Source organism: Seriola dumerili, unplaced genomic scaffold, assembly GCF_002260705.1.
Source record: "Seriola dumerili isolate Sdu_G_001 unplaced genomic scaffold, Sdu_1.0 BDQW01000219.1, whole genome shotgun sequence".
Taxonomy (NCBI): Eukaryota; Metazoa; Chordata; class Actinopteri; order Carangiformes; family Carangidae; genus Seriola; species Seriola dumerili.
The window spans coordinates 1,298,785-1,442,963 of record NW_019174474.1 but is presented as its reverse complement, the minus strand read 5'-3'; the positions used below and the strand labels follow the sequence as shown (position 1 = coordinate 1,442,963).

Here is a 144,179-nt window from a genome sequence, read left to right as displayed (position 1 = left end):
CTGTCAGAGGACAAGGGAGGATGCAATTTATTCTACTCTCCCTCTTGCCTCAGCTCAGAATGAAGGCGGCAAACACGGAGAGAGGAAGCGGGGTGTAGCCGGTTCAAAGGCATTGGGACTCATCCAAAAGTGAACTGGAGAGAGAGCCAGAGAGGAAGGAGGGAGAGTTGGACAAGAAAGAATGAAAAGGAAAGAACAGAAGAAGATCCTGATTGAGTTAAAGATTAATTCCGGCTTTTTATAACTTGAATTTTATTTGTCTGAGTTTGGCCATCATGGTAACAATAGCACCGTGCCTAGAAAGTTAATTGCTCAGATTTATGAATGTGTCAATATTGCTTTAAAGAAGTCCAATGGGGCATGCAACATGAGCAGTCAAAAGGTCATATATGTTTTAACAAACCCACAGTTAGCTAAACCTATCTGGAATTAGGGCTGCAACCAATGATAATTTTCTCAAACGGTAATGGTCAGAAAATTCAGAAAAATATTATTTTCTGTACCACAACTTGAGGTGTTGAGATGTTTTGTCCAAGCCGCAGTCCAAAACCCAAAGATACTGAGTTCACTATAAAAGAAAAGCAGCTAATCCTCTTGTTTGAAAAACTGGAAATAGAGGATGTTTGGTATTTTTGCTTCAAAAATTAATAATCAAAATAGTTGCTGATGATTATTTTGTCAATTGATTGATTGACAAATTGTTTCCCCTGAGAAAAGAAAGGTGAATGGTAAAATTATTATTCAAACTGTCAATTATTATAATCCATCAAAGTTTACTGACTGACTTTCTGGTGCAACTGTGACCTACTGTTCTTGTGCAATGAGGGGTTACCATTAACATTTTGGGCATGCTTACTTCTGGTGCTTCAAAAAAGCTGGCTTGTTTATGACTTATCTAATGGTCTCCTGTTTTGTGGCCAATTGGGCTGCCCTGAAGTGATCCCTGTTTTGAATACCATAACCAATCGGAATCATGGCCAAAACTATAAAAAATAATACCTAAAATGTAATAAAGTGGAGTTATCCTCTGAAGTGAAAAAGATGGAGGTGATCCATCTAAGTGGTGTCATTTTGCAGGAGTAGCTGAACCTCCGGTGTAGCACAGCTACACATCCTCTCCATCCTTCACCAAGGTCAGCAGAGAGGCTGGAGCTCTGCCATGCTGTGTCAATGCTCTCCCAGAGGCTAACTGGTGCACTCAGCCCTCTGCAGCAACCCTCTGTACCAGCCAATGCCAACAGATTAGGAGCTCAACACCTGGGGTGACAAAGAGGTGGTGGAGGGTAATGGTATCATTAGCAGATACCATAGAGACTTTCCCCAGCACCAATCTGTTCCCAAGGAACAATGTCAAACCCCATCTGCCAGTGGAGGAGAGCCAAGGAAAAGAAACATTTACCTAATGATACGCCTAACACACAGTCACTGGACATTTGTGGACCATTAGTTAAAAGGCAGAATGAGTGGCGCACAATCCAAGAGACACCTCACTTACCTTCAGGATTGAAAATCATGATTTAACTCGTACTGTGTGGAATCATAATTCACTCAGACCTCTCCTATAAGCCAGGCAGAAAAGGTATTAATTTAATAAACCTGTAAAGAAAAACCCTGTCTGGAAGCAGAGTAAATGGCAGTGATGGATTACTCCAAGCTCAGAAACTTAATTTTAGGGAAATCACTTTAAACCTTGAACGCCGAGGACCTGAAGTATTTATGAGGAAGTGAGGCTGCTTCAGTGGTGGAGCAAGCCAAGGATGAAAATCACCTCACACTCTCCCAGGGTCACGGCTGGTTCGAATCGAATGGGCAATATCCCAAGGGTTGGTCATGCACACATATGTGTCTGCACACAAACCATCACTCACACACACTCACACACACTCTCTCACACACATACACACACACACACACACACACACACACACACACACACACACACACACACACACACACACACACACACACACACTGTGTTAAGAACATTGTTTGTGGAGGAAATGCAGGGTGGCGTGTGCTGTGGACAGGTTCATAAAGACATCAACAGGCCAGCGGCTGCAGTGGTAACACACTGAGGGAAGATCGAAGTGCGCCCGACAGCAGCGCAGAGCCAGGGGATTAGATCATGAGACAGATCAATAGTGGCCTGAGATGGAAGTGATGGCATGCTGTACATGACACTGGCTGCATGCAGTGCCCCCCCCCCATTGCAGCAGAATGGCCAGACAGGACAGAGTGGACAAAGACATCAGGCAGAGTGACTGGCACAGAGGAAAGGTGTCTGCTCGCTTTGCTGGGGCTCATTCACACACACAGGACAGAGCTTTGGCTCCAGCCCCAGCCGAGTAACTCTCACTGAGGTGAGGAGCCTATCACAAAGAGCACCTCTTTTGTCAGACTGTCACCTGTAAGTGAGACAGGATAAAATACAATGTACACTCATTAAGCACAAGTTAAATGGAAAATAAATCAGAGAGGTGGTGCTCTGTTTGTGTGTGTGTTTGTGAGTTAAGAAATGGAGTGAGAGAGAGTGTGGGGAAGGGCTGAAAGGGGGAAAATTCATTCAGAAGTAATGAGTCTGAAAGACTATCAACTTGTCTGAGGTATTGATTGTAACACACATACACAATCACTCACTCACACACAAACACACACATACACATACACATACACACACACAGACACGCACACTTGAACAACTGCAAACACTAACCTCTCCTTCAGAATGTTTGCAAAGGAGAGCCTAAAATAATGTCGCTCTGAACGACTTGCAATGCTGTGCCAGTCCTTTAAATAATTGATTGGAATTCTTGATTGATGTCTTGATTGCACATTTAGTACAGAGCAACGTTGCTCTGCACATTAGGCCACAGATCTGTGGTATTTGCCTCACAATTACATTTGCTTCCAAAGCCATTAATCATGCTATGAGAGTTAAAAAAAGCAGTCAATTCTCTACACGGTCAAGGCACAGGTCACTGTGCCTCACAGCCATTTATTTATCCAAGCACAGACGCAAAGTGTGTTTTTGCTGAAAAAAAAAAAAAATCTTTTTTTAATACAGTATGCTGTAGCATTAGTGCATTGTTTCCAAAAAGTTTTGGATTGTGAACCCTTAAGCAGTGTCTACTCGTGCCTTCATCACAGGTTATGGTCTGCACCAAAGCGCAATTAGATCGAGTAGTCGGATTTAATTATCAGTTAGTGGACAGAAATTTAATAGGTTAGTTTCACAATTGATTAATTGCTGAAGTGATTTTCTTTCAAGCAAAAATGCCAAACATTTGCTGATTCCAGCTTCTCTAATGTGTTTTGAAGAATTCTTACAGCTTTGAATGGTTGATTATGGAGGACATACAGAACTGAACACACACAAATATTATAAAGAAAAAGTAAACACGAACATAAATAAATGTTTTCACTCGCATGCCTTTAAATCATCATGTGAACCCTTTATATTTATCTTGGCATCCCGCGGTGGCCTGACCTGCTCTAGTCTACTTGATTATTAGAGTTAAGAAAAAGAGGCTTAAATATCTTTTATTTTCATGGTAAAGAATATTTTGACATACTATGTTCTTTTTCTTGAATCTCTCTGACTGTCAGCAAGAAACATGTGAACACTGAGGAACATCTTTTGAATTGAACGTATCTTCTTCTCTGGTGTGAGGGGACATGTCAGATACTACTCCCACAGTATTTTAAAATGATACTACATGACTGAAGTTTACTGTCTCCTCTCAATTTCTCTCTCTCTCCGTACCGATAACTACATAGCCCTGTGGTTCCTCCAGTATAAACTTCAGCCAATTCACACCAATCTGCTGAACTCAGCAGGCCCAGGCGGGGGAAAATGAACCACAACTGTGTGCCTGCAGGCGACCGAACAGCAGAGGTGCGAGGACTTCATCCCATTCAGGCTGTTCAAGCTCTACGTCACACTTCCTCCTTAACTTACTTGAAGATGCATTTCTTACTGATATATGCTTTTTTAAAATTTTTTATTTTTTTACCTGAGAGCTTCTTTTTCCTGAGAAAGCACAGGTGGGGCATGTGCCTCAGATGTATGAGATTCAAAAGACAAAGGGCAACATAACAACTGGCTAAATCCTTTCCTGTGTAACGAATGCTGGGTCATCTGTTATCACGGCCAAAAAAAAAAAAGGAAAAGAAGTCCTGAGAGAGGAAAACCAGCTAAGCAATAAATATGCTGAATAAAGTGAAGTTATCATAGATAATCAATGGTACATTTCAGAGTTTGCATGTCTCATCACTATTAATCTCTTCTGGTCTCATACCCGTACAATTAGGAAACACTTCTGGAGTAAATGAAGAAATAAAATGAAAAGGGCCAATCGATTACAGGGGCCAGTAAATTTAGTTTTGGACATATACTTGCATTCCATCTGGTTAATAAGTAAACAGTTTTTTAGTCCTTTTGATGAAATTCCACGCAGCTTTATTCAAACGTGATCAGCTATCATCTCTTCACTCCTAGCATCACCTATGTGGTACAAGATAGCAGAGGGGATTCAGAGCTGGTCTTTGTCGGAGAAATGGGCCACAGATACTGAGCAAATGGAGATGGATGGGGCTCCATGTGCAGAGCAGCAGACAAGCTGTCCCTGATAAATGGGTTTTCACCAGGACACTTGATCTCTCTCGCTCTCAGCCTAAAAAGCAATCTCGCACTTTGCATGTCTGTGAATATTAACAAACCCTCAAACCCTGCACTCAAATGTCATCTATTGTGTCGCACATGGTGCCAGGCAAGAGAGCCAATTTGATGGAGAGGACTGTTCCTCTGTGTGTTTGAAATAGAGTCAGAGGGGGGAGAAAGAGAAATCCTTCTCTCTTTTCAGACATCCATCAACACAGTACAGGTATAGTATGGCTCTTGTTCCAAAGCCCCATGAAATATTGCTGCTGCCAAGACTCATACTAGAGTCTGGCAAGGTCCTTCAGATTTATATTGTACTATTGTACAGTCTAGATTTTTTTTCTAAATATTCCATCTTCCTTCAACCTTGAGCATTATCAGCCTAGGTTTGATTATGTGATTGCTGACATAATGCTATATTAATGTACTGTAGTGAAGGACTGAGCGCTATGTTGAGTGATGTAATCAATCTAGGCTGGCCTGAGCATACAATATCATCTTATATCCGACATTTCGCCCAATATCAGCGAGCAACTGTGGCAACATGGCACAGAGTTAATCCCACACTACTGTCCAACATGGACAGATATGACATCCATCAAACGGAGCCATTTGCTTGTGATCTGTAGCCGGCAGCTTTGTGAACGAAAGCATGGAGGAGGGTCGTCTGCTCCATTCCTCCCTCCATCCTTCTCTTTATCCCCACTGCCTCCACTCTCCTCCAGTCAAAGCGGCAGGTTGACCCATATGAACCATCTGTCATTTCTGCTGTGCCTCACACCTCTCAGTCTTTCCCCTAGAGATCAACAGCATATGGTACTGCTGCTGTGGACAGCAAGCTGATCTGGGGATGACAGTGCAGGATGCGCAGCTCGGGGGCCACAGACCGGGGCCAGGCAGGGAGATGCTCGCCAGGAGCCTGGGTTCCACCCTGCCTTAAGGTCACGAAGGTCAGGAGTAGAAGAAAATGTCAATACAAGTGTCTGATAAAAAAAAAAAGAAAAAAAAAAGAGTTTTCCAATTATTTCAAATGGCTGATCCAAAAAGTCATCTGAGATGTGAATGTTGTGATCTTCTATAAAGAGAAGGTCTAGACCTGCTCTATTTGGAAAGTGCCTTGAGATAACTTATGTAGTGAATTGGCGCTATACAAATAAAATTTGAATTCACTTGACTTGACTACGACATATGGTAAATCATTCTGAAATTATTGTAGATGGATAGTGACACACATCCAAAAATAATTCTAATGTAGGCAAATTCAAATAACCTTAGATTAAAAAAAATTTCAACAGTCAATTTGTAAATGCTTTTCACGCACACAACCAGCTGTTGTAACCTATACTATTTACACACGCACGTCTATTGAACACCTGCTTATTCCCTATTAGGCATGGATTGCTGCAAGGCTTGTTAACTCGCTTGTAACAAAGCATGCACCTTGGTCATTTAAAAAAAAAAAAAGAAAAGAAAAAGATATTCTGTTGTTATCAAAAAAAGAAATAAAAAGTGTGGATGTGAAATTACACCACCCTCATCTTGGACTTTCTACCAAGTTCTGGAGAAGATGGCGCTGCCAAAATCTATTAATAATTCCATCCAACTCACCACTGCACAGAATCTGCAAGTACTGCGTGTGCCCCTTGTAGTCCGCAAGAACATCCACCTCCTACATACATCGCCCACGTCTCCTGTTAAAGAGCCACGAGAAGCTGCCGTGCAAGACTAAATGCGCTTCTCTGGTGTGTATTCTTCTGCTCTTTTTTTTCCTCCACAGCCATATGGAACAAAACAAAAACCAAGGTCTCATCATCAAAGATTTAGACTCAGTTCACAAGTAATGATCCCTTTCTTTTCCCATCTCTGACCACTCGTATAAAGCCATTCCAGTGACCTTTACGCTTTACCTTACACCACTTGTCCACAACAAGAAATCAAGATAACTTTCCAAACTGAACAACAGTAATTTCTATGATCAAACTGAAATTAGACTACACCTGTTCATTGACCAACTACCACAGGATATAATCACATCCAGACATCCAAAGAACATGACTAAGATATAAAGGCATCTCAGGAATGTAAGTCATAGTAGTTCGTTTTAACAAACTGTCCTGCTAATCAACAAAATCAAAGCAACACCTGTAGCGAAGAAATGAAAGTGGGTTTATAATCCACTGCACAGTCACTTTCAAAGTGCTAAAATTAGCCCACAGTATGTAGAGGAGTTTCCATGAACATACATTCCAACAAACAAGAGAAAAAACTGGTTTACAGATCAGCCAGCTCACTGCTCTGCCATCAGGGCCTATGGTAGTGTTGATTAATTTAAAATCTTGCAGCACGCAACACATCTCACCTTTGTGTCATTCCTCTGATGTTACACACACACATGCACACACACACACACACACACACACACACACACACACACACACACACACACACACACACACACACACACACACACACACACACTAAGGAAGCCAGAACCTGTGACAACGAGCTAGCTCTGTTGATTTTCCCGGGAGCACTTCCAAACAACGAATGTGTGTATGTAACTACGATGACAGGTAAGTCTTGGAATTTCTCTGACCTGTTTCAATCTAAAAAAAGGTTCATTGAACATATTGTAACACTCACATGGATGACAGGCAGCACACTGTTTTCACTACTGTATGGCTTCCCACAAGAAGGTGTTTCTCTGATCAAAATGAATGACCCCTGCTTTTAAAAATAACAAATATTTACATTGCTGCCTTGATAAATCCAACATAGACACGTCTTGGCAATGTATGACTTTTCCACTGCACAATGCCAAATCCCAGGGGACCAGGGTGTCATATGGTGCCATATGAGAGTGCCCACTGTGATGATAATGTTACTGGGCTGCCAGATCCTGCCCTCTGCTGTGACATTGCTATGTGCGTGTTTTCTGTCCTTTGTGTGTGCAAGAGAGAGTGAGAAAGATATGAGGTAGGATGAGAGATTGGGTGTTTGGGACAGGACCCATCTGTCCCTGCCCTCCGTCCCACAGAGACATCGGCCCGGACCGGGCCAGACCAGCCAAGGTCCAGCCGGACGCGGTCAGCTGACACACCAGGGCTTGGATGGCAAAATGCCGGATGCTCTAATTAAGCTTATGCTGTTTGTCGACTTTCTCTGCAGGGAAGCCAGCATCGCAGCAAGCCAAAGGGTTGTGAGTCACGCTTCCTGAGTGGAGAGCCATGGACACTTGCTACAGGGGTGCTCTAGGAGGGGTGTGTCCTGTCCTGAGAGTACTGGGCCTGCAGCATGGCGATATGGTGATAAGAAAACAACACAAACCCAGGACAAGCAGGCCTCGTGGACAGAAACAGCACCGCCACAAGGCTTTGACATTTCAGGAAAGCTATGGTGCTAACAACACTCTTTGTTTTCTGCCAGAAATCGACATTATGAACAGAAGCCTGTCTAGTAGCGAGAAATTGCTGTGTCATTGAGCTGAAATGAACACATCAGTAGAGACATTGTCCATTTAAAATGGTGACACTAATAAATTCATCGCCAAATATCCTCGACTCCTGGACTCTAATATAAAATGAGGGGTGATTCAATATGCCAAGTGTAATTACCATGTGCAATAACGAGCAATAGAGAGAGTGACGGCAGAGCTTTTCTCTGCCGGGGTAGATTATAGATTGTAGTAATTGCAATTCTGCCTTAATTATGGATGTAGCACTTTCACACAACAAGCAGAGACAATGTTTCAGACACCATATCTCCAGTATCTTCTTAGCTGTGGCGGCCAACATCAATCAATATATAATTACATCTTGGGCTTTTTAGTATACAAATTAATTATAGAAAGATTTCATTGATAATCATACAACTAATTTGTTTTCAGCTCCCTCAAAATGTAGGATGTTTGATACCCTTCAAACGATGAAAATTAAAGTGTTCAGTTTCATGTAGCTTCAGAACCAAATCATGAGCATCTTTGAACACGGTGACTCTTTGTCTTCATGACCACACTGAAGTTGCTGTTTCAGAGTAGCCTAACTTGTCGTGAGTGCTTACTATAAGCAGAATCATCTGTAGAGATTGTTTGACTGGCTGTGGTCAAACTGTCGGGCGTGTTGGAGTTAATTTATGGGACGTACCCCTCTCTGTTGTCCTCTTCATCTGGGTTCGAGATGAGCTGGGATCCAGCGAGGGATATGTCCAGGGCGGCCAAAGGCAAGTCTCTGTAGGCGAAGCTGACCAGTTGGACAGGGGCCACGCACTGGTTGTCCTCCTCCACCTGCTGGGAGATCACCTCCAGCTCTGAGGCTCCAGCCTGGGGAGGAGCCCTGTGACACATACATACACACACACACACACACACACACACACACACACACACACACACACACACACACACACACACACACACACACACAACACACAACACACACACCACAAGCAGAGCAACATTAGATTCAATGAGTGGATGTGTAAACTGAGAGTGTCATGGGTGGTTTAGCATGTCTATCATGTGTTCAGTCTACAGAAAAGGTGGCAGAATTGCAGTGCAAGGTTGTAGGAAAGTGTGCTGCTTATTTGAATTAGCCAATGCACCTACTTGATAAACGCTCCAGGTACCAATGGTGATAACAACTACTGGGACTATGCCTAATTTTGATGAATGAAAACAAAAATGTGCTGTGAAATTTCCGGTTTACAGTTTATACTGACAACTTCAACAAGGACACAAGGACTGAAAATCAAACTTAAAACTTGCTTGAGATGAATAATCTAGTGTACAATTCGATGTTGTTGTTTTTTTTTGGTTAAAATTATGTTTGCCCATTTGCTAGCAGTGCGGATTTTAAAATCTCTATTACTGCAATCATACGTTCAAACACCTGATATTTCAGAATCAGCTGCAAAAGAGCAAGAAATGAAGAAATTCTGATCACAACATCTGTTGTTCCTCTCCTGGATCTGATTTTTCAAACACCTAGCACATGAATTCAATGTATCAGAGTGGCCATTAAAAGTTGTAAAGTTGTTAAAAAAAAAAAAAAAAAAGAACAGGAGTGTTGACTGAAGCTTTACCTATATTTCTATCTGATAGAAAACTAAATTGAATGGACAACAATGACTTCTTATAGAAAATTGGTATAAAAACCTTTGGCATACTTTAAAAAATGGTTGGGCCAAAACATACAAAACTACCAATACAGCCATGCACTGTAACAGTAGCTGTCAAATTTGATAAATGACAATTGTAGAACAAAAGAAAAAGGTTGTTTCAGTTGTGTTTTTTTCCTTTTTATTTATCTTCTACATTTTCTCTGTGAGATAAGGGATATTTGACAGAACCCAACAAAGTATCATTTTTCCTGCCAATGAGATCTTAAAATCTAAATACGTAGGGAGGGCTGTGATCCTTCGAGCTCAGCCAATAATGGACAAGGAGAAGTCAACCTGGGAACAGGAGCCTCACAAGGCTTGGCAGCCGTCCCAGTGCAGCCAGTGTGGAGACATCAATAACCCCAGTGCTTAACAGTGGAAGAAGGCATTGATTACAAGATACAGGGAACAAAAGCCACTGGGTTGGTAAATTCTACAACCTCTGTGTTGGAGGTGGAACAGAGTGGGAACAAACTGTTAGTGGAAGATCACTGAGCAGACCCACCTTCCTGTTAAATGTTAATGTAAGCAGTCCTGGGAAGGAAAATAGGTCTTTCTTTTTCCTGACTTACTTCTTGACTAATAGCTGTTTAATTGACTCCCTTGAAAGGTAATTTTGTTATTCTCACAGTAAACCCAGGATCGCTTATTTTACTGTATTGTCTTAACATGGAAAATAGGACTATGCAACACAAATACCTCTTATTCTCATGTCCTCACTATATAAAATGCTTTGCTCTTCCAACCTTTAAATATCTGATCCTTTGGTTATGTGAGTCGGCCTAGATGTGTTGTTTAGCTTGAGGGTCAAACGCCCATATATTAACATGCTCACCACAACACACGCCTGCGCCTACCAGTGTTATCTGTGGAGTTGGCACCTCTGACCAACCGCAACAAGGACGCTAATCAGTCATGACAGACACAAACTGTTTAGTGCATCAAAATCACATTTCCAGACAATCACAGCGCAGGCCAGGAGCCATTATGTGCAGAGCCCAGTGGAGTGGCTGGTTGCCATCCTGGGGAGGGAGCGGAGGCTTCCCATCTGAACACTCTGCACCCTTCAACGACGTGGGCAAGGACAGCCAGTAGCATGCTAAAGGCTGGGATCTTTTCAGAGGCATGCATTATTAGCAAACGCCATGAGGAAGCAAAAAGGTTAACATAGTGCATGCATGGCTGGGGGGAAAATCTCGCACCCACAGAGCTGAGGCTTACCATGAAGCTCCTAACAGACCCTATTTGTACAGCCACGTCTTAAGGCTGTAGTTACATGAACTTACGATATCATATTATAGTGCAAAACACTAAAATGAAACTGGTTAGAGCTCAGCTTTTCCAAAATGTCCATCTATTCACTCTAACTGGTAATGTTTATTAAACTTGGTCAAAGATATAATATGTTCTTTGGAATGTATTTATAGTAAGTGTGAATATAAAATATAAATGTGTGTTCTAGTGAGTACAGTAGTTTTAAAATCTAATTGGTGTTTTATGGAGGTCTATTTGCTCCTTGTGTATAATAACTGCAAGGAATTGGCTCCTCCAGAGTAACAGCAATCCATAGTTATCCCTGCAGCATTTTTTTTTTTACATCACATCACTATAAATCACCATGCAGTGATCAATGGAAACATAAAAATATAATAGCCTGCTGAGATCTCGCCTTTCCAGTTCTAAATCATTGCATAAACAATTTAGTTCTGTTTGTCACGACACAAAAGGCATTATAATTATCCACCTTAAATATAAAACTAAGAAAATATGGGACCGGTTTTAGATGGTTTCATTGTTAATATTCTCAGTGGTGTGGCTCCTCTCATTTGCCTCCAATCTTTTCAGTTATACACCAAATAACACCCACCACACAGAGACACTCCCCAGTAACACTTTTCTTGGAAATACATACGAGACGGTCTTTTTTCACTTAGACATTTTCAATAGGAACATCTTCTTGGCAAGACTCAGTGGTTCCATAGATCTTCAGTTTAAATGAATCTCACTTGTAATCTATTCCAGCCTCAGTTTTCCGCCGCCTTTTGGAAGAAAGGTACTCAAATACCGCTGAAGTCCAATACTGCTGAACTCAACAGAAAGTAAAACTAATTTATATCTTTTTACTCTGAATACTAAAACCAATGCACATAAAGGAGGTTCAAATGCTGAGTTAAGATACATCAGAAGGGAATTTGTTTACTTCCAGGGCTGTAGCTGGGGCTGTGTCAAGAGTGAGTCGATTTATAGTCTTAAAACATGTAAAGTTAAGACAAGACTAAGTCCAGTTTGAGGCTAAGACTAAAACAATCTTTTCCTAATGTCAGGGACATATCAAATGCCTCATGAATGGGATCAAGTTATATTACTTTGTATTTTACATCATACAAACGGATTCTGGTCTGAGACAAGTTTGAGATGACACCAGCACCCAGCTTTTCTCTGTATTGTATTGGCAGATAATCGTCTTTTGGTTCGAGGGGCAGTTACAGCTGAGTTGGCTTTACTTCAAATTTCATGTAAACCCTGTAGCAGACATGTCCTGTAGCACAGCACTCAACCTTCACCACCCAGGTGTAACTGTATAGCACGGCAGTTCTTATAAAAAGTAAGAGTCAACTTTCCATGGATAAATAATTGTTTATATGAAGTTAGGTCAAACTAAACATGGAGTATAGCTATTCTGTCAAGGTGATAAGGGGTGAGACTGATTCCTGTCACTTCAGATTTTAAATTACCCATTCGGAGCAATAAACTCTCTGCTTCTGTCACTTCAGTGTTTAAAGTTTAAAGTGTTGCCTCAGCATGAACTGGTAATTTGCAGAGGGCATCGGTATCATTGTCATTCTGAGTGCTCACTGCCACAGTATTTCTGGCCAGCTGTCGACATCCCATCCGTTCTGTCTTACCCAGTGAGTTTGTATACGGACACTTGGCTACTCCTCTGCGCACAGCAATTCACTGCTCTGATATCATCAGGAAAGTGGGACCAATGTGCCAAATCACTTATATGGGAACCAGCCAGATTTTCCAGCAGCAGCTACAGCAGCAGCAGCTACAGCAGCAGCGGAGAGAGAGACAGCAGCGGCAGCAGCCCTGCCACGAGCTCCTGACACAGTGGTACATTTGTAAGATCAGATCTTTTAGGCAACGCCTGCTCTTTTGAGGTCCAAGGGGAAATTACAGCATTTGACAATCCTGCCGCATCAATGAGGAGTGAAGCTGTTTTCTTGGTCTTCGGAGTCTTCTCATTACTATTAATAGAGAAACTAGTCCAACTTTTGAATCCATTGTAGAATATCCATATCACCTCAGTTAGTGAGTAGAGAAAATGATGTCTGAGACATTAGGATTTACTCTGCAGAGATCCCAACAGCGGCTGCTTGATCTACAAAAGAAGGTGCCAGTGCCTAATGCAGAACAATTCATCAAAAAAACAAACAAAAAAAAAACAGCTCCAACAATGAGTTGCTTTTTACTGTCAATACTTTGCTACTTCCCTACTGGGGCACTCACCCCAAAGTCCATTCATTGCCCCCTGAAGAAGTAAATCTTAAAAAGGAAAAGTAATTTCCTAAGCCATCAGGGCAATCTTACAAAGGTCAAAGGGCAAATTTTCCTTGACACTAGTAATAATGCATTCGTTGGGGGGTTTTTATTTTCATTTTTTTAATTCTAAAATCAGAACAATGAGATGAACACAGTTGATAGTTCTTTAAGCAGCGAATTGCTAATCAGCAGATTTTATTCTGATGATTCTCTGCAATCATTGTGCCGAGAAATTAAGAGCAGAGCGGCACTGCATCATGTGACACTGAGGTTAGTTACAGTAAATGTTAGCTGACCTGTTTCAAAGCCAGCAGGCTCCTCTGTGTGAGTGGTGTTTGCTCTTTGTGTGCTGAATGATGAAAAAAAAGAAAAGAAAAACACAAACAGCTCCATACATAGGAGAATAGGAAGAATATGACTGCCTCATCAGTAAGGCTGTGTAATTTATCTTTTTCAATTTCCTCTTTGCATACGCTGCTATTTAAACGTGAACAATGTGCAGACGCCAAAAGATTTTACCTTCTTGTTTATGTGAAATACGTAAGAAAAATCCCTCTGAATTTGTTGTATTTGACCATCTAATATTTTCCCCATCCTGCCTCCCACTGTTTGTAGAGGGAGGGGAGAGAGAGAGAGAGAGAGGGAGAGAGAGAGAGAGAGAGAGAGAGAGAGAGAGAGAGAGAGAGAGGATTTACAGCAGCATCAAGTCTGGGAGAGCAGGGGTGAAAATAACTCCAAAGACCTTTCTCTGCATGAGAGTTTCCCATCTGTCACTTCACAGAGAGTCACCGGCATTCAGCAGCATTAAATCATGCCTTTGTACTACTAACCAGTCAACACACTCTCTCTGGTTACATTTGTTTTGCACCAACGTTCCTGCTCAAATGGACTTGTAATCAACCATCAGCTGTACTAATCTGCTGCTCTGAGGCCTGGACAGAGATCTCTGGCGGTTGGAAGCAGCATCCTGTGCCTTTAACCAGAAGATGCAGCTGACTGAACCCATTTTGCATTCACCCCTCACTCCACTCCACTCCACTCCACTCCACTCCGCCTCCTCCTACTCCACTCCGTTGCCCTGCTCCCTCCCTTTTTCCCTTCTCTTAGCCCCAACCCTGGCTGGCTGTCATCAGAATGCAGGGCCTGTCTGGAGGACCACACACAAAGTAATTATTAATAAGAGAAGATGACAAGTGAACATCCCTCCTGAATGCTAAGAGATGCCAACGGAGAGTGGAGATGGCCAGCCGCTCTCTCTCTCTCTCTCTCTCACTCCCAGAGATGATGGACCTGGCGGAGCTCCACTTTCCCGTTGATCCCCGTTCAAAGTCATTCACAGGAGGACCATGAGAATATGCAGGTCCCATTCTGTTAATCATATCCTACCATGGTGAGATGCCCTTTGCACAAGACTGCGTGTTCATAAATAGAGATTTAAGATTTCACACTCTCACAGACATGGTTTCAAACAAGACTCAGGCAGGTGTTATACTTACTGGGGATTGCTCATGTTGAGGTCTTGTTGCTGCAAATAGACGTCCACAATAAATGACCCCAAGTGTGAAATGTGATTTCACCACTGCAGAGACCTGGCTCCTACCACACCTATAGAAAATACAAAAGAACAATGTCAGTACTGCATGAAAAAAACAAAGCAAATCATGGGGAAAAATCTGTCTGCTGAGGGATGCTATAAGATATTATTGATGGCTCCACAACAGCAACTAATAGACCTTGTGAGGATATTGTTTTGCCAACTGCTGTTTCCAAGGTCAAGAATAAACTTCTAATCTCAAAATTGTGAAATATGTGCGGTTGTGTAACACAGATGCATGCACAGTTATCAATGTAGCATCAGTGCTTATGCTTCTCCTGAAGGCACCCTGTCCTCACTTCAGCTCTGTTCAACTATTTTCCTGGGGAGCACTAAACTTTAATGGATTTTAAATCTCCTCCAATATACGCCCCGCTCTGTGAATCAGGGGCTGAGGAACATCACACCTCTTGCATAGCAAGTACAGCAGGATGCTCGCTCTTTGTGCCACAGGATAGAGAGCCATTGATGTCCAAGTCCGTTCAGTGAAAGCCCACTCCAGCTGCTTTGCAGGGAACAGACATGACACAACCAGACAGGAAAGTCACAAGCGCATATCCACTGCTTTAACATGAGACATCCACTTTTACCAAAAAATAAAAAAAAATAAAAAAAATTTGCAATGTAAGTCTAACACTGGAATCAGCTCAACAAGAAATAAGTTGGGGGGTGGTGGGGGGCAGGGTGTTGACACAGAGACACAGTTGAAAACCTTCAGACATGGAGAGGTGAGGAGTCAGCATTCACAGCCACAACAGAGTAATGTAGTGAAGCACAGCAGATTAAATGCTACTCAGGATTAATCACCCCAGGTCATTCAAGGGCCGGGAGTGATATTGTTTAACTGCAGCACCCAAATATATGGACTTTAGAATTATACTCAGGAAAAAACTAACAACTGATCCTGGCCATAAGAGATGCAGAAAGTCAAAGAGATCAATGCATTGCCAAAATACTAAACAAGGTGCTTCTCCTTACTGTAAGAAACCTCTGTAGATGTGACCAGAAAGGCAAGTGGTAGTCAAAGATGTGTGTATTTCTCTCTGGAGGCTATTCACTGCACAGCAAAGTATTTCTGGACGTGAGTAAATCACAGCATCAGAGAGATCGAATTTCACAATCAGCATCTTGACTTGCCACTTATTACTATAAGTACAGTCTACAGTAAGTGCCTCATCAGCGGAGGTGGTTGTCCACAAAGGCAGCAATTTTTTTTTTTACTATTTCATTTCACTAAACAAGCACTGTGGGCTTTTTTTCATCCCAGGCTCTCTCTGCATTTAACATAATCAAGATGCATTTGCAATCACTATCCACCAAGTCGTAGCTACATAAACAGTTATGGGGCTGTTAACATTTTCCCACTGTGCTCAGAGGCCATACAGTCTCAGTCTTGTTCTTGCTTAATCCAACACAAACACACTAACTACCCCTGGGCGCTTCAAACCAAGCACTGACTGGAAAATAAACACAAAGACACACTAACCTCTTGTGTTTTCTTGTTCTACATTGTGTAAAGTGTGGTCGTGACTCCTTTGCCCTCGCAGAGATGATAGTTATATCTCCCTCCTCGCCGATGATGATGATGATGATGGTGATGATGGTGATGATGATGATCAGTGTGAGGGAAGCTGGGATCTTGCTGTGTGTAGGCTGCGATTCCCCTTAAATTCGCGTTGGCCAAGCACCCGTATCGCCTCTCAGAAGACAGCGCACGACGAAAACGCCTACTCCGGACTGAAAGCACCATCCTTCAGCGGAGACGACGAGGCTGTCACTGAGTCAGGGAGATAACGACATCTTCGGAGGGATGCATAATGTGCTTGCAGGGGCTTCCCCCACAATCACACCAGGGACTCCATGTGCCCGATAATAAGAAGAGGTTCACGACCGGGAGCTGTCCAGGTGCTGAAAACAGGATTCCAGCGGCGACAGATGTGTGACGAGCGGCGCCGTCAACGCGGAGCAAACCTTGCTAGATTTACAAAACACACACACACACACAAACACACACACACATATACACATTAACACACAAAAACATGGATGTATGTACTCTATGTTCCTGTTAAGCCATAAGAGCCTGCAGACGTCCCTCTTTCTATGCCACCCTGGAAGCGTCGACGTAGAAAAACACTCTCGCTTCACTTCACCTCTTGAGCTTCAGAGTTCCTCGCGATAACAACCCACCCGCACGAAAAAAAAGAAAAAAAAAATCACAAATACTCTTACACGGACTTCAAGTCGTTCTGTGGCGCTCAATTGGGAGTTTATAGTGACTGAGTCCGTTTTATTTAATGTCATTTATAAGTCTGCAGCGTCACTGTAACAGTCCCAGTATAGATTTAATGACATATTTGAGCTGTAGCCTAAAAATGTGGCAGCGGAATTAGGCTCCGGAAACACCAAAAAAGGGTAAGTGGAGAAAAGACAACATGTCTGCATTTACAGTGGTATTAAAAAAAAAAAATACTGTACCACTTGATGATAATAAGACAGTCTTTATAAAGTGTTTATAGGTTGTATAATGGGTTTATTAATGATGGATTATTTAATATGCTTAATAGATCAGTTATAGCCAACCATCAATAAAAAGAACCTTTTGGGTTTCCAGGTTTTAAAAAACCTCTTCACCTGGAGCACATCTTTTCTATTGGGTTAGAAAAGTTATATAAATGCTCATGAGGTTCTCACTTTCTACTTAGCTGTCAAGTCTACAGTTATAAATGTTAATACATCCACAATTAAGGGTTATTACAATAATTTATCAGGCCTAAATCTGTAAATGTTAATAAGTTGTTCATTTTGGTCCAGGTCCTGGTTCTCCACTAAGATTTCCAGAAGGTAAGGTAATCTCTCTCTCTCTCTCTCTCTCTCTCTCTCTCTCGTCTCTCTCTACTCTCATCTCTCTCTCTCTCGTCTCTCATCTCTCTCTCTCTCTGCTCTCCTCTCTTCTTCTCTCTCTTCTCTCTCTCACTCCTCATCAATCCTCTCTCCTCTCTCTCTCTCTCTCTCCCTGAAGGGAAATAACCAGACAAGGATTTATTTTTCAGCTTGGCCAGACCAAAAGTTGTTCTTATATAACTGCATGTAATTAATCTGTGAAGCATTAGTGTACGATTTACTGCCATTAATATAGTCATTAGTTACAATGATTTATAAAGGGTGCCTTTTTAGAAAGTGGTGTCCTCATTATTAGTCAAATGAAATGTAACTATGGCAGGCCTATGAGGTGAGGCCATTTGTAACCTCCTCAGAACACGTGATCAGATAAGTCAGAAAGTGAGCAGAAATGTCATCAAAAGTACTTTACCATCTCCTCAGTGTTGCCTGAGTGTGGCCTGAGGAATGCCTAGCCCCTGAGCATCATCACCGCATAGCTCAGACTAACAACATTTCTCACTGCAAAAGCAAGCCAGCCGAAAACAGTTAAAAATAAAAATAGGAGGCCAGTTGATGACTCAGCTAACGGTTCTGAGCATGAAGCAGTAATTATTTGTCTAAAGGAAGTGGTGCGATGTGATGGGTTCTTAGACTACAAAAAGTTCCCACGATTCCATTCATGCCTTCTTTGCATACCTAGCATTCAGTTGTTTCTAACCAAACCCAGACACGCTGAGCACACATGCACAACAGGTGATTTCTTCACCCATCTGACCATCCTATCTCGTAATGCAATTGAACCTCCGTGAACAAAAACAAAATTGTAATCCTCTCAAGTCTTCAACTGATAGACTGACACAGGATTCAGCACTTTCACACCAACTTTTAAGAGACTTTTTAAACCTCTGATAGCCATTTATGAATTACTCACACACCAGCAAATGAGACTATTTATGACACACTCTAGCAAATTACCTTCACTCAGTAGGTGGTATCCTGACGTTTAACATGCCATTTACAATGTGGACAAACTGCAATCACAACATTTTTCTAGGCCACGGGTGGAACACACCCACATGACAGTTTCTGCAGAGGTCCAACAAAAAGCAGTCCTGAGTTATTTTGGAGCATCATTATGACTCACCTTCACTACTACAACCTGCACTAACTACCAAAAGCTGGGATTTCTTGAGCTGGTAAGTACAGATTTTTAAAAATTTATTTCAGTCAGGGTAATGATATATATATATATATATATATATTCCTCTCATAATTCAAACTTTTTTACAATACCTTCCAGATTTAAGAAACTGTTTATATATGTGTAGGTTTGTTTTCATTATTGGCATCTGAAACTTCTGGTTATGTCATTCTTTCCTTGGTGGTGAGAGATTACTTCCTTCTCTGTGACATAAACGTTTCTTGTGTTCTCAGGAAACATCAAGAAAAAGCATTATAAATGATGGCAGGTAAAAAAAATTAAAATAAAAAAAAAAAGATCAGAAGAAACAACAAATCGTTTTAAAAAATTTACTGTTTTGTTACAGATCTCTTTTCTGAAATGTTAATATGTTTGTGTAGATCACGGTGCCCCATGTGATGGGCAGGAGGCCACCTATTGCATGAATAGTGGGACATGCTACAAAATACCTTCTATGAATACACTCTCCTGTGTGTAAGTTCTATTTTAAAATCCTTTTCAACCATCTTAGATATAAGAACAAGGCTTTGGGAACCTTTAACTTTCATGTAGGCATTACCTGATTTCACAGCATGACAATATTGTCGTCAATTTTTCTCTGTGCTGACAGACTGTGTACATTTTTGTGCATCATATCTTAATTCAGGTGCAATGAAGATTACAAAGGCAGCAGATGTGAGCAGTTTCAGCTCCCGAGCAAGTTCAGCAACGCAGGGGAGGCAGGGTTAATTGCAGCCGTGGTCATTGTTGCCCTCCTCATCTTAGTGGTGCTGGCAGTTGTTATCTACTATGTACGCAGGTGAGTACATTATGGATGTAGGATTGCCAATTTTTTCAAGATATCTAAAAATAACACTAGGGTGTGGAAAGTATTTACTGTGCCATATTGGTGTTATTGTACTTCAGCCAGGATATATTGTTTTAAAGCTAATTACTCCATTACTTGTGTCCACACACAGGATGTTGAAAGCCAAGCAACAGAGCCAACAGAGCAACCAGCAGCTGTACTGGAGAGTAAAACCAAGAGTATAACCTCTCTTGTGGTGTACATTTTGTTTTCTCTTTTGGTTCTGTGTTGGATGGGATGATGAAATAATTATATGATGACTATGAAAGACCAAATAGATGGGAGGAAAACTGCTGCGCTGACTTTAACTAAAGTCAAGGCAGGTGAAGAGCTGACAGCTGATTAATCGTTTCATGAGATTTATGGATTCCATGCAGTTTGCTACAGAAAGGTGTAATTCATTAGCGCGCGCACACGCACACACACGCACGCATGCACGCACGCACGCACACGCGCACACACACACACACACACACACACATAGAAACAGGGTGTGAAACAAGTGTGAGTGGGAGAGAGTTGAATCACACCTTGCACAGTTGCCTTTTTAACACATCTAAGAAGTTGGCACTGTTGTTACTCATGTTAAAACACATTTCAATCTATGTGCTTTGCTCTGGATTTACAAAGCATAGTTGGACTATGTAAAAACTATTTTGTGAAATACTATTCAAAATACTGAATAGTAAAGAATTATAAAACAACCCCTTGTATAAATGAATGAATATGCTCAATATGCCATTAGTAAATATTTTGTAATTGTGTAAATATATGCAATGATCCCTACTGAATCATTTGACTGTGTGATTTCTTGTGGGAGACTACACACACATACACACACGTTTGCATTTGTATTCTTGAGAGGTTCCTGAATGACCAGTCATTCCTTAGCCTCTAAACTAAACCATCATCACTTCATTCCTAACCTCAGCCTGTAGCCTGTTCTTAATCTTATCCGAAATCTAATCTTGACCCTAAACCATAATTACCCCTTGAAGAAGTCAGGACTGTTCAGAATGACCTCACGTTTTAAACATGTCTTCACTCTGCGGTTCTAAAACACACTGGCCTCTCACAAAGCTGGACATGCAGGAACACACACTCTCTCTCACACACACACACACACACACACACACACACACACACACACACACACACACACACACACACACACAGCAAACTTAGAAATACACTGTGTGTGGGAGTCTGTATAATTAGCTTATCCCAAGCCATTCATCAGTCCCCTTAAATCTAAAAACAGGGGCACAGGAGATCCCAGGAGTTTTCTAATGAGAATGGTGGCATCAAGTCTGCTTCAGTTCAGCTAGCTTAGAAGAGGAATTAAAACTCGTTGGACTGCATTGCCAATAGTTTGCTAGTCTTTCTGTTTTGAGGGACTTCCAGTATTCTCACACAGTTGCAGCCAACTGTGGAGGAAAAACAAACTAAACTCTGGACAGCTGACAGCTTAGTTACTCCCGAACATTCTTGTCACCATCAAGGCAGTAAATTCTGGAAATGTTCTTGTTTTGTCAAATTCAAAGACGAACTCAAGATTGTACTTGTCGCTGAAGTCACTTTTAACAAAGGCATTGTATAAAAGTGATTATGAAAGCTGGCACAGCAGTGAGTACATTGTAAAAATGTCATCTTATATTTTTGTTTTGATTATTGACAGTGCAACAGCATTACATCAACACAAAGCAGGGTTTTTCCAAAAGCATGTCAAGATGCTATGAGGAAATATCTAGGCAGGGTGGGCCCTAAAAGGTCACTGCATGTGACGTACAAACTTTGAAGCTGTAGCATGCTGCTTTAAATAGCACCCAATTCTTTCCACTGTGTATGAAATGTATTTGTAAGTCTAAATATTTTAAAAAGGTACGGGAGTGTTCTGTTAGCGTTTAATGGAAGAGCTGCATTCCTTCTGTATAAAGCCAATAAACTGATATCACAGGTCAGTGGTCTCCTTTTTGTGTTAGAAATGCAGTAAACTGCTTCCACCTAGTGGCTGAATAGCATCCCTGCCAAGTGTTGTAACTGAAAGAAATCTGAATTGACTTGGCATTTCATAAAATGTATATAAAATAGATGTTAAAGATTTATTCCACTTCCTAAAACATCCTCTAGACATATTTAAAAACTGTATCAAAATCAAACAAGATCACACAGTTTATCTGAAATACTTCTCAGTAAAATGTAAACTCATGCATTTCTGTAAACAACTTACTCTTACAGGCGTCTGGCTTTGTCAAACTCATGTGCAATTTTCAGTGCTGTGCTATTGAGTCCCACAGACTGCATATTAGTGACGATTGTGACCACCACTCCTTGCGGGGGGAGGGGTCTCTGTCCTTGGCACTGGTCTATCTCCTCACTGGGTAACACCAGGAGGACACTACTAGCTCCCACAGCGCCACCTGTGTGCGACACGTAGTGTCTGCGCTTCCTGCACTGGCCGTACTTCTGGAGTTTCTCCACTACCAGCCAGCCTTGGGCATACACTCCATCTTTATCCCAGCTGCCTTCTGTCCTGTCAACTGGTGCCCAGAGGTCTAAGGCAGTTTGGGGTTTGAGGAAGCCAGGCTGCAAGCCCTCAGTGTCCTTAAGGTGGGCCACCTGGTAGCTGTAGAGCAGAGCATTACCGAACAACAGCAGGTCTCCCGCGGTGGAAAGGAAGCCGCCTCCTGCCCACTTGTAGGAGTTGTCTACATACGGGCAGTTGACAACACGTCCTCTCTTGTTGAGATGATAATATCTGTGGAGGAGCATCATCTTTAAATATAGACTATATAGACTCACCATTGGAATTTTAGCATGCAATGTGCAATGCTGAAAACAATCATGAACTATCAAAACATCCTCAAAGAAATGTCACATTTCATTTGTTTATATTAGTTATTCTATATTACCTGGAGCGGTGGTAAATAATAGGGTCATTCTCATCAGGCACAGTATTGAGCATTCCCAGTTCACGAAACATGTTCATCATGACATCCAGAAAGTGCTGGCCAGCAGCTTGCTCCACAACAGCACTAAGCAGGGTAAAGGCATGGGTGGAGTACAAAAAAGTGGTGCCTGCATGTAGCAAAACATAAATCTTACTCATCAATACATCAAAATTGAAAATGCATCATATTTGAATTGTTAAGCAAGCAAATGTGTAGTTTACCCGGTTTGAAAATGAGTGGGTCGTCCTTGAAGAGGTCCAAGGCCTGAGTGACACTTTCAAAGTTGTCCTTCAAGTAATACTCTTCATGCTCAAACTCTTTTTTCTTCTGAGCCTGAGTGGCTTCTTTGCCTTTAGTGTTCTGTTCTGTTGTGGGTTTATCTTTGTTTTCAGATGACCTCTTTTCATCCTCTTTCTCTTTAACTGGTGGCTTCAGAAGTCGCTTAGCTTTCTCCTTGTCTTCTTTCACTTTCTTTGGATCCTTCTCATAATGTCGTATCCCGCTTAGGTGGGAAAGAATCATACGAGGGGTTATCGTGACCTGAAAGAAAAGAATAATGAATGTGCATGTGAGCTGAACACAAAAATGAACAAGATATGATTGCTAAGATGGAAAATTATATATTAGAGTTTGCATTACTTCAAGTGACTTACATCCTGTCCATCAAACTGTTTCTGGGGAAAGTCTGGGACATATTTCTGAACCGGGACATCAAGATCTAATTTTCCTTCCTCATACAGTCTTGCAGCAGCTGCAGATGTGAGGGGTTTACTGATGCTGGCAATTCGCATCACTGTTTCTGGGCCGCATGGCACACGGTTCTCCAAATCAGCAAATCCGATCCCTGAATTACAAACGAAACATACAAATGTGATTTCATAGGAATATATTCCTATGAAAATAATAGAGTCCAAGTGTTGCATTTTAAGATTGAAAGAAGATTAAAATTGTTGTCATGAACCACTATCACATCACTTTATATTTCAGTAAAGGAAAGAGACCATGGAGGCATCCCTTCAGCTCTGGGAAAACATGAAGGGATTTTTTTAACTTCTTTTCAGTTTACAAACAAATGATAGGTCCACCAAATAAAATAATTTTATTAATAATAAATATACCATAAAAAATGTTATAGCCCTATTGCTCTCCCCCAAATTAATTTGACAAGGGAAATTGTTGCCCTAGTCTCTGCGTTCATAGAAAATGTTGAACATATTCAAACACTGGACCTTTAATTTGTCTTGTGGGTCAATATTGTACCAGCCAAACTGCTACAAAATAATGTTAGAGAAATTCGTCTCGTTATATCAGTAGTGCAATTTTTTAAATACTATGTACATAGCACCTTTAAAGTGGACTTTGCAGATACCAACCTTCACACCAGACCTGAGCACCATCCACAGAAACCCCTACCACCAGGCCAGGAGCCCCGACCTCAGCCTGGCAACAGACAGATAAAAGACTGAACTGACACAGGTGGCACTGAAGTTAGGCAGGGGACATAGGGAGAGAGCAAAGGGAGGCAGGTCAATCATATACCCAGCAGGTTCACAGACCTACCTTTGTGCCTACCTTTATCCGCTCCACAAGGTCTCTGCTAACTTTAACTGCAGCGCTGTATCGATCAGTCCTCTCTGCTTCTGCAACTTTATCAACACACGAACTGTTGACTGCGTCAGTGCGACATTTCAGTCCGACAGCTACAGCAATGCCTACACCAACACCACCACACATCCAAATCCAGGACTTTGACCGGTATTTGGAAAAGGCTGTGTTGGAGCGTCCGACGTATCGTCTTTGTTGCTGAATAAAAACATTTGGCTTTGCTGACTGTTGCTGCTGCACTCGCGCTCCGGCTCGTAGCGTCAAAAACAAAGGAGACTCCCGCGCTGACAGGAGGGGGCATGGGGCACATAAGCGGTTTGGCAAAAACAGTCGTGACATTGTTAGAAACGATGCTCCTTTTTGCTGGCGGTTACTGGCCCAGGTTGTTGAGCTGCAGACAGTTACCGACAACTTGCTCGCTTCCTGTCTGCGTCCTCGAACCAGACTAGATTAATCAAATCATGATTCAGACAATATCGAGCGATGAGCCGCTCAGCGTGGGGGTGCGGTTTAATAGAATAGCTGATATTTTGAATACCTCCCAAAAATTGCCAAATACTTAATCACATGTTTGTTTAAACACAAGTCAGAGTACAATAAATGTTCATAATGTGAATTCTCTGAACTGAAGACATCCTCACTGTGCAGGCACACAACAGCAGCAGAAATGCAAATAGCAGCACTAATAAGAATGTTTTAAATGTGCCCAGGATGCGATCCAACATGAGGTGGATACATTTTTTTTCAGTCCTACAGATACATTGTAAACCCTAACCATAATTTTACGGTAAAGTCCATAACTGTTTTATGTTAAGTCAACAAATTTCTTTTGGCTAATTTTACTTAAATGTATAAAGTCAATATACCCTAATTAGTTAAGACAATTAACAACACATACATCGTGCCCTTAGCTTATATTTTCGATAGTTGAATGAACTAAAAATGTTTGTAAAAATATGCACTGAATGTTTTTATGTTCATAAGAGCAGTAGTCACTTTCTTGCTCAATAAAATGAAAAAATTGTGTTCACTTTACATAACAAAAACACAAAACTACAAAGTTGCAGAGTTTGCTGCACATACTTTAGTAAAAACTCCTTTGTATAACTTAAAATCTGAGTAGAAACAAAACCTCATATGTTTTATCGCAGTATGTTATGAAGTAACTAACAAATACATGCATCTTCCCTGTTTCCTTAAGCTTCATCATGACAAGATGTCTTAATAGAAGGTTAAGGTTGGCAATATTTAGTTCACTGTAAGGGAAACAATGCAAAACAGCCCGAATGTAGACTTGCTTAGCTACATCTGGGTTTTAACAAACCTGTGTTTACTTAACAGAGAATTCTGGCAAATTCAGTAGCCTACCTTCCAAAGGGAACTTGATTGGCATTTCAGAAAGCAACTCTAACATGCAGATTTATATTTATCAATGTATCATAAATCACAGCGGGCTTCAATGGTCGGCATTGGGAAAATAAAAGGAAATTAAGAAAAGCCATTCTGGCCCACCACCAGAACTGATGATTAGTCGAGTCTGGCACTTGTGGTTTCTTTCAGGCTTGGTTGTGGGTTCTCGGACTCAGGCCGCCAGTTGGACAAACTTCAGCTGGATCGGCCCAGACTCGGCCAAGGCTTTGCCAGAGTAATATGAATAACAACAGCAAAAGAAACAAAGCAAACGCAGGAACTGCTCATAATTGTGGCAAATTTGAAAGTTGGATGAAAAGGAAATGGGTTGTGCCAGGAAGAAATAGAAATATGTGAAATTAATTTTAAGTAAAAATATTTCTCAATATGGTACTGTGAAGAAGAGCTGCCTAGAATGTCCTTGTTTGCCCTGCAATGGAAAGTAATTGATAATGATAATAACAAATTTATGTGATATGAAATGCTGCTTTTAAAGTTTTATCATATATTTGATTTTTAGGGTCTGATACAAAATTAAGTGATTAATTCATTTTCATACTGTCCCTAACCCCAACTCAAAGAATCAAAAATACTGTGAGGTGTGGGAGTCAGTCAATCAGTAGTGATAGCATGAGTGAAGAATGGTGTGTGAAGTGTTGGGCAAGGAGTAAGGAGTGTGGAGTGTCTGGAGCAATGCTTCCCTCTGCGTCTCGCTCATCAGGAAGGAAGTGTGGGGGGTTCAAATAGCCCTGGGAACACCGGGCCCAGGTGTGCCCAATGAACTATTACCCAGCCACACCCACTGGAAGCCACACCCACTGGAATCTAGAAGAGAAGTAGACACAAGCAAGCCTCCTGCCCAACAACCAAAAAGGGCGGGGGCGTCACAACACATACATTTCTTAAAACACACACAAACATTAATGTCACTTTTGGGGACATCCCATCCCCTACCTTTAAAGATGCCAACCCAATCCGTAATCATAATACATACACAGTTTTAGCCCAAACTCCAGGTCACACACTCATAATTTGTACAGCTACATTCAACATAATAGCTCTTTTTTTCTTTTTCGCGCTCTCTCTCTCACACACACACACCCTTATCTCTCCACTGGTGCAACAAAGGACTTTCACAGAGGTCATAACAACTAGTTAGCTGTCGTCTATATACACATACATACATACAGGGTTAGTGTACATATAGGGTTTATATATATATTTATATATAAAATGGTATGTATATGTAGTTTTGAGGTGCTGTACCTTTAAACGCTGCGTTTAACTCCACTGATGGCTACTGAGTAAAGTAAGATAACATGCAAAATATATAGGGCATGATAAAGTCATAGTTTTAAGGTCATAAACTATGGTTATTTAAATAACCCACTCAACAGTATACTTGTAAATTAGGTCCAGGCACACTAACACTTCTCAAAGGTTAATGCAACAATAATTTAACACAAATGAAATGCAATTAAATTAAGGATCTAACTACAGAAACGATCTTCTAGTAATGCTCTCCATTCTGGTGCTGTTACTTTCACTGAACTAAAAAATTTAAATTTTCCACTATTGCTACATGGTTTGATTGACTTTGAAACTGAATTGATATGGTCCAGTAGTGCTTAGTGAGCTGCAGTGAACCAAGGAAACACATGACAGTGTTTTTCCCCCGGCTGGAGGTCAAGTTGAGGGTCAAGTGAACATGAGCCAAACTGAACAGATCTCCATTTGTTCTAAAGAATTTAACACATTCAACACCTCTGTGGAAGATAAACTCTATTTAACAATTGTCTTTTCATTTGCATTGCATCAGATGTTTTTCATTCACCCCAAAGGTCTATTAAAACCCTAAGATGGACAAAAGGGCTATGTATGCATCACAAACAAAGTTAGAAAACTTTCAAAACGTGCTTTTATTTTATAGTCATAATTTGTACATTTCAGATATGATAAACACTTGAAACATCTACATTAAAATGATGCTAAAACAATGTGCAACCAGATGACTGAAATCATACTTTATAGACAAGATGAAAAAAATTTGAACAATGTTTTTAAAGAAAACTAAGACTATACTGTAATGCATTAGCATTTTTCTGTCATTGCTTAACAATACAGTAGCACCAGTATACATAAAGACAGGCAAAGCCGATGTATACTTACATCTGAGAGGAAATTTTCTGGGAGGAGGGCATGTATTTTTTTTTTTTTTAAACATAGTTTTCTTACATTTTGCAAAATGTGCGTAATGTTGAGGTTTAATTAAGTGCAAAATTTCTCCACTTTTTACTTTGGTATGTGTAGAATCAGGGTGGAATGGAACGTACCAGATCAGCTTCAATGCAGATGTAGAAAACAATTTTTGTAACCAATGGCACATCTCATCTTCACCAGATGACTTGTCAAAAAGAAAAAAAAAAAAAACCTATCTCAAGGATTGCAAAAGGTGGACATCATTACAAGATAAAAGCTAGATTGTGAAAACAATGGTGTTTCTCAGTTTAGGCTTCATCAAAGGGAATGGTTAAGCTTTACTTCCCTTTAGCTTTGCTCCTTGGTCGAGTTCCACTGAAGGCAGAACGGTGCAATAGGACTAGCATCTGGCTGTTTGTTCTCCACCATGGGCAAGGTACGCGAAGAGGGGTTTACGGTAAGCAAGGTGCAAGTACAAAAAGCCAAAACCACAGTGTGTGTGGGGGGGTTGCAGGATCAGACCGCGCTTTCACAAATTGTTCAGTTCCATTAGAGTCTGGTCCAGCATCTGGTGCATATCGAGGTTCTCTTCTTTAGCGTGTGACAGTTTCTCTGTTAGAACATCAAATGAAGAAGTTTTAATCTCACACAAGCGAGCATAAGTGAGTCAGTTGGTTAGCTTGCATTAATAATGAAGCTGGCTACATCATTCTGGTCAGTCATTAAATCTGAGTGCTTTTTAACCCAATCTACACAGCACTGACAGAAAACAAGAGAAACACACTGAGTAAACAAGCTCATATTATGATATGCAAGCAACCATGCAAACAGGTTACACTTTACAGTCCTTATTAAAACACATAATCACAACAACAGTTTGCAAAAATATATAATGACAAACTGCAAGATTTAAAAAAAAGAAAAGATATATTTGAGATAATCCCTGATTTTCACGATATTGCCACGAGAAATGCATTTCCACAAACAGCAACACAGATTTCAAGCAGTGCAGGTGTCGAGCTTTGGATCATACACTGGATCAGATTGTCATACACACATTAAAAAACAAAAACCATAGCAAACACATTAAACATTCACACAATTTAGTCCTCATTCAAGGCCACACGTAGTTCATTAGAGAGAAGGCGGTTTTTCTCAAGTTGCTGGTAGAGGCGATCTTTGCAGTCAGAAAGCAAGTTGAAAAACAGAGAGAGGGCAGGAAATCAGAGGAGAAATAGGAAAAGAGAAAGTGCATTGCCTGTTGACACCTACCTTCTTTCGAATAGATCACTGAAGACTTTTTTTTTAATCTTTGTAAAAACACTGAAAATATCTGAATAGCCTTTGATTAATATGATTGTAAGTGTTTTCATGATCTTGTTTTTTGACAGGGTGTTTTGGTTTTGTCTAAGGTTTTTTGTTTTTTTTTCTCCCTGCAGCATGTAACACATTGCAGGACTTTGTGTAGAGTGAAAACGCAGAAAGGTTAAAAAGGAACCATGGCAGCACAACTTAACCTTAAAATATTTAAAGTAAGATAGTGTTGCAACAAAATAGAGAGAATAATGAATTCTATGAATGCTGCGTCTGTCTGTTCAGTCATAATATCCTCGATCAAAAGCATCTTAGCATATGCTTCAATATTGCTGATCAGCATCAGAACAGGATACACTGCCCCTGAGAAATCATCCATTCTGCAGCCTAAGTTTCTTTGGACGTTTTTTTGAGTTTAAGGTTGTGGCTCAACAATTGTTCTATGGTCCCATTTAAATTATGAAGTCTCACAACACACAGCTCCAGAAACTGCTCACTTCTGCTTCTCTCACTGTGCCTGACTTTATGGAAATGGGTTTAATAAAAAGACTCAGAATGTGTGATTGTATATTTATTCAAATATATGACAGGATACTGTGTATCATACAAAGCCCATGTGTCATCATAATCACCGATATCAGTTTCAACCAGTTTTTCCAGCAAGCAGACGAGACGGCTCAACAACTCTCACATACTGTTCCGTACTCCACCATTACACCCATTCCTCTACTTTACCACAATCTTCCTGATAACAGTCCAACACTGCTTCCCTCCACTTCTCAAATCTTTCCAGTCAGCTCATCCTGCCACAGTACTAAATATTGAAAAAGTGCTTGCATGCATCAGTCTAAAATGCTAAGGGAAAAGACAACTCAGCTCAGCTTTCAGTCAGGTCCCTGTAGATGTTTTTAAATTTATGCGCTTAAAGCACTACTGTGATATTCCTAATATCTCAGCTTCACAGAACAGTATCTGAAGAAAATAAAAAGAACATCCATTGAAATAACTATACACCAAGGAAAGCAGGGTAAAGGCTCAACTAATGGTTTGTTGAGATGCAGACACAAAATCAAAAACATAAACTTCCTGGTTTTATTAGAGCCACTTGAAAATAAATAGAAATTAAAAAGGACAAAAGAAAAGGACAGAGTGAAGAGATACAGTTTACATAGAAGGAAGGATGTTTTATTTTTTACACAACGCAGAAAGATTCTAGGATTCTGTACAAGAGATGGGATGCGAGTGACGATGACATGAGGATGGAAACATAAGGAGGAAAGGAAAGCAAAGACAGAGAGGGAAGGGAAAATGGAGAGAAGGCTGGTGAGAGCAGACAGATGCCGCTCAGCCGGCAGGAGGCGTCTTTGATGAGGTGTAAACAATTTATCTGTGTGAGAGAGAAGAAGTACAGTGAACCAGGGGGGTCGGCGGAGGGACCTATGGATATTTGAGATGCGCACCACAATACACCAGAACCACAGGAGTTACGGCACTGCTATACTAAAACCACAACGACATAGCACAATGCTGACAAGCACAAACTGGAGGCTGGAGCAACTACCTCACCTCTGATCAAGACCTTTCTGTTAAAACACGAGGAGCAGCGCTGGACCAGACAGACATTGCACCTCCCACAGAATGACCAAACGTTTAGTAAAACTGGGGGCTTCAACCAAAACTATGACAGTTGTCGGACTAGTATGATGACAGAACAAGGGGTGAGGGTCTCACAAACACAGAAGAGGCCTTTCTTCTGGACAGAAGTAGACCATATTAGTAGAAGAGGAATCAGACCGAATCAGATTGATTGAAATGTTCCTTAAAACACTCCACAACATTTCAGTATACAACCTGCATGCATTGCCTAGGATGTCAAAATATTAGGTGAAATTACCATGAATATTTTGAACATTAGGGGTTTATAAAAAGGCATCAACTGACAGAACAATGAATACTTTTCACATAAAAAGTATACAACTCACAGTTAAAAATGTAAATTCTGTTTTTGTTCATGCATTACATTACTTCAGTCCAGTTTCCAGTATTCTCTAACATGAGTGATACTGATACAGATGGCATGCAGTATCATTATAACCACTTAGAGTGGGTTGTAATCATTGCACGCACAGACATACAGGACCACAATCATTGTTTTAAGACATTAAAGTTTAAGACTTTATAAATACACAGCTGCATAACCATTTTAAGTCTGAGGACGGATGCACGAGTTGGATGATGGGTGCAAAAAACTATTAGGGAGACGACGGAGGCGGGGCTGTCGGGGTACAGAGAAGGGGAAAGGAGGGTGACGACGGAACAAACAGGCACGGCAAGTTGAAAATTACATGGAAGTCATGTCGTTGAGGGCGTGGTCCAGCTCCTCGCTGATGGCCTTGTACTTCAGTTTCTGGGCATACAACTCATCTATTGGTGGGCCAGGGGCGTAGGGGGGAGGGAGGGCGCAGTGAAAGAGAGCAAAGGTGGAGGAGCAGATGGCAAGGAGGTGAAGGGTGAAACATCCAGACCATTGACAGGAGAGGGCGGAAGACAGGAAGAAGTGATAGAAAAGAATTGGAGAAGAAGAGGAAAACAGAGTTACACCAGAAAATGATAGAATGGAATTGCAAAAAAAAAACCAAAAAAAACAAAAGAGGGAAAATTCCTCAGCACCACGGACCATTTACTTCACTGCCATATGGCTCTCAGCCCTTAGCTTTCCCTGTGACTCCTTGAACACTAAGTAAGCATCTAGGCCTGATATCTGATAAACATCAAAGCCTTTCTTTCCTACCTTGAAACTCAAAAACTAAAGTCAACTCGACTTAATAAAGAAAGGATAAGAGTCAACACAACAAAAGTATGATGCTGTCTGAAAAATAGCCATGATGAAATTAAGAGGGAAGCAAAAAATAGAGATCAAGAACAAAGCAAAGAATGGGCTAATAAAGAGATTTTGTAAAAAAGCACTTAGCACTTACCACAAATACAGCGACAAATAAACGAAAAAAACATTTCAAAATAACCAAAGTAGCATTCTGGGGTGAGGAGCAACAAAAAAATCATACCTTCCAAGTCATCAATGGTCTTCTCAAGCTTGGCTACTGATCTCTCAGCGAACTCAGCACGAGTCTCAGCCTGTGGTCCAGAGACAGATTTATGAGTCAGTCCAGCACTCAAACTGTGATACAGCATCTGTGACTTCTATGAATGCACCTAGACTCAGCTTGCAATTCCATATAAGGCCATGTGAAACTTTACCTCCTTCAGCTTGTCGGTGAGGACCTTGATCTCCTCCTCGTACTTGTCCTCCTTCTGTGAGTACTGTGGGACAAAAACAATGAAGGGAGTCAAACATATGGGCATGGAGTCACAACTCCGAATGTCCTTGTATATTCAAAATGATACCATGCACATTTTCTAAGACATATATTGTGAAATGAATCTGATGTGAAGAGATCCGGCTCCCCGGGCTCCTCTGCTCCACTCTCACCAAGGCTACAGGGCCGCTGATGGGTTTGACAGCATGCACTTGGCCAGAAGGTCGCACTTACCTTCTCAGCCTGGGCCTCCAGTGACTTCAGGTTGTTGGTCACAGTTTTCAACTCTTCCTCAAGCTCAGAGCATTTGCTGGTGTTTTAGACAAGGGGATAAAGTTGCAAAAGAGAAGAAGGAGAAGGAGGTGGAGGGAAAGGAGGGACACGAGGATGGATAGAACCAGAGGTAGACACAAAACAGGTGGAGGGAAAGTAAGGAAGAGGGAGGGAGAGGACACAAAATAAGTAAGAACTACAGGGATTAAACGAGGAGGGAACCCCAAGTGCTTTAAAAGTGCCTTAACAGAGCAGGAGTGTGAGAATAGCAATGTGAGTCTTGTCAACACACAAAAAGTAATTAAAAAATTATTTGTTAAATGCTTTTTGAGCTAAATATCATGCTTTTCTTAAAACGTGAGGTGTTATTCTTGCACAGTCCCTGCCGTGTTAGAGGCATGAAAGAGTTTAATACCCAGAATAAAAGAGCATGAAAGAGGAAAGTAACAAGCACAGCAAGCAAAGCAGAGGCTTCATTCAGCAGCACGAATGAAAGTGAAAAGAGCCACTCAACAAAAGATATAAGTGTGTGTTAGTTTTTGTTTGTAGTACCTGTGTGACTGAGCAGCTTAGTGATTTCATGCCTTGCTCCAAAACCCTTAGCTCATCCTCCACTCTTCGAGCGCGTCTGTTAATGGGTGTGGCGTACGTGCCCGAGCCAAAACCATTCAAACCATGAGGAGCATGCAAATAATTAGCACATACAGTAAGAACACAGGGCACACTGTTCCAATTGGAACAGGTCCTATACTTTGTGTATTAGTGCTGAAAGCTTTGACTGTTTAAATGCTAGTGGACGTGCAAGTGGAAATGCAGGTTTAGCGCACATAAAGGTGAAACATCTTACCTTTCTGACAGCTCAGCGCGCTCCTCTGTACGCTCCAGGTCACTCTCAATGATGACCAGCTTACGGGCCACCTTTAGGTGCAACATAAAAAAGTGTTACAACACAACTCATATGTGATGAGTAACACATAGGATGTGGTTTAAAGATTTTTTCCTCAAAGTGAAAGTGCACCACTCTAATACGATTAAATTGTACTCGGTAACACTTTACTTTAACTCGCTCACACACAGCCATGTAGTTATAAGAAGGAGGGCATTTTTGTTTAAAAATGTACAATATTTTTCAATAATTATAACTTTTCATATGAATATATGTTATATTCTTACAGTGGAACTTTTACTGTATTGTCCTTCATTACCTGTTGATCTTATCTGTTATCGTTGTTAAGAAACGCATTAATAAATGCCTAAATCGGCTAACAAACTGTAGTGTAAACCAATAAATTAATGTTAATACACTGGGGCAAAATTCAAAAGTGTCGCCATAATTACCAAAAGGTGCTTCCTAATTGGTCATTTAAACGTTTGTCAATAATCGTCACAGTATTTCACAGTGGTACTGATTGCAGTAACTGGGCAACTGGATGTTTGGTGTTGCAGATTTGTTTCAGGGTGGCGCGCTGGCGTCTGAAAAACTCGCCTCCTCATATTTGCGGTCAGCCTCCTCAGCGATGTGTTTGGCCTCTTTCAGCTGGATCTCCTGCATCTCCATCTTCTCCTCATCCTTCATGGCCCTGTTCTCAATGACCTTCATGCCTCTGTGTGAGGGGACAAACAGTTAAAGAGATGTTAGGAATCAGGAGCCGAGACCCGACAGACAGCCAACAGTCTCCCTGAGGAAACACATGTCTGGTGCACTGTAGTGTTGTCTGGTAAATCTTTAATATACGTTTCTACGGGTGAATTGAAAGAGGGAGAAAATACAGAATTTGGGATGTGAGGAAATGACTGCACTATCTGACACCAACTAGCTCTGCAGCACAGAGGCGCTGCTTGTACCCCACACAAAGGGGATGGAAACACAGCTGCGCTGGATCTTCATGCCCTGCCACCTGGTCTCTACAGCAAGAGAGCGGGGGCGAAACGGCAGAGATCAGACGCCTGAGTCTTCGGCGCTCAAAAGAAACCCACCTCTCGCTCTCATCAGCAGCCTTCTCAGCCTCCTCCAGCTTGGTCAGGGCAGTAGCCAGACGCTCCTGTGCACGATCCAACTCCTCCTCAACCAGCTGGATACGTCTGTTAAGGGAAGCGACATCTCCCTCAGCCTAGGGAGAGAAGAACAGCACGTCAGAATTCGGAGGCCACCATCTTTAACAGACAACCTGGAAGTCACACATGTGCATACATACATGTCAGCCCAAAGAATGTAGATGGTGTATCTGTTTTGTTTTGTTTTTTTTTCCATGGTGAATGATTCTTAGTGGTGCACTCAGACTTCGTTTCATGCCTGATGGGTGAGCACAGTCACGTTTGCTCAAGTGTTTCTGTGTGTCTCCTGTTGGGAATGGCACTCCCAGGAGGCTACCCTGTGCTCCTCACTGATTACGTAATAATGATAACAATGTCCCAAGCTGACAGAAGGTTGAATACCCTGCCTCATTACTAGGCCCCTGAGAGAACATTAACAAGTCTCAAGTCAAAGGGCCTGAGACAATAATACTGTAAATGACTGCTCACACGGTTCACATACAACCACAGGGGAGCCTCTCTTGATAGTTCACAACTGTAACAGACATGTAATTGTGATTTTCTTTGCTATGCATTAATAGGGATGTGATATTAAAAATAGAGCAGGTCTTTTTCCGTCATTATTCAAACCTGTATCTACTTCTGCTTTCAGGTGACTGCTCAGCAGGTATGAGGCCTGCATTGTCCTGAAAATGCTCAGTGACGGTGAAAACAGGATATAACTACCAGAGAGTCTGACTGACTCAAAAGGCCTTTTCAGTCTGTTCTCCCCTTGCAGCTCGTGGTAAAGTGCACAGTGCTGGACGAAAGTGCATCTTAAGGTGTGAGGCTTGACCAATAATGTGTAGACTTGAAGCAGTGGTTTAAATTCCATTTAAAAACATCTTACGTAACTTAAGTTACAAACTAACAAATTGAGGCTGAGAAAAACTCTGACTGCTCTAAGTCCCTGCAGAAAGATTTCACCGCTCCAGACAACTACCGCTATGTTCTTTGTAGCTGTGAAACCCTATTGTCCTTATAAGGACAAGTCAAAGAGCATAAGCTTCACAGTGCACACTGGCACATTAAATGTTGCCACAGTTTACTTGTAACTTCCTGGTTGCTAAAAAAAAAAAAATAGTTTTCATGTGTTTAATCTTGTGGTGCAGTGCCTGCAGCACGCAATAAACGGAACTTACTAGAAAGCAGGTTGAATGGGACCGTTACAGCGAAACGCATCAAAAGGAGATGCGAGTGAAGTAAAGTAGGTAGATTAGGCAACACAGTGACACAATGTGTCAGGGTCGCTCAGTGGCTTGAAACCTGGGCATCAGCGGCCTAACGTTACCAATTAGAAGCGCTTAGCCAGGAGCAGCAGGCTATCAAACCCTCAGCACACGACTTTGTGGTGGCACTGCACTGAGCCAAGAAAAGCTCCGCTCGCAGCACGGCAGGGTATCAAGACAAATCCCGCTATCTCACTGCGTATCGATTCAAATTGAACGCATGGAATGAAGTGAACACAACACGGGCGGGCTACAGAGGGAAGGATGTGTAATTTTGCGTGTGATAATCAGCTTCTGTCTGCCTGTACGCGCGGTAAACATGCTTACTTGTTCCCTGGTTTTCCTCTCCGCAAGCAACTCCTTCTGTAATCTTTCGGCTCTGTCTTCAGCACAGTCTGCCTGCTCTTGCAATGATTTGATCCTTCGTTTTACTGCCTCCAGTGATGTAGCTCCGGCCATTGTTTACTGTGCAACTATATATAAATGTAAAAAAGAAACCTCACTATACTCTGTGCTTAAGCACAATTTCCGAGAAACTGAGAGGCAGCGAGGTGACGTCCTTGATTGTGCTGAAAGCTGCGTGAAGGCAGCCAGGTCAGTGCGCAAGCTTTCTGGAGACGCTCTCTGCAATGCCTCTTATTTGTCCAGGAAGTAGCACTGATATCAAAATAAGCCTAAAAACTAAGTATTGTGCATGGTTTGTGCAAAGTGTCACACCATGGAAATCTGCTGCAGTGCTCCCTTAAAATAATAAAATGTGAGATTTTTTAATGAGATTAACACACCCTGTCAATACATTGTGATAATCATGCTTTGGTGCGAACTAATGGAACTACAGCGCCCTCTGCGGGTCAACTCTCTGCATTACATAAGGTAATAAAATATTCAGAGACCACAGGCAGTTCAATGAGTCTTCACTGAGTACAATAATTACAGGCTACGCTCCGGACTTTGCAAATATCACAGGAAATCACTCCAAAAATATGAAAAAAACTAAGCAAGGCCATAAAAACAGCGAGTAGTATTTAAAGTCATTTGAGCTCTCCAGCCATATTTCAAAGTTCCTATAGGGATATTAAGAGAGAAACTACAGCGGGATCTAGGCCTATAGGAAATAAAATGTAGCATTAAGTGTGACAGGCTAAAACTCACTAGACTATAAAGTAGCCTACAGTCACTATGGCCTAACTCCCTGAGGGAATCCAATTAAAGGATTATTACAACAAGCCTCACTGCAAACTGAGTCCTCTGACTGGCTGTGGTGAGCAAACGTCTCTGTCTGCTGCAGTTGGACTTGAACCTATACTGAGTCATTAACAGGACTGTTTGTCATGAGAAAATGTTTATGAAGACCAAAAGTGCGTTTTGTCTCCAGCAGGTCGCAACCTTTCCATGCCTCAATTTAAATTCTTTACATAGTTTTTCTATCATGTGGATGGAATAAAAGCAACTATGAGCAACAAGAGGATCATTTATTAAATTTTTCTGTAGATGAGCTAAATTTATTTATTCTTTTTTTTCTTTTTTCTTTTTTAATGAGGACGCTGCCTGGGACATTCTGGTGGGAAACAGTGTTTTTCCCTTTGGTAAGCAAAGAGCGCAGGCCGCAGATGTGAGCCCTATCTTGCCCATATAAAGCAGTGGGCTATATTTATCCGGGCGCTTGCTCCCTGTGCTCTTGGGAGGACTGCACATCAGACTACTTCACTTTTCACTCTGAAAAAGACTCATTTGGCCAAAGACCTGTAAGACTGGACACATCTGGGGCAAACGACAGAAACGTATTATGCAACATAATTTTTGAGTTGGTCTATGGAGGGATTAAATTTGATTTTTTTTTGTTTGTTTGTTTAAAAAAAAAAGGTGTTTCAGTCAAACAGCCAATCTGACTTTCTATGGGCTGACTTGAAAGTGATTGTGCATGTGATCCTTGATAAAACATAAAGCGACAATTCAACAATAGTTGGACATATGATCGAAGAGCCAATTTGGAGTTTGATAGTCAATTTTCCAGGATGGGCAGTTGTGCAAAACCTATCCATCCAAAAAGGAAAATATTTTCAGAGTTAATAGTTGAGGCCAGTTTGAATTAGCAGAGAGGAGAATTTATTTCTCTGCGGTGTTGAACTGTCGTTTCCCACACACACAGTGATTAGAGATTGAAGATGTGAGGAAGCGTGGTGAAGGAATTGTGCCGTTGTGAATCCCGTCCCTACTTACATCGGTAGCTTTCTTCTCAGCCAGCTCAAGTTTCTCCTGGGCATCTTTAAGAGCCTCAGAGTACTTGTCCAACTCATCCTCAGTTCCCTTCAGCTTCTTCTGCAGTGCTACCAAATCGTCCTCAAGCTGAGGCGAGTTTCAGTGCGGGACAGTTTCAGAGGTGATCAGCAGGGGAGACGGGAGTTGCGTGAACGCGCACAGGGCGCAAGAGCGCGGACAGATGGACACGCAGGACAGGAGAGGACAGGACAGGACAGGACAGGGGAAAAAGGAAGAGAGAAGAGAAAAGTTAGGGAAGCTCATGCACGTCAGGATCAGATACCTTGGTGGCGACCTCCTCAGCGGTCAGCAGCTTTTCCTCAGCAGTTTGGAACTCCTCAAACACTTTATCTCTTTCGTCTTCAGTTACACGCAATTTCTTTTCCAACTCTCTTATATCGTCCTCTAACTATACATGCATATAAAAAACATTATAGAGTTAACAGAATATAAAATAAACATGCAATTTTTCCATTTATTATCAAAGGTTATTTCTCTTTTCAAAATGATCAACATCATCTCTAGACTATATTTACATCACCAATTGCCAAAACAGTTGAGAAGAGATTTTATAACATCCCAAAAAATCAAGAAGGTTGGGTTATTCTTAACTTAATCCTTATTTGGGATTATCCAAGAAAGTAATTAATCCGTATTTAGGACGCGATCCATTTAAAGGGCAGCAGCTTTATACTGCTGCTGGTGTTCCTGCTTTTTCTAAGGATCTTTGAGATTTTCCACAAAAGAAAAAAAAAAATCAGCCGACCTGTTTGCTTCTGTCCTCTGCTGCTTTCTTGTCTGACTCAGCCTGCTCAGCTCTGTCCAAGGCATTCTCCTTGTCGAGCTTGAGCATCTGCATCTTCTTCTTGATGGCATCCATGGCTGCTTATTGCTTGTTTGGCGGCACCAACAAAACGTCCAAATGAAAACCAAAGAGAGCGAGAGAGGAGCTCGGGCGTCTGTGCCTAACTGAACGCTAAGCTGGAGTGCAGGCTCTGCCTGACTGTGCCCTGTCAAATATGTACTTTCAAGGGGGGGTGACTGGATTCCTTTGGACATCCAATACTTTTTTGGAGGAGGCGTGTGTGGGTGCCCGGGCGTTTTTTTAGGATCTGCTCAGCGATTCGTTGCTCCCAAACATTTGACTTTTGATACGCCTGTATATGGAGTGTGATGGACATGAAGGCAGCTCCCAGGGAAAGGCTCCCAAATGGTAATGTAACAGAAGCCACTTAATGCACAGAGAAGATGCAGATGGAGACTCAGTTATGACTGACTGAGCACATGATCAAATCTCTGCATGGCACTTGTGTAGGCTACATGTTTGTTTTTACCACTGTGACAACTCATTTAAAAGCCACACGTGGTAGCCGTCTCTTTATTAAATGCCATTTGAGTTTGTTCACTTGCCAGTATTAAAGAAATCGGGGACATGATTTGTTTTCTTTTCATGCGGATTATACTTTCTGATTTCACAGTGACAGTGTTCTCCTTTTGCTCTGTGGCAGGCTGGGAGTGGGGCCACATGCAGCTGCAGTGGCAGTTTGACCAAGCATTTGTCAACCTGCAGCCCCTGGTCTCTCTGTGTCTGAGTGTGTTGTGTGTGTGTGTGTGTGTGTGTGTGTGTGTGTGTGTAAGTTCCTGTGGGATAAGTTGTAGTAGCTCTAGGCGAGTGGGCTGTGTGAGAAGAGATGCTTTCGGTAAGCCCGGCAAGCCCTAGAGGCATTGTTCACAGTCTGGGGGGCTCAAGACAGGGAAGTGTTTACCTGATAATGTATCGGATATCCTCCCTGTAAACTGTTGATGCGTCATTTGAATGTGGCACCACAGCATCCAGCCCCAGCCGGGCAGGATGGGCTTTATACCTCAATTACCGCAGCTGAGCCGCTGATTAACGTGGCATTTGAGACACGTTAACTGCTTTACAAACTATATTATTTGTAATTTCACTTTATGTGCAGCTCAGTTACTAGAAGCTTTAATAAATCTGAGGGAATAAGATCGTGTTACATTATATTTCACAGAATTTTTTATTTTAATTAATAAATGTTTTTTTATTACAATGAATGAATTATAAATTAATAATTTAATCCAACAATCCCCTTACAAATTCAACATTATTTAAATGCACTGAATTAATGAAAAGTTAAACCACACAACTCTGGTGACTGAGGATCATAGACTGTATATAAAGAGCTGAGGACACCCCAAGTGTCTTCAAGGCTCCACAAAGATTCTTGAGGATATTTTTAGCATCGCCTTCTCTTTCATGCACCTGCCTTGGTCTGTAATATGGATCCAAGAATCTGTGCCAAGAGTCCAAGGTCTAATGCTATTAGATGTGTCCCCTAAAATAATCCTCGTCTTGCTCAGGCTTTGGTCTGTTTTATAGATTATTGTTGCTATGCCTGGCAGATTTACTCATGCTTGCAGAGTCAAACAGGGTGCTCATTCTTCAGACTTTACTCAACAAGAAGTAAAATAGGACAGCAGCAGAGAATGATGGGAAATGGTCTTTACAACTTTCTCATCATATTACTTTCCTATAATTTAATTTTTTGTCCTGGTAATTCAGGCATCAGCCTTGTCTTAGACTTTGACTGGTAGGCACAGTAATAGAAAAATATTTTGATGATCTGGGCCGAGCCCATGTTCTAACAGACTGGTATTTGTATGATTGTGATTGGCACTGAAAAACACAGGGTCACAGATCCAGACTTATTTCTACTGGATCACATTTCTGGAAAAAGTAATTTTTTTCTTTTTGGCAATATGTAGCCTATATGAGTAAAATTGTTTAACCACAATAAATGTATGAAGCTGTCTGCTGCATACAGAGGTATCTCTGAGTCTTCCAAGACATTGCTTTATTGACTTCCTTCATTTGCTTTATTTAATTATTTAATGTTTATAGTGTGAATGTTCATCACATCATTGTGTTTATTTGACTTATAAATGGAGTTGTAAATGTTTTTAGATTTAACATTGTATGCATACAGTATTTTAATTTGAAGTTATAATTAATAATTCCAAGAAATCCTTTATAATATAATATCACTGACAGTAAACACTACTGGCTTCCTTGATATGCAATTTGATCTTAATTATCTTCAACAGCATTTTCACTTAAAGGACTCAGGGGAGGTTCGTGATGGCACACTAGATTTACTGTGGCATTCTGGGAATGAAAATAAGCTCCATTATGATGTTTTCCTTTAACACAGGGGCACAGTAAAAATAGCCCAGGGCCCATTGCACATGTTTTGTTGTCACAACTCTCTCCTCGTACAAACATTATTAAAAAGCCAATGTGTTCCAACTTACATCCCACTGGAAAATTAGCAGCAGTCACGCATTAAGACAGAGCGAAGTTTCTTTAATTTTACTACACTATATGTGATTTGAAAAACCACAGTGACAAACTCCTTCAGTATTTAAGGCATTTAAAAAAAATAAAAAAATCCAGATGTATAATTTCTGTAAAAGAAAATCTGTTTCTCAAGGACTCAGAAGCCTCCAACCAGAACAGCTGATGAAAGTATCTGAAATAAATTTAAACCTATCGACCACCACTTACATTTTGTAACATTTGAATTGGTGAAACACGAAGAACCAGGTCATTTACTCTCAGGAACAGGAATTATTGAACAAACTAATGTTTGTGTTTTTATTCTTGCCGCACCCCCCCTCCCTCCCAGATCTTTGCCATCAGTCACATTAGTGAAGAACTTATCGCCTTTGTCTGTGTTGAAAACAGTGAATGCGTGAGCTCATTCACCAGCCAAGAATCTCCTCAGCGTTCATCCTCCTAGGCGTCAAACAGCTGTGAGGATGTAGTCTGACTTTACTGAATGAGGAATTCATTCCTCACAACATAGACTGTGTTTTACTGTGAAAAAAAAAATAGACTTGCCCATCAAACAACTGTTGCCCCGTTTTCTGGACAGATCTGAAATAACTCTGACATGTTGGAATCCAGATCGTCTCTGTATCCGGATTCAGTCGTCTACACGCGGCAACAGCTGAGTGAAACAGGTGCAGCAAAGAGCAGAATTCAGACTCACGTTCACTATACCATCGTTATCCTTACTCTCCCACCATGTGAGATTTTTTTTTATGGCTTATGGTTATATACAAGATTGTAAGAGTTGCAGTATCACATTAGAATATGAGACAACTCTGAGTCTATAAAATATTTATATTGTCACGATGGGTAAATATAGATGCAACGGGAGCAAGAAGTGGACACAGAAAGGGTCAAATAATCAAATTTCACATGTACATTCGTCAGCTGAGTCATAGCAGTCCCTGAACTGTCAGACTTTCAACTCCTGAAACCTTGTGGCCTGGAGGCAGCAGCACAGCTTGTCCTCTTGTCCATTTAAATGACACAGAGCAGCCTTTCCACTAGAGCCAATACTGTAACACTGTATTAGTGAATGTGTTCGGCCCACAGTGACAACCCACTGTGTATATGGAATGTCCGGTTCTCCTGATTTGCCGCTCAGGGAGGAGCTGAGCTTGACTTGGCTGTTGTGCCTGAAATCATGTTTTCATAAGAGCACCCTTGGGAGAGACATTTAAGGTTCTCTCATGTCTAAAATCTTAGTGCATTAGAGAAACTATGCGTCTGCCTCTGTTGAGGCTCAGCCACGGTTTCCGTTCTTCCAGGAAAATATCTGAAACTGCTTGTTCTTTGATTCTGGTGTTTGGTGTGAAAATATAATATTCTGAAAAACAGCATGTATGGTTATTTTCCAGTTGTGTACTCTTGATTTCAATGGACACAGAATAATGAGGGAATACTGACGGGGTGACTCGCCCTTCATGTTGAGTGCACAGCCACCGGTTGAAACTCTGAGAAGCACAGTTCTGGCAGGCTCCTTGTCAAATACCACGTGAAGACTTCTGCAGACCTCGTCCAGATATATATAGCGAGAACTCCTTGGCTCTTTGAGACAGTACCCGTGGGATTAGATCGCTCCATGAAGGGACATAATCATTTAGCATGAGCGGGGGTACTGGGAGGGTGCAACCCAAGCTGTAACCCAAGCCGGGTCGATGTCTCGCTGCTGCTGGGTTTATTCACAGTAATGTTCCACTGACATATACTGGTAGTTGTAAGACTCAAACTGGTATATTAGTGAGCACAGGTGGATATCTAACCACAGTTAGAGCACAGGGACAGTCACAGTATTTTACTTGATGCATAGTTGCAATAAGGCTGTGACACTTTGACTCACACGGTTCAGTGTGGTGATAAAACTGTCATTAAGGATGTAAATCACACATAAGTGTCCCTCTGTTGATTGTAATTCCATTTAACCGTTCTATTTAGCAAATGGAAAAATGGGACTACGCAACAAGGTGCTCCAAATTCACAATTTTCCAACACTCCTGTTTGAGGAGTCAAATTCCTGGGGTAGGAAGGTCAAATATTTCAGCTGCAGGTGCTTCATTGAAGATGGGTAGCATTCCTCCCGTGCCAAATTTTTGCTACTGTACAAGTAGCTGCTGTTAAAAGAAATGATCTGTCATCTCTCAGACTGTAAGGACCTGTAATAAATCTCTTACGGGCCTGGAATGAGGCACAAACTTACATAGTTTTGTAGAAATCCACTGGTGTGTTTGAAAGGCTCTGCTGACGCTGACCAGCAGAAAACTGGAAAAAAAAACATCTCTTTGCTATGCAATGATGATAAACGACTGTCTAAAAGTAATTTAGAAGTTTGTATTTTGTTCTTGTACAGATACATTGGTGAAAGATTGAGAGATTTAAAGAGATTTAGATGTAATTTCCAAAGTTTAAGAGACGAAAGCTTGCAGAGAATCCTGAGTGACACTATGCAAGCAGCTATGACTTATTGAGAGAAAACACAAGCTGAGCTGTGGAGTAAAAATACCAAACGCGGAGGCTTCCAGTACTGCAAACACAAATGTGGGTAGAAGTCATAATGGAGGAATATTTGTGGCCTCGACAGCGCTCCTCCCAGACTGTTTGTTTGTGTTCCCCTTCTACAGATGGGGACACACAGAGAGGCAAGAATGTCAGCCATATCTGATGCTGCTCAGTCAGCTTAGACCAAAAGAGGGGAGGGGGCGGGGGAGAGAGAAAGCATTCGGGGGGAACTGTCACGATTCATTTCAAGCTCATGTGGGATGCCATGCTAGAATCCTGGTGTAAAATCAAATTCTCCAAAAAGCCAGACATGTCGTTGCACGAAGACTGCAACAGAAGAAAGTCAATCTGCCTGACGTTCTGCAACCAAAAATCTGTCTTCAATTTAGGAAAACAGCACTTTTTTTGCACTTCCATTGTGTTTATTTGTACACAGAGAAGGGCAAGGCAAGAGGGAGGTGGGGAGTAAATGATTGTTTACAGGCAGCTTGGACTTCTCCCGTTTCCAGATAAGAGATTCCTTCCGCAGCATCACAGTTGTGTCCTGCTCAGAAATTCTTCCCTCAGGGATCAGTCGCTGTTGAAAGATCTTTCTAAATCACACACATTAACACTCACTATCCTTTGCTATATACTTTACATGATGTCTTCACCCTCTCTCTGCTTAATTATTGTTTTTTTTTTCATGTCTTACTGGTTCACAGCTGCTCAGCATCTTGTTGATAGCACTCTTTAAATATTTTCCTTCAATCTTTTGCCCCTCATGTCACAGGGGCTAGAAGTTTCTGTGTTTGCACACTGAGGGAGAATCTTTCATATATGTGTCCATATATGGGCTCTCTCTCTCTTTCTCTCTCTCTTTCTCTCTCTCTCTCTCTCTCTCTCTCGTGTAAGCGAGGTAGAGGAGACAGACAGAGGAGAGAGCTAAGTTGCGGGGGCTTTTTGTGAGGTCCAAAGACGTACTCGATATTTCTTTCCATTCCACAGGGCTATAAAACTTCTTGGTATGCGCTTCCAGCTCAGCCACTGTTCTCCCTGTTACAGTCCTGACTGTCAGAGGCTTCTGGCACTGGGAAATGAAACAATGGCAAGACAAGGAGGATGCTGGACTTCTATGGTAGCACAGGAGTTTGCTTTTGTATATTTTTGTGACTATAAACTGCTCTTGCTCTCAACAACAAAATTCGTCTTAATTCTTCCTAAGGGAGAATAATCCTCATCAAAACACTTACAACGACCATTTGTAGTGAACGAAAAACTTCCTCTTTTCTAATTTTGAAAAAGAAAGGGAAGCTTTATATGAAGCTTATGAGTAAGAGTCCCAAACCGCAAAATGACCATAGTTTGGCTGAAGAAAAGCCATAATGTGGAGCGTGTGTGAGAATCTATGGTGATGAGACATTCCAGTGTGGTTTTGAGTGGCTGTCTGAAAGCTTGCAGGCTGTGTTCACCGTGACTGGGTCACAGTGGTCTCTCTACAGTGAGGAATGCCACATGAACCCACAGCTCTGCGGCACCTGCATTCTTACACCAAAGCCTGCCTGCAGCCCCATGTTTGATCAGATGCCGTGACCATTTTCCAGTCAGGCTCAGAATCACCGCGCAGCCAGGGAGCTAGATAAAACAGTTGTGCAAAGTCAGTCATCGAAAACAACTGTCTGAGGCCACAGACGTGAGGATAAATAGACATCCATCTGGTGTGGTCTGGTGAGTTCCTGCTTTGAGGCTCTGGATGTCTGAGATAACAATATACAGTAAGATAAGAGGGGTAATTATGCTCCTAGGCTGTTTAAAAACATCAGTGGTCCCATCAAAAAGCATGGGAAAGACCAGTGGAGGAAGAAGCACTCAGATCCTTCAGTTATGTCAAAGTACCAACAAAAAAAATCCTACTTGAGTAAAAGTACAGAGTACTATAAGCAAAGTTTACATTGAGTGTCAAAGAACTTAAAATTATTAGAACAGAACACAATCCTTGCTAGAATAGAGGTGGAGCTAGTTTTAACAACCACTGGGTAGTTTAGTCCAGTGGTTTCCAACGTAGGGGCTGGGCCCCTTCCTAAGGGTCACATGATAAATCTGAGGGGTGGTGATATAATTAATGAGATGGAAGAAAAAAAAAAGTTCTGCTACATAAATTTGTATTTTTTTTGGTCTTCTGTCCAGTCTTTCCTTTTAAATTAAGTTTAGACAGGACATTAACATTTCGTGCTAAGAATTCAATGACATTGAAACATGACAAGGATCCCCACCTAGACACTGTTCTTTAAGGGTTGCAGGCTAAAAGGTTTGGGAACCACTGGTATGATAATCTTATCTTTCGTTTTCTTTTCCATATAAAATCTTAATCTAACAATAACTAGTAACTATAGCTATCAAACGAATTAAGTGGAATAAAAAGTTTAGTATTTCCCATTGAAATCTAGTGGAGTACAAAGTAGCAGAAAGTGTAAATACTCAAGTAAAGTACAAGTACTTTAAAAAATGTGCTTTAGAGCAGTACTTCAGGCTCCTAGGATCCATCAAAAGGAGTCAGCTGAGTCTGAGTGGCTGAGTGGATACAGTAAGAGACAAACCCTTCATGTAAGACATAGTAGTGTGGAGAAAGTCATACTGATTAATCATTTTGGCTGTCCCCACACCAAATCCTCTCATGAAAATTGGCATCAGTGATGAGAAAAATCTGCTGAGCACTGAGTGGAGTGACTGTTTATTCAGCTTTAATACAGGGTGGGGAGGCCGCAGGATTGAGAGAAGAAAAGGAGCCAAGGACTTTTTCCCTCTGCAGAAATGCGGCCTGTCATCTAACGAGTGTTGAGCAAAGTTTCCTTATTAAGACAGAAGGGTTTGGATGGACGAGTGTTAGATTTCACTCTAGACAGCTTAAATCCCAGGAGACACTGCAGATCAGTTCCAGTCGGCAGCACAGTCTGAGACACACGGCTCCCCTGTTCCACAGCTCTCTCTCTCACTCTCAACGCTGTTTCAGGAATGAGCAAAAACCAAGAAAAATCGCAGTAAATCACTGAGGAAAGCCTGACTTTCGAAGAGAGTGTTGAAGTCAGACGGTATCATTTAATAGCTGTTCCCGATGCTACATGTGGGGTTGTCCAAAATTAGCACCCAAGTTTTAAGTCTCAGCTCAGTCCCAATATAGCCTTGCTGTCACTGCTGACTGAGAAATACTGCGCCCTCCTTACTTGATGGCTAAAGGAGCTGCTGTGCCGTCATGGGAGAAACAGGCAGCAAATACTGTCACTCAGCAGAGGTTAGACTCTCTGAAGGTGACTGCAACTAACTCTCATAGTTAACCTATAAGCACCACCCACCTGTTATCTCATGGAAATGGGTGAATTCTGCCTGATGTTGCATTACATAAGGACCAGAATATGGGACACTTCCTGCAACCTGACACTCACAATACAAGTTTTATGATCTTTGGCTGGACAGTTAAAGCCTGGAATATGCGAATCAACTTTGTTCATCATAAAAAGCACTGGTTTCATTTCATCTGATCCTCCCCAGTCGACCTCAGAGGAATCCCATCTATCAGATATGAAATTAGAAATCGTAAAATCAAGCACTACAGTTTCTATAATAATATCACTGTCACCTCTTGGATTTTAACTGTGAAATCACAGCCCGCACAGTAACCAGTTATGAAAGCACAGAAGTCATCTTCCACAGACTCGGTTTACTATTCTCATTAAATCAGAGGCTCTACACTGGATGGGTTACGGAGCCAACATGTTGGAAGACCCCGGCTGATTACCTAAAATAGTCAAGTGTTCCAGACCTGAGTAAAAGACTCTCTTAGATCCATCAGCTGCTGTCTCCCAGGTTTATGTTAGGGAGCAGGGCTTCTCAGAACAGGCAGAGGGGTGGTATGTGAGTATGAGTAAACAGCAGCATCACTGTAACACAGTGACCTCACCCACCATACTGTAAGTCGCTGCTCTATTCTTCTATTCCACAGTGTTTCCGTTCTTCAGCAATTTAATTGCCAGGACAGTGCGAGTGTGTTTACATGAAGTCCATACACAACATGCAGCAGCATCCCTGGACCACAAAGTGCCCGAGAGTCTTGCTGAACAGAGCTTGGGTAAACACACACTGAGGATGATGGCTTTTTATCACCAAACCAGCTATTGTGGCTCAGCGATAAAAAGTCATCATCCTCAGTTATAGACAGGAGTGAATACAGCTACGGGATAAGCAACATAAACGATCAGAAAAAACAAGCTGGACGGAAATTTCTGGGAGGTTTTGGTAATTCTCTTAACAGTTTAAGTGCCTTCTTACTTCTCTCTGCCATGCCATCTTTGGGTCTGGACTTTGTGAAACTTCCTGACAAAATGGACTGAAGCCAAACATTAACTACAGCTATTCAACCCATGAACAATACTGGCTTCCACTGTTTTATCAGCTTGAACAAACTGTAAATTTCTTTGCCTGACATGGCTGCTGAACCAGAGCTAAAGCCTTTCCTTAGCCTTCGCTTTACTGTCTTCTTCATATCGCAACCTCAGTAGGATCATAAACACAAAAAAAGGACTTCTGAATACTTTCATAAAAATCACGGAGAACAGGTGTGCTTGGAAAGCAGCCACAAAGGACAAAGGAGGAGAACATCCGTCACGTTGCACAAAGTTTACAACTATTGAAGACCCTTTTTTGTTCACAGATGTTTTAATAGGACAAAGACCTGAAAAAAACACTGTCACATTAAAATGTCTTCTATGAGTAAGAAAAATCTAAGAAGCATGCTTTGGACAAATGGCCCAGCCCAAAACCCAAAAGCCTTTCCTGGTGTGCATTTTTTCCAAACCTCACTTCCTCTTTCATCCTTTTTCTCTAGAACTGGAGAAAACCAGCTAAGAGCAGGAATTCTCTCCCTCTCTCTGCGCTGTAAAAGACCATTATGCCCTTCTTGACTTGTTTTATAATTTTATTGCAGAACTGGGCTCCAAACAAATAATACACTAGCCAAACTGTCAATCTATTCACAAACAGGTCTCTTCTATAGTGTGATGCCTGTTTTTTCTTAATATACTGTAAAGAATTCCCCATTGTTTAGTCTTGTAACTGCAAAAACTGGGATTCCCCAAAAGGAAAATTGTGAAACTGATAAACACTGAGATTTCAAAGAGTATCAATAACATGCTATAACTGGCGACATAGCTTTCCTGTGTGACAACTCTCAGTTTCACTGAGGCTGTTCTTAGCACAAGCCATGACTCCAGTGCTGAACAGTATCATGTCTTAGTATACAGTAACTTCCCTGTTGTGCAAACTGGAAAATATATATAAAAAAAATATAGATTTCAAGGAACCGATATTAGCCAAGTGCGTTTACTGTTGCTCTGCCATGGCTTAAATATACTGTGGATTAGTGCTGAAATGATGAAAGCAGAGAGTTGACCCTGTGTTGTTTGGTTTAGCTAGGGGTTAACACGGCTTCAATTTTGAGAACTTGAGCGTGGACCAAAGCGTGAACTACATGGCGACCGAGCTGTGGGGATTAGGAATGGCACAAGCCTCTGTCCCTGCAAAGCACAACTTCCAGTGCTGCAATTAGGACACCTAGCATGCTAGAGATGCATACGGTTGATTATAAGTATTACTATAGCATGCGTGCTGTGTGTTGAGACTTGACTTCTAGTGCATCACGTGATTGAACAAAATTGGTGAAATATTCAAAGCATGAAGCCACTTTTATATGTCCGCACAATTATTTCAGACAGAAAATTCTAGATGTCTTGTGTATGATTTTGTGCACATTTTCCTGTAATCTAGCTCAACATCAATGGCAATCTTTGGAAAAGCTGAGATCTTTGAGACAAAGTTTTGGTTTGAAATATGAGTCTGTGGGGTCGAAGAGGGTTAATGACATACGCCACGGTGTAAAAGATCAGGCTGGAAAGGTGCATCTGGAGTTCACACTTGCATCCCTGTGCAGGAAACTGACATGTGACAGGAAGTGTCTTTAATGGCAACCAATAGAAAAACAAAAAGAAGAGCTTGAGGAATAGATATAAGTGAACAGAGAGAGCATGAGAAACCCAAATCCTAAAATATTTTTCTCTTTTGATTCATGCGGACCATGTGGCTTCTTCTGCCAAATGGAAATTTTGCAGTAAAAAGCTGTAGATGCACAACCCTTGTGGAAACTTGATTATAGCTATAACTGAGTGGTTTGCTAATTACTCTGAAATCATGAAGTTCAGGACAATAAGAGGAAGAACTCAAGCAGACCACATCTCTGCTTTTCATCATTAATCTACTGAGGTTTTAATGGCTCTGAACAAATGCCAAGAGTTAACCAGACAAACATCCTCCTGGTCCTCGGGACTGGAGGGAGAGAGAGGGTGAGTAGTAGATGGGCACTCCCAGTTAAACACATGGCTTCAGTTTCCCCTCTCCACTGTGTGGCCTGGCCTTGCATGAGACCAAATCACTCAAACAACCAAATATGGTGTTCATTAGGACGACTCATTGTATTGTGTTAGCCACCTTTAACCATCTTTTACACACTCTGCCCCCGTGTGCTGCTGACACAGAGACAGGCTCAGCTACAGGGTGAAGTACTGCATCACCTGAGTAAAAAAGTTCAAGTCTGACTTATTGCCAGCAGACCAACAAAGCGTCTACACGAGGTTTCACAAAAAAAAAAAAATGAATGTGAAATCTCATTCTTGACCAAAACATCTAAATGGGAATCTCTGCATACTTCAAGGTCTGGTCTGTGAACTAAGAGGGGAAAAAAAACACATCCACTATGTCCATATTTGGTCTGGCTAACTTTGCCAAACCTTCCACTAGAACATATTTCTCCAAACATCCACTGACCCCACTGACTGAACTATGAAGGATAATACTGACATCTGCTGGAAAGAATGTAGCATGACCTTTTTTTTTTTTTTTTTTTTTTTCCTATTACACTACAACTACATGCATTGATATGAAACAAAAATGACCCTAATGGTACTGGTTGTTTGAAACTCTTTTATTTTTTTGTGAATACAAAAAATACTTTTGTGACCAGATAAATATTATACATACAGCATCAAATCATAAAACTAATGCAGTCTGTTAAAGAAAGCACAACACCGATTCATAACAGAGCTAGTAACTTTTTCTATTTCCGTTAATACTTAGACAAATCAGTTAGACAATATATTTCAGGGTAATTCTGACATTTACTGATAAAAACTTATTTTTTTTTTATAGTGATTAGACAATGAAACAAGGAAGTTATTCGGTCCAACATTTAAGAGGGACTTGGCGTAATGAATTTCAACAATTTCTTGACTTCAAACACAAATTGCCACATGCTCATGGAATGCAGTCTAGTGTTAGTCTTCCGATATGGTCTCTTAATCCTAAGGTATCCACAGATGCCCTTTTGTATCAGCATTATAACGTTGTAGGCAGGTAGGTCACCAGCCAAGGCATTGTACTGTATGGCAAAGGACTAGGTGTCAGTTTATTAAGACCCCGATGGGCATTAGACTGGCATAATGTTCTGATCCAGAGAGGAAAAGGCTCAGGCTCCCACCCAGCCTGATCTTCAGCTGCTCACAGGGCAGACTCAAGTAAGGCACTAGTACACAATGCAGACCAGACACTGGCATGGATAGACTGAGATGAACTGCTTAAAATTTCCAATATATTATACATTAATATACTCAAGAAATGAAAAAAAAAAAAAAAAAAAATCATTGAATCAGTTTCCTCAATCAGAGCTTGAAGCCATTTCCTTCTAGTTTGTTAGGAGAATGTCCCACATTAAATATAATGGAAGCTTTAAATTGCCTTCTTCAGTGCGTAGGTTTATGAGCAACTTCAGTGCAGAATGTCTGCTTGTTCCATTCAAGAGCCCAAAGCCAAATATCATTGCACACATCCAATCTTCCATCCAATAACAGCACAGGCTCTCATTATTATTATCATCTTCTGCGTAATGTATTGCTATAGACATTCAGTCTAAAGTGAAAATGCCTTTACCAGGACAGGGCAGTGACTAGTGGAAAATAACTGTATGTGAGTGTGTTTGTGTGTGTATGTGTATGTGCAAGTGTACAGTACAGCGGGCACCGAAACCAAACCTGGACAGTGGTAATGGGAGAGGAATTAAAACATGAAGACAAGAGAGAACAAACAATGACAAATAATGTAAACATATATTCCTTACACAGCTCTGTGTATGTGGGGGTTACAGGAAGTGGCATGATGTAAGAGGAGCATGACATATTTGGTCACATACAGTCCAAATTCTGATAAAGAACACAGATTACAACTGTCCGCATCTTAAAGAACTACTTGCTCTTTAGAAAAATTAGTCAAGAATAAATATATTTATAGCTATTGTTGGCCAGTGGTCTGTTTTTTTGTTTTGTCTTTTTACTTGTCATTTAAACCAATCACAACCCCTCATTGTTTGGTGTGACGCTGAACAAGTTAGTTTAATCAGAATCCTTGATTTCCAAAGGTTTACTAGATTAACAGCAAACCCTAATTTCACATTTTTATTAGTAAAATACAAGTGCCTTTTGACTCTATACTACTCTATTGGTTAGTAGCTTCATTGATATGTATAGACATTATGGTGCATGCAAGCCAGTGGTGAAATGAGGTACCCCCCCTCCCCTCCTGCCTTTTTCTAAACCATTAGAGGTTTTTTACATATAGAATAGAAGCTATGGACCCTTAGGTTTGTTCTGCCAGTTGCAGAGATATCATCAGTTCATTCCTATTTGCTCTGAACCTTCAACAAGTATAGAACATTCAAAGATTATAGAGGATTTCTGCATTCATAACATCTTCATTTCATGATTGTAACAGTCAGTAATGCTCATGATGCAGTAACACCCACAAAGCAATGATACATTTATCATACAACTTTATCATACTGTCTCGACTTGCTTATATTGACAACTGTAACAGCTTTCTCCTTATTGAATGTCAATGTCATTCACTGAGAAATACATACGCACGTGATGCACACACATACACACATACAAATACACTACAGAGCACAGGCACTTGTTTTTTCTCACCAAACAGGCCTGTTTCAAGTGCTGTATATTCCTCGGTTATATGAGAGTAAAGCAGCCATCGGCAACATCATCCCATGACAAGAGGGTCTCATCAGCGCAGCACACATCCTCCCCGCTCAGCCAATCAGCCCTCATCCTCCCTCAACTCGCTGGGCAGGAACTTGTACTGCTGCTGTCGGATCTGAGCCAGCTTCTTGCGGGCTTCCTCCAGCTCCCGCTCCTTCCTCAGCATCTCCTCCTGAGCTGCAATGATCTGAGGAGGATGGGAACAGATGACAGAAAATGTGCCTTTCACTCATCCTAATCCCATTCATGTGGATAGCTTGAAATGAAAAACCTGCGCTGTGCTCAGCTCAAACAATACAGCCTGTTAACTCATAGTATGGAAGAAAATGCACCAAAAAGCACTATCCACTGAGAAAGAGTGTCTTACAGTATACAGCAAGAAGCATTTAAACATTTCAGTTGCTTAAAAGACGAGATTAAATGTGAAAAGCTTCTGAATTTGGGGGGCAATGTAAAAATAGGGCTGCCATTTCCACCCAATATGGATGTGAGCACACGTGAATTAAAAAAGATGACAAAAACATGAGTGTTCAGGAGTGTAGTGCCAAAACAAACAAAATGTTTCATGTCTTTTCTGTGATTTTTGCACAAAATATAGGCCCACTAGGCCTTTTCTGTGTTGGTCATATTTACAATACATATTGAAATATGTGCATACATATTTCAATACAGAAATATTCATATTGTTATTATTATAAAAATGAATAACAGCAGTAAGAATAGTTCAGATTAGGCTATAATATTTTGAAAAAATAAAGAATTTCCCTAGAAAAAAATCTAATAATAGATTTATTGTTTGGTCTGTATAAAAAACAGATATATGATCAATAAGAGTCTAAAGTGTTTAAAGAAACAATGTTGTCCACAGCTCCCTCTGTGTAACAGTGATCAGACATGAACGAGACAGCAAGTCTCACTGGTCAGACAGAGAAAGTGACAAGCTAAAGCCCTGAAGGGGTGAACCACTGACTGAGACCGAAACTTAATCAATCAAGATGAAAACTAAAGCTTCCTGTAGCACCCTGGGGGTGGGTGGGACACACTCACATCAATTACTGTCAAATCTTTCCGAAGATGAAAAGGAAGCAAGTTATCTGCTGTTACAGAAAGATGCTAAAAGTCTTCAAGAGATGTGATGTTTTGCAACTGTGGGTGTCTGGTAAACCTGGTAAACATCTTTGAAATGAAGCTGATGAGCTGTTTATCCACAGCAGCTCATCACAATTTCAGAAAAAGCACTGTGGCATTTTGGCACATCAGCGAGAGGTGCAAACGTTCAGTGAAAAGGGCAAACCACACAATAGGGATCATTTTTGTTGCAGGTCTCTCATAAAGATCTGTCAGGATTTTGTCTCACCTGAGCTATGCCTCCAACAAATTTGGTCTTTACCACCACACTATCATCTTCATTCTTGTCAAACGCTGCTTTCTGAGCCGCCTTCACCAGGTTGTCTGACGCTCGCTTCACCGCATTGCCGGCAGCCTTCGAACAGATAATCTCAAAGTTAGCATGCACACAATCCACGTACACACGCTTTCCATGGTTACATTGAGACTGTTGGTCAGTTTTACCTGTAGTCTCCTCATGGCTTCAGAATCCTGGTCTGCCTTCACCTTGCAGGCCACCAGCAGCTGAGCTGTGGAAGCCGCGACCTGTTTGGCTGAAGAGATGAGCTTCTCCTCGCTGGCGTGACCCTGAACTGAGGCGTTAGCCGCCTCACACAGGTTACTGGTGGCTGCTGCTACCATACGCGCCTACAGCAAGCAACAAATTCACATGTGCTCATTTTGTTTGATATATTGTTTTAATCGGGGTTAACACGCAACAAGTTTATAAGAGTAAATGTTCATTGAAATTTACCGCTGATATGAGACCCTGTGACCACTGGCCGTCATCCACTGCATTGGCGAGATTGGATCCCACCTGAGGCATGGTTTGAGGAAAAAAATGTTTAATATTTTATCACATTATTAGATATTGTGTTTTGTATTGTGTCTGAGTGAATGTGTAGACTGACCTTTCCTTGTGCCACTAGTTCTCTCTGAGCTGCCGATGCAGATTTAACAAGAGCACTAGTTGCTGCAGCGATGGACTTTGCGGCCTCTAAGATCTGCTCCTCAAAATCCAGTGTCTCATCTGCCTGCTGGAAGGAAGACCACATGTCAACAAGGGCCGCCACAATTGTCCATGTCAGATTTGCGCTACATGATTATCGTGGCCAAAACAATTCACAATAATGATATTATTGTGGAATCTGCAGAAATTTGGGCGGAGGAGAAGGAATAACAATACTATCAGTCATATTTACTTATTGTGTGTATCGTCTCTTTTCTGGCAAATGAATTAGACTCAAATACGAATATAGGTGGAGAGAGAGTCTGTAACCATAACTGTACAAAAGCACACATAAAGTCAACCAGAAGACGGGAACAACAAGGCCTACTGTGTGCCATCACAATGTTATCATAGGTGCATTATTAACACAACATCAATATTACATTTTTTTAAAAATATCACGGTTATCGTCAGTACCAGTATATCACGAGACCCCTAATATCAATTTAGACAAAACTATAGAAAAGATTGTCTGTAACAATTTGCTTATGTTGTCTGAAATTTCCAAACATGAAGGTCTAAATATTCTTTTCTCTAGAAATCATTTATTTATCTATTCATTTATTGGCCTAAAATTAGTAGAATTTATTCATATTACGACTATAAAAATAATTTAAAACAAAATAAAATAAAAAAACCACTAAATGCTAGTTTTTGATTACAGAATCTCCCTCATAGTTTCTTAAAAAATAACCCAATCCCCAGAAAAGTGTTCAAGTTTATCCGTACACAATCTAAAAGCATAATTTTTCAGTGACAACAGAGTGGCATCTAAATCAATTCCCCGTTTCCCAAACCTGAACTAAATACCAGTATGAAGATCAGAGTATATGAGTTCAGGGGTCAGTTAACAATTGGCCATCTCTGCCTCAGGAGTCAACAGCATCTGATAGACCTCCATAAACACATAAGGCACACGTGGCTGGAGACAGGGCGGGACACTGTAGGAATATGTTTGATATATAGTTGGACTGAATAACAACCTAATATATCAAACATATCAGACAGAGCCCTGCAGAGAAGGCTTCCAGGTCTACAACGACTCAGAGGGGGGTGGGGGGAGGAGGGGAGGGGCGCAGGGCAGGGAAGCATGCTGGGAGCAGAAGAACCACCACCCTCTCCTTACAGGGTGGGAGGGATGAAGGAGAAGGGAGAAGGAGAATCCAAGCTGCTCTAGACAGATAAATAAATGTTTGATACACCTACACAATCTGATAGATTATATGGCGACTAACTGAAGCTGTATCAGTAGCTCTTCATCAACTCTGTCTCAGAATAAAATTTACTTTTGAATTAAAAATCGTATAAATTGCTTCTTTGTTTTTGTGTGAGAGACTATTTTGTGGACTGCAAAACTTGAAAAAAGCTTTAAGACACAGCCCTTTATGGTTTTTTTTTTAGATTTAAATTTTTTCTTCTGCATCTTAACACAAATTAGGGGTGGGCAAAACTGGATTGGTAGTAGGGCATAGTTGGAAGTTAAGTGGTATCCCCCCCCCTTTAAATGCTATTTGGTGGAGTTGCTTCCTGTTACATCACTAGAGGGAGACACTGACATCTAAAAGAGGAAAAGCCTTTCACTCTCTAATCCCCTTTTCATAAACGCGGTCTGTAGCTGTGGAATTATACTATGAGACAGAGCATTATATGGTCTTTATTAAAACTGGGGTAACCTAAATATGCAATCCCTCACATCATTCAGAGGGTGGAAGTGACAATCACTGTGTACAGGAACGGGGTTAGAAAAGGGGGAAAGCACTACAGACACACAAGGAGGAGCACTAGGATCCAACTATTCAGTCTCCAGAGACAGATAAACAAACAACACAATCATCATGCAGTAGCACACCACACACACACACACACACAATCCTATATTGCATACAGAACAATGTAAAAATAATTTCACTTTCCAAAGGCTCTATCACTACCATCTCCCATCTTTTTGCCTATTGTCTCTGCATTTTATGTGGTAAAGTTGGTTTGTTTTTTAGGCAACACCACAGCATGGGGGAGATGAATAACAGGCTGAAAAAGCCTCCCTGAGTTTGGTTTAGAAATGAGGAACACTGCAATAAAACAAAGGAAATAAGTTCAATAAGACAGAGGCCCACTCTTTCAGATAGGGTCACAACAGTTCATCACACATTTGAACTCGTTCCAACATAAGCTTGAAGACCCAGCAGTGTAATTGCGTCTCCTGGCAACGCAACTCAAAATAATGTCCAAAAGTGCGTTTGAAGAAAGTTTTCCAAGCGTTGTATGTTAGCTCACTAGACCAGCTGTCTGACTCAACACAGTGTTTGCAACACAGAGAACATTTTTTTTTCCCTTTCCTTTAATGATATCAAGATACCAGCTCAGTGACGGGAAAAGATGACCCCACCTCAAAGTCAGTTTCACCTTTTCCTACCTTCGGCCCACACGGACTCCCTGCTGATTAATCGCAAAAAGCTGTGCGTGGGTTTGTGTGGGTGGGAAGGATTGAAAGGGGCACTTATACCTTGGGCTTGGCCCTGGGTTTCAGCTGCTCTAGTTTCTTGGCTGCAGCTTCAATGGACGCTGCTGCTCCAAGGAGCTCAGTCTCAGCGATGACAGTTGGGTCCTCGGGGTCCACACACTCTGATCCTGAAAAAAGGATCGACACATGCCCAGATGTTGGTTACAGCATGCTTATCTAGCACAGACTCACAAAGGAAACACCAGCGCAATAATTCTGGTGATAACATTTTATTTTATGTCAACAATGAGGTTTGGGGTCAACATTAAACTTGAACCAGATGTTCTTCTTCATGCACTCATTCAAACAATCCAGGCATCACAGAAATGCTAAATCTCAGTTTCCTTCAACAGCAGCCGAGTTCATGAGGTCTGTACACGCCAAAGAACTGTTTGCAATATGACAGTGATGTCTCAAAGTTAAATAAAATAAACGAAAACTTCGAAGAAATGCACATTTGATGGATCTTTGTCTTTTTATAGGTTTTTAAGTGCCCATAAACTGGAGATGTTTGGGAACAGCTTGGTAAAGCAGATGGAACGATGTTTTCATGGATTATGTCGAGCTCTGGGGAAATCTGTTCTGCACCCCCACCCCCGAAGCCGTCTATTCCTCTACCCCCTTCTGACTCTATGAAAGGTGATCTGAGGGAACAAAACACACCATATCCCACTTACCTCCATCTGAGGCGGCAAGGAAAGAGCAGGGGAGAGAGAGGGAGAGAGCACATGGGACATTAGATAGGTGAAGTGGATAGCCCCACTGGGTCTCAGGCTATACGCTGAAATCTAATTCTCGTCCAAACACAATCTATTACGCCTGTCAGATGTGGCACTGCAGTTTCTACAGGAAACACTCCAGTATATTTGTGTCATAACCATCATATAGAGCTTCATTTGGAACAATTTGCCGGGCAATCGCTCTACGGCATGATTTCAATATTCTAAAGTGATTTTCATGACCTATCTTTATTAGGGACGCAGACAGGTTTGGTGGCTTCACTCAGTAACACTATGATATTATCCATGCAGAAGAGGATTAGGGCTCCTTTGACTAATCTCCAACATCGCCACAATCCTGTCGTGTGTTTTTTTTTTTTGTTTTTTTTTTACATTTTATTATATTGGATTGGCTTCTAATGGGAATCCCCTTGCGTTTAATTTCACTATATGCTGCAATTTCAGCTCTCCCAGTTTTAAACTGCAGTGCGCATACTGTCTCACAGTCATCTTAAAATTAAAATCTGCTGCCAACGATTTTTGGAAAGCACAGAAGCTTCTGTAAAATTCATGCCTCCGAATAAAATAACATAATACTGTTATATAGAGTACGAAAGACTTGGAGTGCTAAATATATACAACTTTCATGTGTGGTAAATGGTCCATAAAATCCTGACATCACTGAGAAACGGGGTCATGGGTAACTAAAATTTGTCAAGCCAAACTCTTGTTTGTGTGCGCTGCGTAAGAGTGTGTGACAGTGTACATCAGCAGTGTGTGTGGCCTCACCTTTCATGGCCTCAGCTGTCTGGACGAGCTCTGTCACACACGCCGCCACATGCTTCGAGTGTACGGCCAGCTGCTGCTTCTGCTCCGGCGTGGGTCTCTGCAACACCTGAAAACACACGAGCCCAACACGTGGACAAGCGCACACACACACACACACACACACACACACACACACACGGCTTACAAACATCTATATCTGTTCCGCTGTCCTTCAAACCGACCCAGATCATAAATGATGTGAAAATGAACTCACTAATAACTGCAACTAAAAATAACTGACTTGATTTGAAATTCATGCACTCCCTTCCAGTGAGTCTATTGTTGCCTCGTTATTATTATTATTTTTTTACATTTGGTTTGGTTCTGAGAAAGTTAACTAGCAAAGTAGCAACAGTATAATTTTTTCTTCTCTTTCTTTCTCTGAGACCACAAATTATAAAACATGGTACTGTTAGTGGGCAAATATCCAGATCCCATTTGCCAGAATTAACATGATGTACCTGTAACTAATTATGCAAATGAGGTGATTCATTAAGCATTAAATAGCAAACATGTAAGTGTGACTTACATGTCAACACACCTGTCTTCATACAACACATGGGGAATGTTATAATGAACTAAGGAATTTCATAAAAAATGTGTTTTGCTCATTAATATGCAAATGTATGCAACAAGCTGCTCAGAAATTAAATGTCTAAATAAACACGGATGCAGACACACAGACTGCAGACATAGAGGCAAATTTAAAAGCCTTCAGTCCTGTTATTCATGTTTAAGAATAGCAGTCATTCACAAGACTTTCTTTCCATTATCAGTTCATGGTCATGTTACAGTAAATGGAGAGTATGAGTGACAGGAAGCCAGGAGAGATTTGTCAAGCATCACAGGGTATAATCTTGTCGATAAGACCTGTGAGATTTCACATGGTAATAGTAAAGACCAGGATCCACTCATCCATAGCTAGAGACATATGCATGCACACGTACACAAGCCACCTCCATTATATATTTATTTATGACACATGCTTCTGACTCATTCTAACCTGCAGCACTTGCTCCAGAAGGTTGATGTATCCACTGGTGCACTCATAGCCGTACTGCAGGGCCCTCACCCTCAGTTCCTCCCCCACTTCTTGGTGGTGCGCTGCTTGCTGCAAGGGTGAGAAAACACATTTAAAAACAGATACAGTCATTTTTCCCAGTGGAACGCTGAAATTTAAGACAGGTCCTAATATCACAGTGAAAATGTGTTAGGTCTGGAATAGGCAACATATACTTTTACTTATGCAGATGAACTTAGTAACAATCACAAATCAAATATATAGCTAATAAAATCTCTTAATTCTTCACTAATTTGTTTGTAATGCCTCGGTTTTCAAAAGCCTACAGCCTACAACGCTCTGTCTTTCCTCTGTTTTATCTTGTTGCAGCTGCTCTACGGTCGCTGAAGGACATGCTGACTTAAAAGTGACTGAGTCACTACCAGCGGGAGCAGCCATAAAGTCCACTAGACTCTAATGTCCTATCTGCTCTCAGCAGGCTGGGCTCACATGTTCCCTGGCAGCCTGGTGCTGTCTGTGTGAGGCCTGTTCTGGCAGGGCTGTGTGGATTAGCACCTTGCAGGTAGTCAGCATATCGGAGATGGCTTTGCGGCTCAGGTTGGCAGTGGCGATCACGTCCTCCTGCTGGGCAGAGTTGCCTGCAGCCACTGCCTTGGCCGTTGCTATGGTGATGCCCTTTGTCATGCGGATGAACTCCTCGGGCGTGGTGGGCTTGTCTGGGATGTCCTTGGACTGGAACACCTGACATGATGATGAAGCGCAGACGCGGGTAGTTGGTTATAGACACGGACGGGCTCGGATACGTTAATATAGATGGGAAAATTCTCATAGAAGTGCACAGAAAGTGTAATCAGTCTAAACGGAAAATCCTGATATGGGTAGCAATTAGTAGTTAGGTAGACTGTGTTGAATTTGGCTTTGGCTGCAGCTCTTGGTAAAGCCTCCTCTCAGGCTGGGGGTCCTCTGATAAGGATTAGCAGTAAATTACAAAAAAACAAGCTCTTGAAATCTCCCTCCTGTTTCCTGCCTGCTACCCAGACCACGATAAGAACAAGAGCTGTGAGAAACCTGCAGGGGCTGAGAGGGAAGGAGGAGGAAAGGAGCTGGACAGACAATAAAGGAAAAAGAAAGAACAAAAAGCTCCCCTGTTTTGTTCAGAATAATAGACATAGATATCCCTGACCCTCTTTGGGCCAGCTTCGCAGAGAGGCTGTGTCTCATCAGTTGACTCCCAATAGACCACAGAAGAAGTGGTCCGGCCTGTCAGGCACTCTTACTGTCAGCTCCTGCTTGATGCACTCAATGGTGGCCTCCAGTGCCCTCGTCCCGCGAGTGGCTTCATCCTCCACTGCCTTCACTGTTTTTAGAAGAGACGTCACGTTGGTCACCATGACCTGTCAAATAGAAGGGAGTAATAATGAGGCTCAGACCAGGAGGTGGAGCTCTTTCTCCTCGGCTGCAAAAAATATCATATTGTAGAATAATAAAATTTTCTTCCCTCTTCACTGATTCCATTACAGTGAATAATGGTTACATGTGCTGAAGATGCTTATCAAATGAAAATTAAACAATCAGCTGCTGAAGAAGGACTGAGGGATTTATTTCAAAATGAAAAGAGGCTGATTTAGTACTGGTAATAAAATTTATGCAATGACACCTAGGATGGAAAAATACAGTTCATGGTGACACATTCTGTTCTGTCTGTGCTGCATTCAGCAAAGTGTATATTATTAGGTTTGGAATTTGAGCACCATGATTGCCAGGAGTTTGAGAGGGTCCCATTTGGAGGTCACCATATGTTGGAAGAACAAAAACAATCTGTCAACATGACCAGGTCCATGGGTGGCCCTAATTCCATTTAGATGAGAAAACATTACACACCCCAGGCAGCACTTAGACTTACATGCTGCGGTTGGGATGATAGTTGTGAGTAAAATAAATAAATTAACCGAGGAAGTTTGCAGAAGGTTTTGTAGACTAGAAAATAGGGAGGTTGACAGTTATCTGAGGCTCTATCACTGATTCAGTGCTTTGATTTTTGTTTCTCTATTGCAGTGACCGAAGCTGCAAAAAGGTTAGACACAAAACGTCTGATCTCAGGTTTTTATTCCTCGGCAGGTTGGCAGCTGTAGAAGTGGTGATGACAACCAAGAGGAAAATGAAAACTCTCACCTCTTTTGTGTATGCACAGTATGGTTCACATTCTCCCAGGCCTGTGGCAGAACCTGGAAGTTTTCTGTGATCCAGTTTTCATAAGAAAAAATGTATTCGTACACTTTCTCTGAAACTCTTATTACACTTGGTATTTTCTTTATATTTCATATATTCTCCATGTTGTAATTCTGCTACTGCTATTTGTTGCTACTTTGCACATACACCTCCTTTTGCATGTGTGTGTAGTTTGGAAGAGGAACCCTTATTGTGCTGCTTTTCACCTCTACCAAGGAGGTTATGTTTTCACACCATGTCTGTTTATTTATTCGACAGCAGGATTATGCAAAAATACTGAACTGATTTGCACCAAACATGGCGGAGGGGTGGGGACCAGGGAAGAGGCCATTACATTTTGGTGCGGATCTAGTTAAAGGGGCGGATTCAGGAATTTCTTCTTTTTTTTTTTTAAATCACTTTCCTTAACATTGCAAGATATTTTCAACATTTGTAGGAAATCATACATATTCATGGTGTTGAGATCTATGAGTTTATATAATTTTGTGCAGATGCAGATAATAATCCAGATGTGGTGGAAGAAACTGAACGACTGTTTGGCCTTCGTGGAGGTATGTGCTTGACTGACAGTTACACCACTTACAGTTCTCAGCAAAGCAGATTAGGTCTAGCTCTTTCTCTCTCTCTCTCACACATACACACACACACACACACACACACAAATGCATACACAAAATATACATCTTTGTAACGATTCCTCTCCCACATACAGATTAGACAGAAAAAGTGAATAAATACACACCCTGATAAGAATAGGTCATATCCTTCCTGTAAAACAGCCACACATTGTGCTACCAGATACAGCAGCAAAACAAAGACAGCGTTTGTGCAATACATATCTACCTGCTGTATCCTCTCGGCGAGAAAGCATCAGCTGAAAAATAAATTACAGGTACACAGCTAAACCAGATATGACAGTCGTTTGTTTGAGCGGTCTATCCTTTACCTTGGCAGCGCTCTTCAGCTGATACATGGACGGGTCGTCAGCCGGCTTCCCTGCGGCACATTTGGTGGCACCGATGAGTTCGGCCAGAGCCTTGGCCACATCACGCACCGCATTTATCAGAACCACCTGAGGAGATAGAGCTGGAATCAATATGGCACAATGGTCAGAGTATAGGTTTATCAGTCTTTCCCCGGGGAGAGGATTTAACACTGCAGCCCTTATCACTCCCACCTAGTCATGATACTTCAGACTTAGTGCAGGGCAGAGATAGAGGCATACACACAGGGGAAAGAGGAGACACAATATGTATTGGATGAAACCTCAATTACGCAGAGAATATAACGCTGGCTGTACAGACAGATAGAAGTCATTCATTGTAAATGACTGATATTAGAGAATAGTGTAATGACAAAGAATCGTAATAGCAGAACAAAGCTCTGTGCTGCTAAATTAAAAAGTAATAACTGAGCTTAGTTAAAGATTTTAATCTTTTAGAAAATTAAAGCATACAACTGTGACTACTTATGGCTGAAACATCTGTGCCTCTATTAGACATTCTGTAGTCTAAATGTGCTTTGGATTTACATCACCTGTGTCTCGGGGTCCTCAGAGCCCATGCTGGTGGCTCCTAGTTTGACCACCTCAGTGAGCTGGGTGATGGTCTTGGCTGAGGACTGGGCAGCCTGCGCCAGTCTCTCCTGGCTGGACGCGGCTCCAGCGACCAGCAGCTTGGTGTCCTCCACCAGCGCCTTGGCTGTCTTCAAGATGCTCTCCCTGAGGGACGGGACACATTGTGTCACAATCTGCTCCACAGTCACACTCAAGTACCAGCAATATGAAAGGAAGCTGTTGCTTTTCTGAACAGAATGCGTGTTTAGTACGGACAATTTTCAATTTGCATTCATTATGTGAAATGCAGCTCAATATTCTGCACTACTGGCAAACTGCTCTCTTCCTGAGTGAGTCATCAAAAGAAAAAAAAAAGCAGCTCCGGTGTTGCAGAGTAAAAACCTAGCAAATGAAATCTTGAAACCCATTAATCTATGGCCTGTTTTTAACATCATCAAATGTTGCTCTTTTTAGTGATTTGAGGTTTTCATTTAACACCGTGTCTTGCTCTGCTTCTCTTGTTTGTGGCAAGGTCATTGCACCTGTGGTCAGCAAAAGACTCTTCATTCTCAGGGTTCAGTGTTCCAGCTGAGGCGAACATGATGGTGGTGTCCAGGTCAGCGATGATGCCAGAAACAGCGCTGGCTGCTGTGATACAGGCCTGGGTGCCTTTGTTCCCCGCCTGTAGTGCTGACAGGACCAAGGACACCTGGAACATGTGAAGCACAGCATTAGATATGCAGAGAAGTCCTTCAAACATGCTGTTTTTAGAGGTGTAAAAACACCTATAAATAACCCCAGTTTCTGCATGCATTGCAAGTGTTTAATGATTAAACAGCAATTTTTCCTTTTTTATAAAATGTTGTTGTAGCGTTTATGAAGCAGGTGAGTGAGGCTGCAAATGTTTAGAGTGGAAGATCTGGACAGAGCTGGATTAAAGCAGGAAGCTGGGACTAAGAGGAGAGAGCAGGGTTAAGCATGCATTAAATCAGAGTCTGCTGCACAATCACATTAAGTCAATGAGCCTGACTCTGCAAATCACACAACTCCCTTGAAGACTGGCATCTGCCCATCCCTCATAAACAAATGGAAAGTCCTGAGAGGTTAATTTCAACAAGGCGCACGTTTCAAGTATTAACAAGCGCCACACCACAAATTATACAAGTTTGATATGTGCCCCGAACCAAATCATAGCCTCAGAGTAGAGATAAATTCTGATGTGTGAGCAGCATTGACTAGCTGCTGCCGGGGTCACAGCAGGGGGACACTAGCACTATTATTAACTGCACAGTGTGAGGGTGGTCAGGAGGGCATGCTCTCGTGACCTGCATCATTGGTACAATAATACAGTAAAGCCCCGTTTATTACCACCTAAAATAGCATATGTTAACCCTCTATTCTTTTGACTGTATACTAGTTCAAAATTAAAGCTGAGGCCATACATTAAAAAATAATGAATAATAATCAGAATATAAAGCATACCTGTTAGCAATAGTCTAGTAACATCTTCTCAAGTTTTGCAGTTGCACGCACTTATATGTTCTCAATCACTTTATTTAAATAGGAATATACTGTATATATGGCAGCAGTGCTGAGAAATGCATGAAATATTTTCATAAAAATGCTAATGCCGAGTTGATGCTGCCACCAAACTTCAAACAGCAGCGATGGCAAATTATGACAGCAAAAATAGACTCCCCTTAAAAAGTCAAAATTAAAAAAAAAAAAAAAAAAGCTTCCTTCTGCAAGAGAGTTAGAGATGCTGTACCAGTTTTCTGTCCACACAGCTTACCTTCTCTGTGACTGCGCGGGCACACTCGATGAGCTCCCTTTTGGAGAAGCTGTCAGTGGGGCTGAGCTGCAGGGCTCCAGCCTTCTGGACCAGGTAGATACAGCCATGGCCCAGCTCTTGCACCCGTGACTTTATCTGGAAACCGACCTGAAAGCATAACCAGGCATCCATCTTCTCATTTGTGTCACTGTGCTACACAACCACAATCATATCCTAAACTGGCATGTCTCTTATCCAGCCCGTGGATGAAAATGATTTGAAGCACCCTCAGAGAGGGAATGCTGGCACTACACCTTTAATTTCCAGACTGAGATTCATGGGTGGGTGGTACTTCATTATAAGCATCACTATAGGCTTTTAGACTTGTAGAGGCACAATGTCGCTATGGTAACCAGCAGGGTTTCCAGCAGCCTGTTATATACAAGGTATTGATAAGAGTTGTGTGCTTATTAGTGCAATGTTTCCACACACTGCTGGCCTCTGGACTATGCAGCAAAGCTTTAAGAAAAGAATATGTGGGGGTGGAGGGGGTGGAGGAGGTGGAGGGCTGGGGTGGGGGGGGGTTATGTTTGATCTCACACTGTCAGGAGCAGCCTCACAAATGTGTGAGTGAATATATCCGAAAGCGTTTTTGGTGTAAAATGCAGAGCTACAATAGTAACAATAGTAAAGAGATATATGGCATGATGTGTTAAATATTTCATTCAGTTCAAGTATGTAATTTTCCCCTACATCCTCTATATAGGACAGTGGGCATGGCCTCTCACCTCCTCTGGCTCTGCGGTGGCTGCGGCAAGGCGTCCTTGGTGTGAAAGCTGTCCATAGTCCACTGTCACCTGAGAGGCAAGGCCACCGAGCTCTTCAGGGCAAGTTACCGACTTGGTCATCTGACGACAGAGAGAACATACATCATCAGCAGAAGCAGATTAATGTTTCTCCAGCCCTACTGGCAAATATTGTCATTGTAGATTGGAAAAGTAATGGAAAACACACAGTCAGGCATGGATATCCCAGCACATTAGTGCACTTACCATCTCCTGTGCAGTGATGGCGATGGCCTTGGAGAACTTTACCATGGTGGTCTGGTAGTCCACAAAGGAGCCCTCAGGTTCAGGGGGTGTTCCTTCATCCAGCTGTGAAGATCAACCATTTAGTGCTTTCTCTATTTCAGGGTTTACAATACAATACATTTCTACATTAGGGCTTTACACAAGGTACTACTAGGTGAGACAATTGTTTTTGTTTGGTACCATTTCATAATAAGGCTTACTATTCCTACTATACAACTATTCCACTGTTTTTAATAGTGATCTGACAGCTCTGTTAAACCTTTGGTAAGAATCTGTGAATTTTGGCGTAATCCACATTGTGGATAATCAATTCATAATCATTTCTTCATTCTGTATTATATTATAAATGCATTTTAGATATTAGTATGAAGATATCAAAAATGCTAAATATAAGGAGCTTTTGGTTCGCTAGGTTGTCAGCGCACAATGAAGTGAAGGATTACCTTGGTCGATCATCTGCTTATTTCTCTTGCTTTGTTTTTTGATGCAGGTTCCATAAAGGAACCATCCCACTGACTTTCTGATCCCCCTAAGACGGCTTTAGACCAAATTACAGCCCAACCATTAAATCAGTCTTTTTATACATAGATAAGTATTATCATATATATTGACCGATAAGTAACAAGAAATTGCAGTATAGACATGCCAAAGATATTTTATGTTTGAGTTATTTGTAAACAGTGTCTCTATTATATAGTTGTAAAATAGTAGTATAGTTGTAGTATAGTTATTCTTTAATAAACAAATTTAAGAAATCTTTAGCAGTATCAGTATTGGCCTCCAAAATCCAGTATCAGTCGAGCTTAACATTGAAATTTAGTACATTTATGACTGCAACCCTGATGGATGTTGCTAATAAATACATATTGAGATCTAGATATCTCTACATATTGAGGATTTTTCCACATTACAATAAATGCAGTTGCATATTTTAGTCATTAATAAACAGCTGCCCTCCAAAGTTAGGGTGATTAATTTAAGAAGCAGCTACAAAGATAAATCAAGTTGTGCTGGCAACACTAAAACTGAACACATACCATTTGGTAACCCGAGTTCTTTTTATTGTACAGTATAACTTGTTAATTGATGTATAATTTGTTAACAATTAAAAAGCTATTAGTGAGAACATATAGACCTTTTATGTATGCGTTCTTGTTCTAAAGTGTTTCCACTTTATATATGCTAATGGAGTTTTAATGATGGTCGCCTTCCTACATTTAAACTGAGGGTAAAATAAAACATTTAAAAAAACTCTAGAGGAAAAGTAAAACTAAAGGATGAAATCTGTGCCAAGTGCATACGTCTGAGTATGTGCAGATCATCGTCAATTATTAACCGTGCTGTCAACACACTGACATATCCCCCAGCAGGATGAGTGACAGCCAACATCACCAGTGGGCTATGGATTTAAACTTGTCATATATTGGACTAATGAGAGTCACTGACAAGGACACACTCTCAGCAGACCCACTGTGGAGCTACTCTTGCAGGGAATACTCATTTTGTCTTCAGACAAATAAGAAAGGGAATAAGTGTCAACCTGAAATCCATTTAAACTACCTGAGCAGACTTCTCACGAGATGGTATCATCACACATGAAAATGCAACACAAACCCACTTGTACTCACCCGGCCCATGGCCTCAGCGATGGACTCCACCATGCCCCCGACCATGCCTCCCTCACTGGCCGCCTCATTCAAAGTCACCATAATGTCGTCCACTGCTTCCTTCATGAGCTGGGCTGCTTCAGAGATGGCATCGTGGGTGTGGGACGCCTGGGGACACAGTCAGCTGATTAACATTCCTGTGACACTGTCTTGGTCTAGCCAGAAGGAAATTTATCAGCTTGACCACAGTGTCAGAGCTTCAGAGTGTCCCTACAGCTGGTAAGTACTCAGCATCTCACTAGAGGACACTTCACCAGGCTGGATTCTTGCTGTCGTTAGAACTTCTACCGCTTGCTTTTCTAATAATTCAAATTTGAATATCAAAATTTAACAAAGTTGACATGTTATACAACGGTAATATGAAATATATTGGAATGTAGTTAAGCAGTATCAATAAAAATAAGAGAATTATACAGGGCAGGGGCAATTTTATTACACAAAAGAAATTCCTCCAATGTAATTTTATTATTTTGTGATGCTGAGTTTGAGCAACAGCACAATCAACTGAGAACAGAGTCAGAAATTGTGCGGTGAATGGGTGTTTTAAAAAATGATCACTAAAATCTTAAAAATCCATTCTAACACTAATAGAGAGCCATAAAAGCTAGTGAGAACTCATGTAGCTTTGTTCAGTATGAGAAGAACAAATGACTTATGGCTGAGAGAGGAACATATAATAGAGAATTACAGAAACTGAGGCAGAAGGGAACTCTTCATGCTCAGCAGTAAAGAATGGCTTGAATCTCTTTAAAAAAAAAAAAAGCTCTATCTTGGAAAAACATGACTGATTTGATCTGCTCATTAAAATCTAGCGAACTATCACAGATCACCCTTGAAATAATGGTCATGCTGGCTACACATAGCATAACATAGTACCTTTGGATTTCCTCCGCCTTCCTTGGCAGCATAGAGCATCTGTAAGGCAGACTCAGACAGGGTCTTGGTCTGGTCCAGGATGGTCATCTGCTGCTGGTGGTCGTGGAGCTTCGAGGCCAGGCCAACCGATGCCACAATGAGGGGATCGAAGTAACTGGCCAGCTGGGTCACCTGGGAGAACAAGTTTAAGAGAGCTGTCTGAGGAAGGATAGGCTCACAAGACACAAAACAGAGAGAATGGATTTTTCTTTCTAAATCCAGAGGGGATGAAGGGATATATGATCAGACCAGCACCTTGTGTCCTAGTTGGGCAGCTTCGCCTCGGGCTGCGGTGGAGACAGGATCAATCAGATGCCCAATCTCCTGCACAGAGGATGTCAGCTGCTCCTGGAGCGCCTGGTGAGTTACAAAGGGAGAGAATTACGGTATAAGTCACAACAGAAAGACTACAGATCCCATTAAGTTCTCTCTCTCAGACAAGACAGAGCTGATGGGGTACTTGAACTCACTTCCATGGAGATATCATCTCTGCAGGGCAGAGTCTGACCAACAGCGGCTAGGGAAGCTTGCTCAATGTCCCGGATACACTTATTGATGTTATCAATGGAGTAATCACACTCCCTCTGTCCTGGTGCCTTGTCCCTATGACCAGAAATATTGAACAATTAAAATATATATTTCTATATTTTTTTTGCAAATGAATATACAGTATAAACATGACTAATACAAAAATCATGGCACAACAGTAAGCATATTTGACAGTTAACATTTTCGCAACATAGCTTTAGTGTTAGATAAGAAAGTTGATACCAACATCAAATCTTTACAGTAAGTATAAAGCTATAGAGCAATTAGTTAGCTTAGTATAAAGAATGGAAGCAGGGGAAAACAGGTGGTCTGGCTCTGCCAGTCTTTATGTTAAGTCTAGCTAATCAGCTGTTGCCTTTTCTAAGCCTTAGCTGCTATGAGAATAGTGTAGTTTATGCATATGATTGGAGGATGATGATGAAGATAGAAGCGAGTGGGGCACTCACGTGTTTCAGATCCACTGTAGCAAGGCTCATCATCTCATCACTGTTCTATAGTTTTCACTAATCTATTAAAAGGCAGCGGGAATCACGGCAGCTGCAAACTAATGTGGCAATTTATTGCTTAGCTGAATAGATATCAAAGAATAAGCCATTCAGCAAATTTTTTTCCTCCAACTGTGAGCAAACCGTTACAAACTTTGATTCAGGATAATCCTGCAGAGACAGATTAGGTCGTGGGTGGGATTAATACAAACCTAATGGAGGTGATGAGGCTCTTGATGGAGTCAGAAACCGTCCTGGAGTGGCCAGCTAGTATGGACCAGGTGGGAGGATCTTTGGGGTTGAGGACCAGTGAGCGGGCCGTTTCTAAAAGGTAAGTGGAGCTATCGAGCATGGAACGGGCTGAATACACAATAGGCTCCTGTGCTGCTGAGCCCTGTGAAAATGAAAAGATTAGTGCAGGTGAAACAACAACCCAGGTAACAGCTCAACAACGAAGAGGTGGCCACATTGGTATGACAGAGTTGTTAATATTCCTTGACTACCTTGGGGAGATCAAAGGTGCGATCAAAGGGAGGGATGAGATTAGAAAGGCAGCTTTACACAGATGCAGGAAGAAACACCTTCAGTCTTTATGATCCGAGCCAAAGCCTCCCTCGACAATTAGATTAACAAGCTGAAGATTAGAGCAGCTGTGCTGAGAGAGAGTGCCGTTAAACACTGCCCTCCAACAGATTACAGCCATAAAGCTTTTAGAGGACTGTGCGAGAACTGTTCCGCTCAGATTGAAAAATAAAAATCCATCTTTCTTCTTGAGTCTTTTCAAGACATCAAAAGAAAAGGGAAAATTGAACCTCAATCCAATTCCGCCCCATGTTTGCTGTACAAACCTTTTTGTGTTGGATCATATAAGAGTGCCTGTTTCAAGGGGGTTGAGTGCACAAGTCACAAACATAGTCATTAAATCTTTCTGAAGAGTGGCTTCAAGATCCTCTGTAGGATGAGTGGAAGAAATTTACAAATGGGATGTTTCTGAGAACAGAGGACATCATGAAAGACTGCCATTCATTCTCATTCAGTTCAGTCATTAGCAACTGTGGAAAAATTGAAAAAAGAACATTTTAAATGGGGCATTACAAAAAGTCATTAAAATGGATGAATACCTCATTGCTGATCTGAGCCGGGATGCTCGCAAACTCAGGGTTGCTGGCAAAGGTTGAGAGGTTTTCTACAGCCTCAAGGAGAGGGGTTGTAGCAACACGGCACCTGTTTCTGTTCTCCTCAGAAAAATCCCCATCTAAGGCCTGAAACCAGACAACGCCATTTGAATATGTGTCCATTTTGACTGTATTTTTGTAAGTGAATGAATTATACACACATCGACAGCTTCTCACTCGACGAAAAAATTCTGTAACGAATTTACACTCAACGTTTTGATCAGTTGGGGAGTTGACCTTGATGGTTTTGACGAGGTTGGCTGTGGTGTTGGCCACCTCTTTGGCTGACTGCACAAACTGTCTCCTAGCCACAGGGTTGGAGGTCTTAGAGGAAGCCAGGCGGCAGGCGTTACAGAGAGCTGAGGTGTGTTTTGCTACAATTGTTGCTGCGGACAAGACCTGACAAACAGATAAACACGGTCAAACAAGAAGCGGAGCTGTATAAAATGAGGCATTCTGGTGAGGTGTGCAGAGTGAATTATTTACAACATTCGGGTCGATTTTTACGTTTTCAAACTTAATGAGCCATTTAATTCAAGTTACAAAAGATCTATATACCCAAGTGCAGTCCCCGTATGCTGGGGAACCGTTCTGTAATATTTTGCCGCCTCAGATTGGACCGTCTTACCTGTGAGGGGCTGCTGGCTGGGTCCACTAAGTTCTGACAAGCCATCTGTATAGCCTGGTGGGCTCTTGCAAACTGGATGGGATCCACCAGCCCCTCGTGGCCTGACTGACTATTGGGATCAGACACACCTACAAGATAAGACGCCTACAGGGCAGAAAAACAGAAAGGCAGTTGTATTAATGCATCAGTTTGCCACTAGACAGGTCTTTTATTGTCCTCCAAGACTACATTTGTTGTCACAGATAAGCTAACACTCAAACACGCAGTCCACATTCTCTGACATACATACACAAGTGCACGAATACCTGAATAGATACACACATGGATTCATATTGTATACATGATGCATAACAGGGGAGCTCTCTGAGAGAAGATAAGCAGTGGGAACAAAGGATTTGTCAGGGTGTGCCCTTTTCCAGACAAGGCAGCTGAATCTTGCGTGGAGGTGAGGATGTTGTTTTACAGCTTCAGGGTCGGGAGTCTGTAAAACCTCCACTGAAACCTGACTCACCCTGCCTCACAGCCAAGATTCATAAATGGCATAAATGGTATAAATACCAAGATTCATAATTGGTATAAATACCATTTATGAATCATTTCCACCTTGTCAGGATGGATTTGAATTTTCTTATCATGTATTGATATATTGCCCTTCAAAAAAAAAAACACTTTGCTTTCCTCACTGAAATGTGACATGATAAATACTGGGCAGATTTGGATTGCAAAAAAGGAAAGGAAGTTGATTTCACCTGTCCTGCAGCCTCCGTCAGCCCACACAGTGCTTTGGACGCCACGCCCACGCTCTCCCCGAAGGCTACTACATCACCTGTCTTACAGTGCTGAGAAATGCCTGCCATTGACTCTCCGAGGACCTGAGGCGTTTGGAAATGGAGGAAACATGTGAGAAATTAGAGCTTCAGCTGACTACTATGTAACATATCTCTGAATCTATACAGTATGATATTATTTTAAAAGCCTGTACCTTTGAGTTTTCCATGACACTCTCAATGCAGTCAAAGTAGGAAAGTTCATTGACAGGCTCGTTGGGATTATCTAGGAGCCCTCTGACCGCCTGTGCACAGAAAGAGATGGTAATAACTACGATAGACACACCACTGAACAATTCTACTATCATACCCTCACACTTTCATTAGCTATTTAAATGTAAATCAAGCTAATTGTAACATATAGCCATTGTAAATCATGATAACCAACGCTTTTAAATGCACAGCATCATTGTTATTTTCAGTTACTTGAGTATAAGTGATAAGTGAATGTAGTCTTCAGTACGCAAAATGCTCTTGTTCAACCAGGATCACTAACGCAGTCACTGTTATTCTGAATTTAATGTCCATCTACAATGAACCTCTCCGTGAGAGTAAACAAATGCAAAATAGATGGAAGGCAAGAGTGAAAAAAATGCACTTAGATTTGCTGACGAAAAACCAACAGTACAGGCATGCACAGGCAACATAAAACAGGCCTGAAGAGAAGGAGAGGTGTGTGTGTGTGTGTGTGTGTGTGTGTGGTACAGTGTATGTGAGGATGACTACCTCCAACTCCCTCAAGGCGTTGTCACACTCCTTTTGTCCTGCTGCTTGCTGAGTACAGAGCGTGATCAGCTGGTTAATACTCTCTGTCACCGCCCTGGAACACACAAGGCAGCCACACAGGCTTTTTAGCTCTCACATGTGTCCTCTGCATGCATGCACAGCCTGGATGCACTCACACTCACTCACACATGCTTTTAGCCTCCCCTATTCAAGCATGGCACTGCTGGCCTCTCACTGCGATAGGCTAACACAGCAGACTGGAGTGCCGAGATTGTCTTGAGTTTGTGTTCAGCCTTGCTGAGCACAGACAGGCTCTATCCAAGGCTTCCATCTTCCTAATTAGACAGTGAGAAGTCAGTCAGGCCCAAAGCCCTGTGGGACCAGCTGCTTGGCTTCTCTCCACCAGGGGGAGGATATGCACTCCCTCCAGCAACGCTGAACAGACAGAGCTTTAGGAGTGGCATACAGATGCAACGGGGAGACGTTTCGTGACATTTAAGTATAGAATCTTAATTTTTCACAACTTCCCACAGGCTTGGATCTGGAACCGGATTCATATTTAGGACGGAATGGTTCAGTTTACTAGCAAATACTGTAAGAGCTTAATTGCAAACAAATGAGGAGAATATCAGATACATATCAGGTGCTATCCGCATCTCATCGCACCTTGCTGCCACAGCTAGAAGATTCTTAGCATTGGCTGCACCTGGATCCACAGAGAGAGACTTGGCAGCCAGCAGCAGCTTACTGGACGCCATGGAGATGTTCTTCAGATTACCAATTACTTGGATCTGGTCATCCTTGCTCTGCAGGGGAAGAAAAAAGAAAAATGCAGGTGATTTTTTTTAGATGGATTCAAAGCTGTATTGAATATAGCCAAAATATACACAGTATTTATTGTATTCACCAACATCTGTTCAGAGACAAAACATCGCAAAGAATGTTCTTAATGTGTCCCTACAACCTATATCCTCCCTCAGCAGGCGTCTTTGAGCCTGATTAAAGCTCGGGTGTCATGCTACATCAACTCCAATCCCAGACGATCTTTCCAAATTAATGAGCAAAATAGCTTGAACAAGAACATCACAAGATCTCATTACTTCTGACTATGTTAGTACTCTTGGGGACAATCATGTGCCTAAGTGAATTAGATGAAAAGGTCTAATTACCAAATGGCTTAAATAGCTAAGGTGCTAAAGTGCCACAAAAATATGAGCTCGATCACTCAGTATTTAAGTCTTGCCTGTCCACTGAAGTGTTTGGACACTTTGCTCCACGTGTAAAATAGCGGTGGCAGTAGATTATCACTGAACTGTTTCAGTGGAGGGTGGAGGGGCTGCATGATCATGGAACCTACTTGGGTGTGTCCTGCCATCTCAATGCCGGCATCCAGGAACTCATCAAAGTCTTGGCTGAACTTCCCCGAGGCCGCAGCCAGCTGGCTGCTTGTTCCACGAGAGGAGTGGACGACCTCGCCTGCAGAGTGGTTGAGTTCAGCTGCCGTGTGGTTCAGATCAGTCTGGGCCTCCTGGAATGTCTTACTGCAGGGAGGGAGCTTCAAAGACGAGACACACATTAGCCGTACCGGAGAATATCAAAAATCAAGTCAAATGGGAATGGCCCTGTTCAGTTATGGGGTGATATCTGAATGTACTTTTACGTACGTACTTTTAGAGATGTTTGTGTCAATACACAAACACAAAATGCCAACAAATCCCAGAGTAAAAGCTTGAGCGGGACTTACAATGTCCACCAGCAGCTTCTTGCTGGCCTCTCCAATGCTCCTGAGGGCCATGTCAACATCCTTCTGGCCTGGCAGGCAATTCACACAATTATTCAGGGAGTGTGACACTGCTTTGGCCACCTGAAACACAGCACAACGCTCCGTCAATGGATTGCCATTACTCATCCTAACAATGTGCTAAACAATACGAAGTCCCAGAGCAGCACTATAAGGGGAAAAACACCTCAAATGCAAATTGGGCTCACAGCGGCGCACGGTAATCCGTGTCACTAATTTATGCTGCTGCCACAGATATATGCCAAACAATATGTTTATCCACTGAAGAGCTGCCGGAGAATGAGCAGTTTTACTCTGGCACTCCTGAGAGAGGAATACCAGGCGAGAGCAGAGAGAAAATAGCAACGCTTAGAGGGGATGATTGCTATGGAAAGAAGAAACATTTACAAATCAGTAGAGGAGAGAGATGGAACAATGTGATCGCTCCATGAATAGCACTGTCTCTGGGGTATATATTACTGGGAGATATGCTACCTGTGCCAGTCTCTGCTGACTCTCAGCATCTCCAGGATGAACCAGGGCCTGATGGGCCTCATGGATCAACATGGCCGAGCCCTCCATGACACACTGGGCTGAGTCGAGCATTGCGGCCGCAGCCTGCGGCTCCTTGGTGCTGGCTGCCACGCCTCTGGCTGCTTGGGCCAATGTCCTCAAAGCCTGTGCTGTTTCTCTGGCAGCCACACCTGCAAACGGACCAGCCACACATTGAAATGACAATGAATACTTTCTATCAGGGGGACAAATCATGCAGCAAACCAAATATATATCAGTATAATAACACATGTAACACAGACTATCCACTGTAGTGTCTATGTTCACTTTCTCCTGTGCTGTACCTTTTAATGTAGTGAGAGTAAGTAACCATGTTTCTGCAGAAATTGAAACTGACATTGTACTTAACACATTCATTTCAGCCTCATTACTTTTGCTTTGCAGCAGTCTGTTTAAGCAATACAAATCCAGAGGTATGTGTATTAGCTGTCTTTACTCTAATTGTAATTGCATTGTGAAATCAGCTGGTGGGGGCTAGCTACACACCACACACTACACACACTGAGAACAAACTGCGATACTGAAATGTCCTCATTGTTTAAATAAATGAGTTAATATAATAAAGATGGCCTCACACGGGAGGTGCTCTTAACTTATTATACATACCGAGAAAAGAAGCAGCAAATTGCATCAAATTGCATTAACTAGCCAAGTGGAGCCATTTGCTGATGGAATGGTAAATCTAGTGAAAATAAATTAATGAGTAGCGAGCAGCACCCCTGAGCCACAGCATGAAGTGCAGCATGGGAGAATTCATTGTTAGAAATGTTATTCTCTATCTGTCTTCATCTCTCCTCCCCTGAGATCTTCAATTGAGCCAGAATTGATGGAAAAACAGCCGAGGCATGTCAGATCCAAAGGTCTCACTTTAGGGCAACAGTAATAGCACAAATAAAGGAGTCATAATATTACCTTCTCTATCCTCACACCTCCCACTTTGGCCCAGGAGATACTTTCACAATAAAAGTTACAGTCAGCAGTCTATACATATTTATTATATCCATGCACCCCTTCGGGCAATGTAACCAATTTAGACGGAAAATAAATTATTTAACTAAATAACTACTTATGCTGTGTGGAGTAAACTTCTCTTACCTGTATAATGTTCATTGCCTTGTGCAGCACATGTTAGCAGCTGGGCCATGGAGGAGCCCACAGCCTTAGATGTACTTCCCAAATCCTGAGCACACTTCTCCAGCTGCATGAGTGACAGAACACACAAATATAATTTGATTCATAGTTATGATGTGAACAGTATAATGTTTCACTTGAACTTCCCAGTGGATTTTGCTATGTACTGACCGTTTCCCCAGGAAGAGGCTTGAGTTGGCCTTCAATGACAGACATCTTGGCATCCTGAAGCTCACTCTTGAGGGTCTGCACTGTTTTGAGGGCTGAGTCGATCTCCAGAGGGCCACATGCTTCATGGGCCTTCAAACAACACACACACGCACGCACGCACACACACACACACACACACACACACACATTAGTGTTCCTCACATGCATGCATCCATCCATCCATTATACAGAGCAGACAGGATGCAATCTTATCTACAGTGCCTGGTATCTCTAAATGAGATCAAGGATCAGGGCTCACCTAAGTGCAGCCTTACATCCAACAACATTTCACACGCAAGGAAGAAATTTCCTGCATCAGTGAGATGAATCCTGCTATCTCTGCCAGTGTTGTGTATAGATACCTTCTGGGTGGCAGTCCTGAGCTCTGCCAGGCAGGTAGCCAGGTTCTTGGCACACTGGCCAAGTTGCATAGCAGCAGCCTGGTCAGCCACCGTCGGAACTGCTGACTTTGCAGACGTCACCATCTTACTTCCAGGCTGAGGGATGGTGACAGAAAAACAACAACGAATTAATCAGCAGTTGTTTGTGTGTGTATCTGATGATGGAGTTTGACAGTTGCTGGCTGCGTTATGATGTAAGGACTGACCTGTAAGAAGCTCTGGCTGGCCATGATGAGGGTGAGCTGGGCCCCCAGCTCCTCAGGCTGGGCCTGGCTGCTCCTCATGCCCTGCACCAACTGGGGAATGGTATCTGCTACTGCCTGCATTTAAACATACCTAGAATGTATGCTTCATATATACATCATCCTGTTTGAAAGAGAAATGTGTGGCCAAGACTACCAAAACATACATATTTTATGCCAATAAGTATTATAAGATTTGAGATTTCCAGTACATTATTTGACAGTGTTTTTTAAATACACATGTAAAAAGAGGAAATAAGAAAAGAGTACGTGATCATACTTTGCAGCTGTGTACTAGCTGTTGGTGTGAGACAGTGTTCTTGTTGGAAGCTGCAGCATTTTGGGCAGCTGCGATGGTCTGAGTAGCAGCAGCCGCCGCCTGCTTTGCAGCTATCTGTTCAGAAGATACAAATGGAAATCATTTAGGCTAAACTAAGAGAGTGGCGTCTGGCTAACATTTATTTTTGCTCTGTGCACTGTTATGCTGTCATGTTCTGCACTCAGAGTTCTAATCAAACTAAGAGGGGTCACAAACAAAAATGTTTCGTAAGAAGAGGAAATGGGGTGGGATTGCACTGCTCAGTCTTTATTTCATGAGATGATCAGCAATGCTTTCCCTTTGCTGTGTTCCCAAAACTAAAGCACTAAGAATATACTGCTTAGCTCATATTAATTCATAGGCACAACACCAGCTTTGAAGCGGTGACAATTTGACAAGAGAAAGAAAGATATTCCTTGTTGAGTGGATGAGGAGGCGAGGATGAAAAAAGAAACATGGAATAGATGATATCATTATACTGATAATAAAAAAAATAAAAAAAGACTGAGCTGCATGTAGAACTGGTACAATAGGTAAAGATTGACATTTTCTATCTATGGAATAGCCATATCTATATTTTCAAAGTTCTGCACAGAATACTGTATTTGCTTCTAAAAAATGACAGTGAGAAAACAGGTAAGATTAATGGGGTCTCAAGGGGCCTAAATGTGTCTGTGATAATTGCTACATGCACACTTGCAAATTCATGACACTTTGGTCTTCACTGGCTCACATGCTTCCCTGATGGAGGCGACCATTAGCACCATTACTGTGACCATCTGACGCAAGGAGGCGGACTGAGATATATGTCTGATAGCAGGCTGATCCCAGCCGTGGGTAATGCACAGTTTATGTGCCTGGGAAATTGGTCATTGGTTGCTCTGGAGCAGAGAGGGGTTGGTCATTAGGGGCAAACTGATACCAAGGGCTACACACAGATCTTTAAAGGCAGATAGTTCATTCACAGCACTAATGGGATTTATAGCTCATTCCTACAGGAAAGAAAAATAACACAGGCAAATACTAATAGGCCATATTTGTACAAATGACTGCTGAAGCATGTCATTATTTGAATTCTGGTATGCGTTTCCTTCTTCTTAATGTCTAAACTCTCCATTTATTTATATTGCATTTCTACTATGTTTATACTACATGACAAAATGTGGGAAAGAGATGTTTTTGCATGACATCTTTGCTGGTAAGGAGACTCAAGTAGGAGGGTTGTGTTTAGATCAAGGTCAGACAACACAAATATGAGAACAGTTGACTCCTATGACTCACCTCCAGCCTGTTGACCAGTTTTTTCTTTATTGCATTCTGAGCTGCAGCATTAGTGGCAACACGGAGGCCCTCAGCTGCCTCTCTGAGCCTCTGCTGCTGGTCCTCATTCTCTGGGTAGGCAGCCGCCCCCTGAGGGCGCAGAAACGCACAGTATCACACACATCCACACATAGATGCAGATGCGCGCGCACATACGCGCACACGCACACACACACACACACACACACACACACACACACACACACACACGACGATGACACATACATACAATATGTAACAATAGCTATCAGATCACAGCAATGAAAGTTTAACAACTCTGGTTATACACATTGCACAATAGATGCAAAGAGGCATTTAGCTCTGTCTGCTTTATGACAGTTTCCAAGGAAACCGTCAGTGCCAGATTCCCACTTCCTCTTTGATAATGGCAGTGATGTGGTGATTAATGTGTCACAGATCAAAAACATCTAACGAGCCATAAGCAGCGATTCACTTGCTTGGTTATTTCACACTGATAATCTCCTCCTCGTCAGTGCCAGGGGCTTATTAAGAGCCACTGATGCTGCACCCTTTCATTTTGGATGTGAAATGATGCTGGTAGTTAGTGCTCACAGTAATGCCAAAATGTGTATTCTATCAAATGAAAGCAATTCAGTTCGGTTCATCTTTCAACACTGCGTTCAAAGCAGCATTAGACATGCAACAAAGCAGTGCTGATAGAAAAACTGAATAAAATTGCCCAATATCAAGAGTTGTGGGTCAGACGAATTATTTGCAATGCGGTTAAATTAATGAGAAATTGTTCTTTTACATGAATTTGGAATTAAGACCTAAGTAAACTACAACAAAGCAATGTAATAATGACATTAGCAAATAATCAGTCATATTTACTGCATTACATTGAGAGAGTAAACCTGTTACACTCTTACCTTCGCAGCCTCCACCATCCGAGCTGTGGCATCAGCCAGGAGTTTGGCTGCAGCCAGAAGTTTCTTGGAGTTGTCAACATCCACTTCCGCCTCCGCATCAGATCTCATGGCAGTGACCAGGTCAGAGGTGGCTTGGGCCAACACCCTGGCCTGACGCACCATCTCACCTGTTCACACACACAAATATACAGCTAGTAAACAGATGAAAACAGAAAGTACACACAAACATCACTATCACCAACTAAGACTGCAGCACAGTGTGCTAAAAAATCTGATTTGGCGTGGCTGATTTGTTTTAGTTTTTCAGTGAGGACTAACTGTCTGTTGCACAGATTGTTGTAGATTTGTATCCCTTTTGACAGGCAGAACTTTGAAAGTTGTCGCCATCCGTTTAACCATCAGAATCGCAGAAGCGTTTTTTGTGACAAAATCATCCTTAAACAAAGTGACACAAACATCTGCACACGCTGTCAAATTAGTGTCAGGTCAGTGATGGATTAGTGTGTCTGCACCCTAAACACATTCTTACATTTCAACTGCCAGTAGCGCCTCAATTCTAGTGATGTATGGGCATCAAAGGTGTGTGTGAAATTAATAAAATCCTTTATCAGATAGCTTTTCATTTCATTCATTCATTCATTATCCATACCGCTTATCCTTATAACAATGGGTGAGGGGGAGGGTACACCCTGGACAGGTCACCAGTCTATCACAGGGCACCAAGTCACCAATTAACCTGCATGTCTTTGGTTTATGGGAGGAGGCCGGAGATAAAATAACCAATGGGAATGTCTATTTGTCTAATCCATTTAATTAAAATGCAAAAAAAAAAAAAATCAAGACACATCATTTAATTGAATCGAAAATCATGCACATCCAGTACTGAGTTAAAATAGTCTTTGCTGATTTGCAACATTGTGCACAATGGCCCAATACAAGCGATTATTATTCCAGTAGAAACAGCTGACAGTATGATCGTAGTGCCCACCAATGGTGCATCAGTACGAAATTTCTGTGTTCTAGTCTTGGGAGTCGCATCGTTGTTTTCACCTTCATGTACTCTTCAAGCTGAAGGTTTCTAGTGAGTCATTCTCTCTTGCACAAATGAAAGTCTTCAGAATATATGTACCATCTCCCCACACACCTGCTATAAAAAGCCTGTGTTTCCCAAACACCCACCTACAGCTTGAAATAACTCACCCAGAGAAGTCTATGAAGTCTTTTTTTTCTGTTTGATTTATTGAAGAAAAAAGTTTGTCCTTCCAAAAATGCCCAGGTCATGTGTTTCCTTTTAAGTTTCAAAGCCTCCCTGATGTTGATTGGGACCAGATTGAGAGCTCTGTAGTGGTTTTGGATGACATGTTTCCTACAACCCCTTGAGAATTGGCTGAGTTTGGAAATTCTTCAGCCTCATCGCTTGAACCATAAGAAAGAAACTGAGCTTTGAAAATGTTTCAGCAGGATTTTTAAGATTGCTGCCTTCTGATGCAGTCAAGACAGGTATTAATTATAGACCACCTGATTTTGAGTAAACAGGTCTGGATAAACTCAGGAGACACCAAACAACTTTAATCCGAAGCATTTTGAACTGGACTTCACTCACAACAGTACTCCTTTTTGTACTCACCAGCATCACCCATGGAAGTGAAAATGTTCTCTGTCACGTTCATGATTGTGTCCGTGGCCTGGTCATAGCGTCCGATGGGCTCTCCACAGCTGGCGTAGTGGCGGACATGCTGCAGCAGGTCACTGAGGGCCTGGCTCACCACACCAGCTGCTGCCCCGACTTGCTTCAGCAGCTCGCCGTCGTCGCTGGCCGAGCGGCAAGCTTTGACGCAGGTTTCCACCGAACGGTCCACCAGCTTCCCGGCCTCGACAAGCTGCTCCTGACACACTGGGGAGCTGATGGTTGGGCTCACCACCTGCACCACACACAGTCGTTGGCAGAGGCTCAAGACGAATTTCAAGAAATGAGGACTACACTGATATTATACAGCCTATATCTATGGTAATTCTTTAATCTAACCAAGAATAACAATTGAGTCTTTCAAAATGAAACATGGAACGGTCATTCATTAGTTTCTGAATCACTTACTTCATTTAAGATATGAAACAAAAAAGTTTTGGAATTTTAAAAAGGTTCAACATTGCTTATTTCCAAATTAAACTCTAACAAAGCTACAGCGACCAGTGTGATAAATTCTGACAGGAGGAGGTTCCTGCCTGTTGGTATGTCCTTTACCTACTCTACCTACTTGACTGTGGAGATGAGCAAGTTTTAGATCAGTACCTTGGTGCAGGCTACCAGCTGTGAGGTGGACAGGGCACACTGAGTGGCAGCTGCGATCACCCGGTTCTGCAATATGGTGTCCTCGGCCACCTGGGCCACGTTCTTGGCCTTCAGGACTAACATAGCAGCTGCATTGGCCACTGCTTTGGCCAGATTCATCAGGGTGTCCTGCAACATATTAATCAACGTCCTTCACTGAAACACAGCACAGCTGCGCACATGTGACCAGGAGGGAACCAAGGAAAGTAAACGTAGTAAACTCATTTTGTTCAGTTGATATAGTGTGGATACTGGACAACTAACACACAGGGAACAGTAAAATAACAGTTTAAATACCTTATGCAAGGGGTAGATTGTGATTATGAATTTTAGGATGTGAATAATGAATTATATCTGCATTATTAAGTAAAGGTAATTGATTCCAGACAACACTGATCTTCGTGTAGTAGTAGGGTCTCAAGGTCCATGAGACCAAGAATGTGGATGTTATATGAGCCCTCTTCTCCAGGGATTAACACTAAAGGCTGTGAGAAGACATCTAGGGAATAAAAGATGTGTATGTAGTAGGAACATGAATTTAGATATAAAATAATAGCTGAGACTGATAGCAAAGGCTACAGATAAGCTTGTGTTAATGGATGTCTGAGAAACTATATTATTATTCTACTAATAAAAGCTCACCTTCTGACACTTTGTGATAAAATCCACACAAAGTAAGACTCTAATAATAAAGCGCGAGGTGATTACATAAGTATGTATTGACATTTTTAAAGCGGGCCTGAGAATGTGTGTGTGTCTTCCTGTTTGGCCGGCAGTGTCATAGGAACAGTGAGTGGGTGGCGTCCAACCTGGAACTTCTCATCGGTCTCGCCCTCCCCCATGTGACGGAGCAGGTCCCCGCTGGCCTGTCCAATGCTTCCTGCCGCAGTCAGCACCGTCTGTCTGGGCTGTATGAAGATTACATCACCACATTCATTACACTGGCCTGGCCTGTTCTCACACAGGCCTCCCAGAATTATCTAAAACAGACTTCTGGATCAAAAATCATCCCAGAAAGCCCTTCTGTAATACATCTTCACTGGGACATTGATAACAAGGAAAACATGCAGTTCAACACTGTACGTGGCTTTATGGCTACCGGGATTACAGCGGAGGATGAAGTCCAAGTTAGTACAATAATCAGTGGGCGTCTCACCTCAGCGGCTGCAGGCTCAACAGATCTCAGCAGATCCGATACAGCTCCTGCCAGCATTCTGGCGGCACCCATGAGCTTGTGTCCACTGCCCACCTCATCGTCCAATAACGCAGCGAGCAGCTTGACACCCTTGGACATCTCCGTGAGATTGGAGGAGATGGTGGTGATGGCACAGCCCACTGCTGTGTAGTCAGTTTCTGTGGGCTCACCTGCGGAGAATGGATGGCCATCATTACAGATTACAACTCTACTGTGCATCATAATTTGCTGTGCTGCTGCCACGTTGATTTAACTAATGCACGGGGGCAGCCTGCGCATCACATGCTGTAACACACACATCAGTGTCAGTGTCATAATTAGAGCCTATCTGAAATGGTTCCACGGAGATGAGCGTGTTGATGGAGCAAGTGGCCGTGGAAAAAAGAAAAACTTTGTATTAGATAGTGGAGGGAGTGTAAGTGCAACCAAACAGATGGTGAGGTGAGATTAAAATCCTGCAAAAGGCTGGCAGGAACTTGCCTGGCGTTGTGCCAAGCAACATGGGAAGCAGAGTGAGACACTGCCAGTGAGTTGAGCTTCAGGACAAAAAGTTCATGATTTATTTATCATTAGAAATATTTAGATGGAAAACTGGGTAATGCTCTCTTGTTTAAAAAGATCATCATGTTTAACTCTGACTTGGAAAACACTTTTATTGATTCACACCTTACGATACAATAATGTAAAGATAAACAATATTTTTTGAAAACACGGCCATTTCCTTTAGAGCTTTGTCCAACACAGTTTTCATAAACCAGAATTGTGGCGTAAAAAATAAATGAAAACTGAAAATGATACCTCGCTCCATCTTTGAGCTGTTTAGTTTTCTCTTGGGTACTCACCTGCTGTGAGATTGACCACAGATGCTGTTCCAGCGGTGATAGCATCAACCTGAGAGTGGATTTCGTGTTTGGATTCATCCACTTTGTTCTGAACCCAAACCCTGGACGCCTTTTGGTGGAGGAGGAAAAGGAGAGCTATAGGCTTTCATCATAGTGGGAGATGTTCAGCTCATATAAACTTTCTTGTGAAGGATTAAAAGACTCTGGCTGTAACACCTACATATTTGGAAACACTCGAGCATTAAATACAGCCTCCACAGTTACAGTCAGCTCTACAGCTTAATTGTATTGGAGAAATATGATGGACTTTGATGTGATGATTTCTAAGATCTGTTTGCATCCATGATGGCTAGAAAAGTGGAACTCGAGGAGTTGCTCTAAATGTTTGGATGTAGAAGGGTACTCCATCTATTCATGCTGCATCTACGCTGTAGAGAGGAGACTCACCAAGTCATGGCCCAGTGGAGGAAGATTATCAACATGTCCCAGGTCAGCTTGGGCCTGCTGCACAGCCTGCATACTGCTGTTGATGGTCCCCATCAGGGCCTGCTGCGCCAGACTCTGACAACAACAAACAACGGAGCCACACAGTGTGCAAATGACCAAACAAAAGCAATCTAAATACACAACATGCATTGTATGCGGGTGCAAAATTGTGAACCTCTCAGTCTTGCAATCTAATGTCTATAAACCACAGGAGACAGATGGGCTTTTAGTGTGAGCATAAGTCACGTTTCATTCTCTGTCTCACTCACAGCCATATTCATATTGTTATTGTGGTTCAGTGTTGACAGCGGGGACCACAGCCAATATTTCAAACACCACAGATCAGATTCACATAAAAAATGTGAGGATGACCTCAACACTGTGCTCTGACATTTTAAAAACGAGAGCACTGATCATTTTCTCATCCCCTCTGTTCACTATATTAAATTGCACAGAGTGGCCCGTGGTTGGATGCTACACATTTATATCAAAACATGGCGGCACAGAGGGTGTATCTGTGTATTTGCTTTAGTTGCATTTGTGTGGGACACCATGTTCGCTTGCAATTTTGCAAGTGCTCTTTCTCACCAGAGGGGGCATGTGTCCTCTGTGCATCTGCCCTGTGGTGATTTGCTGCTGGGCAGAGGGCATAACCCCCATATTAAAGGTGTCGGGGCCGCCGATGGATCCTGACCGAATTATACCAGGAAGTGCTACTGAGCCGTGCTCCACACGACCCACCCGATTGAACTGCTGCTGCAAAATTGTGGACCTAACACAAGAGAAAAAAAAGATGAGTTTCATAATTAAATGCACTTTAATCATGAAGTTGTGTATGTAATATACATTCAACACACATGCGCAGGACGCACGCAGATGCATTCAAACCGTCTGGTTATGTGAAAACTAAGGATCTAAATTAAAGCTTTATGTGTAGTGGAAAGACCAGTAATATAACGTCAAACAAAATGAAAAACTAAATTACCAATTTCATTCAGGGCTGCAGACTTTGTAATGATATACATGGTGCTTTTCATCTAATCTTCCATCCTTATGAAAACTCATCAGATCAATTATAAATGATCCTATTTTAGGATAGTTATCTCTATGTCTAGACAGTGTCGTGTGCTTTGCAAACTGGCTTACGGAGGTGTTCTACAATTTTTTTTATGACTTAGTGGATATTTAAATTCTGATCATTAATCCACATAATAATGTAACTGCTGGATGATGAAAATTACAAAAATTGTAATTAAAGTAATTACCACGCTTGTTAGCAACTGTTCCCAAGGTGAGTAGGCATTGTCAGAAAAAATATTGTACAGAAAAATGTCTGTTTTCCTTCCCAGCTCAACAGATGCTCCTGACTCCGCTGGTTAATTATGGCTTGTTTTGAGAGGCAGCAATTATGTTTTTGTGCTGAGAACCACGACATGAGTCAATTGGCCTGTGAGCAGCAGGAATATGATGCCCCATTCTGCCAGATAGTGGTTTCACTAAGAGCCATGTGGATTTCCAGTGACAACAAATTTCCAAGCTCTGTGTGATAGAGCCGTGGTCCATAAGCATTACCTTGATTTCCATCAGCATCAGCCACGAAGCTACATGGGAAAAATCGCGAGAGACGGCAAACAACTGGGAGATAAAAATGAATGAATTAAAAAGAGCTTCCAATGAGATGATATCTTAACCTTCCTAAGATGCAGCGTTCTCTTGTGAAATAAGATAATAATTTAGTGGCGTTACCCTTAGGCAGGTTTTGTGTTTGCATTTGTAAAAACAAAAAAAAATTGTACATGGAAGCGTTTTAACAGATTGTCTTTTGGAATATCGAGAACGGTGGTACTTTAAAATTCAAAGTGCTTTTTTTTTGTGTTTTATTCTAACATTACCTCTCTTGGGGGCACTACACTGGGAGAAATGTAATTACATGCACAATTAAACAGCAAGGTTTAAATTCACAAGGAATAACTGGACTGTGCACACTGAATAGGAATGGTCAGCATTCTGCACAGACAATACAGTCGATGATACACGAACACTACTCACTTCTTGGGGGAAACAGATTCTTCCAGCATGGTGGATTCCTCATCTCCCTCAAGGCCAAAACGATCTTTACTCTGCTTCTGTAGAGAGGAGAGACACAGACATCACACTGAAAAATGCAGGCTACGTGTATGGAGAGTTGCACGTGTGTTTGTATGAATTCAAAGAGCTTTAGTTTCTTTTTTCAGTTACTTGCCTTTTTAAGTATGATGTCAATGTATCCAGCAATAAGTTGGGATATCTGCTCTCCCTCTGTGGTCTGGACAGAGTAGTAACTCTCCTGGTACTCTCCAAAATCCTTTGTAATGCAATGAAGACAGCAAAGATTCAGGGAAAATCAAGTCGCAGTATTCTAACATCTAACTATCTAGCAGTGATAAGATATTCTATACCTGATAAGACCCTCACAGTCTGCTTACGTGTAAAAAAAAAAAAAAAAAAAAATGGCTCACTGGTGCTGAGGTTCTGAATAAACTTGGCAGCACCTTCATCATTTCTAGCCCTAACAAAAAGAAGAGCTGACTGGCTTCTATGGCCCTATTCCTCCAAAGAGCTGATTAAAAATGAGATGCAGTGAATATCGAAACTGCTCACTTCAAAGCAGAAACACAAGGGTGAATATTTTTTTGTTTAAATCAATGTTGGCAAATATACCTTAGAGTATTTTTTGAAATTTGCATAATCTATTAATCTTTAAATGGAGTACTCCCCTCCAATACGAGCAGAAAACAGACAGTGCTACTGCCAACAGCTGGTAAAGAAAATTGAAAAAGCTTTCAGATAAATAATACATCCAAATTCTGCACGTTCTTCCCCGGGCATCTATTGTTAACTCAGATGAAATAGCTGGCTAGCATGCTGAAAACGTTCAATAATGGAGTCTGAGGTCTCAACAATTTTTCGGATGCTGTTTGTATTGGAAAATGAAAAGTGGGAGAGAGATTGAATATGTGATGCAGAGCTGTGTAAATCACACTGCGCATAGAATAACTGAATATGTGCATAGGATTAGGAGGGTATAACATCTGACTATCTAAGTAGTGCTGAGGACTTGAGGCAAACAGTCAAACAGTACCAGGGTGAAGCTCTTGGGGGAGGCAGCCCATCTCTTGACTGTTGTCAGAGGCCACTCCTGCACCACATCCTTCGTCTTCTCATCCACTCGCATCACCGACTCTTTGGTTATCCCCAGCAGCCTCGGCACCAGCTTATTTTTACCCTTCATCTTTTCCTGCCAGACAGGACAACATCAGGCAACATATATGCCGGCGCTAAACACCCACACAGATGATTCATTCAAGGTGCGAATGCAAAATCGTTGTGCCATTCTGCTTGTGCTTTTGCGATACGCATGCTGTGTCCGTGGCTTGAAGCCCCAAATGGAGGAGGGAGAAGGGCAGCTGTGAAGTGACCCAGCAGAGTTCAGCCTTGTTTAACTGCTGCTTTATTGAGCAGGGTCTCCACAGGCTTTAGTCACTGTCAGCATACCAGCATGGTGCTTCCACCAGCGCTCTCTGCCTGACCAGCTCCAGCGCCCTCCACTCTCTGCCCACTGAAAATCTATTACAGCTCACTTTAGAGACCGAGCCTACACTTGGCTCCCCTCCAGGGTTGCAGAAGACGACACAGAAATTAACAGACTGTAGAGACCGGGGAGTTCAAAAATATATACGTTTTATGTTTCCAGGCTTTTGTTGTTGTTGTTTTTTTTAATCACAGGGTTAAAATGGAGAGCTCCTAGAATGGAACAAAGGCCAATAAGTAGAACAGCTTTGAGGGTCAGGGCTCTTAAACACAAGGACAGATAACATTATCCCACTGTTCGAGATATCTTCACACAAAGGTTTATTAAAAACTTCCATTGTTGTAGGGTTACATTACTTGAATGTCATAAGTATCTAGGCTCTGTTCAAGCAGGAAGCATGATTTTCTAATCTGAAGTGGTGTAGCTGAGGTATTATATTATTTTAAATAGTTAACCTTGATTATTGTTTGGGGAAATTAGCTTGTGCAACAAATCACAATAGAACAGCAGTCACACACACAGATATTTACAGGCTTATTTTCTTCCCATGTACAATATTTCCAACTCTGTGAAGTTTGCAGCTATAGAGAGCTTGCCAACGCAGGAACCTGCAGCGATTAAAGACCGTCAGATGAGAAATGGAAGGTTACAACAAACTCTCAGATCTGCTTCAACAAAGCCAGGTCTGTGCTTTTGCCTCTGTTAGCATCGAGAGCGGAGTGCAGCTGGAGTGAATTATTTAGCAGTGTCTTGAAATCTCCATCAGTACATCTCCTCATCGGAGGCAGACCACGCACGCGCGCACTCACACTCACACTCACACACACACACACACACAGAAATAATCTGAACCCTGCAGTCTGCTTTAACTGTGGGGCCAAATATTCCATTTATCGTCCATTAAAACCCCAGCAGACAACAGTCCTCTTCCTCTTTTTCCTCCCCGCTTGGGCTGCTGTCAGAGAGCTTTTATAATACCTGCCGGTGCGACTTCATCCCATTCGTGTGCCGCACTTCCATTCCACTTTTGTGTTCGCCAAACCAGAACAGAACAGAATTGCTATTGTCACAAGTATTTCACAGCACTGAGTGTGCTGCTGAACGGCGAGTGCACAAGCTTGCACTCTGAAGCTTCTGATTTGTTGTGATAATGGGGTTTTTTGGAGTTTTCAACAAGCTTTCATACCTGTTAGACTGCGCAGTGTATATTAGGACTGCTTTCTCACAGCTGCCAGTCATCGGCGCAGAAGCATTACGTGCCTGCTTTCCGCATCCAGATGTTTCATTTACACTGATATCGCTCAGTAATTATAAAAGGAAAATTTATTACAACTAGAGCTTTATTTTCATAGTGTTGTCCCTCATTTACATCATTTATGGTAACATTGTACTGTGAGTGAACTGTTGAGATCTACAAATGTGGCAACATTACTACAGCGAAGTTAAATGTGGCAAGACACAAGCAGTCAGAAGATCACACTTGTAAACAAACCAACCATTTAGCAAGATTATTTTCCCCTTTTATTTGGAAGTAAACCAAAAAGCGCCTTTGTTTTCTCTCGCAAATAAGGTCAGCTTACCTTGGGGCTTGTTTACAACCTGTATTATCATCTGACTGCTTGTGTCTCTTCTGTGTTTTCTTTGTTTGTGTGCTACAATAACTAATAGAAATGATGGCCCAAAGAAAAAAAAAAAAGATCCAAGTTGTAATTATCCTTTAAGGGCAGAAACCACATTTGTTGGGAATGTGGGCTTATTGTCCACTGTGCTTATGAATCTAATGTATGCAGTAAATCTGTGATCACATTCTCTTTCACTGATTCACCATTTCACTGGTGTAAATTAGCATGGGCTCAGCTCTTACTTTCACCAGGAAGAAGGACACTCCGTACGTCTGCAGGGACCTGGCGAGCTTCACATACTTCACTTTTGCCTCAATCTCCGTCATCTCTCCGCAGTTCTTATGTTCCTGGTGAAAAGACAGCGGTTACATCTCCACCTCCTTAGACTGGTCATTACATATGTAATGTTAATATACTTGAAATGCTGTGATCGACATGTTTTGTATTTTTCCAATTTGTGCCTTAACAGAGAACAAATTTCCACAATTCCCCACGGGGCCGTCCACAGCTTCAAAAACACTACATTTACTTAAATGCAACATTCAGGCAATGTAATGTACATACTTGGAATATTTTCTTCTCGGACCCTCTCTGCTTGATGTACTCTTTAGGTAGGAACTCCTTCAGGCTACGGAGATAAATAACATTTTTACATGGTTACTCTTTTGAGCTACAGGCATTTCCTTTTCTATTAACATACCTCCACATATGAGGTCATTCCTGCCCTACTGCCTACATATCAGAAAACAGTTGTAACAGCTGACGCCACCCCTGAGCTTTCCACTAGAGGAAATCCCTGAAGAAACAGCCTGTACTGAAGCAGGAGATAACCAATGCATACGTACAGCTGTGAACATAGTAAAAGCACAATGCGCCATGCAGACTTATTGTAAATGTTGGTGTTAATGCATCTTTTTGAAGAGAAAAGCTTACTCCAGGAATCCGGGCTTGTGCTTGTGCTCCACGTGGGGTCCGAACTGGATCTGAGCCTGGATTCCTGCGAACTCGCAAGCTTTATCAAAGGAGACAGGGTGGGATCCATTCAATATATCATCCCTAGCCTGGAGGAGACATGAGGAGGGGGGAAATGAGAAGGGGAGGAGAGGGGAGCAAGTGAGAGGAAGAAGCACACATCCAGGAAAAGGATACAACTACAAAGGCATGAGATTTATCCAAAATTCACCCAGCAGAGCTCCGTAATGAGCTCTTATTGTGTGCTTTGAATGTGCCGTGGCTCCAGAGAAGATGTCTTCTAAGTGAATGATTAAGTGTATATCTAGAGCAGGAACATCATAACTGAGACTCTGCCACACAGGGGAGCCAAATAAAATTTGTTTTCGACAATAAAAGCCATTCTGCCTGCTTTCACACGTAACAGTTCCAAACGATTTGTCATCACAGCCCATTACGTGTTATTAAAGAGGAAAACACATTACAGAAAAATGCATCAGTCCATCACAATATCTCATCTGCATTACAGAATGGCCCTCTATATGTTGTTAAGAAAGCGAATGAGTGAAAGTTTTTTTTTCTTACTGACCAAAAAAAAAAAAAAGAAGGGCTTATGTTTTGTGTGTTTGATGCTGCTGAGATATCACTAATGCTTCCATGCGTTTTCAGCCAGGCTGTCTACATTATCTTCACCATTTAGGTAGATCGAAAGGGAGAAGCCTTTGTTGACATCTTTCAAATGGTTGTCAGTGTGTGCCGTTTTCTCCAAGGGGCAGTCAGCTCTGCCACTCTCTCTCTCTCTCTCTCTGTCTACTTGCACTCACTCTTTCTAGTGTGCTGCTGCAAAATTAATGGCTCCAAAAGCCGAGAGGCCTTGCTGACAGTGAGAAAGGAGCCATCAGTGCTTTTAGCATTAGCATATCAGTGCACAGCGTGGACTTGACTCATTCTTACGTCCCATTACATCAATGAAAAACTAAGCAGCGGCTTACTGCTGTAATGAGGACAACAATCTCCTCCACTCACAATCAAGTCCTTTCCCCAGTGCAATTCACAGTGGAGTACATAAGCTCTTGCTGAACACAAGAAGACACTCTAAAATTAGCCCTCACACATGCCATTCACTCCGCTACACACTGTTACTACTCTGTATTATTCTGAAGTAAGATGCTGAGGAATGATGGAACAGCTAGATATAAATGTTTAAATTTTCAAATAGGTATTGTTTGGTGGATGCATTTTGGTTATAGAGTATAACGAAATTTACTAGTGGGCCGGCCCCTGGTTATTTAGTAAAATTATTTAGGTTGCAAGACCCCCAGTGTGGGTTTCCTAGTTATGTGCTATGTAAGGGTTTCATCTATGGTTTCAGTAACCTGGACAAGACTATTCCGGTTTGAAAGAAAAACTAAAATGTGCCAGCTGGAGTAAACTGATAGACACTGAGATACTGTTGGATGTAAACACGTTATCAAGGCTTTGCAGATGCATCCTCAGCTGGAGTTCACAGTTCTTTGTCAGTAAAAGTAGGATGCATTTGAATAGGTGTTGCTTGCATCATCCATTACTGGTGATAAGATGAGGGAGTCAATATCCAGCAGGGAGCATCCAGAGAGATAACTCAGTCGATCCAGAAGTGACTCACACACAGGAAATCAGCAAACTAGATACTAGTCTGTTAGAATAATGTATACAACGAGGTAAATGACCCATTTTGCCGTGTTCCATGCAAATGCCATAACTCATTTACACTTTTAGCAAAAGGTTATAGAGCTAGATTTGGCAGAAAAGGCTCTGCTCTTTGATGAGGCTTGGGGAGGTGAGGGGGGCTGCTGCAACAGACAGTGTTGTCAAGTGTGTATCAGCAGAATAAAGTGAGAAAGTGTCAGGTTTGGTAACGGCCATGATGTACACCTGCCTGAACATGATTGGAAGTTAGCGGTCAGCTGTGAATGAAACAGCCGATGCTAATCGGTTAGTGAAGGTGAGATTCATAAGGAGCATTCAGGATGAGCTCTGAACCTGACGCTATCAAATCCAAGACCAAGGATAAAACATGGAAAAATGCTCCCATGTCAAAACACTCATTGCTTTGTTTACAATATACAGTATATAAAGTTTACTATTGATCAGTCATTGGGTCATTTCATTGGCAAACCTCAGATTCAGAAGTAAATTCACAGGCACGTGTCTCTATTTGGTCACCGTCTTGTTACCACGTTACAAGACTGTGAGGCCAGTCCCTGATTTTCTCATTGTGGATACGACAAGTGATACAGGCACTGGTTCTGGGACATTTTAATGGAGCTGCATGAGTGGAAGTGAAGCACAAGACATCAGAAGCTGTGACACATACAGCCTGGGGCTACAACACTGAGGTCAACAAGTCCACCGCGGCCCAGCAGAGCAGACACAGAGTATAATACAGCCATAAAAATAAATGCTGACGTAGGGATACACTAAAGCAACTCAATGCACAGAGCAGTGTTTGATCGGGACAGCTACTAATAGATAAGTGAATAAAGCATTTTCTAAATGCTTCATGACTTAAGTGACACAGTTTTGTGTGAGGACAAATCCTAAATGTTTGAAAAGATTTTGATGATGACTCAGTTAGCTACAGTAAGATACACCAGCTGGCTTTGGTTCAAATCTAACCTGACCCTTCTTTCTATATTTCTCTGTGATGTCCATTTTCCAATAAAGTAAAAAACGCTTCAAAGGCTCCAAAGATGCTATCACAAACTCTTACAGAACAACAGGATGAAACGATATGACCTTCTGTAGGATAGCAGGCCCCTGGTTGACAAAGCAGCACTAAAGACAGGATTCTACGGTGAATTTCGAGTTAATACACTTTTTCAAGGATACTGTTCCAAATACAAATGCTCCATCTGATCCTGCTTTTAAACAACACTGTCTAATGGTGCAAAGACTTTTATTTCAGAAACAACAAAAGTGAGCAAAAATAAAAGCAAAAGAGCAGGACACACAGAGTGATGCTATTGCTACGGAGGTTTATCCCGGTCTTAACACAAATACATGACAGAAAGGGAGTGGTCGGGTAGTAAAGGAGATTAGTCTCTTACTGGCAGAGTTTCCATTACGTTTCTGTGCGCGCGCGTGTGTGTGTGTGTGTGTGTGTTTGTGCGTGTGTGCGTGTGTGCGTGCGTGCGTACGGGTTTGAAATCATGGAAGCTTCAAATGATTAATAAACATTTGAGATCATTGCAGATTCGAAGGGATGCTCTGTCAGAGAAATGCCAGCAGTAATGTCATCATTGGCACAATCTGAATTCAATTACTCTATACTGCTGAGGTTCTGAGAAGCACAGGAATTGTGAATGATGACAGACGTTAAAGAGGAAAATGGGGGGTGTAAGAAAGAAAAGGAAAAGAATGTGGAGAAGAAGCCCGGGGTGTGTTCCATTCTGCTGGAGATCTCTCTTCTGGCTCTGTTTGGCCTTTTTAACAGGGTGACAAATTAGAGCCACTGCCATGTGAAGAGTCTCTGTGATCTGCCTGTGTAACAATCCGACTGTGTGCGTGCGTGTGTGTGTGTGAGAGAGAGAGAGCGAGAGAGAACGAGGGAAAGATAGATAGGGAAGGGCAACAGAGAGGCAAATAGAGGCGGGGGCAGGGGGCGGGGATGTTATTGTGAAAGGAAATATGAGTCTGTGTTGAGAGGAGAGCATGATATGCACTGTGCCGTAATGTGTGCCAGGGTAAGAGGGTGGGGATGTGTGCGATTATGTCAGAATGTGTAGGAGATGGAGCGGGAGTGGAGACTAGGGAAGGAAACGGAGGGTAAGAAAAATAGAGGCAAAAACAGGAACAGACAGACAGAAGGGAGGAGAGCAGCAGGAGGGTGGATGGCTGGATGTCTTTTGTGAAGGAGGCAGCAGGGACTGAGAAGATGGAGAAAGTCGAACACGAACGACTTTACATATTTCAGACATGGTATATATCTCTGAGCACAGTTTTTCACAGCTGTATTTTTGTGTGGAAGGATATTCAATAATCTCTGTGTAATTCGTTTCCAAAAAAAATACTCTCTTTCCAATGCTCTTCGTTTATGTCACGGAGTACATCTGTACGTGTACGTGTGTGAGTGTGTGTGTGTGTGTTAGTGTGTGTGTGTTTGGGTACTCCACACCCTGCTGTTTGAGTCCAGGTGTCAGTGGGGAGCTCTCCTCTCCTCTCTTGGAGGGGCTAATGTGAATGCAGTGATGTGTGCAGTGAGCAAACCCTAACTAGTGTGGTACTGGACTCAGCTGACACCCCCCCCCCCCCCCCCGCCCCCCCCGCCCCCAGCAGAGTCCCTCAGTTTATAAAACTAGCAACTGCCAGAGATGGATAGAGACACAGCAAGAGAGAAGGAAACCAACACACACCACCTCATCCAGACATAACTCCAAACCATCTCTCTCCAATGGAGTCTTACCACATGTATGTTGCACAAATCCACCGACAACAGGAAGTGTTTAGGTCGTGATGTAACTGACTGCCACCCTAAACTCCTACACCTCGTGAACAACTGCGATATTACAGACATAACCTCCTCAAATCACTAACTGGTCAGTCATGCTGTGCAGACAGTCACTGCTCAAACCCACAGAACCTTACTTGAAGTTGCAGCCAGGATCCTAATGTTTCCATGGAGACCAAATATGTCAGGGTGAATTTTGGGGAAATGCTTCTAAAACGATGCACAAAACATCCAGAATATTTCCATCTGAGGTAATGGGGTAGCCATTCAATTTAATATTTCCTTCGGTGTAAACAATGTGAATTGAAGAGAAATATAGGAGGAAACTCTATTTTTAGGTGACAGAATGAAACATGTTTAAACAATTGAATAGGTTATTACCTCAACTAACATTTCCAAAACAGAAGCCATGTTTTTCCAAGTTAAAAATAAGAAGCAATAACCACTGCCAACCCACTGAGTAGTGTATTTGTTCAATCAGATGTCGGAAGGGAGACTGTGAACCGTGTATTGTGCTCTACTTGAAGTGATGTCAGCCTCAAGCAAATTCCTATTGAGCTTTCCAGACCACAAAGAATAGCATGGTCTGCGCTGCACTATAGCTGTGTCCATCCTCAGATTATCCTCGGATATAGACACATGAAAACATCACGCCAGTTCAAGGTTACACACAGTAACAGTTCCACTCATTACATGTATGTATAGAGAAGACAATGTGCTTGCAATGGACAGCTGTATAATGGTAAAAAGAGCGGAGTGATGGTGGGAATCACAGAGAAACTTAAAGCTGCACTCATGAATATTTTCATATTAACAATGGATCAAATGACTGTAAGTAATGTGAAAGGGGTTGCTTGTAATGACAAATCCATAGAGAACTATGACCCAACTCTGCAGTTCCACTCAGCTCTATGGAGCATTTTAGCTTCTTTAAGCACATTGTTTTGGTTTTACCGTCTGCAAATTTACTGTTTTGGTATTCTTGCTCCGCTTTCATCAGGCCTCGTTTCAAGCCACAGCAGGCAGATGCTCTCAATGAAAAAAAAAAAAACATTGTAAACCTGCTGTATGCTAACTGAGCCAGCAACAAACAGAAGACAAACAAAGTTAGCAACTAGCTGGTGGAAAATTATAATATATATATATGGAAATTTATAAAGAGCCAGATACTTTTCTGAGGAGACAAAAACAGAGCTAAAAGGAGAGTGAATATTGGGCTTAGCTCCGTGAATACAAACACAACTCCAAACGTATGCTAATGTCACGCCACGTCTGCTGGATGTGTAACAACTACATAAGGTGACAATATGTCAATGTTTTCTTTTCAGATTGTTCTGCTGTACTCATCAGCTGGACCAAATGCAGCTTTTTAACATCTGGAACTAAAGCTTTGCCTTCTCATGTAAAGATTTATGTTGTTGTGACACGGTATAGTAGAACCAAGAAACAAGTCAAACCTGTCTGGACCACATGTGAGCTAACCACATTTCAGTCTGTCCAGACCTGGCCAAATGTTAGATGCACGGTAAAACATAGTTATTGAGTCTAATTACACTCCTGTTATGTCTCCTGTCTCTTCTGAAAAACATTTAAAAAACACCCCAAAAAACTGCAGTATGATTCATATGCTAGCCTGCTTGGGCTTTTTTTTTTACCGGTTCAGCAAAAAATAAAAAATAAAATGTAGCCCTCACTTCCTTCTCTCTCGCCACAGTTTTTTTTTTTGCTACTATCAGCCCAAAGGTGTGTGCATCAAGTTTACCTGAACATAGAGCAGGTTTAGCTGGACAGGGTCCCGTGAGTCCACATTCTGGTCCGAATAGAAGAACTTGCGCCTGAGCAGCAGAGTCTCGCTCTCCTCCACTCCTTGCTCTCTGAATGTTCTGCTGTGGTCCAGCCAGTTCACTGCCCAATCAATACACACAGACACACACCAAACACACACACACACACACACACACACACACACACACACACACACACACACACACACACACACACACACACACACTCTGTTACCACATGCACTGAAATGAATACACATTCACTTAACAAAGATGTTACTAGAGGAGGGTACTGATGGTGAAATTAACCATGCTGTTCAAACGCATCACATGGGCAAGACAGATCAGCTTAGACAGACAATTTACCACATTAATCACGGAGAAGTGAAAATCTTGACTGGGCACAAACACTGTCATTTGCTTTATTTTCTGCTGAGACGAAATCCAGTTTTCGGCCAAAGTTAGGAGGGTGATTTATATATTCGCATGTTTCAAAATTTAATTGGTGTCCTCTGGGCAAAAGATAACAGTGGTAATTTCATTAAACTTTGATTTGTCCATGCAATAAATTAGACTTGAGTGATAAAGCACATGTCCAGATGATGGCATCGAGTCAGATTTATTCATGTGAAAATAAGAAACGGCCTTAAAACCATCAGCATATGAATGACACTTCTGGAGGCTTTTGCACGCTCGCACTCACAGTCATCATCTGTGTGGAGTTTGGCTTTGAGCTTTTCCATCTTCCTCTCGTCTCGTAGCAGCAGCGTTCTGTCTTTCTTCAGCGTCCCCATCCCATCCTCCTTCTTGTCCTCCGCCACCTCTTGAATGAGGGAGTACTCCTCATAGTTGGTGATTCCTGAAAAGGGCACAAGTTAGCCAGGGAGAAGGAGGAGGAGGAGGAGATGCCTCAAGCTGGCGCGATAACTGCTGCCACGATAGAGAAAGCAATTCTCGTACGCTCCCTTTTCATCTCTTTCTCTCTGCTTTGAAACAGAAGTGAAGGAAAGCTGGTACAGAGCCAGCAAACTAAAATGGGAGCTGTGGAGGAGAAGACGCCAAGCAGAAAGGGCCTACTCCAAACAAACATTTTCCAATAAAGCTATCTGCCAGACAGACATCCCTCTCCTCCTCATCCAGTCGAGCTTGATGGCAGCCCATTATAATTGAAATACACAGCTTAGGGAACCCCTCTGTGACAGGCAGCGAGGGCACGGTCTGAGCCTTAGAAAGAACACTTCAGCATTTATTAGAAACAAGCTTGTTTGAGCTTGATGAATGATGCCAATCATGCTTTAAAAAAAAAAAAAAAAAAAAACGTGATCAGGGCTTTATCAAGTGTACATGAACGCTCCAAAGTAGTTAACTAACGCTGCTGTTCAAATATGAATGTATCGATGTAACATAATGCAACTCAGTGTGAAGTCAAGCGGTATGCTGTGGACTAAAAATAAAATAGAGGATGAATAATTCAAGCCTCGGATGATGGCTTGACAAGATTCGTACTAGCAGCGCTGGGAGACTATCACTTACCTATTCTACTGCATATGGTGACGAGCAGCTCCCCGACTGTTTTTGAGTCATCCACCATGATGGTTTTAATGGCACCATCCAGCATTTTGATCTTTTGCGGCCTTTGTTTCTTCTTATACTCCAAGACGTCCTGAGAAAACAGGAATGGGGGAAGCTCAGTGACATCTACAACCGTGCTGATCGTTCTCGACAGTAAACTGCAGTCGCTCCCTGCGAGCAGGGAGGCATGAATATCTCAGGTGCCTCCAGAAAATGTAAATCACTTTAAGAGATGATAAGTGACACTGACAGTTCTCCACCCCAGACTATATGACTTAATCTTACTCCATTTCGCAGCATGTAGTAATCCAGGGTTCTTCCAGACTCGAGCCAGATTCCTTTCCTGGGATCATCGTCAGACAGGAAGAGGCCATAATCTGAGGCTGAAACACCAAGGGAAACACAGTATGCAAATGTAGATTCCTATAGATTTCCATTATGTAAATTTCTATAGATTTACCATTTGTGAGTCATCCACCAACCTTGTCCTGTCTGGGCTTCCGGTACTCTCTCTCTGATGATTCTGCAGGCGTCATACACAGGCGTGGATGGCTCAAACTGCATCGTCTTCACCACATTGCACTGACGTACACATATCTTTAGTGACAAGGCCACCATCTTGGTGGGTAGTATAATGGCCTCACCAACCTACACACCTGGACAACACAGAAGCACAAACAGTACGTGAGGTTCAGTGAATGTGTAAAGTCATACTGCTGGCTAATATCTCCAATAGACTGTCTGTGTTGTGGCTGGTGTCAACAAGCCATTATTAAAATGTCCTCTCATAAAACAATCATACTCCAAAGTGTGAAGAGGAAGTCTCAGAGGCAGAAAATAGCACCGCAAGGCACAGAGCAAATCATCACAATTACCTTCTTGGGGACATTTTCACCTGTGAAAATGAATGTGTGTTATGCCGCACCCCAGCTCCTCATTCTTCCCCGCTGTTCTGATATCAAAGGGTTACGTGTATGGAGAGCCTCTGCCTGATTGCAGTGTGTGTAGAATTAGTTGAACCAAGACAAGCGACATAATCTTTCAGCGGAAAAAGGAATAAAAAAAAAAATTTTAAAAAAAAGAGACCGCAAATCTCTCTAATCGGCAGGAATAACAGGAGCCAAGTCAAAACACAGAAAATGACGTTCCACCACTGCATAATTATCTGCTCTTCCTCTGGCTTGCACTCTCCACCAGCAGCAGGCTTCACCGTGAGACAAATCAGTGGGTGTTTTATCACATACTGCAATTAGGGTGAATCAATTCAGGTATTCTGAGACTCATATGCGCAAAAAAAAGAAAAAAAGAAAAAAAAAGGAAAGAGTCTGATACTGCAGTGTGTTTCTCCTCTTCCTTGACCTTGGCTTGAACAGGGAGAGGGATGGATGTGATAAATAGGGCCATCTACACCAGGGAGGCTCTCTGCCTCTTATTTACATTATACATCTAAAATCTCAGTCTTACTTTTTTTTGTGAACAAAGATTAGTCTGTGACGCCTCCAAAGCCAACTCATCTCTTCCAGAGAAGACGGGTATATCAGCATAGATTCAAGTTCCCAAATATTGATGTAACTATACACCAGGGCTGCAACTAAGAATAGTTTTCATTATCAAATTAATTTGTTCATTATCTTTCCTATTAATCGATTAATCATTTGATCCATAAAACACCAGCATATTATGAAAAAATTTCCAAAGCCAAATTCGGCATGTTCAAATCGCTTTTGGCATTTTTACTTGAACTGAAAACAATGGACTGAAATAAAATAGTTGCCAAATAATTTTCTGGTGACTGGCCATTCGATTAACTCACTAATTGTTTCAACTGTACTTTACTCTAAATTCAACTGTAACACCAAAAGAATTTTAGATTTTTCTCCATAGTTGGACATAAAGGCAAAAGTTCAAATCTTCACACTGACACAATTCAGATGGCAGCCGCACTGGGAAACAAAGAGTTATTCTGTGCCCAGGATTCGCAGCTCGTCCACAGATCCCTTTTGAGCCAGAGCAGAGGAAGTCTGAGAAGTAAATTTTCTATAATGATCGAGTTCTGAATGAGGCCGCCTGTGACTGTGGCTCTGTCATGGACATGGGTTCCTCTCCAATAGACCCTCTCCTTCCCTGAGTATTTCTTCACACAAAGAGGGAAAGACAAGCACAAAGAAGAAGGGGTAATGGCGCCGCATGAGCTCTACTCTGTACAGGCTGGTGGAGAAGCCCCACCGAGTTTTTGTCATCCAGCTCTTTCCACAGATACTCGCTTCTAGACAAGCAGCTTGAGACCCCAGACTGACAAACACAGCAGGCCACATTGGCACGTATGTGGGCTCACAATGTAGACTCACCAAATATACGGATTGTGCAGATAAAATGTTTGCACTTTTGTGGAAGTTTCACAGGGACGTTTCAGACGGGTCCATCCATCCAGATACCTCTGACAGCAGGTATTTGCTATAGATGATTGTAGGTCTACTCCTAAAGCAACAGTCGCTTTAGTATCTGTTGTGAGTAGCATCGCTCGCTTCACAGTTCTACAGAAACCACATGATGAAACCCAGGAGGATAATGATAATCCCTGAGCTTACAGTAGTGTGAGAGCACATTTTTTCACTAGTATCCTCGTGCAAACACTCCAGTGAAGCCAGCTCCTCATTAGCTCTGCTTTCAGGCATGGGTGGATCTACGTCTGAGAGAGGAGCAATGAGAAACAACTCACTTATGCGAGTCTCTGTTGGATCTTCTTTATTTTATTACCTTTCCTACATCACTAGGTAGATCTAAAAAATTAAATTTCAAAGCACTCCCATGACATTCACTGATCCATCAGGGGAGCACCCTGTATTGAATTAGGTTTGTTTACTACTAAATATTAAGACATGAAAATGGCCAAAGAGCAGCTTGCTGGGGAGTCTAAACATGGACAATTCAATCGAGGCCAGGGACGGCAGGTGCCATCTGGAGAGGATGCAACTCTAATGATTGACCGTAATACCAGCAGCAGCACAGAGCCCTGCTGCGATTAATGCACCAGTCTGTCACATAAGTATGGAGACGACTGGACAGGAAACCTAAACAAGTGTTGGTGCACGCCTGATCAGTTTGTTTGGACCAGTGTCTGAAAATCCTTCTCACAGAAGAACAAATCTGAAGCTGAATGGTCCTTGAGAGCTCACAGGGTGTGGATGAGAATGAAAAACAGTCTTCCAAGGCCACCATGCAACAATGCTGTACAAGGGTTCCTCAAATGTGTGTTTTTTTTTTTTATTTGATCAATACCAGAGTAAATGCCTGTGTGTTTCTCATGCTGTGTAGGGACAAGAATGTAGAGAAGGCAGAGAACAACAAAAGCCAGGATCAGCTGTTCTGAAAGAAATACGCCTGGGCTACATGGCCATGATTTCCAACTGTGAAGAGCACCCACACTCTTTACAGCCGCTTTGAAGATGTTCAATGCAACAATCACATGGCAATTACTGCACTGTATGTGTCAGCCATATACTGCACAAGACTGTCCCCTGCAATTTGCATCAGATGCCAGGTTTCTGATGTCTATTAAATCATGCTTTATATTCTGCAAATACATGCCATGTTCCCCAAACAAAAAAAAGCCCAAGATCTTGCAGTATACAGTATAAACACTTAAAGTAATTATGCAAATGGGAAACAATAACAATTGAGTGCTATCTACTATTCAACATTCTTAAAGCACCAAATCTGAACCATCCCCCCACATTGCTACATGATTTTCAAGGTCAGCGCATTAAACTGAGATCACAGGAGAAACAGTAATGATTCCCTGGTAAGCAAGGCATTTTAGACTCTTTCTGCTTTGGCAGCATTTCTGAACAGAAGCAGAAATAGTGATGCAGAGGCAAACATCTCTTGTCTTACTTACACAAACAGCAGCAATTACTGTTGAGTTTTAAAAAAAACAAAAAAAAAAAAACAGCCACTCTGGGATAAAAGGTAGATTAGTATGGCGACTCTAAAGAAATCACAACTATTGTAAAGGTTGACAATTAGGCTTTAACAAGCTGTGATGCAATTGAAAATAACCCCAAAGCTCAAATGAAATAGCCAGTAAAGCAGCAGGAGGATACTGCAGGCGCAGCCTTCACTAACCTCACAAATACACAGAGTTTGTATTTACTATACCAAATTATCTCCAGCCTGGTGAGCCTTTGTTATTGTGTAATTTAAGCATGTAGTATGTCAGTGACATTGAATGCCGGGCTGAGAGTTATTCTGACCTCAGTAGTTCTCAGAGCTGTTGAGAACAGCAGGATTAAAGCATGCGTGCATTGAGAAAATGCTAATTGGCGAAACTGCTCCACACCACACCTCCTTTTCTCTCCTCTTTACATCCTCCTGCACCGACAGCCTTTTATCCCCCGCCTGATTGAAAGCAAGGTCAGTTTCCTGCAGGACCACAGTATGTCTCTGGAGACCGCTGAGCTTTCCTGGAACACAGACACTCCAGTGGTGGTTCACATAACAGCAAACAAGGGTGGTTGTTTTGATCATCTGTGTATTCAAATCCAACATTTTCCTGCAGTCCAGAAACTACACTTCCATTCAAATCTCCACAGTGGAGAACCCTGTCAAGGTCAGGTGTGTTATTTTCACCATGCTGCTTCTAAATTTAATGACTGCTAGGCGATCATTCTGAGCACTTCACATCCTTATTTGAATTAGTTTATCAGAGCCCTAACGGTACACAAGAGGTAGGCATTAATCAACAACCATTAATACATCTTTATGACTATGGGGCATATTTGATTTACAACAAACATATAGCAAATGATTGTTGTGTCTATTTAATAGCCCAGGGCTGTAATCTAAATAACACATGGGGCCAGAGAGAGATCATTTTATCAGCTTCCCCTTACCACATTAAAAACATGAGGAGAAAATTATTATGGTACACCAATGCAAAATGTCAAATATTCACAGGCTGCCAAAGGTACTATCGATGGAGCAGGTTTATTCTTTTAGAAGGTGTATCAATACAGATAAACTGTTTATTATCGCATCTTCTTTTCGCTTAGTAGATCTAAAATGAACCAAGCCCTCTATTACGCGTACCATTTCCAAATGTCCATCTATCAAGGTGTCCTTGTGTTCATTTCCGGGCAGAGAACCCCCACTGAATCTGGATTCTACCTGAATACAATTCAAATAATTAATAAGTCAAAAGGCTTTCATCCCCACCCTTATCACTTCCTCCATACGTTTCATAAATTAATCATTGCTCCTGCAGGAAACAGCTATCACTGGACAGCCTTATGAGGCAGAACTGACCCTTGCTTTTTAAAGTTGACCAGGATTACTATAAACAAGCTGTCATGTTATATGTGTCTTGCACGGTATTATTTTTTACTTCATAGAGTGTTAGTCAAGCAGTGCTCGTCGATTCAGACAGAAAAAAGGAGCGACGCTCTAAATTCAGAGCCGCTCACAGTTACACTGATTTATTTTTGAACATTTGAAAATGAACCTTGCTGCTATGACCCACTCTGAGGACTACATGCTTTGCTCCCGGGCGACACTCTCCGCGCTAATGCAAATTTGAGGGTATAGACGCTGACAGAAATTATGAATCTTGCCCTTGTCACGGGGAGGGGGGGAGAACAGCTCCTCTTACACTAAAAATATCCAGCGAAGTTGAGCGTCCTCCAGCAGCATCGCTTGGAAAAGAACAGCACAGCACAAGCAATGCAATAAACGTAACTGTTTCTTCCTTTCTTCTTACAATGGTATTCACTAATACCTACACATATATGGCAATAGATCAAAAGAAATCCTATTAATCCTTAAATTGTTATTCTTGAAGATCATACAGCAAACCCTTCAGTACACTGAAAATTATAAGAGTGGGTATAGTACACACTTGGCTCAGTTACATTACTATTGAGATATTATTAGTTTAGGTAGCCCAGCAGTCCTGAAGTCAATACATTGAGTCTTATAACACATGGCATCATTCAATATGTAGCATCCCTCATCCTCATTTAGAGCTGTGAAGAAAGAGCTTCTTAATAGACAGAGACAGAAACAGCTACTAGAGGAGGAGAGCTCCACCCAGCAGCTGCAGTCAGTCAACCAATGAGCTAGTGCTTCAGTCACTCAGTCACTCAGGGGTAGTGGTTCATAGAGGCTCAGGCAGATGTTGCCCAAACATTGTTTTTTTTTTTGGTTATTCCATTACATACACTGATGGGCGCAGATCAGCCCAAAACAACAACAGGAGCCCATGATGATTTCATTATCATTACTAACCACATTTTTAACCATAAATCTCCTATACAGCATTTGCAGTATCTGGCCTCTGGTCCACTAGCCTACATCTGGTTTTTGACTGATAAATATTCCAGACAAAGTGATGTAATAATGTGAAACAGGGAACATGTTTAGAGTCAATAGTTCAGTGTTTTGGATTTTAAAAATAAAAAATCCAGAGAACAGTTTGCTAAAAAAAAAGAGATACTTTTCAGTGTCTCACATGGAATATCACTTAACACTTTCCATGAAACAATATTTTCACAGCACTCTTCTTAAAATATGTATTTCATGCCAAAGAAAATATTTAAGGATGTGATAGCTGTATGTATGACTATTATGAGTATTAAATTCTGAACAGGTGCTTGTCAAGTGGCTTCAATCCACACAGGTTTGCCTATTATTTACTTTTCACTGCATATGGGGGGGTTTGATGTCGACATACTTCATTATGTTCTATCTGGGAAGCGTTTCCTCCCCACGGTTACGTCCTGAACATCATTTCTTGTCAGCAAAACCACAACAGATTTCAAAATTTTGTTAGATTATTTATATCTCCCAATTAATACTAATATATGTGCTTGAATTTACACCCTGAATAACAGGCAGAAAGGCAATTCAGCTTTGTGAAATAAAGTATCTCAGTACGTGGTAACATAAACATGACCAAAAATATAGTAGAACAAAGCTTTTACATTACTATCAATATCACTACATGTTCTCCAGCTCAACCAATACGGATTTGCTCGTTGAGTTGCTCAGAGAAACGCCACCGTTGCTGCTGAGTTCTTACACCAACTGGAAACCATAAACATAAGCCGTGACATTAGCTGCTCTTTAACAACGTTCGAACATCATGGTATTGGTGTAACAGAACTGATGTGTCAAGGAGCCCAGTAGCGGCATGTGAATGGCAGCAAATGATAGGAACTTGGCACTCCGCCCTCCTCCATGCTATTGGTTATCAAACAACACACTGGCCGCAGTTTGCTTGTTAAGGGAGATGCAATCTGTGTGCAATCAGTGAAGTGTACTCAGCTCCTTTATGCTTACGGCTGGATTACACAAATCACAGGAGGAGGAATGATGAAGTGTGGAGTTTGCACATTCTGCTGTATTTACTGACGTTCAATCAATTTGTGGAGGTTGGCTCAACATGGAAAATTTATCCTACTGTCAAGAGCAGGTGCAGATGTGTGCAAAGAAATACTGAGATGGAGAAAATAAAATTTAATGATAATAATAATAAATTTCAATAGTATTTTAGAAAGAAAAAAAAAGAAGGAACAGTGTGCTGTATTAAACACTCAGAATTCACATGTACTAGAATTTATGTTCTCCAATGGCAGCACAAGAAATCCACCCTATATATAGTAGCCAACATACCCACAATGCACCCAGAACATAAGACAAGATTTAGTAGTCAGCAAAATCAAATCAGTCTTCCTTTAGATTCTTTCAGCCATGTCCCTCAGACCCGTAAGTGAGACTCGTGGTAATAAGGCTTGTTTCCACTCTCTCCTGCACTTCGCACTGTGAAAGCAGGACTACAGTATGTGCCAGCAATACAGTATGACAGAATTAGAGATCTAGTTTTATCAAATGTAGACAGACGGGCACAGGGAGATGAAGGAGTATAGCGAGAAAAGACTCCAGAGATGTGACAGTAATTAGTGTAAGAATATAGAAGTACAAGGCAGAGCCGGCTCATGAAATCACTGCGTCAGAATTACAAAAGGTCACAGTTAAGATGCTAACCAGTGTTCCCATCACCTCAGTGCCAATCTAACGCTCCTTACACCATGAAAGAACATCAAACTGAGGCAGCCTTTCCTTACAAAAAAGCAGCAGCCTGCAAAAGCTGTCTGCCAAACATCACTTTATTATAAAACAAAACATGTCAAAACATGAAAAAAAAAAAAAAAAAAAAACGAACAACTAAACTGATCATCCTGCAGAGGGCCGTGTGTATCAGATCATAACTCTCACACCTCTGGCTCCCACGATCAGTGCATTCTGCCTGGAGTGTCATGTCCTGTAAATCAGGTGACTCCAATCTCCTGTCTGCGCTGCCTCCCCAGCACTGAGCCTCTCTCTCTCCCTCTCTCTCTCTCTCTCTCTCTCTCATACTTCTGACGGCCTACTACAACTTGCATGCCGATTACAGTATCAAGAGCAGTGGAACGGAACATGCATTGGCTTCACTCCAAAGTGTGATATCCCAAAGGACTCTATCGACATTTTATTATACTCTGGCATGCTGTAAAGGAAGAAAGGCGACATATAAAAAGGCGGAGATTCACTGTTCTGGCTCTTTAAGCAGAACCAAACATTTAGCTAAGAACACATATCAGTTTAATTCCTATTAGTTTCTCCTTCACTGTGCCTTGTGTTATTATCTGTACTCTCAGTAAGCTTAGTGGAGCATTATTAAAAAAAAGAAACACTTACCGACATTGTGATCTACAACAGTATCAAAGTGGTTTTTGTAACAATAAAACCCCCTGTTGATGGGGAGTGAAACCATGTTGTTGCATGAGAGGAGGTTCAGGGAGAGGCCATGTTGTTGGCCCATTGTTTCCAGATCAGCGACTCTGCCCACAGTTGCCATGGCTGCTGCTGTGCCCACCTTTTTCCTGGACATATAAGGCTGGACAGCAGCAGCAGCAGCAGCAGACACATCCACTCTGCCCTCAGGTCCACGCCTGCAACTGCTTCCAGGGTCATTTGGATTTAGGGTATGCGCTCTGCGGTGATTTAAGGATTCCAGCCTTTAAATGTCAAGCAGACAAGGTCAAAGAGAGAGCGCTTTGACAGTGTTAAGGGCTGCTTTATGTAGGGCTGTGTGCACATGACTGTACAATCCCAGTTTCATCCAGAAGGCCTGTCAGCTATCCTGTCACACGTACATGGAAGTGTTCAGCAGCAACAGAGATTGAGCGAGTTGACTCTGATTCACTTTGATAGAGCGTGTCTGAAAAATTAAAATACTTCTGTGTGAAAGTGTCACTTCAGTTTTACTGCTTTGTTGAATGTTCTGCAGAGGAGAGCCGCAATGAGAGACGTGAGAATCATCAGCAGGTGCATTGATCCCCGCGGTGTGGCGGAGGAGACGCGCGCGTGTGACGAAGACAGGCAGACAGAGAACGCACAGAGAAAGCACTTAAGCAAGAACCGTTTCCCTCCCCTTCAATTAACCAAACAGCTTTCTGCAGTGCGTTCCCTCCCAAAATGATGAATGACCGGTCAACATTTAGGGTGGACAGTAAAAGTTAAAAGCAAACTGTGCGAGGCCAAGGCAAACGGAAAACTCCATTATTCTGTTAACATGGGGAGTACATTCCAAGCGCAGTATCATTGTGTGACTCCTTGCAGCTTTGTTTTTCTCTCAGCGAGGACTAAAAGCACTGCTGAATCAAATGTTTAAATTGGCTGGAGAAGGCGTATACAACAGCTCTCCCTCAGACAAATACTGTATACTTCAGAAAGTTCTTCAAGCGGAGGCTGTGTGCAGGAGGCCTGCCGGCAAATTGGTTAGTCTTTTCTGAAGAGTTTTTCAAAGACATATATGTTTTTAAGAGGTCAGTTTTTTTTCTGGTATATTCTACTGCTACAATCCCAAAGTGAGGAGAGGTGCTATATAAAATAAATGTACTTCTCTTTTGTGCTGAGAAGAAGAATACCATTTTGAGAAAAGAGTAAATACCAGGTTTTTAAATTCCACAAAAAACCTCAATAGATTAAAGACTAGACTAGAATACACAAAAGGTTTATAGTGTAGTTCAAAGTGGTGAACATCTGCGAAGCTTTCTCAAATATTTAAAGTTCAAAGTAAACATTATAATTTTGCCACAAGAGCAGAAGTGTAGACTACTCTACTGTTTCCAGAAGTATGAGAGAAATGCTTTGTTGAATATTTACTTCATTCAAAGTAAAATTCTTGGTTTCTGAAAAAAAGTGGCACAATTATGTTCTTATAGTAACAACAGCTCTTGCAGCTAGCTACCTTCCACCCCTGGGATCTGGTTAGGACACGAGGAATATACAATACAGCACCAAATGAGATAAACTTTACATTTCAGGGACACAAACATTATATAGCCCATAGGTTTTCTGCAGTCAAACTATTTCTTATGCTAGCTTTTCCAGCCTTCTCACTGGATTCCCACCCTTATACTATGTCCAAGTGTTTCTGATTACTAGAAACAAACATCTCTGGCTTAAATCCGCCTCATAAACATCTGGTCAACTAACCACCCACACACACGCAGCATGGATATCCTTAGTATATTGTGCAACAGGGTGAACTGAGAGAACCATGCTGACTACTTGAAATTCTTTTTGTGCATGCTGTCAGCTCAGTGTCATGCGGACAGAGGGGAAACACAGCTGCACACCTCTGGACACAACTTGCAGCTGGAGCTACATGGAGACGGAGGAGCCGCACGATACGGAGTGGAGCATTTAGGGGATGCTGCCATGCTTAGTTAAGGACTCGCAGCCTCACTATTTCATGCTCCACATCTGCTGGTTGCCATAGCAACCCTGGTTTTTGGGCAATTCCCAGGTCAGGTGGCTTCTGTCAGCTCCAAAGAAGAAGAAGAAGAAAAAAAAAGGGGGCCATTTCTGTGCAGTGCAGTCTGCAAAAGAAACCAACAAATGAGAAAAGGTTCTGACTTTCATTAGTGGTTCTTAAGATGGTCACTGAAGTGTTTTCAATGGCTAAACACTCAGCGTTTAAAGAGACAAGCTGTTACTACTACAGATGAGCTGGAATGCACTTTTACTGAACCTGTTCTGTGCTTTCTGGTGAGGCCAGATAAAAAAAAACTCAGTAAACACACAGTAAACGTTAGAGGGTTTCAGTAGATAATTTACAACCCAAAATACAAAATAAAATCAAGGCATAAACAAGAGGGGCAATGTGCAAGACTATTATTACTGCTGAATCAAAGCTTTTGTGATTCAGCAAAAAATAAGCTATAAAACCGAAAGCAATAAAAGTGAACAAACACCTCTCCCGTACACAGTCATGCTTCATTTGTAAATACAGTCAGTTTTACTCTTTCTCTGTGTTCTGTGAAGATAAACTGTGTTTCATCTGCACGTCATTGTTTATGCCTCATCTGTGCAAAAACACAGTTAATTGCAGCAAGCAGGATTTGCCTATGCACCAAATGTGTTAGTGTGACCCGCAAAAAATGGATCAGAAACCTTGAAAAGAATGGCTGTATATCAGACGTTCTTTACAATTACAAGCTAGTCATTATGACAGCATGGGTGCAGTTGAATAACCCAGTGAGGGTTTCATACAAACAAAAGCAGCGGGAGCCGATCATTAGGAGCAGGCGTCTGCAGAGCCGGGTCCCAGTAGCTCAGCCGGGGCCTGTGTGAGAGGTTCTCCGTCTCACAGGGGAACTCCAGAGGAAACACACCGCAGGCCAAGTGCTCCCTAGTTCCCTTCTCTTTAACCTGATTACCGTAATGAGCTTAAAGACTGTTGGATGCACAACATCTAATGTGGGTGCAGAAAAACACACTGCACTCAGTGACTCTCACTGCCAGCTGAATGCCAAGCGCATCATCAGGCTCAAACCCAGCATAGCCAGAAGGCTCATTGGCCAGAGAAATCGTTAGGGTAATGGATGAGAACAGGAAATTGCAATTTATTCGAGGGTGAAGCATTTTTAAGGGGTAGCTCAGAGAAAAGTTGTCAAAATGCCAAGGAAATGATGCCAGAGACAACATAAATATACATGCCTAAGTGGAATTTGTGCTTAAGGAAGCCCACGCTTCTTTCCCAAGTAAATATGTTTGACCTTCATACCTTGATTTAAACACTACACACCCAAGAGCTAATTCAATGCTGTGCCTCCTGCAAACAGGTGAGAAATGTGTAAATCAATATGTGCACACCTTTAGTCACTACTGCAAACAGATTCTGGCTGCATCTGCATAGTAATTGTATTATTTCATTGGATCATCTGAGCCATATAAACTTGGAAGTAATGATTTCGGCTGTGCAGTGCAGTACATTGGTCTATGGATAATCGTTCACAGACAATCTGGCAAACTTCCACAGCAAAGATATGGAGATGTAACCCAACCCCTGACGTTCTAAGGAGATAAATGAGCATCTACAGAGACAAAGTTATTATTATACATGGAGGGGATGGTTTAATACACTGAGTTTAAAATAAGCCCCGCACATCCAGTACTTCTACATGGGCTACAATCATGTGAGGATGCACATCACTGTCTGTGCAATACATTATCTAACCTGTTTGAGAAATTCCCAACCCATGGATATCCTGCCAGGCAGTCGCACCATCAACAGTGTCGAGGCGGTGCATGTGAGATGGAGTCGTTGTTGTAATATATCTGCCTCTTGCTTCCCGGCGCAGCTCTAAATTATGATGAATAGACTATTAAAGTATTCACAATAGTGTATGTTGACTAAACACCACTGTACAAACACACAGTAATGAACATTTCTCTAGTTGCAGGCTTACAAATGTCATGATAGCCAGTCTACACAATAGCTTTAAAAAGAAATCATTCCATTAACACTATGGTACACACATTTGGCAAAGTATGCAAAGTTTAGATGTATTGTAGCCATGGAACAGGACAAACTGCTCATGTATGAGTTTGCTTAAAACAGCTGACACTGAAGAACTCATCTTTTGCTCTACAGAAAAAAATGTAGTGACTTCTTTCAGGCTAAACTGTTGCAGATTTTGAGTTTATTATTATATTTGTATAATTAATGTCTAAGAACCCTGTAGCCAATTTAATATTCATGCAGTAGTTCCAAGAAAACTGAATTAAAAGTGTACATATTTAATTGCAATGCTTCAGCAAAAACACTTGAACATACCAAACCAAATGAGAGGATGGAGATTTCAAGCTTAAGGCACTACTAGTCATTCTCAGAGTTACTGTGCATAACAACTTTGCAAATGTGACAGCAGGGTGGGAGGTTCTCTACGATCACTGTGGTGTTGCATAAACCTTCATAATATTCTTGCTCGCATTTTATTGCATATTAGCTTTTTCACAGTAAGTTTGAAGTCACGCTAGTAAATTTATTTAAAAGATCAACAGAAAAATAATATCAACAAGCCTCTGGGAACCTGGAAAAGGTATTTAGATGGTTTACTGACCAAATTATATTTTAAAAAGGGGAAGTTATTTTCCTCCCTGCAATTTAAGTTTGTTACACCTGGTAGCACCTGGTGAAGGACACAGAGACTGTAAGAACAGTTCTGCTCTAAAATTGTATCCTGTCCTTGAAGAAATACATTTTTATGGCTCACTCTGTATTCATCAAAGAATCTATGAAATGATAATGATACAACGTAATACAACAATTCACACAGGATCCCAGTCAGTCTTCCCATGGGCAATACAGATACACAGGGTACTTCCTGGAGGAGCTCTCGGGGAAGGATGGGGTTTGATTAATGCCAATAAACAAAGGAAATTTCTTACTGACTGACTCCCATTTTGAAAGAATAGACACATTGCTTCTATAGTGACTGGGGATGCTGCTTCCCTTCAATTACACCACTCACTATCTCTGACGGTTCTGCAGGTTAATTCTCCTTTATCCTCCGAAAGAGGGACAGGATTTCACAAAGTGGAACAAAAACACTCTCCCTTTGGGGATTGTGTGTCGGTGCGCCTAATGTATGTACTGTAACACAAAACTGAGTCAGGAGCCAGCATGTGACATTGCGTCTGGAGGTTATTGAAAGAGTGAATCCCATTAGAAAAAAAAAAGAAAAGAAAAAAAAGTTTTTTCTCTGTGTTGGTTTACCTGAAGTTCACACAGTGGTCGGTAAATAACACATACCCTGTGGGAATGATGAAAAGGATCCTTGAAAAACACATTCTATCACTGAAGTCTTAACTACAGTGGGTAACAAAGACTGTTACAAGCCCATTTGCAGAGGAATTATACTTGGCATCACACTTATATACCACAATGCTTCCTTGATTATCAAAGATGCATCTACACTGAATTCAAAAGTCGTTGCGAGGATAAGAGCACAAAAATAACACATCTACCTGCCTCAATTGTCATGCTAATCTCAGTCTCCTCTATCACGTCCTGTCCACAGGAGAACAGGCTCATTTGTAAGACATTGCAGTGTTGCAAAATTACTTGAAGCTTCATGCTGCTCTCACACATCAGTCAGCTCTCTCTGACCAGTGCTACCCAGCCAAAGATATTGAATTGTATGAGACTCAGTCTTATCATCTCTCCCTGAGAGCCAATTTAGGACCATTTTGACTGTCAGCCTCTGTACATTCTATACAGAAAATGTAGAATACAAAGAAAATACAGTATTATAAAATTTGACATGATGATAAAAGGTTTTCTGTGAAAGAGTATATTCCAGTGTCTTTTTAGCGGCATGGCTTTAATGTTCCGACGGTCGGTCGGTCCACCTTCTTGGTCCTGACTGAAATATCTCAACAACAATAGGATGGGATTGCCATCATCAGGTCAAAATTTTGGTTCTTGAATACTTCGGTTTAAGACCGAATACCTACAACCCTACTAGCCTCGGCTTTCCTTTGTGTTTAGCGTTAAATACCGAATGTTATCATTCTTACATGCTAAAGTTAGACATCATACCTGCTAAATATCAGCACGGTAGCACTGTCATGTTAGCATGCTGACATTAGCCTGCTAGCATGGCTTTGAGCCAAATGTATTTTCTTCATTAACACTTTAATGTTGCTTCACAGAAAACATTTAAAGCAGACTTTTTGTATAACAACCTCATTCAAAGTCAACAACTGGGGTCAAAATACTTCAGATAACTGAATGTATCTTTGATGATGAGGATGACAAAAGTCTCTTTCATTGAGTTTTCTCATCATCAGCTGCTGATTTCTGGTTATGGCAAGTTAAGTGCTCACTCACAGAACAGATTTTCCCACCGTGCTCACACGAACAAAACTGACTTTACTATTCATAATAATATAATTTCATACAGCACTCCATGTATCGGCATAATGGTTAATTTAACATTCTCATGTGGCTAACTGTCACAGTCAGTGTGTACCAGAGGTCATCCTAGGGGCTGCGTATTGCTGATTGCTGTCAGCTATGAGTGACCTAACAACTGTGTAGCTCAGCAGTTTCCCATGGAGTGTCATGCTTTCTGCAGATTCACTAATTGCCTCAATGAATTCTGCCACCATAGCACGCAACTCATTAATGCTGACACAGACTTCCACTTAGTTAAGTAGGAGCATTAAGCCAACTGATAAGTTGAATACTTATTATTTCAGCTTTTAAAAAAAAAAATTGCTATGATAACATTTCATAATCTACACTAAACACAACACCTACACAAATAGCATGTCATCAACAGCCTATTCAAAAATACATATTATTTTTGTTGACAGCTTTTGTCAGTTGATCATTAATTGAGAAGTGCGGTGATAACACAGATCAGAACATGGCAATTAGCTACCACTGAGAGAGAGTGTGGGCTTGAATTCCAAGTAAATATTACACCAGGTGAAAGCAAAGTATCAGGCCATCAAACGTAAAAAGAAGAAATCAAAGAGGTGTTAACACCAGAACGTCTGCTTCTTATCCTGTACAAACTATTTATCGTCATTCCAGTTAACATTCTCATTAGGAAACCTAACAACTGCTCATCTCTTGATCTATTCTGAAGAACATCTGGGCATTATACACTTTTATGTACCCAACTTCTTCCCCATGGAGATCAATAAAGTTAGTAATTAATAGAACTTGGCTGCATGTAGATTTAATAGGCTCCATTGTTCAAAATATTATTTTTGTTCACAGAGTGGGAGAAAAGTGGCAGGGACAAAAAGGGGAATAATGGACAACAGCTGTATTGTTATGATCTGTCTGTAATGAAAATTCATATGTGCCACTGGCCGGTGCCTTGTACTCCAGCGGGGGAAGTTCATAAGGTGCACTATCGCTTTAATCTAGTACATGCAATAAATTATGTTATTGCTGTTCGGAAACTTGGGTGCAGTGCCATGCCAAATGAATTACGAGTTAAGGCTGTTAGACAACAACGTAAAACGCAACCTTACAGTAACGTTACCTGGACAACAAATCCGAGGAATCGGGGGTTAGTTTGTAAGTGAGGCAGTGGAGGCACAACAAATGAGTGGGGCAGCGTTAATTCTAGGCTATGTGAATTAATTTTAACAAAATTATGTGGTAGCTGTCATTCATTCTAATTTGATTTTTGAAACAGTGAAATATTGGAGGACGATGTTCAAACTTTCCTGCTGTATATTGAGTCAGGAGACAGACTCACAATTTTGCTGTAACTCCCAAAAAACAACACACAAAATACTGTAACAGTTTAGTGGGATAAAGGTTGAAACTACATGTGTAAACACAGCACAACTTCCAAATTCAGCAGCACATGATTCCAAGACAGAAATAATGGCATCTCTCATTGAAGATAGCAAAAAAAAAAAAAAAAAAAACCTTAAAGCAGCAGCAATGCTTAAACGAATGAGGAATGTGCTAAAGGCATGAGAGTGTAGAGTTTTTGCAAATGCCAGAGTTGTTTTCAGCGTCTTAAAACAGAAATACACTTAAGGCATTTCAGTGCATCTGCTTCAAACTTGATTGGATTCATGAATCAGATGTTATGTTGATGCTTCAAATGTCCTGCCCGCAGTGTGCCACAGAAATGTGGAATGAGGCACATGAAATGATACATGTCAACAATTATATCCATTTGGTCCTTAACACATTAACATTATTGTACCTCAGGGGGGAATAGAATGAGAAGAAATTCAGAATTTCAACTGCAAAACAGAGAACGCATATTTGTCAGTGTGTGTGTTGCAATATTTTATGTAAACAGTCTGACAGGCAGCACAATGTACTGATGGTTAGAATGTGCTCTAAAATGAATATGACTCATCATGGCGCACTAACTCATGGCACACTACACTCATCAGGCACACATGCCTGCATGAGCCATCTTAAAATACCATTGGTAAAGGATGTGGAGAGAATAACCAGGGACCTGTGACACAGTTTTACTGTATGACAGTGTTGCAAGGGAAGTTCATCGATTATTATTATCATCGATTATCATTTATTCAATAAAATGTCAGAAAAGAAGTGAAAAAAATACCCAGCTTTCCCAGACTATGAGCAATGTGATGTCATCAGAGTAATTGTTTTGTTCAACCAACATCCAAAACCCAAAGATATTTCATTTAGAGTGTTATAAAACACAGAAGAGCAGCGAATCCTCACATTTGGGAAACTGGAAGCAGATAATGTTCAGCACTTTTTCTTTATAAATTACTTAAACAAATCGTCGATTATTAAAATTGTTGGTGATTAACTTCCTGTCAATCAACAAATTGATTAATCCACTAATTGTTTCTGCACAAGATTGTAACACGCTGCACTCACTGAGCAAACACACTGTCTCTGTGTAATGTAACTGCTTTTTTTTTTTTTTTTTTCACATTGCAGACTATAGTTTATACAAAATGCACTCAAAGAAAGATTTACAATGCAGCAAGCATGAGGATATTTCAGCCCTTATATAAGGAACTACCAACAAAATGCTTTTTTACAGTCAAGATTAAGGTTAAAGATTTAATTTGTATGAAATGGCAAACATCCTTCACATTCACACTGTGTCATTCTACCACTGATAGGAAAGACAGGCAGGCAGGCAGTATGCAGGCACTGGGTGAGCACATGAGTATGGAGGCAGGCAAGCATGCAGGCAGGCAATGAAATGTGCCCTCCTCTGGCCTATAATAACTGGACAACCCATCCATTTCATCGTTGCCTCAACACAGATCTCTGACAGGGGCAGTATCATCCGACTCATTGGCAGAGATGTGTGGGAGAACCTGACAACCTCTATATCCAGCCCCGGTTAACAAGGCAAAAAGTTATGCTCCAAAGATCTGTAGGCGAAGACAGGAAGCCCATGGTACTGAGCGCCATCTCTACCGCTCTGTCTTAAACGTCTGCATCTAATTGTGAGGCTGAGCACACAGCTGTGACACTCCAGTTGGGTGCAGATTCTTTAATCTCTCCTTTTATATGACATCGTCATGTAATCTCCATCTAGCTACCCGGGGAGCAGCCAGAGAGGCAGGAAATGAAATCAATGCTGTGTCTCTGCACTGGGTGTTACTTCATTAGCATGGGCGCTACAGATGTAGCAGTAAATCTGATTTATGAAAGGGCGACAACGAGAGCACCACAGACAGACGGAGGAATTCATAATAGCAGATGATAGGGACACCCAATGTCCTGTGTTTCGCCAATGCTTTACCGATGTTTGACAGAGGGCAAAGAAAGGGGAACAATTTCCTCTCTAACGTACAGCATTCTTTCTTTGTTGCAGCGGTTAAGCATTTAGATCCAGAGTCATGTTGTATGAAATACTATTAGCATCTGATTTTCTAAGCTTGTAACTGATTTCCATGTCCTGAATATCATGACGGAAAGTGAAGCAATAGAAAACCTATTTAGTGAAAACAGAAAAGGCAGGTAAAGTATGACCTCCAGTGACTGATAATCACGAGGCATACATTACACAAAAATCAATTATTATTTCAGGGCATTCATTTTCCCTGCACTCAATGTTTTAATTTGTTGTGTTGTTTTTCCTCTCTGTACACAATTCATCAGGTTCATAATACTTGCTATAAATTGCACTGCGGATGTTGGAGACAATGCTTTATTTCAGCCAGACTAGTTAAGTAAACTGGGCTTAATTGGGTTCGGTGTTAATCTTCATTATATCCTTCGTCACAATATTAAGCTGTGAGCTTAGGACTCCTGGCAGGTTTGACATTTAACGATGTTGGGCATTAGCACACACCTCTCCTTCACACCATGGGGCAGGCGGAGGTCCATTATCCTAATTATTTCCCAAGAACATTTCAGTTTATAATATCCTCAGAAGTTAAAATGAAATATATTCACGCCGTCCAAAACACAGACTCCAAAGAAGCAAAACCATTTAACCTAACGCCATAAAGTCTAGTAAAACATGTGTGGAGTGAGGTCACGAGCATTGTTATACTTTATCAAATTTAAATTTTGGGCTGGGGGGGGGGGTCATCAGGCAACTTCCTAAATTGAACTTTCCTATCATTAGCGAGCAATGCAACTTTGTGTGGTGCATCTGGGCTCCAGCTGTGGCGCCACAACAGCCTTTAGAGGTCAATAGGTTAAGAACCTTCTGGAGTGATGACATCTAATCCTGCAGTTGCTATGGCAATGTTATGGAAAAGTCATAGCCTCTGTATAGCAGTGGCTAATACAGTTGGTTGCTCATAGGAGAAGCATTGATGTACCCGCCCCTCCCCGGTTCTGAAAAACAGAGATTCCAAATGATTAGTTGTGCACTCCCATGGGACTGGGAAGCTAAGGAGGGGGGTGTGTAATTCAATTAGTCCCACGGTTCTGCACCAAAGGGAGGCAGACAGATTCATCTCATTGAGACATCCAGGATGTGCAGGCCTGGTGTGTGCACAGAAGATATTGGCAGCACATCATTAGTGCTGTTGGCTTGAATTAAAGATAGTTTCACTCGCTAAAAGACTGCCGGTAATGAATAAATCCCGGGAATCTCGAGACCGAGCAATTCCTCCCAAAATACCCTTAGCAATCTTGAAAAACCTTATCTACACAACAAGTGGCTGAATGAGGAGAGTTTGCAGACTGATGCTAACAGAGAGCAGGGCAAGCCGCCTTACATGACAAGCCAGCTACATTCTAAGCAATGCCTCTGAGCTCGTGCCATGTATCGAGGATGCTGTCTCCCACTGAAGTTGCATACAGATCGCCCTTTCACAGCACAGCACTCCTCCGCTGTCTCTCTTTGTCCCTCCTCCCAGTCGGGAATTTATAAAGCTTCACAGTGCCTCACTCCATGAGATTCCTATAATTTATGACAGCCTTTTCCCAGGCACAGAGAAATCAAATCAGACTGTAAATATAGTGCATGTTTCCAAGTATGAGCTCTTCGCACAGACCGTAGATCACAAATAAATGCAAAGGGGTCCTGACAGTCATTAAATAACAGCATCAATAATCCCACATGTGGCAGCGCTGCATTTGATTTTGGATTATGAAAAAGGCAGAAAGCATGGATAATGAATGAGACACAGCAGAAACAAATGAGAGGAAATGAAGAATTACCAGAGGCACTAGGCTGCACATCAGCCACTTCGTACTGTTTTCAAAGACAAGGATCTCCAGTCCTGCTCATTAGTATCAGACTGACCCTTGACCTCAGGCTGGCGCACACACCTGGCTATGTTACAGGACACTATGCCGCCCAGACTGAAGGAAGAGGGTAACATCTCGTGGGTATAACCCAGGAGGGGTAGCGTGTCCACTGTGGGTGGGCAGTTTCCCTCCATTGGCTACAGGTCCATCAATCTCCTGTCTGAGGAAACTGAAGACTCAACGGAGAGAGAAGCTAACAGCTGCCACATAGTGGACCGAACAGATGGCAATGGTGGCAGGAAATTAACACCGTATCATTTCAAACTTCTACACAGCATCTCCATTTGGGTGGAGAAAAGATACTAGTCTGCAACTTCAACACTTCTCTAATATTAGAACTTCAGAAAAATCCACTTCTCAGACTTGCTCCTTGTAATGTTGATTGTTGTTGTTTGTCTGTTTTTTTTTTTTTTTTTTTGCACATTATATATTCTCTTAGAAATATTTGCAACAGCACACTGCAAGCACCCCTGGCAATTTGTTCACATCTTTCAGTATGAGAACACGTTTTTGATGTTTTCTTAATGAAAGAGAGTACTGTTAGTGTACGAGAGCCTTCTAGTAATAACAATGGTGAGTGTGCAATATCTCAGACATGATCACTCCCATCCAGTGATGCAGATTTGTCATAAATGTTGCATGAATGAAAAGACAGCTGTTGCAGAATTTCTTGCCCTAAACATGTAAAACATTTGCTTTAATATATTCTTTATATTGTATTCACAGAATGGACTTAAGATGGAAAGAAAATGCTCTGATCCGTGTGTGTTAGGCTAGGCCTGTCAGCCACCCTCAGATGCCATGGAATCAGGTATTGTGTGAGTGCAAAGTGTCCTGAGTAATCCAAATCAACAGCGTCCTCTTCACCTCTGCCAACTGCATTGACAGAAATATGACAAATGCTTCAGTATTTCATGTGGATGTTAACAAATTCACCGAGGTGCCAGCAGCACTTCAACCACTGCAGTCAAAGCTGAAAATGTTCAACCTCCTCTCTGAAGAGTGAGGCCAGATTTTAAAACTGTAACACTGTGCTGCAAAGTGCCAAATGTAACTGTAGGCTGGCATAAGTCTAAACTTGATGATTAACCTTAATGAGCATAAAATAGCCCTATTCCACCAGGGCCACAATATTCCTTGTAGATTTAACATCAGCTAGATTTGGAGGCACACGCTTCTGCTTCTTTTCGCTACAGAACTGTCATCTGTTCATACACCAAAGCACATTAAGGGTTTGGAATCAAAGCTACTAAGCCATTACTTTGTCAGAGTAGCCACTGCTTTATCTAATTAATATTGCATACAGTTATTAGCAGCCCAGATATTATGCTTTCACAAAATGAAAAGGAGCAATTCCTACAGCTTGTATGCTGGGGAAGCTCTCTGGGACAACACGCAAGCACACGCATAGAGTTTGGCATATAATGGTGGCTCTATTTAGAGCATTCTGAAGATGATGTCGCATCTTAATAAAACACTGTTCAGTGCTGTATTGAACAGGCAGGGCATCATCAAAACAATAACGTGCGCGTTTGGACGGTTCACTGACTTTGACAACATGAGTCAGAGACATCGATTAAATTCAACAATGCTTCTAAAAATAACGTTATTATTCCACTGTATAACTGTTGTGCCGTACTGCACACGTTCATAAGCAGGTTGTGTTACAACAGTCACAACACAACACAATAGCCACAGGGAAGAAATTAGAGAGCATAATGGAAGGGAAACAATCAACTAGGTAATGTACACATGATGTGATATGCTATTTTTGTTGAATGTGCCAACAGCTTCTATAGCCTGGAGTCTCTGTCTTTCCTCCCTTGTAGAGGTCAGATGATGTGATCACACCAGTGTTTTACTTACAGGAGCTTTTGGTAACTACTGTACAATGTTATACTTATTCTTCAGTGTAATTATACACAAAATCTCACAAGATCCAGGAGACGTTCCCAACAAAAAAAGGTTTGATCCAGCTTCTCGTCTTATTGAACTAATCCAGCATGAGATGTCATGCAGTTGCACAAACAGGCCAAGATGTGTGAAAATAATGGTAAAAAAGCATACTTGGATAGATTATGGCTTTGGGAGGATGTTGATTCCTCCCTGACTTCAGTGGCTGCTGACACAGTTACAGGAAATTGAACACAAACTCAATCAGCTCATCAGTTCTGATTTGCCAGACAATGCATGTTCTGAAGAAAGACAACATTTATATTCAGCTCCTGTTCAGCTGTAAGAACAACAGCGTACTGACAAACAAGGTTACAGTATGAAACATCAGGATTTTGTATAATTAATGCCTGACTTGAATTAAAATCTCCTCCTCTGCTAATGATTTTGTACCATCCGGCCAGGTGAACTTATTCCCACGGCGATCATTTAGAATTTATGTCGTGCTCGACCCAGATGATCAGCATAACAACTAAGGTTGCATCAACACATTCATGAGGGCAGGTGAATGTAACTGTTATACAGCAACATTAACAGATGTTAGATGTACTTATGAGCTGTAGTTGCAGTGAAAGCTTTATTTGATTCTGAGTGTTCCCAGCGCTTTAGGCTGCATCTTAGTCAAGCTGCATCCTGAAATATAAGTAATTGCTCAGCAGGGCTCAGCATTGTTTCAAATCTGAGTGATAGCAAAACAATACTGTTAATAACTCAATAAAATTATTTAAATACAGGCAACAAGTAACAAGTAAACAAAACAACATCTGACCTCGCAATCATTGCCAGCTTGCAGTCATTGAAACAGTATGATACTCAGTGATACACAATCCAGTCAGTACCAAAAAGGTACTGATTCAATACTATTGGTCAAAGGGTCTTGGTTGACCAAGAATTTTTTTTTTTAGTCATTAATGTTTTTATGGTCTTTTAAAAGCAGCATTAATTTTCTTTTTCTTTCTTTTTTTCTTTGATACTTAGCATCGGAGACACAAGCCGTGAACACAACACTGACATATCTGAGGTTGTTACAGCCAACATATTAGCAAACAACTGCTAATTAACACTTCTAGGAGACATGGATCTACATTATAGTGTTAATATTTTGTGTTTCTGGCATCTGGCGAATACAAATCTTCTCTTCTCCTTCTCTTTTAGCTCTGTTTTGGTCTCCACCATCTCCTATATCTTGGATATGTGAATAAATGTGGCTCTTCAGCGGCTAAATTCTCCACTATTTTCACCAGCTAGTCACTAACTCTGCTTGTCTGCTGTTTGGTGCTGGGCAGATAGTGCACATGGGTGTTTCAGAGCTTTTTCCCTGAAAACAATTGTCTGCTGCAGATCTGTGGCTAGAAACTCTTTGAGTTTAACATTAAGAGCATATCGAAATTCATATCCACATACCAATCTTATTCAGTGTGTCAAGTGCAGCTTTGGTCGACTCAGGGTTCTTCAGTCATAAAGAGGCCTATATCATGGTCCAACACAGTAGGGTATATCTGGGCTGTGATAACTCCAGGTACAATTTACCCACCCCAAATGTTGAACCAGGATCAAAATGTTCACTGTATAAAAAGGTTTATGAAGAGTATCACTACAAATCATGCCATGAACTCCTGAGTCAACTTTATCATTCCATCTCCAAAAGCAGAGCAACGAATGTAATCCTAGATATTGCCTTCCACTGACGGTAACCAGAGATTCCCTCTGCCCTTAACACAAGGTCACTGCACTGCTGATGAGCCGAATATACAAGGCTAAAGTAACACAATCACTTATACAGCACAGCTTCCAGCTGCTAAATGCACTTCTGCCAGGCCAATATGAAATCATTTTGATGAGAATGTGTCAGAGCGGTTCTTCTTTGAGACTCAAGGTGCTGACACGACATAGCCCTGAGCCAGGGGAGAAAGAGAGTGAGCGAGGGAGAGTGAGAGAGTGAGAGAGAGAGAGAGAGAGAGAGAGAGAGCGTTCTCGCTCGGTCAGCAACCCTCACAGCCTGCAGAGGATCAGAGCAGAGGAGAGCAGTAATTTCAGTTCTGCTCTTCAGACAGGAGAGTCCTCTCCCCCGGACAGTCACAAAAACAGCCTGACAGCTGCTGTACACACAAAGGGACCTGACGGCCCTCAATTAACCTTGATGTGAAACTACTGCCTTGTCAGTTTTCCCTAACACAAGATCAACGGTCCCATTCAACAGCAATATCATTTTGTTTACTCTGTCTGCTCTTCCATCTTGCCTCTGTCCCAGTGCAGCTAGCCTTTGCTCTCACTGTCCAGAAATCGTGTGAAACTCTCAACCTCCGGACATTTCCCATCACGGACAATTTGCACTGACTTGGATTACATCAAACACTGCTCTTTGATTGTTGTCAGTGAGTTAAACAATTGTGTCATAAGTGTAAAAAAATTCATTGTGTCGTCAAGTGATTAATGTCTTAACTGTACTGCGGTGCAGGACCCCTACTACTCAGCTGCATTTGGCTGTGATGTATCATTGATGCAGATCAATGGCAAGTGGCTCGATCACTAGGATCTCTGCCCCACTGTCATTGACCTCTGGCTCCTGTAGCGCTCCTGTGAGACCCCCTGCCAGTGAAAAACACTCCCAGCATGCTGATGAAGGGGGCAAAACCATCAGAGCCTTTGAGAGTACGCCTCTAATGTCTTTTCTTTGTGACACTGGCCACAAAAAGAAACCCCTCCCAAAAGCAGAGCCCAAACATAACAACACAGCACACTAAAGCTCTCAACATATACAGTGTACTGTATGTAGTGGAGCTATTATAGTTCTCATCATGGATCAGGAAGCAGCAATTCAGAAGAGACAATGACTGCACAAGAACATTGAGTTGTCAATTTTTTTTTTTTTTTAGTGTAACTTCAAATACATCTTTCAACAAAGAGACAGTTTCTGTTCGTTAAATACTCCAAACACAAGTGGCCACAACAGAGCAGAAAGAAGCTGGGCAGGTTAGAACAAGGTGACTATTCACTGAGCACAAGCAGCCATTTTAACTGAACAAAGACAACCAGGTGATAAACTGAGTTATATGGATTCTGTGGCCATTAAATTCCAAAGCAGCAGTTCGCATTGTCTGGAAAATATTGACTCAAGCAGAATAACGCACATCGGCTCCTCTTGTACCCAAATGCAAAGTCAAATGAATTAGTCATTGTATTCACTCAGACTTGTTATACAGAGACACAGACTTATCAGAGACAAAATTAGTTCAGCTGCTCTCCCCTTTTCAGAGGAGGCTGTGTATCACATGAGCACAGGTATCACATGATCTTTACCACTGATAATCACTTTGCCGCAGACAGAGCGGGTCACGTTCCTGATCGCATTCCCGTGTTTCTCTGTAAAACCCCAACACAAATGTTTAACTTTACAAAGATGCTGCGTGTATTTGCAGCAGTAACACCTTCCCTAACAAAACTGAGTAGTGTTAATTGCAAACCTATTTACTGACAGTTGACAAGTACAACTCAATATTAATTTTAAAAAAAGGAATTTACGCCATTTGCACAGCAGTAAACCGTTGAAAGTTACGGAACAAACACTGAAGCTTTCGTCAGATGCTCACTCTGCTAAATTCAACTGAACTCAATCCTCAAAATACACACACACACACACACACACACACACACACACACACACACACACACAAAGAGATTAGGTAAAAGACTATTCATTAAATCAATGGACTAAACAATTTGAAACTAATTCGCAAACATATAAAAGCAGTCAGACAGCCGAAAAAAGACAGCTATTGACTTAAGCTGACAACCAGTGTTCGAGGGAAGCAGCAGATGACATGTCTTTCCTTTTATGCCATGAGACGAATTTGGGAGCGTGTACTGTGTGCATGTATACACTGAAGTCGGACCTGTCGTCTGCTCCGTCAAACTGGCATCTCGTTTGACCCGCTGATGAGAAGTGCCACGGGCTGCGCCAATGCCTCTGACCTGAACCACACCACGCCGGCATCTACTGACCTACTTCTCGAGTGTGCTTACGCATCGCTGGCACAGCCGCATCAGTTTAGAGCACATGTACAGTAAATGCACTGTATCAGCCACCACTGCCCGCTTTGTGAGGACTGTGTTCAATGTAGTACCGCTTCACCTATTGTTTTGTTCGCTTTACATTACAGCACAATCATATTAATAAACAATGCGATGTGTTGGGTACACAATGTCTGCTCAGCTGATTTATCATTATAAATAATAATAATTAACTGCCTTCTACATTTGGTCAAAAACAATACATTTATACTGCTTTGGATATTATGAAATCTGCACAGTGAAATGAAACTGTGTTATTTTAAACTGCCACATCATCACATCATCAACTGAGTGACCTGTGGATGTACTTCTACTGAACACATTCATATAATGGTCAACAGTTGTTAATGCAGCCGACTGAAGCTGATCCCACTAAATCTTTAATTGCAAGTGAGATCAACCTCACTTCAAATCTGAAATCATATTGGGAATGTGGTCAAGTGTTTGCTATAAGGCCCATCTGCATCGTAGCTCTCAACTGCATGCCACATTCATCTGTTAGAGGAAAACTACAGGAAACGATGATTTCAGATTGATGTACCGGTTCGGGAGTGAGGACTGGCTGCCAGCTTTTCCTTCTACCTCTTATTCTCTAGAAACAGGTCTGGAGGCGAGCCAGGCCCTAAAGAGGCTGTGATCACAGAGACAGCACCGGAAAAAAAAATACGTGGGAGAGATCTATTTCACTGGCAAACACAAAACACAAAGGCTGGGTCACAGCGACAGCATGGGGTGTGTTTTAGTTTCCACCTCCTACACGCTCATGCATTAAATATGGTTCAACAATCACACTCTCCAGTGACTCTCAAAACCCTTACTTCCCAGCCCTCCAACTGAACATTTCCTGGGGAATTCCGACCAGGAATGTGTTCTTGATGACGGAGCAACTGTAACAGCTGAGAGGAAAATCACTTTCTAATGAGCATCACGGAAACACAGTTGAGGCTTTGTCTTTAACAATTACTTGTTCTCAACTCTTTGGTCAAAATATGTACTTGGGAATGCATGACTTTGTTATTGTTATTTACGGAGCTGTTTGAGGATTGCATATTTCAGCGTATTTCAAGATCATGTTCGAGACTTGTGATTCCCAGTAAATTAGGTGCCGAGCTGAAAGTGTGAACTAAAGTTGTTGTAGCAGAGATGGCCTTAATAGCTTCCCATAATACAGAATCACTGTGGTAATGGCCTCTCCAATAGATGGCAATAAGTGGGAAAAAAGGCACCATTTAAAGAGTGCTTGGTTTTAATTACCACTGCAAAGTGAAATCGCAGCGTTTAATATTTCAGAAGCTTGGAGGAGGAAGAGTGGAGTGTTGACGATATCAACACATCTGTGCTACTTTTTATATTTTAAGTTTGAAACTTTTCTGACTCCTTTTAGCACAATCTTACAAACGGGTAAATGTTGCTTTTATAACCTTGGGACTTGTGAATAGCATCTAGTGTGTTGTTTGATGGAACAGTACGCCTTTATCAGTTGCCTCTGGCAGATTCATGCTGCATGTGAGCTTGTGACATTGGTGGTGCTGTGATCTAATTATATCTGTGTTCTGTGTTGTGAGAAAGTATAGAGTACTCATTGTAGATGCTCAGACCACTTTTGTATTAAACATGGGCCCGCAAAGGGCTCGTATTGTGAACCAACAGGTGCAGTGTTCCACTGCTAAGATTTACCTAGCTTCAGTATTTCCACAAAAAGATTTATCTGAATGCACAATGTTATTTGCTATTACTACTAGCAAATATTGTTTCCAGCCATTGTCACAAAAACAAACATATATATGCACATACATTGATCAAATCTATTATGGCTAGTCAAAATATAAATACATTAATCCTTCAGACAATCCAGCTCAATTCCATGATATGGAAAAGGTATTTATGATTCATAAAGCCTTTTCAGCAGGATGGAATCTAGAGATTAATCTCTTCTGGCACATTTTGACAATCTGCCATTCAACAAATCTTTTTTTCAACACACTGTTAGGGATGCACATGTCATCCTTTTACTTACATTTCTTTTTTGATTGTTTTTTAAATACGCGGACATATAGCCTCGAGAAAGACAACTCAAAATCCCCAAGATGGGCTCAAAACAAAACACGCTTGCATTTGGGTGAAGTGTCAACATTTCTGACAAATTGCATGACTTAATTATTTCTATTAAGGTAGAGTGATTCACCAAGTCCTCTATACATCACACCTGAAGCAGACTTTAGGAGCAAAGCTGCAGTACACCTTTCAGAAGGATGGATTATCTCAAACTATCTAGCATTTACTTTGCACAAATCAACATAAGGCCGAGAGAACCTATGTATAAATGATACAAACTCACTGAGCGATACAAAACATCCTGTAAAATGGAAAAAAAAGTTTGTTTTTCATCAGTGGTGCTTTAAGAATGCTATGCTACAGAGGAGCTCATGTAGCACTTCCTATTGTGTATTTGGTGGATGCTTTTATCCTGCACTAACTGGTACCATCAGGGAGTACATTTTAAGTGCGGGTACTCCCTGTTGGAATCAAGCCCCTAGTGTGTCAGTGATGGTAAAGATATCCAGAATCTAAGTTCAGGCAGTTTGACATTTTTGACATTTCTAGTTACATCACTCAGGTAAAACATGTCACTCTTCTGTATCGTTTGAAAACCCCCCCCCCCCCCCCCCCCCCCCCCCCCCCCCCGGCATGAGTATCCTTGAATTGACCCTTGCTATCCAAGAAGCCTCTCATAGTGAATGGTCAGCTGCTTTACACTGTAGAGGGGTGGGGGTGAAATCTTTCAAACAGTTGGTAACAACAGCCAATAGCTTCTTCAGTAAATGAGCACGTCAAAAGAGGCTAACGTGGTAGCTAATGTGGTTTGGTGTGCCGAGTCAGCCCGACACTCACACATTTGTTCCACAAACTAAAAGCACTGTATGGAAAACCAACCACGGAAAGATATGTAGGGGGTTTTTACTGTGCAGGGCCCCTCACCCCACAGTTTCTGTGTTGGTTTACCGACCTGTACCTGTGTGAAACAAGAACATGTCACAGCTCATAAAATACATATCTTCACAAGTGCAGTTTATAAGCATCTGTATGGGCGGCAGGGCGGCCTAGTGGTTCTGCTGATATGTCCTTCAGTCAGTCAGTCAGAGGGTGCACAGCCTCCCTGCTGGTGTCTTGGAGAGAGTAGCAGCACCATAGCCAGGTGAATGTGCACTCTTTATCTCTGCAAGCAGGCAGGTGTCAGATAAAAAGAAAGAATTTTCCTACTGGGATCTACGAAGTAGCAGATTTTTTTTTTTTTTTTTTAAACCACTGGGGCAAAGGATGACTGGGCTTGCAAGCTTTTGCAGGCTTAAGAAACTTGACCAAACTGACCATTACAGACTGTCCTCTGCCTATTCTGCCCACATTTTTCCTGTCAGCCTACTGTAAATCATCGGTGGTTACATCCCAAGCATGCCCACTTCAGTCTCACATTGTCAATGTCAGCTTTGATGTTGAGCAGATCCAGATAACATTCAGGTCAAGTCCAACTTACTGTACAGCACATTTCTTTGCCAGGCAGCACTGATGCTGAAGCTGGGCTGTGTTAGTTGCCTATTTAACCTACTTCAAGGCACAAAATTCGGCAAGCCTAAATATTTAACATGCAGCAACAACGGCCAAACAAGTAGGTCAATGAAATATTCATCTTTTTCATTTTTTTTTTTTTTGGTTAACCTCTTATCTGTCAATGTCAAAAGCGCTCAGTCACGTTTTAGGCGAAGAAATAAGACTTGACAGGCTTATAATAAAGCACCAGCTGAAGCAAATCGACTGATGTTAAATCCAAAGAAGAACAAGGAGACGGTGGAGTGGATCACATCACACTAATCATGTGAGAAAAAAAGAAAAGAAAAAAAAAAAGGTCGGCTGCAGGCTGTTAATATGAAATGTTTTCAGCGCTTCTGCTGAGCCATAACACCGAGCGGGTCCGCCTGCCTCCCTGTAGTGAGCCCGTTTGGGAGGAACAGCACCTTCAACAACAGCGCCAGGGTTTCAGAAACACAGTAAAAATATCTTAGGGGGGAAAAAAATGAAGGCGAAATCCTACCTGATGTCTGTCGCTCGTTAATGCATACGGGCTGTCTTGGATGTAGGCGAGGCGACACACACACACACACGCACACACACATACGCACCCATACACACCGCAAGCGGGTCAGCTCAGCTCAGCTCAGCCCAGCTCAGCCTGCCTGCCTGCCTGCCTGCCTGCCTCCTCCACGGCATCAAGCCCCTCCTCGTTTATCGTACAGTGGAGAGAGATGGGAAGAGAAGAGAGAGAAAAAAAAAAAACCGACCACATATCTATGCGCCGAAAAAAAGGAAGCGGCGTCACAATCACCCACGGTGCCTGATAATCATAAAGATGTAGCCCCCAGCTGGACGGATTTTAAAGGCTCAGGAATATTATATTGATTCAAATGAACGACCCTGAGAGATAAAATAGACCTGACAATCAAGTAAATGCATCATGCACAAAAAAAAAACAAAAAAACAACGCAGGAAAGATTTGAATGACTCAGTTGCCTCTTATTTTGAAAAAATGCTTTGAATTTGTGCAGTGAAGTGCACCTGCCAAAAGCGTGTCAGCACACACAAGCATTAGCAAGGGGCAGTCCTCGCTGCTGTGCTGCGCTCTGTCCCACTCTGACACAAGGTTTTCAGCTGGCATTTTCACACAGGGTCACATTTATGCCTCATGGAGGATGGTGTTTTAAACACCATGCAGTACATCTCAGACCAATGCTATCTGGAAAGAGTAGGGAGAAATTTTTCTTTAAGAGAATGTGGAGGAGTTTCCGCACAGCTGAATGATGAATTCATAAACCATGTTCTCCAGTTGAGTATTTTGAAGAGAGCACTTTGCTGTTTTGCATATCTGAGTCATAATTAGAGTATATTTAATGTATCAATCAGACAAGCAGCTCCCTCAGTGGGTGTACTGTTGTTTTCTAAACAGATACTGCCCCCTAATGGAGATACACAAGCATCCAAATGCAAGGACATGCCCGGACACTGGAAATAGAGGACAAAGCACGGGATGTTAAGTGTTGTAATATCTACCCACATGTATTAATGTGCATTATTAATTTTTCATAAATGCAAATGTTATAAGCGGGGTGATCATGTGTTTGTGCACTGGTGCTCAAAATATTTTTTGCTTGATTCACACTGCACTTCCTCTGAATCGCAGAAAATGCTGAGCTATTTCCTAAAAATCTATTGTTGATGGCAGCAATTTGGAACTTTAAAACCTTTTTATCCTGACAGTTAGTATGCACGTTGTTCTAAATTATGTAAAACTGCATTCCTGATTTTCATTCTTCCAGGTATCACACACAAACACACAAAGCGGACACACACACTGACCCACAGTAGGCATGTAATGCATGATATTTTCAAAAGACATAGAGTCAATATTTGCTTTTTTTTTTTTTTTAAATATACAATCTTTAAAATTTACCTCAAATTCTTCCACTTTGGTTTGCAAGGAACAAGAAGTATGTGTGTTACGCTTGAATAACTGATGTGATCTTAACATTTTGGAAAACATTTCTGAGAAGTACCCCATTTAGGACACTTTCCTGGTATATTGTTAGCACTGACATCATTCTGTCCTTTAGTGCCTGGTAACACGTGGTTACCACGTTACTCCACTTGAACCTTGTCCTGTGCAGAGTGGAGCTTTTTTTCCCCCTTACCACTATTCAATCTAGAAAGCCAAGGGACAAACTGTCAAAAGGCCTGTCCTTGTTGCAGTAGCATATGAAACATGCCAAAACATGTAGAACCTGACACAGGATTGTTTTCACTGTTTGAGTGTGTGTTTTAAAAAAAAAAAAAAAAAGGTTTGTGGGAATGACTGCAATAACTGTCAAGTTATAGCTCTCCAATGCAGGCTTACCAAAATTACACCTCTCTGTCAAGCATGAATCATTCATACTACAGCTGATTCGTGTCCCACCACAAGGGGGAAGCACTGGCATTACAACGTTTCTGTAGAGGTTGCAGGCCTAAAGAGCAGTGGTTTGTGTGGGTGTAAATAAATCACCATTCTGAGTCTCTTTTAACACTGATGTTGACTTTTCAGAAATCATATCTCTTATATATATATATATATATATATATATATATACTATATATATACAGTACATATAGTATATCTAGAATGGTGTGATGATGAAGCAATAAAAATGTCTTAATATTTCTTTCAAAGTGAGTGTGAGTAGCGGACTGAGCAGATATAGATTATACTAACACCAGATGGTTCAACCAGTAGCAATTGCTACATTTATTTCAATACCACAAGGACCTCAGTGGCAAGTTATTAACCATTGCTCTCACTGAAACACCTGATTGACCTGTAGCTCTCCTAAACTCAGTGAAGCTTGGCCAGCTTTATCCCTTGAACCATTGCCACTTAAAGTTAATGGCACTTCCAATGTTCTGAAAATAGCGCAGAATTATTATCTTATCAGATCACTTTGTTTATCTTAAATGAACAAGGTCATACATCTAATTTCAATAAATGGAAAAGCAAACGTGAGTTAACAGCCTACCACTTGTTTAAAAACAGTTGTTCACTTTCAATGTAGTGAACTTATCTTGCCAAAACAGTACAACGGCTACTACAGGACCACGGAGCTCTGTTGTGGTTTGGATATTTCCATGGGAACCAGTGGCCAAGGAGAGAGGGAGGATCCTGTTCAAGCAGCATAGGGGGAGGCGTGTGTTAGATTCACTGGTTTCCTGCTTCATTTAAACTGCCTGCATCTCTCAAACAGCCACAGATGTGCTGCTCTTGACAAGAGAGAACCTCCATCTGCAGTCAAGAGAGCCTCAGGGATTTGTCACAACACCCTGAACTTTTAGCCGGAGCAATCAGTCCATCCTGTTCAGGAACACTTAGTGGATTATCCATATCTTCAGAACATAAGGTAAGAAAGTATTCCTGCAAAGTTAATGATTTTAGTTGTGAGGGCACAGTTTTCTTTTTATAGTCTGTTTGTGTGAGTGTTTGATTTCAGGACACTTAACAAGAATATTCTTTCAATTTTACAGAGTTTCCCCCTCATTGCTACCACAGGACCCATGTGGGTGGTGGAGAAGATTCGTGTGTCAGTGGAGAGATCGAACCTGCCCATCCCATCAGCCGAACTCAGCTTTAAAATTGGTGATATCATGTTTGGAGAAAGAGTTGACAAACCCAAAAGGATTTCTCTCTGTCCTAATGTCATCACCCCTGACAACATCCCAGAGTTCTGCATCCCCCCAACAATCCCATCCCTGCATGAGATGAAGAACACGGAGCAGGGCCGAGCCGCTCGCCTTCCGAAGGTGTCTGCCTGTGAGAGGGCTAGCCCTGACATAGAGGTGACACCTCATGAGCTTCTCAACACACACATCATCCAAGTGGAGAGTGTGGATGAGAGCCCCTACGATGGCTGCAGTGACGAGGAGACCACCAATGCGGATCCCCAGAGTCAGGCAGCCTTGTCCCTTCCACACCTGGCCAAAACCCAGACCTGCTACGGGTTTTGCACCTTACTGGAGAGCCCCCATACCAGAAGGAAGGAGTCGCTCTTCCACTCTGATCCTGGCTCCTCTCCACTGCTGCTGCCCAGGAGCCGTTCCAGCGTGTGCTCCAAAGCCTCCCCCTCCACCTCCCCTTCCTCCTCCCCTTCCTCTTTCAGTCTTAACACCCTGACGTCAAGGCTTTCACCGAGATGCTACACACTGAACTGGCACACCACTCTGGACAGCGATACGACTTCCTCTACTGAATCCTCTCCTTTCAGCTCGCCACTGCTGACCAGGTGCCCTGCCAAGTCTTCCCTCTTCAAAGCACTGAGTCATGAACTGCTGTTGTCACGGAACATGAGGAAGGCGATGGTGTCCAGGAACAATTCCCTATCCACAGATGAAGGCAGCTCCACAGACAACAGCCCCAATGTCATGAGGAGGGCATCAGAGGGGTTAGCTGAAGGCCTGCCCAGCAACTGCAGCCTGGCGCCGCCCACCATTTTTCCCATGGACTTGACTCTGCACCGAGAGAGGGTAATGAAGGAAAGAATAGTACCCATAGGGAAAGATGGCAGCCTGAGACTCTCAGCAGAGTACTGTCTGGATAACCAAAGACTACGGGTTCGACTGATCAGTGCTGAGGGCCTATATCCTCTCTCTGTAGATCCCAAGATTATCAACTGCAGCATCAGCCTCTCTCTGGTTCCTGGAAAAGTCCAGAAGCAACGCAGTACAGTCATCAGAAAGAGCCGTAATCCCATCTTCAATGAGGATTTCTTCTTTGATGGTATCTCAGAGGAAGACCTCAGCCAGCGGTCCCTTCGCTTTAAAGTGGTGAACAAAATGTCCACCCTGAAAAGAGACTATCTCCTCGGAGATTGTGATTTGCCTCTTTCTAGCATTGTGCCATTATAAACCTAAGTACTTCCTCATCAGCTTATTTATGAATTCAATTATTTATTTCCATTTTTGTATTGTAAAACAAGATTTTATAATGATTAAATTATGGAAAACACTAAGATTGTTTGTCTTTAATACATTTCATTTCAAAATAAGACTCTAGACAAAATAAGGCCTTATACAATTGGTTCAACCGGTTTTTATAAATACATGTTTTTTGGAATTAAATTCTCAGGATAATAATAATATCAAAAAACAAATGCACCACAAATAAAAAAAACGTATCCTTACCTGTTAAAATAATGATTTACAGCCTTTTCATTCATTGGTGTGTTAATGTGGCTGCAGCATCAGGTGCCGTGAGACAACCACCATCTCATATTTCTCCTAAGCCTGTTGTTTTCGTCCTGACCTTTCCCATGATTAAAAATATCACTAGAAACCAGAAACCTTAGAGGGGAGTTTTCACTGTTGAGTATGCATAATTTCAATCAGTGCACAATAAAAGCTCTGTCTGTTTTTTTCCCCACTATGATACAGAACAGATACAGAAATACACTGATACACTATGAAACAGACTGTTACAGTCAGGAATATTAACTGAAGCTGTATGAGCAAGTTTTCCTCTGGTTTTTCATTAAACTATGAAAATAATATTTCTCAGCAAGGCCAATTGTCTTACTAGTTACAATTACTTTGCTTATGACACAGGTCTTTTAATAAAGTTTTTTTTTTTTGATGGTCATGAAGAAATACTCTTTAAAGAGTACTTTTTGCTCTTACATAACATTTTATCTTAACGACAATACAACCCACAGCTCTGAAAATATCAATTGGGCTGAGAATTTGATTATAGTTTAGGTGGCTAAAAGGCTAAATACAAAAAAGAACTGCACTGCTCATAATATGAAGTAGAACAGGCCTATTTTCAGGCAACTACAGAGCCAAACACGATTTATTTTGAAGACAAAAGACAGTATCTCGCAATATAGATACATGTTTACACAACTGAACAGACTCTAGGCAAGTATATCCTGCTGCTTTCTGCAATAAAGATCAGGCTTAAAAGCACCGACTGCCACTATAGCTCCTAGTTAAAGATTAATAGGTTTCTCAGGGCTCAGAAAAGCTCTGAAAGGGGACAACTGCTGGTTATACAGTATATGCCAAAACAACATACAGTAATGTGAGGAGATGGGAAGCATTCACAAATACATATAAATAGTTATCGCTGCCAACAATATAATATAACCTGCTGGGAGATTGATTTTAAAGCTCAATGGCAGTAATGACGCATGTTTTATAATGCAAATATTTTACTAGATTTTACAGTTTGCATTGTGCCACTGAGAAAAGCCTCTGGACAAATATAGCTCATGATCCACTTTCAGTTTGAACTACAGATTCAGCACGGCCACAAAGAACCTGCAATCCCCTCTCAATTGTTTTGATGGAAATAAGGGTTTTGTGTTTCTACAATACACGGCTTAATACACAGGCTTTTGCGTTACCGTAAAACATGGCAACATCTCATTTCTGACAAAGAAACCTATAAAAATCCCACACAGACAACCTACATTTTTCAACAATACCTCTCTGCACACAGGATGTGTTTCCAGATCCTGCAAGGAGGCTGATACTGTTGGACACTTTTGTATAGAGTGTTGACTCAGCTGTGAAATGCCCTGTAATAAATGAGAATTACCTGTGATTCCCCTTTGCTGGTCAACCACTGATAGGATTCAGAGGGATTTCCACTAATCTATCTTCATTCAAAAGAGCAGAAGCGTTGGTTTTATGGAGCACAATGGTTACAGCTGCATTAGGACCTTGATTCATGCCGGTGCCGCCCATACCAAAATGTACCTACCAATGGACACTGAATAAATGCATCAAATAATGACAACTATTCATATTCAATCCCCGGAAAACTGCTACTTCCTAAAACACAGCACACCTTTAGCGTTGCATACTGCACTGGGTGCAAGAGAAAAGTCTGACTAATAAAGTCATCATAAATACACAGGCAGGACAATTTTAACTATAACGCACTAAATTACTTTAGAACATTTTCATATTTGCCTTTTGAAAATAAGATTCGAAAGATAAAGAAATATACAGCAACAGCAGGAAATACAAAGATGCGGGCTGTTTTGCAGTGTTTTGTACTTCCAGCTGTAATTTCATAGCAGTAATTTTCATATTATCTGTAGGAAACATCTGTCTCCCTAAAAGCTGTGCATCATGAATGTAAATGCACCAAAGGGGAAGTGCACTGGCTTAATCTCAAGTGTCTGAAAACAGTTGCCTGGTTACCTTCATTCACCAGGATGCCTTTGCCCGGCTAATGCACATTTACAGTATCAAAGTAATGAGCTGGAAATGACAACAACTACAATATTATAAATCCCCACTCTCCCATATACAGCTCTTTCTATTTGCATCAAACCCTTTTCACTGTTTCTTCAAATGGAAAGAAAATGTTTTCTTACCAAGTAATGCAAACTATCCACTTCCCTTACCATATCTCACTTGTCTTTTTTTAAAACCTCCCTACGTAAACGAGTCTGTTCCACCCAGGTCGATTATCTTGTTCTCTGTTTTACCAGGCTCTTCTATTGTGCCAAAAAATATAACATACACCTTAAAATGTCACAGTAAACATGTTTGACCAATGTAGTCTCCAGTACACTCTTTAGTCCACCTTCTTGTTCTCAGGGTAAGAACTGCTTTATGGATCTCTATTGTAATTTGTTATCCACCTCCCACTGCTATCCATTATCTGTCCTGCAAGAATGGTCTCCCGGTGTCACTGCCATGATGTTGTCAGTACAAAGCGCTCTGATGTCTAATACCCATACACCAGTAAGGAAAGGGGTTGAGTTTATTGACTGCATATATGCAGATAACCATTAAAGCAGACTGTTAATGACAATCTTTGACTGTCTTCTAATAGGTGAGCATACTGATCACATATATGTTATAAATTCTGTATTTGATACGAGAAAAATAAATCCTTCCAAACACCAAATTTGATCTTAAGTTGCAATATTAAACAACTGTCATCAAATTACCTGATAAAAAGGGGTCAAAATCTTCCATGATGTTAGTGGCTGTGGGCGATTGTTGTTTCAGGGCCATGACATCACCGTTTATGACCCACTCTTCAAACCGGTAAACACTGCCTTCAGTGTTCAGCTTTGCAACAGATTAGTGGAAGTAATGAGCAAGCTATATGATGAGCTGCATCATTAGTTTGTGTGAGGACACATCATGACACAAGATGAAACCAGATCTGACCGAAACAGACACACACACACACACACACACACACACACACACACACACACACACACACACACACACACACACACACACACACACACACGCACCCTGTCTGCCTGATGATGCTCCAAATTTACAGGAGTCTGCAGTATTTAAGTGAGGTAAGAGATTGTACATTTCAAGTGAACATTAATTTAATTTGTTTATAAAAATGCTTGAATGACATAATACGTGTGTGTTGAGATGATTGGCATAACTGACATAACTCAGAATATTTGATTTGACTGAATGTGTCGCTCTTTATTGACATTTCCAGTGTCACACTAACAATTCAGGTCATTCATTCTGCCTCTGACTTGTCAGTTACAGCATCAATTTAACAATGGCGAAAAATCAACTTCCTGCGACCGCCTCACATATTGTTATCTGTATAGACATTCACAGTTTACGATAAGGCCAAGAACAAACCATGCTGTATCTGCACGTAGCAGACTCATCACTGGGACTGTGCACCTGCCCTGTGTTACACCACCTACTCAATCACCTCAGGCGCAGCATGGAGCTGAGTCCAACCGTGACCTGTTTGGTACATAACAACCAAACATACTGGAGGTTGGACTTCCTCACATCTGATCAGACTTATATAAACAGAACCACGGTGATTGAACTCGTTTGACCCTGCTCTGTTTCGTAGGCGCTGAGACTCCACATGAAGCCCTCTGAACACCACGCTTGTCTGGCTTGAGAAAGCAATTACTCACAAGCATGGATGCTTAGTAATTGGGTATCTTGACAGTATGTCAGTAAGAAGAAAAGCCAAAAATAACTCATCATGAGGCCCTGTGTAACACACCGGTTGTGTGTTCATTTCTCAGTTGCCCCATGTGATATGTCTGATCACACTCGGGAACAGGCACATGCTGATGGGATGGTAAATTGCATTAGGACAATCAGGACAGAGCTTGCACAATATTGGCTGAATAGCCATTACACAGTTAGGCAAACAGTCTGCCACGTACTGGTCATGTGATAGGCGAGGAGGGGTGACACAAGAATAGCTGGATTTGTTTGTTTAAAGCTAATTATAGATGTTAAAAAATTATTAGATACACAATATATAGACTACTAGAGCTTTTACTATTTCTTTTAAAGAAAAACTGCCATAATAACACAATGAAAAGTATATTCAAACTCAAGGCAAAAATAAACTGTGCATGATTAGGTACATGGAAAGATGACACTGTCTTCCTGCCTGTCTTTCTGTGTTTTTCCTCTTCCAATAGCGCCTTCCACTCCCATGGCAACGAGGCCCAGCTCCAGGGGAAACCATGGAGATCCTGCCTTTCATGTGTGAGATGCTTTTATTTCGACACATAGGTTGATAGAGGCTGTCCCTGTCTGTTTGATTCAGATGCATCTCAGCTTCAGTCATGCTGCTGCTGCTTGCATCCAAAGCCAGCTGTCAATACATCCTTCCTGTGCATCTAAAATGAAGTGGGAGGCAGTGGATTATGTGTTGGGAATACTCCTTGCAGTTCTGAGATAAACATACATGTATATATATATATATATATATGTATACACACACATATACATAATTATTTGTCCAGATAGATGGCCAGATTTAAATAGACATAAGAAAGAGTTTTATACTAATTTGCAACACATTTTATAGATGCAAAGAGCCCCAGTTAAGAATTCTCCTACCAAGAATAATCTACCAATCACAACGTCAAATGTCTCATCATTTAAATCATTCAGCCTCAGCCTCATTATTTACATAACTTAACTCATGATTATTTAGGGATTAAATTAACCTCTTCTGACACTTTTACTTATATTGAATATTTATTAAAGAAGGTTAATTGATATATCATTTTGCAATGTACTAGATTTGCATTGTACGGTTGTGGTCATTAGCCAGTATATTTTGTCTGCCCAGTCAATATACAGTCTGGTGCTTGATCAGGTTCCCTGAGAGGGAGAGGCAATGAGACACATCTAGGTCTGTCTGTGTCATTTTTACTGTCCTACTTCCTATGATCCACTTACACAACCAACATCCAAACCACAGAGGAACTTCACAGTCCCAATTCCCTCGACTTTGTTTGTCCTTGACTTTGAGATGTTATAAAAGTTGTGGGCTGTAGAGCCGATTGTTTATTTGGGGAGAGTCAATTTATGGTCTCATCCCATATCATTTTTCAACTTAATTATCATATTTGAGGGGAGAAATCCAATGTCATGGTAGTGCCATAAACACCAAATTTATTGAATTGCCATTTTCATTATAATAACCAGGGAGACAGATAAATTATAATAATTTAGATGAAGTACAGGCCCTTGGGCTTTCATTTTGAACGAACCAACAAATCAAGTAAAGTTTAATCATGGTTTCAAAGCACTGTAGTGTCTAAAAAAAAACTACTCCATAAAAACGAGAAACCCTCTCTCTCACTCACAGATATGACATGTAATAAGGACCTGTTCAGCTCATCTTCAATCAGCACTACAGGTAACACCAACCTCGGCCACAGGTATGGTGATTTATTAAAACTTAAATATGTTTACTTAACTAACGGCAAAGAGGAAAAACATGCCTTTTACTTTACTGTACTTTTAATGACATTACCTCAACTAGTAGGCTGTATCACATTTTCACATCTTCAATATTGTGTAATTTGAAGCACACACATATTGAAAATCAATTTCCCCTGGTACACGAACATACTGTATCATCATATGATTCACAGAGGGGTTGTAAATATAACACAGTGCACCAGGGACGATAGATAACAAATGGTTCACAGTCTGTAGTCATGTTTAACTGAGGGTAAACATGGAAGCTAGGTGATGAGTCTCTGTTTACCAGTTTGGTTTACTGGGCAACTGACTGATACAGACCAGGGTAAACTGCAGTGTCATTTTGTACTAGTGTTTTACAGCCCGTGGCACCGAGGGAAGAGTTTGCCTTAGGAGAGACCGCTGAGTTTAACCATGAAACATTCACACTTCAAGCTCCGAGACTGCACTTTCAAGTTAGCATAAGCCTCATTCTCCATGGTAGTCAAAGTCAGAGACCACAGCTGCAATAAGTCAGATGTGGGAAGAATTGGCTGCTTCTGAAGCACTGATTCTGCCTTAATAAATTTCTCATCACTTGGTTGTAAGCAAGGAGTTACCGCAGTTGTTGATGTTAAGAGTGCACAGACTCAGGTGTCTTGGGCTGGGTTATAAAAATGAAATCCTTTGGGCGCAGCTTTGCTATCAAAATCCAAGTTCTGTTTCAATTACGTATCTCCAGACATGTATTCTAGTCAAAGTGCCAGAATTATGCCTTGTCCCAAGGGACTAATAGAATGATAGCACCTTTAAATCCTCTGTACTGTGTCATAAAACTAAAGTCATGCTTTCTTTTTCAAGATAGGTTTGCCATTTTGAAATGTTTGCTCCTGCCTCTATATTAATTTGAATAGTACTGTGCTTCAATATGTTATTAGCTGTACATTTTCTCTGTTGCTAAAACTACCTTGGATCTCTTTGGCAAACTGGTGACAGCATAACATTGTTGACAGACTATGAATTGAGTTTAGCTTTTCACACGGAGGAGAACAATTGCTATATCAAAAATAATCTTAGGGATCGACAAGCGCTGTTAAAACTGTGCAGCCTCCATCATTCTGTGATCTAATCTTCAAAGTCCGGGATGCACACACTGTGCAGTTTTTCTAACTAAACAAGGCCCTTTCTTATGTACTCAGTGCCTTGTGAAAGATGGAGGAGAGGTGGAAAGTGGGTAGCCCAAACTAATGAGAGTGAGAGGTGGCAGCCATGAAAGAATGACATTTTTTCAGCTTTGTTCAGTTACAAAAAACTGATTCCCAATCTATTATCAAACCTGCAAACGTATTCTATTTATACACATATTGTATTTTTTATGGGTTTTATGAGGTATTTTATTATCAGTGAAATTTTAATCAACTAGAGGACATCAGCCCAGCTCTAATATGTCTTGCAAGTATAATGCAAAATTGAGATATAAAAACATGAATCTAGGAGTGAAAGGTCAGGAAAGACTTACTGGATTTGCTGCATCGTACATCAAACGCACCATCGCAGTAAGGCGGTCTGTTCAAGCTTTGGTGCGTGTCTTCTCTTTTACTTTGCAAGTTGCTTCCATCCTTTAGTTTTTGTTAACTCCTAGATTTTGTGCTAGCTCTACCGTAATGTCACAACTACTGCAAAAACACAGCTGCTGTTTTTAATAAAAACGTAGCTACTTACAAACATACAGAAGTGCGTTTTTAAAGGAATAAAATGCGGCTCTTCTCAGAGAACTTTCTCAGCTGAGATGCTGGATATCACCGCTTCACCTGACCAAGGTAACGTGAATAACTTAAGTCAATGTCATAGCTGTGTTCTGTGTGTGTTTTAGTTGGTGGCTACATGAGGCCGCTAATGCTGCTAGCTGCCTCGTGGTGTTAGCTAATCACCTGTTTGCACTGTTTACCTGCTGTCTTCAACCTCTGTGGTGGTATAAAATATTTGTTTGTAGATGAACTTGGTTTTTTCTCTGATTGTTGTGATTGTTGTCTGGCACGTGCATTATGATGTTTTTATGTAGTTGAGTTTTGTATTGGTGAATTTTACTTATCTTTGCCTGTTTTGGCCATGGTTGAAATGATTAATCAATTTTGAAATTGCTGTTGATTTAATTTTCTGTCAATTATCAAATGAACAACAAATCAACCATACAACAATTAATTAACCGATTTGTGAGTCCTTGCTTGCTGCTGCATTTTAGGTGGATTACTGTGATCAGTTTTTTAACAGTTTCAATTCACTAGATTCACTGCATTGATGGTATTGTGCGGGATTTTTATATGGTTGCTACTGCCCAGTTCCCACATAGACAGTGTTCATTATTCCCCTCTTGGCCCATATACCGGTAGTAGAGTCCACATAATTGCAGCTGGCGTCAGCCTCTGTATTTAATGTCTCTGCTTTGCTGAGCCTGGTGTATGCTTAAGGGGAGTGATGAGGTCAGAGCCTAGACGCCAAACATAAACTGTGCACATTGTCTATATTCACTGAATTAGAAATCCATTTCATATGAGCTGGTTAACTGACTGAGCTATTTCTATTATAGTTCTTACAGTAATATAAAAAGAAAAAGCTGTCCCACCTGAGCAATATACTAGTGTCTTGAGCTTGGTGACAGAAACAGGTTATCAAAGTAACCTATAATTATATTTAAAAGGTTACCTCATTGTCTTCCTCATAATTGTTTGAGGCTTTTGGTCGGCCAGTAATATTCTTATTGTAATTTAGTGATGTTTTATTGTCATAGGATTAATATTCACTATTTCGCAACAGTGAGCTGACGCTGAAAAAATGAACCAAAATACATCTAAAGCTGCCGTGACTGTAGACAGACTAGGTACAACAAAGCCTCCATACCACATATTCTCTCACAGCACTTTATCTGTGAAGTGTTGGATAATTATTCACTTCATTTGCTGTTCTGCCCCACTGTCACAATGCACAATAGAAAAAAATAGTGTTTTGATTAACAATGCAGGCATCCTAATCTGCTGGAGGCTTAGTGAATCACTAGTTTGCCGCTCTGATCAAAACCTTAATTGATTCAATTGGTGAATTATTGCCCCTAGTTTCACTCTGAGATCTACAATACTGCATGTTTTCCACAGCTGGGCATCCTTTGCCTCATGCAGCGAGTTGAAAGCGAGAGTTTCAAAGGCCACAAAGCTCAGA

At 41.6% G+C, this 144,179-nt stretch overlaps 6 protein-coding genes across 17 annotated transcripts in view; 2 read left to right on the top strand and 4 right to left on the bottom strand.

The window, feature by feature from the left end:
- Positions 1-17,104, bottom strand: part of tmem266 (transmembrane protein 266) — a 35,725-nt gene extending 18,621 nt beyond the window's left edge. Inside the window, exons 1-3 of the mRNA XM_022754331.1 lie at positions 16,444-17,104; positions 14,860-14,968; positions 8,803-8,991 (exon numbers count right to left, since the gene is read on the bottom strand). Coding sequence (XP_022610052.1) covers positions 8,803-8,991; positions 14,860-14,873 — 203 coding nt within the window. The 5' untranslated portion in view covers positions 14,874-14,968; positions 16,444-17,104. The remainder of the gene's footprint in view (positions 1-8,802; positions 8,992-14,859; positions 14,969-16,443) is intronic.
- A 2,169-nt stretch (positions 17,105-19,273) lies between these two features.
- Positions 19,274-21,849, top strand: nrg4 (neuregulin 4). The gene is made up of 4 exons (XM_022754753.1): positions 19,274-19,309; positions 19,422-19,515; positions 19,688-19,840; positions 20,001-21,849. Exons 1-4 carry the CDS (start codon positions 19,300-19,302, stop codon positions 20,071-20,073), a joined length of 330 nt encoding a protein of 109 aa, XP_022610474.1. The 5' UTR covers positions 19,274-19,299; the 3' UTR covers positions 20,074-21,849.
- A 56-nt stretch (positions 21,850-21,905) lies between these two features.
- Positions 21,906-24,864, bottom strand: lactb (lactamase beta). 2 transcript variants are annotated; one of them, XM_022754751.1, is made up of 6 exons: positions 24,400-24,864; positions 24,213-24,279; positions 23,493-23,683; positions 23,061-23,379; positions 22,801-22,966; positions 21,906-22,646 (listed from the first exon to the last, which is right to left on the bottom strand). In XM_022754751.1, the coding sequence occupies exons 1-6, from the start codon at positions 24,781-24,783 to the stop codon at positions 22,121-22,123; spliced, it is 1,653 nt and encodes a 550-aa protein (XP_022610472.1). In that variant the 5' UTR covers positions 24,784-24,864; the 3' UTR covers positions 21,906-22,120. The 2 variants fall into 2 exon arrangements, with proteins under 2 accessions (XP_022610472.1, XP_022610473.1); XM_022754752.1 differs by having other exon boundaries at positions 24,412-24,864.
- A 2,890-nt stretch (positions 24,865-27,754) lies between these two features.
- On the bottom strand, positions 27,755-39,541 carry tpm1 (tropomyosin 1). 11 transcript variants are annotated; one of them, XM_022754491.1, is made up of 10 exons: positions 39,285-39,533; positions 38,802-38,927; positions 34,935-35,068; positions 34,444-34,561; positions 33,805-33,875; positions 32,919-32,994; positions 32,626-32,688; positions 32,433-32,502; positions 31,713-31,791; positions 30,005-30,754 (listed from the first exon to the last, which is right to left on the bottom strand). In XM_022754491.1, exons 1-10 carry the CDS (start codon positions 39,396-39,398, stop codon positions 30,751-30,753), a joined length of 855 nt encoding a protein of 284 aa, XP_022610212.1. In that variant the 5' UTR covers positions 39,399-39,533; the 3' UTR covers positions 30,005-30,750. The 11 variants fall into 11 exon arrangements, with proteins under 11 accessions (XP_022610218.1, XP_022610216.1, XP_022610213.1 ...); XM_022754497.1 differs by lacking the exons at positions 30,005-30,754; positions 31,713-31,791; positions 32,919-32,994; positions 38,802-38,927 and adding exons at positions 27,755-28,665; positions 33,510-33,585; positions 38,480-38,605 and having other exon boundaries at positions 39,285-39,537; XM_022754495.1 differs by lacking the exons at positions 30,005-30,754; positions 31,713-31,791; positions 32,919-32,994 and adding exons at positions 27,755-28,665; positions 33,510-33,585 and having other exon boundaries at positions 39,285-39,534.
- An 11,873-nt stretch (positions 39,542-51,414) lies between these two features.
- Positions 51,415-130,770, bottom strand: tln2 (talin 2). The gene is made up of 57 exons (XM_022754270.1): positions 130,747-130,770; positions 100,534-100,707; positions 100,337-100,434; positions 100,013-100,142; positions 99,183-99,338; positions 98,458-98,600; positions 92,189-92,316; positions 91,820-91,883; positions 91,498-91,602; positions 89,184-89,339; positions 88,305-88,406; positions 88,112-88,188; positions 86,651-86,834; positions 86,024-86,137; positions 85,577-85,685; positions 84,696-84,904; positions 84,349-84,447; positions 83,501-83,668; positions 82,838-83,132; positions 81,211-81,377; positions 80,282-80,410; positions 78,962-79,075; positions 78,646-78,759; positions 78,401-78,535; positions 78,000-78,128; positions 77,793-77,895; positions 76,620-76,828; positions 76,089-76,208; positions 75,702-75,899; positions 75,011-75,150; positions 74,345-74,438; positions 73,774-73,863; positions 73,541-73,663; positions 72,792-72,935; positions 72,377-72,562; positions 72,110-72,250; positions 71,201-71,382; positions 70,425-70,557; positions 70,210-70,311; positions 69,916-70,086; positions 69,001-69,147; positions 67,334-67,435; positions 67,070-67,189; positions 66,303-66,449; positions 65,053-65,219; positions 64,492-64,675; positions 63,902-64,027; positions 62,004-62,120; positions 61,282-61,467; positions 60,709-60,816; positions 59,667-59,772; positions 58,162-58,286; positions 55,561-55,686; positions 55,404-55,466; positions 55,115-55,297; positions 54,900-55,025; positions 51,415-53,729 (listed from the first exon to the last, which is right to left on the bottom strand). The coding sequence occupies exons 2-57, from the start codon at positions 100,667-100,669 to the stop codon at positions 53,601-53,603; spliced, it is 7,659 nt and encodes a 2,552-aa protein (XP_022609991.1). The 5' UTR covers positions 100,670-100,707; positions 130,747-130,770; the 3' UTR covers positions 51,415-53,600.
- A 2,761-nt stretch (positions 130,771-133,531) lies between these two features.
- LOC111228689 (C2 calcium-dependent domain-containing protein 4C-like) lies at positions 133,532-135,134 on the top strand. The gene is made up of 2 exons (XM_022754695.1): positions 133,532-133,633; positions 133,758-135,134. Exon 2 carries the CDS (start codon positions 133,788-133,790, stop codon positions 135,132-135,134), a length of 1,347 nt encoding a protein of 448 aa, XP_022610416.1. The 5' UTR covers positions 133,532-133,633; positions 133,758-133,787.
- Positions 135,135-144,179: the final 9,045 nt, after the last annotated feature.

Bases quoted from the DNA above. Each gene is read 5' to 3' on its own strand.
- LOC111228689 (XM_022754695.1), top strand. From the start codon at position 133,788: ATGTGGGTGGTGGAGAAGATTCGTGTGTCAGTGGAGAGATCGAACCTG.
- lactb (XM_022754751.1), bottom strand. From the start codon at position 24,783: ATGTCACGACTGTTTTTGCCAAACCGCTTATGTGCCCCATGCCCCCTC. The intron at 23,380-23,492 runs GTAAGTCACTTG...CTTTTCTTTCAG, and splicing joins AACAGTTTGATGGACAGGAT to GTCACGATAACCCCTCGTAT. The intron at 22,967-23,060 runs GTAAACTACACA...TGCTACATGCAG, and splicing joins CCCACTCATTTTCAAACCGG to GCACCACTTTTTTGTACTCC.
- nrg4 (XM_022754753.1), top strand. The intron at 19,516-19,687 runs GTAAGTTCTATT...ATCTTAATTCAG, and splicing joins ATGAATACACTCTCCTGTGT to GTGCAATGAAGATTACAAAG. The intron at 19,841-20,000 runs GTGAGTACATTA...GTCCACACACAG, and splicing joins GTTATCTACTATGTACGCAG to GATGTTGAAAGCCAAGCAAC.
- tln2 (XM_022754270.1), bottom strand. From the start codon at position 100,669: ATGGTGGCCTTGTCACTAAAGATATGTGTACGTCAGTGCAATGTGGTG. The intron at 66,450-67,069 runs GTGAGAGGCCAT...TTATGCTTTCAG, and splicing joins CCACCGCAGAGCCAGAGGAG to GTCGGTTTCCAGATAAAGTC. The intron at 65,220-66,302 runs GTAAGCTGTGTG...CACATGTTCCAG, and splicing joins CCCGCGCAGTCACAGAGAAG to GTGTCCTTGGTCCTGTCAGC.
- tpm1 (XM_022754498.1), bottom strand. From the start codon at position 39,398: ATGGATGCCATCAAGAAGAAGATGCAGATGCTCAAGCTCGACAAGGAG. The intron at 34,562-34,934 runs GTGGGTTTCTTT...CCCCTCACACAG, and splicing joins GCTGCTGATGAGAGCGAGAG to AGGCATGAAGGTCATTGAGA. The intron at 32,503-32,625 runs GTAAAGTTTCAC...TCTGGACCACAG, and splicing joins TCACCGACAAGCTGAAGGAG to GCTGAGACTCGTGCTGAGTT.